This window comes from Mesoplodon bidens (assembly GCF_964165515.1).
Source record: "Mesoplodon bidens genome assembly, chromosome: 5".
Lineage (NCBI taxonomy): Eukaryota > Metazoa > Chordata > Mammalia > Artiodactyla > Ziphiidae > Mesoplodon > Mesoplodon bidens.
In genome coordinates this window covers 59,585,138-59,729,316 of record NC_138161.1, presented here as the reverse complement: position 1 = coordinate 59,729,316, position 144,179 = coordinate 59,585,138, and the positions used below count along the sequence as shown (strand labels likewise).

The 144,179-nt window shown below is 39.4% G+C and overlaps 3 protein-coding genes and 1 long non-coding RNA gene across 7 annotated transcripts; 2 read left to right on the top strand and 2 right to left on the bottom strand.

Moving 5' to 3' along the window:
- Nucleotides 1-25,691: 25,691 nt before the first annotated feature.
- On the bottom strand, nucleotides 25,692-44,397 carry LOC308618274. The gene is made up of 3 exons (XR_014015985.1): nucleotides 44,313-44,397; nucleotides 41,048-41,238; nucleotides 25,692-25,840 (listed from the first exon to the last, which is right to left on the bottom strand). It is a non-coding gene; the product is annotated as an uncharacterized lncRNA (long non-coding RNA).
- Nucleotides 44,398-44,409: 12 nt separating this feature from the next.
- CCDC80 (coiled-coil domain containing 80) lies at nucleotides 44,410-78,605 on the top strand. Its single transcript, XM_081235869.1, has 8 exons — nucleotides 44,410-45,097; nucleotides 45,506-47,403; nucleotides 55,673-55,829; nucleotides 66,415-66,551; nucleotides 68,152-68,300; nucleotides 74,354-74,457; nucleotides 76,925-77,005; nucleotides 78,100-78,605. The coding sequence occupies exons 2-8, from the start codon at nucleotides 45,517-45,519 to the stop codon at nucleotides 78,444-78,446; spliced, it is 2,862 nt and encodes a 953-aa protein (XP_081091995.1). The 5' UTR covers nucleotides 44,410-45,097; nucleotides 45,506-45,516; the 3' UTR covers nucleotides 78,447-78,605.
- An 11,714-nt stretch (nucleotides 78,606-90,319) lies between these two features.
- SLC35A5 (solute carrier family 35 member A5) lies at nucleotides 90,320-110,535 on the bottom strand (the record flags this gene model as incomplete). 4 transcript variants are annotated; one of them, XM_081234514.1, is made up of 7 exons in its annotated part: nucleotides 90,320-91,850; nucleotides 93,155-93,935; nucleotides 100,321-100,388; nucleotides 102,934-103,064; nucleotides 104,446-104,544; nucleotides 109,374-109,522; nucleotides 110,175-110,535. In XM_081234514.1, 6 exons carry the CDS (start codon nucleotides 109,501-109,503, stop codon nucleotides 91,782-91,784), a joined length of 1,278 nt encoding a protein of 425 aa, XP_081090640.1. In that variant the 3' UTR covers nucleotides 90,320-91,781. The 4 variants fall into 4 exon arrangements, with proteins under 4 accessions (XP_081090640.1, XP_081090639.1, XP_081090638.1 ...); XM_081234513.1 differs by having other exon boundaries at nucleotides 102,934-103,067; nucleotides 110,329-110,534; XM_081234512.1 differs by having other exon boundaries at nucleotides 102,934-103,067; nucleotides 110,175-110,533.
- Nucleotides 110,536-110,796: 261 nt separating this feature from the next.
- On the top strand, nucleotides 110,797-139,477 carry ATG3 (autophagy related 3). Its single transcript, XM_081234515.1, has 12 exons — nucleotides 110,797-111,125; nucleotides 113,801-113,842; nucleotides 117,713-117,762; nucleotides 121,453-121,523; nucleotides 122,877-122,984; nucleotides 127,862-127,911; nucleotides 129,953-130,034; nucleotides 133,715-133,749; nucleotides 133,994-134,149; nucleotides 135,148-135,275; nucleotides 137,546-137,614; nucleotides 139,245-139,477. The coding sequence occupies exons 1-12, from the start codon at nucleotides 111,054-111,056 to the stop codon at nucleotides 139,324-139,326; spliced, it is 945 nt and encodes a 314-aa protein (XP_081090641.1). The 5' UTR covers nucleotides 110,797-111,053; the 3' UTR covers nucleotides 139,327-139,477.
- The last annotated feature ends 4,702 nt before the right edge of the window (nucleotides 139,478-144,179 follow it).

Here is a 144,179-nt window from a genome sequence, read left to right as displayed (position 1 = left end):
GACAGCTTCATGGAACATTCCCATCATCCCAGACTCATTCCCGCCCTGCATGTGCTCAACTTTTTCATGGGTCATTGCAAAATGTGGATTACATTTTGGTGTTACCTAATGAGTATATTCACCTAAGGAATATGACATCTACTACTTTATTGCATCAGCTTTTTATTCTGGGAGACCTACATAGGGTGATGAGGTTTGCCATGAAAAAAATGTGTGATAATGGTGTGGTTTTATCTCCAGTACTGTCTAGAATGCTTTGCCAATATCTGCAAGTTTCTCTGAAGACTTTTGTGTGTTTTCTGGGGTCTGTATTCTTCAGGCAGGTTCCACATTGCTCACCTGATCTTCCAAGACCTCCTCTTCTTCCTGGGAACATTTTCCAGCCGTCTCTCCCAGATAGATATGGCCATGTGCTATGTTCTGGCCAACAGAATTTGGGTGAAAGGAATATGACCACTTCCATATTCTCTAAAACCTCTGGAGTGATCCTTTAAGCCAGTGTTCTCAACTGGTGGGTGAATTTGTGTCCCCACTCCACCCCAGGAACTTTGGGTAAATATGGAGACATTTTGGCTGTCACAACTGGACACTGCTACTGGCATCTAATGGGTAGAGGCCAGGGATGCTACTAAGCATCTTACAACGCACAAGATAGCAAACAAAGAATGATCCAGCCCAAAGTATCAATAAAGCTGAGGTTAGGAAGCCCTGCTTTAAGCTCTTACTTTGTCTTCTGCTTAGATACAGAATCCACAACAAGGTTCAGAGAACTTAAAAGTTGGCCAAGCCACCACATAGAAGGAGACTGGGGCTCTGAATCTCTGCACGATGGTCTTCACGAAATATACAGTTGGCCTGTGACTTGGGAAAGGAATAAAGTTTTCATTGTGTTATGTCATTCAGATTAGAGGGTTGTTTGTAAAACCATTTAAAAATCTTTGACTAATATTAACTCAAATCTTGGGCAAATTACTTAATCTCTCCTTGTCTTAATTTCCTCATCTTTTAAATAAAAAAAAATAATAGCACCTACTTCATTGGGCTTTTGTGTGGATTGAATGAGTTTGTATATGAAAACACTTAATTAGTGCCTACCTAATTGATTAACAATTATATCCATAAAAACCTATTTTTTCGGTGACCCATTCCTACAAAGAACTACTCAAAGGTCTGATAATGGCTGTGGTGCTAACCTTCTAAAAGAACTGTTTATGTAATGGGCTCATTCTGCATTTTAACCCAAGTGGGAGACTGAAGATAGAGATTTCTCTAGGTTGTAAGCTTCTCTAGATCGTGATGTCCAATAGAACTTTCTGCAATGATGGCAACGTTCTATGTTCTGTACAGTGTGGTAGGCACAAGCCACATGTAGCTCTTGGACACTTAAAATATGGTTAGTATGACTGAAAAACTAAAATTTTAATTTGACTTGATTATAATTAATTTAAATTTAAATGACCCTTGTGTCACTTGCTACTTTATTGGACAATGCAGCTCTAGAATACAAGTTCCATGAGACCAGGGAATTGTTCTGATTTGTTCATTGTTATATCCTCAGTGCTCAGAAATGTCCTGGGACCTAGTAGCTACTCAATTAATATGTAGAGAATGAAGTTTAGTCCATGGGTAAGATGGTTTTTAGGGGATTCAGGTATCCACACAATGTAATAAAAGCAAAATTCGTACATATATCTGGGATAAACTGGTAAGTTTTTGTCCCCCATGGGACAAAAAAGTGGGTTTCTTCACTGCTGTTTTGGATTCCTAGGGTCTCTCACAGGAGTATCCGTGCAGCTAAATAAAACTATTCACCTTGACTTTACTGCTGCCTCATGTGCAAGCTCTACCTTCCCATGGACCAGTCCTGAGTTAGGTACTGGTCCATGGGAACCAATACTTAAGAATCTAGGACTCTTTTAAATTTTTTCTTTCCCTGGGTAAACACCCTCACTTCAGTACCTAGAATTCAGTACCTAGAATCTAGGACTCTTTTAAATTTTTTCTTTCCCTGGGTAAACACCCCCACCTCCTCTACCCCAGGATTTCCAACATTACCATTGACATTTTAGGTCAGATAATTTTGTGTATTGTAGAAGTATCTCTGGCCTCTACCCACTGGATGCCTGTAGGATGGCCTTCTCCCAGCTGATGACTAAAAGTGTCTCTAGACATCGTCAAATATTGCCTGGGGGGCAAAATTGCTCCCCTGGTTGACAACCACTGCTCTATTCCAAGAGAAGGACCATGGCGTTTAAGAGAGAGAATCCCAAAGAGAAGGCCGGTTGTTCATTTCACCAGGAAACCTTGCTTTGGATGAGCTTGCCAACCAAAATCTTTGAGAGGCTGGTTTTGTTTGAGGTAGTGCTCCCAGGTTATGTAATTTTAGCATAGACATAAATACTCTTTCTAATAGTGATAACAAGAATGGACATTTAGGGGTTGTCAGGAACTGGAAGGAAAGAGAAGGTGTAAGTAATGCTTACTAAAAGAGCTGAAGAAAGAATAGCTACAGAACTAGAAAGCCACAAAACAGAAGCAGAAAAACCACTAACGCAGTAACAAAAAAGCTGAACAATGGGGTGTGAAAAAAAGCCAGGGTCTTTTTCCTCTGCCATCTGTGTTGTTGTCTGTTTTTAATGCCGATGTCATAGTGAGACCTCCATAGGTCAGAGAACTCACACTGAATAAGGAATCAGCACCGAAGAAATCCTTTGAAGCATGTTGAGTTGCTGCTGCCAAAGAGCCAACTGCTTGCCTACTGTGGGCAGGAGCCCACAGAGCCTCAGAGGCATGTGTGTGCAAAGCAAATGCTGACTTTTTGTGGGTTTGAAAGCTTCCAGGAACAAATTCTTTCATCCTTTTGTTCTAGGCCACTTGCCAACAGCAACAAGCAATTTTAGTTCTTAAGAAAAATACACCTATTTCAGGTTGGCCTTTTAATCTTCAACCACGATCTACAGGACTGAAAAACATACTTCCACATGGTACTTCCTCCTCCTCCTCAAAGCTGACGGCTTTGAAACCCAAGGCTAGTAATGTCCCCTTTGATGGAAAATCCCTGGTAAGAAGAGGTCAGTCAGGACAGAGTGCATCAAAAAGGTTGACTAGAGTAAAGGAAATTTTAGACCCAGGACTAACAGGTGATAAGTTAGCCAGCCCCGCACTACCTGTCTACACCTACCTGGGTGCAGACCATTTGTTTTATTTACCTGAAACGCAAACCTAATGTGTTTAATTTGCAATCGGTTTTCACAGAAACAAGGAGAAAACACTCTGGATTTTATCGATGCTCATAATGCAGATTGTACCTTCAAGTCCAAATATGTAAGGAAATAGAACATCCCAGCCATCCCTCTCTGTTCCCATCATATCTGTGAAGGAAGAACTTGGGGGTAGAGGGAGAAGGAAATCGGGAAGATCAGGTAGAAAGCCATAAATTTATAAGTAAGTGTCTTCTTATTGAACACGATCTTTTATATCCTACCTGGGATGAGTCACAAGACAGTTGCTGATAAAACTTGAGAGAAGACTTTACGTTTCAGCTTTGGTGGGTTCAGCTTGCTAGAATTACTGGCATATCAAGTCCTCAGAGAAAGCAGCACACAGAATTCATGTACCCTGGACTTGGCCCTCACCTCAGTCTCAAGCCCATCTTGGTTCCTAGTTGTGACCTTCCCAGACATCTGGCTACACCTGGCTCCTATTTTCCAACTGGGCTCTTGCTTTAAGCATTAGTCTTGACCAGCCCTATTACCACATCCAACCTCACCTATATAATACTCATTCCTCTATCTCTAGAAGTTCTCTTGTGGTGGAAGAGGCAGTGATCAAGTGTAGATGAAGCAGGGAAAAGCTCATAACTTTATCATTCAACAAATATTTATTTTCTACCCTGTGCCAGGAGCTAGGCCTTCAGTGGTTCATGAGGTCATCATCAGCTGAGCTTTAAGACACTTACACTTATTGCACTTGGGTTCCACTTAATACCACACGCAGGTAACATGTACTGAGCCCTCACTCCATGCCAGGCACTGTGCAAAAACCTTCATCTTATGAAATACCCGATGCAGCCATGTAAGGATTAAATTTGCCAGTTGTGGGCTTCCCTGGTGGTGCAGTGGTTGAGAATCTGCCTGCCAATGCAGGGGACACGGGTTCGATCCCTGGTCCGGGAGGATCCCACATGTCGTGGAGCAACTAAACCCATGCGCCACAACTGCTGAGCCTGCACTCTAGAGCCCTCGAGCCACAACTACTGCATGCCTAGAGCCCGTGCTCTGCAACAGGAGAAGCCACTGCAATGAGAAGCTCGCACACCACAACAAAGAGTAACGCCTGCTTGCCGCAACTAGAGAAAGCCCGCTTGCAGCAACGAAGACCCAATGCAACCCAAAATAAATAAATTAATTAATTAAAAAAAAATTGTCAGTTGTATTTTGTAAGTTGAAACTCAAGTAGAGGTTGAGAAACAGCTCATAGAGCCAGTAATGGCTGAAGCCAGGATTTGACCCAAGCTCTAACTCTTGCCCCAGTGCTCTTAATTTCTGTGCTGCGTTCTGCTGGCTTGGAGTCACAGATCTTTGCACATTGCCACACTTAAATGTTTGTAGAATTGGACTGTTTGTTTAGGGAAGTGCTGTAGGGTTAGCCTTGTGAGTGAAGAGAAAGTGGTGACATAGGTGATGAAAATATGATTAATTACACATGGTCTGAAATTCTGCTTTGGGATTTTCTGTGAGAGGTGACTAATTACTCTTTTTTTCAGTTCTCTTTCAAAGAGTGCATGACTCTGGAGTACTGACGAAGGTTCACATTCAGGCCTGAACATCTTAATAAGAAATGGTTTTATCAGTCTTTTCTTCCCCTCTGGAGATAAACAAACATCCTAAGAGAAGGAGATTTTGATGAGTGTTTAGAATGCTTTGAGGGCCAATGAGTCTCCCAGTGCCATTTGAACCCTAGGGCTGGATCTAGGAGTGTTATATGGGTATTTCACTTGAAATCAACTACTGTTGTGGGACTTTACCTTTGGCAAGTTATTTATCTCAGATCATAGCGTGTCCCCTGGCCATTACTCAGCATTTCTGGAAAACTCTCCACCCATCTGAGTTTGCAATAATCTTCTTGTTTGGCTGAATTGCAAGTCAAAACAACATCACCCTCCCTGGTCCAATTTGTTTTTCTTAGCATGGTGGAATCTGTCCCCACCGATTTCACACATGGGATTTGGAGGACTGTGGTTATAGTTTTCCAAGTTATACTAGGGTCTATGATAGGGAATCTGCTTTCTCCCCATGTTGGGAATTCTCTACTGTCAAGGGAAAGCACATCCCAGTAAGGCAAAGATTTGGCAATTGGTTTCAAAGACACAGCCATTTTATTGCTCAGGTCTGCAAAAATAAGCATGGTGTCTTCTGGGACAGTGCCCTTGTAATTCAGCTATTGTTTAAACTCCAAAGCCCTAGGAGTTCTGTTTGGTTTGTGGCTCAGCACCAACACAGTTGCTGTCAATCCCCAGGCAGACACAACTCTGTCTGGTTGGCAGGACAAAGCCCATTTTCAATGGGAAAAAGGATAGTTTCATTGTTTGAGACAGTGAAGCTCCATAAGAGAAAGAAAATGTTAATTTCAGACCTATAAGTTGCTTTCTCTCCTGAGCAGACCCAAGCATAGAAAAGGAGAGGCACCATAGTGAGAGAAACCATTTGTTTTGAGACTGAGAAGCATCTGCTTTTTTCCCATCCATAAAGAAGCAGGTGGCAGAAAGAATCAGATGTGGTCCAGGTGCTAAAAGAATTAAGAATTCTCCAAGGAAATAAATTCTAAGTCTGACAATCTTTCAAATAACCTATTCAAGAAATTTTACACCTTACCAATGAATTTTCTTTTTTGAAGGTTAGCACAACAATGACTGATATTTACATAGTGTTTATTCTGTGCCAGACACTAGTCTAAGTGCTTTTTTTTTTAACATATATTAAGTCCTTAAATTCTCACAGCAGCTCTATAAAGTGGGTGCTATTTTTATTTCCATTTTTAAAATGAGGCAACTAAGACACAGAGAGGATCAGTATCTTGCCCAAGTTTTCACAGTGAGCAAGGGCAGGGTAAGGAGTTAAATTCAAGCAGTCTAGATCCAGAGGCTAAAGATACTCCAAACACTTTTGAAACAGGAGGGAAGGGAGCAGGGCACAACCTCTAAAAGAATGACATAGCCCTTGAGGGTAGACAAACTGGCTAGAACCAACTAGGTCCAAGATGGCAGAGGATTCAACTTCCAGTAAACCTTGAGCCTCATTATACACTTATTGTAATACATTAGCATCTAAATGACACACCCCCCAGCGCCAGGACAGTTCTGATGCCAACCATCAAAGGTCAAAAAGTGGGTGGTGGGGCTTCTCTGGTGGTGCAGCGGTTAAGAATCCACCTGCCAATGCAGGGGATATGGGTTCAAGCCCTGGTTCTGGAAGATCCCACATGCCGTAGAGCAACTAAGCCCGTGAGTCACAACTACTGAGCCCACATGCCACAACTACTGAAACCAGTGCGCCCAGAGCCTGTGCTTCACAACAAAGAGAAGCCACAATGAGAAACCCATGCACTGCAATGAAGAGTAGCCCCCAATGGCTGCAACTAGAGAAAGCCCACGTGCAGCAACGAAGACCCAACGCAACCAAAAATAAATAAATAAAATAAATAAATTTATAAGGAAAAAAAAAGTGGGCTGTGGCCCAGTTCCTGGAAATCTCTACCCCTTCCCCAAAATAGTTGGAATAATCCTCCCACTTGTTAGCCTATGAAATTACCCAGCCCATAAAAACTAACCACCCCATATTTCGGGGCCTCTCACCTTCTGAGATGTCCCACAGTGTCAGTGGAGTGTGTTTCTCCCTTGGCTGCTCTCACTTTCCAAAATGATCTCATGCCCTGGGGCCACTCTTGGGAGGGACCTTTTGGGAGTGACCTAATTCTGTCTATGGAATGTGCATCTCTCTAAATAAATCCACTTCTTACCTATTACTTTGTCTCTCTCTGAATTTTTTCTGCACTGAGACACAAAGAACCTGAGCCTCAGCAAGTCCAGACACCAGGTGAGTGATTCTAATTAAAAGACCATGGGTGCAAGTCCCAATCTGGATTTTGGCTGGGTTCGAGTCCCGGCCCATGGGTTCAAGTCCCAATCTGAGGTGCATGGTTTCAGTTTCACCAGAAAAAAGGGAAAATGTAAAAACAGGTAAAGTAGCATCAGTCATTTCTTTCCATTGATCTAGGTGACCATGCTTTATGAATGACAAGAACTAAGCCACAATGTCCCAACCAGCGCTAATATCTGTGGCTCTGGAATCCAGTTCTCTCTCCCTTTATCCTTACTCCTGCCTCCCTGATCTGGCAGGCTACTTCACGTACCAGCCGGTATCAGTGGGCTGATTATGTCTGAAATGATGATGGGGAATGCGGTATATGTCCATTTGTAAGAAAAGTCATCATAGAGTGGAGCCCTCAGTCGGGGTTTCTGGGTGGGTTGGATCAAGTCACTTTCCCTTCAGATCTGTTACAGCAACCCACACATGGACTCTGGTTAGACAGTATGTCATTTTCCAGAACTCAGCACATGATTGCCAAATTTCTATTCAAAGGTGACATTTTATAAAACACCAGATGTTCTTTGGTGTCTGACTAAAGTTAAGTATAAAAACAGCCATGGATCCATAAAAATAGAACAATAATCTCCCCAGGAAAGTTTTCTGTCTCTGAGATCACTAATAATTAAGTTGCCCAATTCAGGAGGATGATTAGTGTTGCAAAGTGAAGATAATCAGCTGTAATGGAAAGAGATGCTAACTAACTGAGCTCATCCAGGTTAAAAAGTAAATCTTTGTCATTCATTTGTTTTATTTTGTGTTTCAGTATGTGACTCTGTTTTTCCTACTGACTACTTTAATAGTCTCTGTTTTATATTCATTACTTAATATTTTACATCATACGTTCGTGGTGATTGCTTCCAGTTCTAGGATCTCCAAGTCTGAGAGCTTGGACAGATGTTAGGACCACCTGGGCAATCATCTTGTTTTGTGAATGAAAAGGCTGAGACCCAACTAGGTGAAGGGACTTCTTAAGATTGTGTAGTGAGTGAAATGGTAAGAGATGATGTCTCACTGCTCTCGTGATGGCTAGAACTCAGCTTCCTCCAACCACAATTGGTGATGGGGCAGAGACAGGAGGGCAGGAGCTATTTGACACTGGCTTTCTCCCTTCTCCCCTTCTCTCCCGCTGGTAGGTTATCCTGTTACAAACACCAGCAACCATACTGATGACTTTGGAAGTAGAAGGGTGAGACAGGGTGGTGTATGGGTTTACTCATTGTAGAGTGACTGCCTCCAGATGCTGTCTGCCTCCTCGTGGTTTTCAGTCCTTAACTTCAGGGCATTTTTAACCTAATGCTTTTAGCCATTGGGATACCTGCACTATGTCTTCCTCAAGGACAGGAGATAGTTTGGGGGCTTACAATTATAAAGCCTTCACATTCTTGGTCATGGGTAAAATAAGTTTTTATTTTCTTTTCATCATTTTTGTTAAGAACAGCTTCTTTTTACTCAGAAGCAATTAAGGGGTGTAAATGGCATCTAAAATTGCTTACATTCTGTAATGATTTTGTCCTAAGTAGGTTATAGTCACAAGGTGTATGTGTATATTTATTTATTCATATGTATATGTCTGTTTCTGAATCTGGGATATGAGTTTCTGAATCTAGAAAGGAAGTGGGGTGAGTTTTATTTTTATGTCTCAGAGTTTGAACTAGAGTTAGATTGAATTAAATGCTAATTGCAAAGGTTGAATTTAATAATGTACAACAGTCCATATGTCAATGTAGAGATTTGTGTTTCTTTGAAATCCTGTTCTTCTTTAACAACTCTTTCTTATGCATAGCTTGTAACTAGATATTAATTCCCCTAACTTGATATTTAATATGAAGTTAAACTTTTAAAGAAACATTTAATTTATATTCTTGGTTCATTGAGTCAGGGAAATACCATGGGTCAAACATATTCACAACTAAGGCAAACCCCTTGCTTGGTGGCAGCTGCTAAAGGAACACAACAAAAGAAAAATGGCACCTTTTTCTTTATGGCAAATATCACAAGATCCTTACTAGCTGAGTTTAATTTTCTCGGTTCTAAGTGGTGAAAACAAAACCTCTACGGGTTTCTTTGATCTGACCACGATCATGCAACAGAATGCCAAAGAGGAAACTGCAGGCTATTCTAGGTACCAATGTGTTCTATTTACCTAGTTCACTTCCCTTCTACTTGCAGAACTCAATTTGATCTCAACTTTACTGGCTTAGACATTTCCTCAGATAAATAACCCCAAAGTGGACTCTGAATCATATTTGCCTCAAAATATTTGAGTACACTATTCTACGAACTCCTGTATCTAAGGGCTTCGGAGAAGAAGTAAAAAACATTCTGAAACATCCTAATGGGTTGGCAGAGGCCAGGAAAGGCAGCCCTGTTATGAAGAGTAGTTTCACTGAGACTTCTGAAGGAAGGGAATGTTTTATTGTCCTAATTTCAACACAGTCAGTGAGAGGGGTGTCAGCTGGATGCCAGATAAAGAAATTAAACCTGTAATGGAAAAAACGCACCATCAGAAATCCAGCCACATCTATCCTAATGTTCATTTGAATTTTGTAAAACGGCTCTTACAAAGTAACCTGATAAATTTAACATTACATTCATTTCCACCTACTGCACCAGTGTGCTTGGGATTGGAATGCCCTTCAGCTCCACCAACCAGAGAAATAAGGGCATTCCTAACTTTATCCCATTCAAATGATTTGTGATCTGAGCCAGGAAGAAACCCAGATAGGAAAGCCAAGCCCAGCCCTCATTGGCTGCATTCTGCCTGCAGAAGACAACTTAGCTTCTAAAGAAACTCCAAACAGCCAAGAGTAAAACTTGACAAAGGCCAGAGGGTTATCTCAGCAACCTTCACTTAGACCTGACTTGGAGGGTGTACCTAGATCAATATGTTTTAAATGGCTGAAATCATGTGAAATATATTCTCTGACCACAATGGAATAAAATTTGAAATCAATAATAGTAGGAAATTTGGGGAATTCATAAACATGTGGAAATTAAACAACCTATTCCTAAATAACCAATGGGTCAAACACTACTAAAATTAACTCAAGAAGAAACAGAAAATACGAACAGATCTATAACAAGTGATTGAGTTAATAATTTAAAAAACCTCTTAACAAAGAAAAACTCTGGACCAGATGAGTTCACTGGTGAGTTCTCTCAAATGTTAAAAGAAAAATTAAAACCAAACCCTTCTCAAACTCTTCCAAAATAATAGAAGAGGAGGAAATAGTTCTCAACTCATTCTGTGAGACCAGCATTACACTGATACCAAAACCAGACAAAGACTATTACAAGAGAAAACTATAGAACAACATCCCTCATGAACATAGATGCAAAAATTCTAAACAGGGCTTCCCTGGTGGCGCAGTGGTTGAGAGTCCGCCTGCCAATGCAGGGGACACGGGTTCGTGCCCCGGTCCGGGAAAGATCCCACATGCCTCAGAGCAGCTGGGCCCGTGAGCCACGGCCGCTGAGCCTGCGCATCCGGAGCCTGTGCTCCACAACGGGAGAGGCCACAACAGTGAGAGGCCCGCATACCGCAAAAAAAAAAAAAAAAAAAAAAAAATTCTAAACAAAATTTTAGCTATTTTACAAAAATATGTAAAAGGGATAATATAATATGAGGAAGTTATATTTATCCCATGAGTGTGTAGTGCTGGCTTAATATTAAAAAATCAATCAATGTAATTAACCATATTAACAAATTAGAAAATAAAAACAAACTATGCTGTAATAATTGGATACCTTTATGCAAAACAAAGCAAAAGAGGTTTGATCTATCTCACACCATGTGAAAACTTAACTCCAGATGGATCATAGACCTAAATGTAAAATCAAAGCTATAAAACATAGAATAAAATCTTTTGTACTTGGGTTAGGCAAAATTTTCTTCTGTCCAATACCAAAACCACTATCCATAAAAGAAAATAAAAATAAATTGGACTTAATGAAAAATTTTAAATTTCTACTCTTTAAAAAGCACTGTTAAGAGAATGAAAAGTCAAGCCACAGACTGGATGAAATATTTGCAAAGCATATATCTGAAAAAGGACTTGTAGGCAAAACATGTAAATAATTCTCAAAAATCAATAATCTGAAAGCCAACTATCCAGTTTTTAAAAATGGGCAAAGTACTTGAACAGACACTTCCCTTCATCAAATAAGGCAGATGACAAGTAAGTATATGACAAGATACTCAGCACTGTTAGTCATTAGGGAAATGCAAATAAAGTCACAAGGAGCTAACACCACCTATTAGAATGACTAAAATGAAAAAGAGTGACCACTGAGGGGAGTCTGGAGGAGAATGGACACATGTATATGTGTGGCTGAGTCATTTTGTTGTGTGCCTGAAACTATCACAACATTGTTAATTAGCTATACTCCAATATAAAATAAATAGTTAAAAAAAAAAGTAAAAGAGTGACCATATATAGCATTGATGAGGATATGGAGAAACTGCTGGTGGGAATGTAAAAATGACAAAACTTCTTTGGCAAACAGTTTCACAGTTTCTTAAAATGTTAAAAATATATTTACTCTATGATCTAGCCTTTTCTTCTCTTAGGTATTCACATAAGAGAAACAAAAACCATGTCCACACAAAGAGATGTATACACATACTCATAGCAGCTATTTTTGTAGTAGCCCAAGCCTAGAAACAACACAATTATCTATCCACAGGTGAATAGATAAATTATGGTGTATCTATACAACAGAATACCACTTAGCAATAAAAAGGAATGAACTATTGATACATGCAGCAACATGAAAGGATATTAAAATAATCCTTCTGAGTGAAAGAAGACACAAAAAAAGAGCACACATGATTCTATTTATATAAAGTTCTAGAAAATGCATACTAATCTGTGGTGACAGGAAGCAAATCAGTTGTTTTTTGGTAACAGGGAGTAGATGGGAGTGTGGAAGACTGGAAGGAGGGACAACTAAGGACCACAAGGAAGATTTGGGGGTGATGTATATGTCCACTTTCTTGATTTTGATGATGGTTTCATGGGTGTATATAACCTCATATATATAATATGCGTATATATATATATGTACTCAAAATTTATCAAACTGTATACTTTAAATATATGCAGCTTATTGTATGTCAATTATACCTCAAAACCAAAATTTTGTAAATAACAGAGAATTATGACTATAGGTTGAAATTTTTAAAAAATTTAATTCAGTGATCAAAAAAATAAAAGTTGTGGTATTGTGACTAAACTCCCTTATTACTCTCAGCATTAAGTAATAATAAACAGCTTACCATGAAAGAGGCCAAGTTTTAACTACTTTACATGTATCAGCCTTTTTAATACTCAAAACATCCCTGGGAGATCAATAACCCCGTTACAGCATTTTATAGCTGGGGAACCTGAGACCTGGTTAGACTCCACCAAGAACTCACTGCTAAAACTAGCCAAGCCAGGATCTCAGTCCAGACTATCCTGCCCTCCTATGTTCACGCATGACCGCCTCACTGTACTACCTCTCAGAAAAAACTCTCAGATGGTTGGGAACTGAGCTTACTGGCTTGAAATAGAAATATTAGGACTAGGAGAGAGACCTCCAGGGAGCCAGGGAGGAGGGCTGAATGGGGGGCAGAAAGAGTCCAGATCTGGCTGCACACGTGTCCTGCAAGGGCCCACCTGGCTCTGTGCCTGATACATCACCGCCCGTGTCAAATGGCTTAGCCTAGACCTCGACTCTCTCCCTGGGTTGTGCAGGCTGACTGTTTCTGCCCCAGGCCAACCTTGAAGCTCAAGGCCATTTACCAGCTTTCACAAGAAATTCAATCACACTAAAAATAGCCAGAATTTTGTTTTTAGTTTTCACAAAGATCTGGGGGATTCGTGGGAAAGGGGCACACCTCCCAATGCACCGCATTTACTCAATCCCTTCACCTCAGGTAACACGAACTTCTCTAAGGCTCTCTCCCCTTCCCAACGAGTCTCCCATCACGCCTCATGTTTGTCCTGCAAGGCTTGGTCCCTGTCCTTTAAAAATGTTCTTTCTCTACTTAAAACCTAGACCATGGCTTTTAGCCTCGTCGCAAGCCCATCAAAGCCATTTCTGCCTTAGGAAACTCTCAGATCAGCTGCTGAGAAGATAAAGTTGTCAGCATATCCTAGTAGAAGCAGACTTCCTAAGGTGAATCTATGTGTAGCTGTGGGGACCATATCCGTAAGAAAGGCATAGCGAGTGGACAAGGACCTTCATCCCGAACAGAACCTCAGCCCTTGGGTATTGAAGCGAAGGCCAAAGCTCAGTGCATCCCTCAGGAACCCCACGGAGATTTCCTCACACCAGTACTGGATGTCCCCTGGTGGCTAGTGGACTCATCTGCCTCAGTTTGTGTGGTTCTGTTTTGAGGGAGATTAAAAGGCTTGCACACTTCTCTCCCCACAAGCTTTGCACAGCTGCTTCACTTGGGCTTGCAAAACATAGTTATAAATGTGAAGGTAGCATTGGCAGCAGGGAAATTTATACCTCAGGATCTCAGGTCTTCAAGGGTGGAAAAAGCAGAACTGGGATGATCCCAAACACCAGTCTGGATTGTCCCAGCCGCGCCCTCTCTACGATTGCATGTGGGAGGCCAAGGGCTAGAACAGGAGGAAGAGAAACACATGGGGCTTCTCTCCAATCGTTCGTGCAGTGTGAGGTACGGGGGTGAAGTGAAATCCCCCGTGGGACAGTGTTTGCCAAGCCTCTTATTTGTTAGGTCAACCCCTCACTCCAGCGATGACTAATATCCATTTTCAAATGTCAAGAAACAGGTCTTGAGAGAGAAGAAGGAAGGTACAGGCCGCAGTGTCCCCTCCTACAAGAGGAGAGATGTGTGTACAGGGCAGAGGGGTCAGTAGACATGTCATTTGATTAGCAATCACAACATTACAGAAAGGCCTGAATCAGTTGCCATTTCTTTTTTTTTTTTCGATGGATCATTTTACATAAAAAAACAGAGTTCGTGACTATCAGGTGATCTGACAACGTCACCCATATTTACTTTAATAGCTTCTTAGCAGGCATCACTGCTTCAGTCTGTTCTATTTTTTTTAACACCATTTGTTTTATTTGGCAATAGTGACTGCTTAAAAATAAATTTATTTATATTTTATTTATTTTTAGCTGCATTGGGTCTTCGTTGCTGCATGCGGGCTTTCTCCAGTTGCGGAGAGCGGGGGGCTACTTTTCATTGCGGTGTGTGGGCTTCTCATTGCAGTGGCTTATCTTGTCGCGGAGCATGGGCTCCAGGCACGCGGGCTTCAGTAGTTCTGGAGCGCGGGCTCAGTAGTTGTGGCTCGTGTGAACTAGAGCGCAGGCTCCGTAGTTGTGTCACATGGTCTTAGCTGCTCTGTGGCATGTGGGATCCTGCCGGACCAGGAATCGAACCCGTGTCCCCCACATTGGCGGCAGATTCCCAACCACTGCACCACCACGGAAGTCCCTACAGTCTGTTTTAAGCCCAGCAACCAGACAGATCCTTTTACAATGTAAATCAAATCATATCACTCCATTGATTGAAATCTTCCCATGGTGCCCCATCTTGCTCAGAGTAAAAACCAGAGTTCCCGAAGTGCTCTGCAAGTGTCCCTACAATGGTGGGACACCCCCTTACCTTTGACGTCCTCCCCTTCCTCTTCCTCCTCCTTCTTTCCATAGATTATGCAGATTCAAACCCTGGCTCTATTTTCTGTGTGTCTTTGGGTGAATAACTTAACCAATCTGTGTCTCATTTCCTCATCTGTAAAATGAAGCTAATAATCCTATCTTGCTCATAGTGTTGTTATGAGGACAAAACATTTAATATTTTAAAAGCCCATAAAATAGCCTGACATGTAGTAAGGACAATCCTATTACTCCCCTGTTCCAGCCAGGCTGGCTTCAGTGATTTTCCTCAAATAAGCCAGGTTTGTGCCTGCCTGAGTGTCTTTGCAAATATTGCTTTCTCTGCATGGCCCTGGCTTCCATGGATACCAACCAGACTTCCCCTCATCGCCTTCAAGCCTTGCTTACCAGTATTTGGGATGAATCAAAAATTTAAAGATTCAAAGCAAAAGTAGACCAAAAAAAAAAAAAAAAAGAGCCAGTCAGGAAGAAATAAAATGAGTAGTGATCAAATTCAGGAAAGAAATAGAATAAAAAGACAAAATTATCTCACAATGAAGACTCAGTTACGAGGTGGCTAAAGGTGAAGAGATTTTTTTTTTTTTTTGCGGTACGTGGGCCTCTCACTGTTGTGGCCTCTCCCCTTGAGGAGCACAGGCTCCGGATGCGCAGGCTCAGCGGCCATGGCTCATGGGCCCAGCTGCTCCGCGGCATGTGGGATCTTCCCAGACTGGGGCACGAACCCGTGGGAACACTCAACCACTGCGCCACCAGGGAAGCCCCCTAGAGATTTTTAAAAAAATTTAACATGGAGCATTGAAGAAAGACTGGAAAATAATTAAGAGAATTAAACTGTGTGATAACTTTTTTTCCTAGAAAATCATGAGGACACCTAAAGTTATAAACTGGAGATGGATCAACACTGTCTAACTTCGGATTTACCAAATTTACCAAATTATTGTTTTAGATATTTCTGTCTGAGCACCCCAGACCAGCTTGTCACCATCCTTGGCTATCAGAAAACCTTTTGGCCAGTACCTCCATTCTGCTTCTTCCCCTTGTCCAGGCTGAACTGTCTTGTCTGGCCCTGTGGCCAGCCGGGAAACAGAGAGCCCTCACTCTCTGAGGCCAGGCTGAGATGCACCCATCACCAGGCTCCCCAGACTTTCCGAGCAGCCAGTCATGCCACATGCCTGGTTCCCCTACTCCCTGTCCATTCTCCTCCTTCCCCTCCATCTCCAGGGCTCCCTTTGACCCATTGCTTCTCCCAGCAATCACACTGCTTCTAATTCTGTTCAGCATGCTGGTGGTTATTACTTTCATTCTTTCATCAACAAGATTTATTTTAAGCAATAAGCGCCTACTTGTTTTCTTCCCCAGAGAATTCTAAACAACTTTATATATTTTTTCTCATTTCCAGAGAGCTCTAAACAATTATAAATGGAGACTTCCACGTGAGCACTGTTGGGGCCCAGGGCAGGCTGCTCCAAAATATGGCTCAATGGCATATTGATTGTTTTGAATTTTAGTTATTTGAGAAGGAACCAGTGGGGAAAAAGTGATATTTAAAAACCCCATTCTGGCCCCTTTTTCCCTCTGAAAGCAGGAAATAAATCTCCCCTATGAAGGTATCCTCCCCATACCAGGAGGATAGAAAGCATCCTTATCACCAGAGTTAGGGAATTCAAGGCTAAGAAAGCTGTATAAGCAAGCTTTGTTACTTCTCCATTAGTTGGCTACCCCAAGCATAAGCCCATTTTTTTGTTAAATCTTCACCAATAATTGTTTCTTTGTCTAAAAATGGTATATAAACAGCCTGTTTGGTCACTTCGGGGGTTCCATTTCTATGAGACCTCTGTGCACTAATTCAATCAGTTTTTTCTCCTGTTAATCTGTCTTGTGTCAAGTGAATTATTAGGCCAGCCAAAAGGACTCAAAAGGGGTGGGAGGAAATTTCCCCCTCCTCTACAATACAGTGGACTCTTGAACAACACGGGTTTGAACTACTCAGGTCCACTTATATGTGGATTTTTTTCAATAGTAAATACTACAGTCCTCTAAGTTGGTTGAATTCACGGATGTGGAAACACAGATGTGGAACATGGACTGTAAGACTATAAGTTATATGTGAATTCTTGACCATGTGAAGGGTCGGCGCCCCTAATCCCCTCCACTCCCGCCATTGTTCAAGGGTCAACTGTACTTTAAATAAACACCACCTATTCAGAGACAAAGGTCAGGGGAGAACTCTCCATACTCCAGCTTTGCTCCTGTGGGTGGTGGGACTACTGAAAAGGATATCTTCTAGGCAGTTTGGAAGACTGTAACTCCTCAACCATCCTGCCTTTGGCCATGCCTGTACTGCACTCCATGGCTCTGTGGGGCTGTGTAGGGAGGCCCGGTCCAAACTATAAAAGAAAAAGATATTTTCTCTCACTCCTGGCATGAACCCCCTCTACACTCTATCCTGGAGAAGTGAGACTTAAGTCTGGGAAACCCAAACTCGCTAAAGTGGAGTCAGAAATAAATAAGCTGTCAAAGAGATACAAAGAAATGTCACATGACTGAAAAGTTTTCAAAATACTACACATCTCAGAGTGGGGAAGGGGAACAAAAATATAAGAAGAACACAAAATCTCAAAACACATATGAAGATTTTGTTTGATGTCCTTTGAATTAGAGCTGGGAGAAGAGTGAAAAGGATGAAGTTATGGGCATCTCCCCCAGGAGCATCGTCAGCGGAGGGAGGAGGACTTAACAAACCTCAGGTGTTGACCAGTTTGTTTTTCTTTTTTTCTTTTCAGGAAACTTGCGGGCTGGAGTCCTCATCTAACAACTGCTCTCAGCACCTTCAAATGAGATCATTATTTTGCTGACAAGTTTTGGTGTGAAAAAGAGGTCTGTGAATTTGTCCCGGAATAGAAAGTGTCAATTTCACTGAGGTGCACTCTTTGATTGCAGGGTTTTCCTGCAACCTGAAACAAAACCAACTTCCCCATTTTGCCACATCCCTCTTCTCTCTTCTCCTTTAACCAGAAGCACGCTGATGGGACCAGAGTGGAGAGGAAGTGAGCTGGCTCAGTGTTCCCACCCCAAATAGAACCCTACAGAGCATGGAATGACCTGCCCAGGATGGTCATCATCACCGCCCGCTGGCTCTGACCTATGGCAGAAGGAAGAAGGAATGAGAAGCATGGGGAGGGAGAGGGTTAAATTAAGAGACCAAACATAAAGAACATTCATGAATGTTTTTAAAGTTGGAGTTTACATGCACATTGATTCTATAAATACAAATTCTAGAGAAATCCTAAATTTGTTCATTTTCACAGTTTGAAGGCCGTATTGGTTATCATTTTTGTAGTTATGCAATATACCACTTCCCCTAGTTTCCCATTCAACTCCAATACTACTGCAGCCTGAATTTAAGATTTTACTACTTGAGTTTTGACTTTTGACATTAGATGTTTGTAAATATAAAATAAACTGCCTTTGAAAATCTAGAAGTGAATGGCTTTTAGTCTGTCAGCCACACTGAGAATATTAGGGTTTGGGGGCACTTCTGTATACCCACCCCACTCCCTTTAGCTTTTACTCTCTGCCCATGGACATACTTGCCCACCTCTACTCTCAACCTGCTGTGCCTGGATGAAACTTGGCTGCTGTTCACACATTCTATGGGGTGTAGGGGAAGAGTGGTTAAGACCACATTCTGAACACTGACTGACTGAGATCACAACGTGACTTTGGCACCTCTTGGCTGTGTGACTTTGGGCGAGTCACTTAATCTCTCTGTGCTGTATTTGCCTCCTATTTAATATAAGGGATAATTTATATTGGAAGGAATAAAATAAATGTTTGTGTACAAAGTGCTTGGAACAGAGTCTGGCAATGTTGCATGAATGTTAGATACTACTTTCCAATCCTAGAGTTCATATTATTCCTCCATGACCCCCTCCTGAGTTGCTCCTCTCTCTGATAATCTAAAACTTCCCTATTGCTTTTATTTATTTATTTTTCCAAAGAAGTCTTTATTTTGATTATTTAACAAAGTCACAATGAAAGCCAATATTTTAAAGAAATTATACTTTTTAAATAAGGTATATAAAAGATCACTTTTTAGTGTTTATAACCAACTTATATAAATAATAACATAAATCACAAAATATGTACTTCAGAATGTCACATCAGATAGCTAATGGAAAGCAATATACTGATTTAAGCGATAGTATCTAAATTATTTGGGCCTCCTATTGATTTCTTTTCAGAATTTCAAATGTTCCTTACAGCAAAATCAATATGGCACTTTACAAGACAGTTGGCCAAAAGTGAGGCCATTCTCTAGGCAGTACTTTCAGAAACATATCCATCCCATACCAATCTAGTTACCCATATCAATTTGTTAATAGAGATATTAATTTGAAGAGTACAATGGACAACATATATTTGCAACTAAGTACAGGACATTCAGATGTTTTGTACAACTAGTTGACAATGAAAAAAGGGTTCTATATCTGTTTTTCAGACTGAATTCCCAAGATGGTTTAGAGAATTTGAGAGATTAAGAGAGTGAAGACTCTGCTCTCATAAACGAGACCTCAACAGGTGAATTGGGATGGATATAGTTGCACTTGTCCAGTATGATATTTCAATATTGGAATGTTATGGTTTATATCCAAAGAGCCAATTTTGATGAGAAATATGATGGAACACATTGTTGGGTATTGGGTATAGTTTTAATGGTACTATCAGAATTAAAAATTATATTTTATCCTAAATGATAAATTATGAAATATTTTATCCTAAGCATTCATTTTGCATCACCATTGAGATTCTTTCAATTTTATGTTTTCCTCTGTTGGAAATCTCTTAACATTTTTTTTCAAAAGACCAGAAATTAGAAATAATATAATCAAGAGAAAAATGTCTATGAAGTTAAATAATACCAAATAAGAAGATGTAGTTTCAGCAAGAGTAATGAGATAGGACATTCATTGACACCTGCTTTCTCCTGTTAATGAAATTATTTAAAATATTACTATGTACTTCACAAATAATTCAGAGAGATACATTTTGACAAAAAAGATATATATGCTTTTATGTTATGGATTCATAAGTACATTTCTGGTTATTTCTGTTTTTTTCTTAGGATTCTCTAAGACATATATGCTTTACCTAAATATACAATAGCATTGTATTCTATACATAATATAAAGTAATACTTCAGGAAGTTTGCTGTAAAAATAGAGGAAGAAATAATCCTCAAGAAACTTACAATTACATGGGGAAAATAAGAGAAATAACACTGTGGGACCAAATTTGAGAAGTGCCAAACTATGGTCACTGTGTTGGCCTGACTCACTATTGGCTCTGAATCTCTCCAACCCATGCAAATAGAACACATTACTCTCCAACTAAATGTCCTATTTCAGATCTGAGGACCAATTCTGCCTTTAGGCAGATGGATTATAAAGATCTCCATATCTATAGCACATTTTTGGAAATACATTTTTTCTTTCGGCAACTCATTCTGCCAGATGCAGATCCCTAAGAAATACAGCTGGGGACATGACCCAGCCAAATGCATAGTCTTATCTTTGCCCCATCTTATCTTTGTATACGGGCTCCATAGATAGATAGGAACCTAAGCTTTCTTGCTGAAGTCTAGAACCTCAAGCAAGTTTAGAGGAATTATCTCTACCCTGGGACCCTACCAGTCTTTCATTAAAATATGCCTTCTGAAGATTGAATCTCTCACTCTGTGGATCCCCTGAACTTTTATAATCCCCACACTCCTCCTTTGCAAAACCCAGCTGTGGAGTCAAACTATACCTTCTGTGTGAACAATGGCAGGCTGTCTATGTCCTCTCCTCTTGGAAGTAATTTTTTCATTTTAATGTACTAATTACATTCTATTGTTATTATTATTTAGGTGATGAACAATGTCAGTTAAGGAAAAGAAAACCAATAACCAAACATTGTTATTGACTATATGATTGATAATAATATGTTGTAAATATGTGTGCACACAAAAATATGAAAATATCATTGAAAAATAATATCATAAAATGTTTATGTTAGTTTTGAAATTATTTTTTAGTCAAAATATTTACTTTTTTTTTTTAACTGGAATATCTTTCAGGTTTATACCAGAAAGTATAAACCCTTCCTCTCACCCTTATTTAGTATATAGCACTTAATCAAATTTTACAACACAACGTTTTGTTTTTTAAAGTTAATTTTAGCTTATTCAGTTATAATAATATCCACAATATAGATAAGAAAGATAGACTCAAATTTTTACCATTGATCTTCTATTCATGCTAGAAAACATCATAAAGTTCATGGAAATGTCAGTAGTTATTCTCCTTTCAGAAACTTTGGTTACAGTATCAGGAGTTTATTTGCTTTTTTTTATTTTTATTTTTTAGTATATCTTAAAAGATAATAGCTTCTAAAAACAATCTTATTAGTGTAAATTTTTAAATGTAATAATCAATATGTACCATAATGGGTATGTATCTCTCATTTCATATTTTATTTCTCTGTTATCCTTTTTTCCCTATTGTTTTTAATCTCTGATAACTCTCCTCTTTTCTGTGAAACCATTGTCTGGATGATGTACTTAATACATAGCATATTTTACCTTATTGTGTTATTCATTTTTCCTTATATCTGCTTCAGTTAGACTGAAGTCTTCAAGGACAGTGATGCTCTATTATACATGTTTGTATCTCCTGTGCCCTGAACAGTGCTTTGCACACATAGGTCCTCAAGTAATTTGTTGCTGGGACTAGTGAAAGCAGTGACAATGTAGAATTTGGAAAGAAGAGCATGACAGAATAATAGGAAAACTCTACTTTGGGTATGTTGGCTCCTAGTCTAACACTAAAGATTCCAAATAATCTGTGCAAGCAAGAAGCTAGAATTTTCACCTTTTCTGGATTGGAGACCTGGGATGATCACAGATTCCTTTGTGGACACCATGTGGGTTTTATTTGAAATGTCTCTACAAATGACATGGGGATTTTCATTAACCTCAGATTTGTCTGATAAGGTAAAGATGCTGACATGCTTTAGCCAATGCAGTTCTGATTCCAACTTAGCATTTCGCCCACAGTAGTCTGCAGAGCCCTCTGCAGAAAGCTTTGCAGGGCTTTGGCATGTGGGTTGCTCAGCACTTGGTCACCACACATGATTATCTAGAAGGCAGGGACTCTACATGAACCAGTGTGACTGGTGTTCCCACTGTGATTCTGATAATGAAATGGATGCACAAAGGTAAGTGCAGAGGGAGGGTGGAGAGAGAGGTGCATAGAGCTGGCTCTACATTCTCTCCTATTTAGGGGGAAGAGTCTGCCTCTTCTGGCTTAGCTTAAAGGATATGGGTTTGTCCTGGGGTCAAGTTGATGGGAAGAGTTTGCTCTAGCTTTGAGCTCCATTCTTGGAAACTCATGACAAGATAATGTCTGTTGAATGAAGAATTAGTTGGGGGCTTCCCTGGTGGCGCAGTAGTTGAGAGTCTGCCTGCCGATGCAGGGGACAAGGGTTCGTGCCCCGGTCCGGGAAGATCCCACGTGCCGCGGAGCGGCTGGGCCCGTGAGCCATGGCCGCTGAGCCTGCGCATCCGGAGCCTGTGCTCCGCGACGGAAGAGGCCACAACAGTGAGAGGCCCGCGTATCGAAAAAAAAAAAAAAAAAAAAAAAAAAAGAATTAGTTGGTAAGTGTGTGAGTGAGTAACCTTAAGAAACTGAGGTTTCTCAATAAGATGTTTTTAAAAAAGAAAAAAGAAATCCAGGTTTGGTTCTAGGTCATCAGCTCGAAAATGTGAAAAGGACTACGTTGTTTTGTGTGTTTGTCCCATTGGCTCAGGTGTCTCCTGAGTTTTAGGATGAAATGGCATCATGAATTTATACAACCTTTCCAACCAGGGCTCTACACCTTATACAATACTCTGATCCATTTTTAGAGTTATCTAAGAGGCAAATGTTATCATGATACACTCACTCCTTCAATGGCTTTTTGCTGCACTCAGAACAAGTCCAACAACTTTACCGTGGCATGCCAAGGGCTCTCTTCCCTCTGCCTTTTCTTCCCATCTTGTCTCTTATTGCTCCTCCATTCAAAATTCAAAATTCCATTTCTTGTGCTCTGACTATGAAAAGCTGTCTGCTGTCCTCCAGTGTGCCAGATTCTCTCAAGCCCCCTCATACTTGCATAAATGGTTCCTTCACCAGGTATGCCCACTAGTCTTTTTTCCTTGGCCAACATCTACTCTTCCTCCAAGGGTTAGTTCAAGAGTTTCCTCATGGATGAAGCTCCCTCTGATGCCCTTCTAAACAGAGTTAGGTGCTTTCTTTCCTATATTCTCCAGGCAACCTTTGCCAATTTCTATTGTAACAAACTTTCTGCCTCTCCAAACACACTGTGATCTAACTGAGAAAAAATATTCTATCAGTATTACCACCGAGCATAATTCTGGTAGAGAGCTATTGTTGTCCACAAATATAATTATGGAATTTAATATAGTATAATGGTTATTTTCTGGATGTTGAATTTAATCTTGCCTGACTTTGTATCATAGAACCTCCATTTTCTGAACTGTACCAGTTTTGTAACCTCTCTAAGCCTCAATTTCTCTGTCTGTAAAATGGAGTTAATAATCATGACTACCCATTAGTCTGTGTGAGCATTAAATAAAATGTTGACTGTAAATGTCACAGTGCCTTGAGCACAGTGTGCATTCCATATTGTAATGCAGGGACTTCCCTGGTGGTCCAGTGGGTAAGACTCCACACAGGGGCCCCGGGTTTAATCCCTGGTGAGGGAACTAGATCCCGCATGCATACCGCAACTAAAAAAAAGATCCTGCATGCCACAACTAAGACATGGAGCAGACAAAATAAGTAAATAAATAAATATTAAAAAAATATATTGTAAGGCAGGCACAGCTGGGGATAGAATTTGTTTTTGTTCTCTTTGCTTCAACAAGTAAGGAGCTAGAAAAGCACTTGAACTCACTGATGCCAACATTTCTTAGAAAGAGGTTGAGATAGGAAATATTCTCTAGAGTCACTGTAGGTGGCTGCCTTTAGAAGGTGACTGCCTCATTATCTGGGGAGGAAAAGATGGAATAAGACTCTCTGCTTTGACGCCCAGACCCTGGGCTAGAGGGGAGGAGAGGAAGGTGGGTCCCTGCGTTGGCAGACTTGAGCTAAACCTAACTCTGTGCTCTAGGTCTGACTTACGGCTAGAGTGGGCTGTGCCTAAAAAAGAGAGAAGAAGCACTGGTGGAAAGGTGCTGGAATAGAGAACAGGCCTTGCAACCGAGTGATGGCCTCACTTCTCCTTAGTTGTCAGTGCTTCACCACCCAGAGGTAATGCAGCTAAGTGGAAGGGTGCTGGCCTGGAATCGACTTTCCAGCCCAACATACTCTTATACTGGAACAAAATAGGGAGTAGGGAGTCCAAAGTCTCGGGTTGGCTCTCATTACTGGCAGGTAGAAGGATGGACTTGTTCATCAATTCTCTGGGTTGAACTGGGTTGTATTAGTTGCACAAGATACTTTGGAAATGATTAGGGCACCTTCACATTATGGTATTGCCATTAGTGGTTGAATGAATGGATGCTGTAAGGTGGGGTTGATTTCAAGCTCCCCAGTAGCATCCAAAATGGGGTGGATATACCACCGGGGTATGCAAAACTGTCCACTGAAGTGTGGGAAGAAAATATTAGAACTTCTGTTTGTGTGTGTGTGTATATATATATATATATATATATATATATACACACACACACATACATATGAGGGAAGTAGCTCTTTCCTATGATTTAGTGTACCGATTGACATGGGCTTCCCTCACTGAGCATGACAGTTAGATAGATAGTCACATGTCATAGACATACAGAGATATTCCAGGGGAAGAGTAGAATCTCATACCATGGGGGAACTGACAGGCATCTTCACTGATTTGCTTGCTTTCAGAGAATTGTAATGTATTGTAATTTATGTATTCCGGGCTAAGTGTATTTACAGCACATAGTGTTTGGTTTAACCTAGACAAAGCTCACAAAATGGAAAAATGGCTTAAAAAATATTTCTGCCAAAAAACCTCAAAACCAAAAAATAAACATTCTTCATCTTAAAGATAATACTAACAGTACAAGGAAACAGTAAAACGTGTCCAAAATGTTGCTTTTCTTATTTTTACTATAAACTTTCTGTCAACCGTGAAATGATGTAAAAACCATGATGACTTGAGCAGATCTGACAGTATGCTACATTGTAGATTTTTTTTTTTTTTTTTTTTTTGCGGTACGCGGGCCTCTCACTGTCGTGGCCTCTCCTGCTGCGGAGCACAGGCTCTGGAGGCTCAGGCCCAGCGGCCATGGCTCACGGGCCCAGCCGCTCTGTGGCATGTGGGATCTTCCCGGACCGGGACATGAACCCGTGTCCCCTGCGTCAGCAGGTGGACTCTCAACCACTGCGCCACCAGGGAAGCCCTGTAGATATTTTTTGTAAAAGTAAATTCAGTATCTTCTTTCAAGGTAAAATATTTTAACAATGAGTGGGAAAATAATTGTTTTTCAAAGGAAACATTCTGAAAAATGCTTTATGAAAATGCTTTTATTAATAAGTGACTTTTTACTGAAAATGATTAATGTAATCAGGCATTATTCTTTCTCTATATACCTACAAAATCTGAAAATAGAAATTTCTGAACTATTTTCAAAACCTCCCAAAAAGATTCAGTGTAGTTTTGACCCATTTGCTTAAAATATTTACTTGCAAGAATTAAAAACGTCTGCATAGTTTGTGATTTTATATATATATATGTATGTGTGTGTGTGTGTGTGTGTGTGTATATTATTATATATATATATACTCAAACTCTAGCAGCAAGAAAGAGTAAATGGAATTGAAACTGTTTCAATTTCTAGATGAATTGCTTCTTGTCCACCTTTGCTCTGGAGAATTATACCTACAGTTTGCAGCTGCAATGAATGTCAAATCTTCTGTGTCCCATTTACCTCCTACTTTCCTCGACATCCAACACCACATCCAAGCAGAATCCTGGGGAGGAGAGAATAAAATACATCAGTTAGGATTAGGTTTATCTGAGAATAACATGGACCAATTCTTCCCCTCCCCCTGAAACACACACAGAAAAATTATCTTAAAAAAGATAAAAGTGTCATTCTCTCTCAAGTAAAATAATTTCAGATATTAAGCCCAGAATGATGGCAACTTCAAAGTCATCAGAGAACCAGTCTTTCTCCAACCTTTTGCTCCAAGATGCTTAAGGGATGGTCCTTGTTCTTATGTGTCAATATGGCTGCTGGAGCTCCAACCATTACATCAGCAAGATAGAGAAAGGACAGAGAAGGGCTTTTTGATCTTTAAGAACTTCTAAAATGTCACACAATACTTCCATTTATAATATATGGGCCAAAATTAATCACATGGTTAGCTCTAACTGAAAGGGAGATTGAGTATATATATATATATATATATATATATATATATATATATATATATATATTTGCTATATTCCAAGAAAAAATATGGGTTTCTTAACACTAAAGTAGGGAAGAATGAATGTTAAAAGATAGCTAACAGTCTCTGTCATATATCCCATTCCTCCTTTTAATTATTTCTTATTTTATAAAAATAGAAAAGCCTATCTCAATTATGTTAATGGGCTCCTTTTGTACTATGGAATCTAATTCCTTTCGTTCCATTTCCCAAAGAATTTTGAGTTTGGGGTCCAGAAACCAAATTTCAGAAGGCTGTTCTCAATGCAGCTCATATCTTTGCTCCAATCCAAAAGCCAATGATTCTTCCAACCATTTTGTTTATTAATGATTCCACTCCCCCATTTTGCTATTAATAACCATAGAAACTGGTTAATCTCAAATATATTCAGATTCACAACATGTACTCAGATGGCTTAAATTTTAAGCAGTGTTACTCAAAGTGTGAATTATTATTTTTTTAAAGGAATGAAATTCTAGAGCCTATAACCACCAACCATCCAACAGTTCCAAATTTATAGATATTAAGCCATTGTGAGATCCCAGCTACTCGATAATTGACCAAGTATCTCTTTGTATGGATGTTTTGACCTCATTTTTTTAAAAAATGATACTTCATCTGGTCAAGTTCAAAATTTTGGAAAAATCACTTGGTATTTCAGGTTCTTCTGTAATGATTTTTTGAGCTATTTATAATGTCGGCTATCTTTAATTTGACACATATTAAGTCCACTTCTTTATTGTGGTTAATGTCTTAATTTATCCTCTTAGTATTTTTAGCATTATCTTAATATCATGGGCCTTCTTCTCAACAATTCTCAAAACTTCCAGAAGAAATCCTGATAATGGAGACCACATATGTATGAATAAATGTGTATTTCCTGTTTCAATCCCCACAGAAATATCTTTGTGCCAGGAAGAGACAGAGAGAGCATGGAGATTTCTAGGAAATCCCAATCCTAGGCTGTATTCAAGTGTTTCTCTCATCTGTAGTTTGTATACAACATTTTTGATGTGGCCAACTGATCAAAGAAAGTGACAGGGCTCTGTGCATGGTCTTTGCAAGATGCTTCTTAAAACCCACATTTTGATTTTGAAATAGTGGTTAAAATTAATTTACATAAATTAATGTTTGTATAAAATTTGATTATACCTTTCAACTGGTCCTCATGGATTTTCTGGCTTATTCCTCATTAATTGAAGGTATCAGAATTGTTCCCTTGGTATTGGCCTTGTGGTTTTGTTTTATCTCTTCTCTTTCACTTATTCTGATTCATACTCCCATATCAAAAGAAGAGTAAAGCAAAAAAGGGCTGGAGGCGCACAGAGAATAAGAGAGAAAGACAGAGCATATAGACAATATAGGCTGTCTTATGACATTAGTTAGGCAACTATTGCCTTCAAAAATCATTATCTCCATTCATTATAATGTGCACTCACTGGGTATAGCTTGTCAGAATCTGAAGGATGAACGTCTGTGTCAGTCACCTGGGGTTATATCTGCTTTGAGTGGGAAGAGGCATTAAATAGCTATTATGGTGGGAAATTCCAGTGGAAAAAAGGGGACAAGAGAAGTTTACAAAATAGGCAGTAAGGATGAAGTAGGCCAGAGCTCTACAAAGACCAGAACCAGACAACTGAAGAGAAGTGATGTTAAACTTGATGGCCAGGAAATGACAGTTAACATCAAGGTGTACGATAGTTATAAATCCTGAGAGGTCAAGACTAAAGACTATGGTAAGGAAAGAAAATGGTGCTCATCACATGCAGGCAGAGATGGCAGGGGTGATGGACAGAGCTCTAGAGGCATGTGCAAGGACCCCTTCTCTTGCCTTGTGGTTCTTGAAGGATGCTGATCTCTCTGGACCTGGGGACTCTGCAGAACTGACCTAGAGCCCTGGAGTATGTGTGTGGATATAGGGGCCCATCAGAGAAAAGACCACTTCCCTATCTTCAGAAAAGGAACTTCTGTTTCTATTTAAACTGCTGCAATTATTTAGAAAACTCTAATTTAGAAGGTACGTTTTTATTTTTTTACAGTTGGCATTTCCATGTCCCAAACTCCCTTTGCAGATGTTTCTTTCAAGGTTCTCTTGCTATAAAAGGGCAAAAAATTTGAGGTGAGGCCATGAAGACAGTAGTAAGAAGACATGAGATGATATGGTTTCAATAGTCACTTTGAAAAATTTGGGTCCACATAAGTATTTTGCACTGCAAGAATAGCCACAGGAACAGAAATTTCTATAAAAGATTCTCTGTGATGTCAGTTTTGGATGCATTTTGAGAGTAATGGCTCCATCCAGGAATGACTAGATGTTGCTAATCTGCCATATTTTTAAAAGCTTTCTTTCAATCCATATCATAATAAGAAGAACTTGCTGTGGAAACCAAGCAGGCTCAGGGGAATGGTGTTAGAGAATAAAGCTTTGGCCTTAAGGTCTTTTGTTTTGATCAAATACACTTTGTGAAAACTAACTGCTTACCAGTAGTTTAGTAATTGAGGTCTGCACAAAAAAAAGCAGAACACACTGTGACTAAAGACACATTAAATATTAAAGACTTATTAAATATTAAATGTTAAAGATGCAAATTAGATGATGGGTAGTAAATGTAGATTAACATAGATTTGTAAAATATGAATAAACTGAACTTCCTCTTAGAAATCATGTTGAAACCTTTCAAAGCAAGTAGTTTCAGTCTTGACTTCCCAAACATGGGTTGAGAAGGAAAAGCTAAAGATATATGCAGATCTTATGACAAAAAGAAAACAAACACATTAAATCATTGTCATCATCATCTTTAGACATTACTTAATTCCATTTTTGCAGGCTTGTGTTAACCAAACACAAAATTTCGAGCCCAACGACTTAACCAACCACAGTATTAAAACAGATTTTGAAAGAAGATTGAAAAATTACAAATTTAAAGTTTCCCCTTTTGATTTTAGGTATGAAAAATGTTTAATCAGAAGAAAATCTTTGTCCAAATTTCACATAAAGAGAAAGCAGGATATTTGGACAATTGCATGATAAATTCAATTTTTTATTTGAATTTTAATAGATATGAAAATAAACTGTGCTTAGAAATAAAAGCAATACTGTCTTCCCTTGTAAAATAGAGGAGATAATAATACTTACTCATCAGGTATTAACCTAAAGAAAGTCCTGGCATGAGGAGATTGCTCAATATACGTTCATTTCCTCTCTTCAGTGACAGTGATCAAAATGTAACTATGAATATTCCTCTGGCTCACTTAGGACAAAATAAATTGCAAAGGGAATTTAATTATGTTTCATTCTTAGATCAAAAGAAGGAAACTACAGAGGCAGAGAAATCTGTAAAAAATTATTTCCTCCCTTCCAAGTGTGAACTCCCATCTACCCTCAATGATACTGCTGAACTTGGCAATAGTGACTAACATACTATCCAGTATTTTGTAACTGTTTATAATTAACAGAGTTAAATATTTAAGAGTTAAGATAACTCTTGAAATTTCTTTTAAAAAATAGAATTATAAAGCAAATAAGGGTGAAAACAACAACAACAGCAACAAAAGAAAGACAACCAAAGGCACTGATGGGGTGATGATAAACACATAACACCTATAATCATGAGATCTGGGTTTCAATTCTAGTAAGCACTGTGTGCCCTGGAGACCTAATTTCCTTGCCTGTGCGATAGAGATGACACCCGCTGTGAGAGTAAAATCGTTCATATAGAACATTCAGCCCACTGCTTGTCTCATATTATCGACTCATTCATTCATTCAGACGTGTTCAGTGAGTTTTTACACTATGTCTGGCACTGTGCTAGGCACTGGCAATACAACACTGACAAAACAGACACGGCTCTGCTCTCAAGGAGCTTAAAAATGTGGCAGAAGAGGCAGACATTAAGAAAGACACAAATAATAGTTTGATAAATAAGTAAAAGTTAATTCTGACTAAAAATTAATTCCCTTTCCTCTCTCCTCATTTTTAATAAAGGGAACACGTGTGCTTTCTACTTTCACTTATGAGAATTAAGTGAGTTAATGAATTAAGTGAATCCACTCAGGAAACTTCAAAGCTCTCCACAAATGTCTATGGCTATCTTTGTAACAAACATTTATCAACTATGCACTAATTGCAAGGACCTAGGGAAGGCAGAAAGAGTAATGGGATGCAGGTTCTCCCTGCTTCTGCCGGGGGAGGTAGGCAACTGGGCGCTGTGAGCCACAAGTCCAGACATAAAGTATGCGGTGGCCAAAAATTCATTCGGGTTTTTCTGTAACATCTTATGGACAAACTGGAATGAACTTTTTGGCCTTCCCAATACTAAAATGTGCTTTGAGAGAGGGTGGGGAGAGTCATTGGATATCTGGAGGTGGCAGAGGTGGGCTCAGCTGGGAAGACTCTATGCAGCAGGTGCATTTGGACTTGACATTTAGGGGACATCTGGACTTGAGATCAGCCAACAGAATAAGCAAAAAGTACAGAAGGGGGAGATCATCAAGGGGCAACAAAGAAAACATATGTGGTGTATTTTGGCCAGATTGAAGAAGGCACTAATGGCAGTAGTTGGCAACAAGAATTCGGACAAGCAGTTTAAGATCAGATCAGAGAGGACCTTGAACGCCGAGCTAGAGTGTGACCTGTATTGTCGACAGCTGCAAGTCATTAAAGGAGTTTGCGCAAGACAGTAACAAGACTGGAGCTGTGAGTCAGGAAGAGTAATCATCCTACAACAGTGTGTCAAATGGATGGTTATGACTACTGGTATGATTTGGCTCAAGGGTTCGGGGAAAGAGATTTAGGGTCTTATACTTTGGTCCTCTTGAAAGCCAGGGTCCTGAAGCTATCAGAGTTGGAGTGGTCTGTGGAACTTGAAGCATTGGTGTATTTGCTGGTGCTGAGGCATAAAGAAAATAAACTTCCTTTTATGAATAACATGGAACTCATAATGTAGATCCAAAGAGCATATTTCCTTGGTGAAAATAAAGCACTCATTGCAACTACATCTCTCATTTGCCTTAGCACAGGTCACATTATCTATAATGTATATCATAGACATAGGGAAGAGAGACACCAGGAGGTAAAAACAATTGATTTAAGCACTAAGCTGCTATGACCCACCATTCTAAAAGGCACAGACCAGACCCTCTGCCTGCTTCACATACACACAAAGTCCAGTAATGGCTGATCAGAGCAGCTTAATTAAATATCCCCACTCCTGGAACTCCCATGGGCTACATGCACAGAACAAGCTGACCCTGACTCCCTCCCTCCCCACCCTGGAGCCTCTCAGAGCCAAAACAGCTGTGGGAGATGAGCGGTGGACTGTCAGCCAATCAACGAGCAGCTGAAAGATGACAGGCTCCATTTGTGACTCTGCAGAGGTAGTGGAAGAAGCCAAGCTGCCCTGCCCAGCTGGGTTCAGAACCTTTAGACTGAAAGAGAATAACAGATGTTCATTTAAAAAAAACCAACTACAAACCCCAAACATAATTTTATTACACAAATTCATGCCAGTGAATATTTGGAGAATAAGAACATTTTTGCTAGCCCTCACAGGGTGTCTGGAAGACAGACACGAAGAAGGGTCTACATATTTCTAATCTCTATCACATTTCCATGATGAACTCCAGAGAGTATGAGACACTGCCTTGGTATGTCCCACAGAGGAGCTTTCAGGGCTTGCTCTGGGTTTATTTAGAGCCAGGAGGAAACAGGGGACTGGGTTTCCCATTCCCAACGCAAGGAGATCTAATTAAGTAGGAGCAAGATAGGTAGCTGAAGACTTTGTCTTATTACTTCATGTAAAAGTCATCACATTAAAATAAACACATTTGGAATGAATTTACCAACATAGAGGAAAATGACACTAAGCCACCCAGATAAGCTTTTAAAGAATTCAAAGTCCAGGATTTAAAATTCTTTTCATCCAAATAAGCAACCAGCAACTAGGTTGGGCCCTCAGTGATGAATGGATTATGTAATAAAGGAAGGCAGCCAGAGGTTAAACCCTTTCTCCCAGTGATGAGCAAATAAGCAAAAAACTCCCACAGAGAACGCTACCTCAGGGCCCTTCTGCAAAAGCTTCACCTTGCTGCCTTGGCCCAGAAACCAGTGTGTTTATGGCCAACATGTGAGGTCATAAGTTCTGTAAAGGGCAAGAAAGGTGCCTTGAAAGGCTGTTTGGGCTGATCTTTGGGCTCTTGTCTACATTTGAGGCTCTGTCTTTTCTGACTCTTCCTCCAAAGTCTTCCTAGCTCAATTATGGAAGACCTAAATGTCCACGTCAGTACCAGGATTTCCTGACCTCCCAACTCTCTCCTGGGGCGTCACTCTGTAACTAGGGAAGAACCAAATTGGCTTCCGGTCAACTAGAAGTTGTGCCTGTCCAAAGAAGTCTTTCTTGATAATTTACTGTTAAGATGGAGCCTTGGGGTAGAGACAGATTTACTTTAAGAACCCTAGGTAATACCTGTGGAAGAATTTAACCTGAAACTGGAGGATATAAAGGGAATCTCACACACATGCCCTCAGGAAGATAAAACTTATGAACTAAGAGACTAATTTCCTATAAACGCCTGATTTACAGAAAACTGATAGTGTGAGAATTCTCTCAGATGACGGGGGTTGATTAGAGGTTGTCTCACATCAACCGTGAGAAGTTTTGCCAAAGGCACGAACGAGAGATGACCCAGGTCGTGTCAGTCTCACAAAGTGGGCTGGATCAAGCTTTGTTTGTGTGACTAGACTGATTTTGTCTGCTCAGGAAGTTTTCAAGGCTGGTTTTCATTTGTTTTTTATTTTAACTGACTCTAACTGAACTCTCCCCTCTACATCCCCTGCCTACAAATACAACCTGTTACAAACCCTCAACTGACACCTGTAGCTTGCTATAATTTGCTTGTTCCAAATTGCAATTCCTCCGCTATTCCCGAGTAAACCCATTTTTTTGAGTTTGCCTCAGTTTACCTCTTTATTTAGGTCAACATACCTGTGAGGATTGTGGGAGTAGAAATTGACTCTAGTAGGTACTCAGACTGATGTGCTGGACCCTGAAACCCTAGAGGTAGGTCAAGAGGCCAAGGCAGGGTTCATGGAGCAGAGGTCGTAGGCAGAGGGGGGACAGACCTAGTCCAGGAGAAATACCTGACTGTAGGTATGCTGAATCACCTAAAAATATGAGCCATAGTCATTGCATTCAAGGACAGACATCCCAGGGGATGCTTCCTGCCTTGCACGAACTGTTTTTGGTATAATTAATTAGTGGAATTATTTTAGATTTCCAAAAAAGCTTCAGATTAGATTTTTTTTTTTAAACAGGCTTAGATTTTTCCCTTTGAGGTTGACATACATCGGCTATTTCTGGTGTAGATTTGTGTATGGTAGGAAAGTTTAAATAATTTCTTAAAAATTATTAGTACAATGCATCTCACTTTACATGTTTGTTTTCAGATCGTTTGGAGGAGTTCTTTGTGAAATTGCAAGAGGTCCATGTTGCTCAACAAAAATTTAATCCTGAAAAAAGTCCATTAGAATTAATCCATCTCAACAGGTACTAAATGTCATAGCAAATAATTTAAAGTTTGTTTGCAACCTTATCTTGAAATCTGAAAGGAAAATATGAAGTTTATTTCAGATTTAATAAATTGAGTTGTAATTGCAAATGTGCACTAAATTTCTTTTCTTTTTGGCTGCGCTATGCAGCTTGCAGGATCTCAGTTCCCTAACCGGGGTTGGAACCTGGCCATGGCAGTGAAAGCTCAGAATCCTAACCACTAGCCCACAGGGGAACTCTGTGCACTGAATTCTTAGGATGATGAAGGAGTGACTCACCTATTGATTTGGGGGAGAGTAAGATTTTTGCAACAAAACTGCATAACGTGACCTAGTACCCATCACTTCACAGTTGGACTTTTACAGCACGGTCCCCATGAGGATTACATTTTTAAGCTTATTCAATAGCTTTTCAATGGCTTAACTGATATTCTAAAAGACTTATTTTAATCTGTTGATATCCAAATAATTTTCCCTTGAGGTACCATTTTTTTCCCATTCTTGTTGATTTACTCTTCTGCCAGATCTATTTGTTAATATCTCTGCATGTAATTTCAGCAGTTCTTTATCACTTTTTATTAGATAAAGGTGCTAATTGATGGGCAAAGTTGTTATATGGAGAAAAATGTTTTGGAACTAACTTTGTAAGTGAACAGCCCACTAGTAAATATTTCTGTGTTATGATGACACTTGCTTCTCTACCTTATGCCTTTAGAGACAAACTCTGATAACAAACATTTCAAGTAAATTTTTCTCGGAAAAAGCCGGGGAAATTAATCAGTTCATACATAGCAATCATAGTAACCCGACTCCTACAGTCTTTAAGGCTAAACTTTCACCTGAGTTCACCACTCACCTAATGCTTAAATTCTCTGCTAAGGAACCCCTATTTTAACACCTCCAACAGGGAGCTTACTGCTTCTGCATACATCTCTCTTCATCTTTGAACAGCTCTAATATTTATAACATTTTCCTTCTAGCAAGCCGAAATGTTATCTAGTATTTGGGCATATGAAAGTACAGCTATCAGGATGCTGGAAAAACACAGTGGGGAAAGGGAGGAACAAAAAAATCAATTGGGTTATTTTTTCCACTGAGATAAATTGAGTTTGAAAAGTTGGATGAACATTTAACTGGCTCTACTGCAGTTGAAAACACAGGAAAGAAATTGGTTTTTTAAGCACCCGTCAGATTGTCATGCTCTGAATATCTGTGAAACAGATAGTTTCAAATCTCTCACTACTTGTGTCATTTCAATAAACTGGGTGAATATTACTCAGTTACACGTAATAAAATATTTGTTTTTCAAGAAAAACCTCTTAAAAATAACGTCTGGCTTTAAAATATTGTTTGATGCTATATTTCTATTTATAATCACTTACACAGAAATCTTGATAATTTAGACATACTAGCTCACTATGAATACTGTACATATGTCATGTTATAATGTCTATCTATTTTGAGACTTTAAATTAAAAATAAAAGTCAAAAAAATTTTTTAAATAGTCACAATCTTTTAAAAATAACATAAATTATTTTGTTTATAAAAATAAAATTAAAATCACAGTCTTCTGCATGCCTTTTTCCTTTTTCAAAGTTTTAAATATAACTAGGTTAATTTAGGTCTACCGTGGTGAAAATAAATTATTTCCATCTTATTCCAGGTTTACACTCAGGCAAACTTTCTTATAGCCAAGTCGTTAAGACCCATAATTAATGGAATCAGTACTCTTCAATTTCCAAATCATGCAGTTGAGCTGCTCTTTAATTGGAAACAGAGGCTCTGGGGCTCTGCTTTCCCTTCATATATTGTGGTGTTCTCTATTCAATTTACCCTGTGAGATGTGTCTCTAAGGGGTTTCATAGTTCCAGTAAATTCTGTGCCACTCACACTCAAAGTAGCAAGTGGTTTTTCCCTGAAGACCATGGCCTTGAGGCCATGCATTTCTCTTGCTCCTTAAGGCATCTTCTACACCATATTCATCTGTTGGTTAAAGTTCAAAACCTTCTTTGCAGGAGGAAATCTCAGGGTGCCAAGCTCCACTCGGGTATTACATTGCAGGCATAAAGTCTCATTCCTCCTTTCAACTTGATCCAACTTCACACCACCACCAGTTTTCCATCATTACTGCTAGCATCAGTGCCTACTTTCCCATGTCACTTCTAGGCCAGGGGAGCCTTGAGCTTTCTCTCTGAAGTTCTCTGCTCACTGTTGAGGAATTTACAGCAGGAATGAAATGTTGATGTTTGAAGAAAATTATAGTGACAATCATTTGGAGGATGGATTGGAAAGGATGAGTCTGGTGGCCAGAAGACCAGTTGGAAGACTATTACAACCTTAGAAGTGAGAGCCAACAGGAGACACAAAGTGTAAACACTGCTCTGGCTTCCGATTTCATGACAGATTGGCACAAAATACATAATAGGTGAGTCTCCTTCCAATGCTTAGTCATTCCTTTTGTGTTTGATACTTAGCACCTCTGTCTGACCCTTTAGCTCCTTCCCATGTTGTTTCATTTGCCTTTTACCTTAGGCTAGAAGTCTGAATTTATGACTGCTCTTGTGTGGATACCATTTCCCCCACCGTTAAGCTGAGTATTAGGCACGTTTCATATATTAAAAATAGCCATTCTCAGTCATAGAGACAGATTCATAGGGACAGAAAATAGAATAGTGGTTACCTGGGACTGAGGAAAGGGAGGAACAAGCAGTTATTGTTTAATAGGCACAGAATTTCAATTTGGGAAGATGAAAAAGTTATGGAGATGGACAGTGGTGATGGTTGCACAACAGTGTGAGTGTACTTAATGCCACTGAACTCTATACTTAAAAATCATTGAAATGGTAAGAGGTGTGTATATTTTACCACAATAAACAAACAAACAAGACTGAGAACTTTTGAAGCAAATCAACCCAAAAGCTTGCCACACTTCAGGATGTTCTATTTGTGTGAGCTGACAAATTTCCCGTCATTTACAGCAGTTAGCCGCAAATTTGCTGTTATTTGAAACACGAAACACTGTAATAAAACCATCTTTAGAAAAAAAACTGAATCCTATTATTTATGTTAAAAATAACCATTCACATTTTTATAGATGAAGAAACTAAAGTTCAGGGAGGTTGACACTTTGCCCACGTCACACAACTAGTAAACAGTGAAACTGGGATTCCAGTCTAAGGTTTGTTTGGCTGCAAATTTTGTGCTGCTTTCTCAGAGACAAAACAAATCCTATCCAATGAATGAGTGAAATCTCCAAACATGGAAACTGTTCTCTAATCAGGAATTTTTTTTCAATCTAAGCTGTTCCTCTCATTTTGATGCAGTTACTAACATTTATTTGTACTGACTGAATTTTCCCAATAGTTAATGCCAAGGTTTCTGCCAAAATCCACCATCACAAATTATTTGTAAAGGGACCACATGTTTTTATTTCCCATACTTAACTTGTAAATAAAAATATTATTTAAAACTTTGGAATGTTACCTGTTAACATATTCAGAACGAATTAGACTTTGAATTTTTTAACTTGCTTTGAAGACCACATTGTATTTGATCTTCATTCTGGAGTTTTTGCAACAGACTTTGGTTAAAAGCATTTAAGTTAGAACAATATCATTTTTTAACAGAGATTTTTCAGATGTGATTACAAATGAATGTGACTTTAAAAAAAAAAAACAGCAGAGTTCAAATTAATATCATTGACTTCAAAGTAGTCATCTTAGGAGAAAGTAGATAGTGATGTTCCAATTATTCATTCATTGAAACACGTAAGTACTTACTCTGTGGCAGGCACTCAGAGCTTTTTCCTCCAAAACCAATTAATGAGCCATGCAGGAAACTTATTACTTTATAGTCATTTATTATTTTGACCCCAACCAGAATTATACAGTTTGATCATCTACCACATTAAATAGACTTAGCTCCTTCAGACTATGACTAATACTCAACTCCAAAATCAAAGGTTGAAGAATTGACAAAGTTGAAGATATGCCAAAGATTCCTTGACATGCAGCATATAACCACTTTGATGAGGCTAGCCCCGATCATATCTGATCATCCCATCTTAAATGGTACATTTCTTCATTCACTATTACTTTTCCCTTCATTGTTTTTCTTTAGAGTGCTTATCTCTCACTAACAGAATGTGAATTCCATGAAAAGAGCGATTTTTGTCTGTTGCTGTATTCCCAACACTGGAATAATGTCCAACACATAAAAGGTGCTCTATAAATAGTTTTTGAATAAATGAATGAATAAAATGAAGGTTTATATTACTTTACATAAAATGTTTTGCCTCAATGTCACAATTCCATAATTCAATGCAAGTATAAGTTTTAATTTTGATGGTTTATAGTGCTATGTCTTTTGTTTCTACTATTATTATTTAATAAATAGAGATAAAGAGACCCTCTGGTTCATTAAGTATAGTTTTTCTTTTTTTTCCTTCTTTAAAGTGATATGTTGTAGTTGGGTTGTGTTCTGGAGTTTTGCCATTGCTCCTTTTAACTGTAAATTTTTGTGTCTTAACTATATGCAGGGTGCTGTGAAGGATGCAAAATAAATGTAATGCTATTCCATGTTCTCAGAAGCTTAAAGATCTGCTTGGAAGGAAAGAACCCATATATGAAGTATAAAAAGATCAGAAGAGTGATGCTGTACAGATTACCTTCTCAGAAAAAGGAAAGTGATTCATATTGGAGTTTCTGGAAAAACCCCATGGAAGAGATAGTTACAGGGCCTGCGCATTGCAGAATGAACTGAATGTGGACACGTGTAGTAAGGACTTGTGGAGAAAGGGCCAGAGGTAACATATGGTTCAAGTTGTGAGAGAGAATAAACCATCATGAGCTCCTGCCTTTCTCCCACCACGAGCTGCCCCTCCTCCCCGTCCCTTATCACCTTCTCATCTTCTAAATATTGTACGCCAGGCCACAGATCTCTTCATCTCCACCTATACTTGCTCCTTAAGTGATTTCTCCCAGCCTCGTACTTTAAATAACCTTCCAGATGTATAATCCCCGCTCAGTCCTCTTTGAAGTTTAACTCATGTACCAACAGCCTAATCAACCTTTGTACCAGAGTGTTAAATGGGAATTAAAAAAAAAATTGTGATTGTTTCTCTCCCAAACTACCCTTGTTGGCTCTATCTCCAAAACATCTACCAAAGAGGCTGACTTTTCGGCACCTTCACAGCCCCTGGCACCCCAACTCAATCTACCCCCACCTTTCGCTTACGCTAATACAATAGCTTCCTCACTGGTCCTCCTGCTGCCATTCTTGCCCCCATACTCCGTTCTCCACGTAGCACCCATTTCACACCATGTATCAGGTTTTTGGAAACTCTACTCAATATTTTGTAATAACCTATAAGGGAAAAGAATCTGAAAAAGAATTTGAAATGTTGTGCTGCAAACCTGAAACTAACACGACAGTTGTTAATCAATTATACTTCTAATAAATAATAAATAAATAAAATTTTTAAATGAAAGAAAAAAGCCCTCACCATGTATCAGGTTCTGACACATCCTCACCTAACGTCTTTCAACATCACTCCTCTGAGACACATTTGTGACATAGCCCCTGCTTCAATGTCTATGTGCTTACTGTTCCCTCTTACTTAGACTGTTCTTTCCCTCCCCTGATACTTGAGTGACTTGCTCCCCTAGCTTCACTTAGAATCATTATCCTTGACACTTATCTAATACGGCCTCCTTCCTTTCATCACCTTATACTCCCTTCCCTTTTAAAAATCTCTTCCAAGCACATGTCTAGGTCTAGGTCTATTTATTTGTTCATATTCTTTTTTTTTTTTTTTTTTTTGCGGTACCCGGGTCTCTCACTGTTGTGGCCTGTCCCATTGCGGAGCACGGTCTCCAGACGCACAGGCTCAGTGGCCATGGCTCACGGGCCCAGCCGCTCCGCGGCATGTGGGATCTTCCCAGACCGGGGCACGAACCCGTGTCCCCTGCATCGGCAGGCGGACTCTCAACCACTGCGCCACCAGGGAAGCCCCTATTTGTTCATATTCTTATAGTCTGTTTCCTATTACTGGCACAGAAGCTCCATGAGATCAGGGTGTGTTCATTGTTATATCCCTAGTGACTAGAGCAATGCCTGGCATTGAATAAATATTTGTTGAATGAATGAATTACCATCCTTATGGCTAACCCCTCCTCATGTAAATAAGGTGATGTCCTGAGTGATGTGATCAAAACCTGAAGTGCGGAGTCAATACAGAGAAACAAGTGAAAGACAGGGCAATCCTAGCAGGACAAATGCAGGATACAGAGACAAGATGGGAACTGGGAAAATGAGGATGAAAGGCCTGTCAGGCAATGTAGCACATCCTGCCAGGCAGAGTATCTTGGACTCTTGTGGACCCTAGCAGATTTTAGAGCCAATGGAATATACCAAGCAAGTTTTCCAGGTGCCACTCAGGAGCTGCCATGGGAAGCCTCTTTCACGGTAAAGCCTGCTCCAGGAATCAAAGAGGCAAAAATCTCCAAGAGGAGTGGAGCCATAGTCATGCACTGAATTTTTACATGAAGATAAATTTGGCAGTACTGCTGCAGAGAGTATAATTGACTAATATTTGTTTATCTTCTCCAGTGGGCTGTGAGCTTCTGAGGGGAAGACACTGCCTCATTCCCTACCATTCCTGGTATGAAGTCTGCACTCTTGCAAACATTTAGGAGAAAGAAGTTGGACCATTGCTCTCTACTTGGTTATACTTAAGGGCATGGAGAGCAACATATTCAGAATTTTCCCCTTGAAACCTGATTGATGTAAACTTTTGTATGCATTAAATGGCTAATAGCTGACATTGAACTCAGTACAAGTCACCCCTTCCCAATTCACAGCTAACCCTTCAAGCAGCAAATTGAGGGGTTAAAGACTTAAAATTTAAATGTTAAAGATTTTAAATGAGCCGTTAAGTCATTCACATAGTTCCTTAATCTCTGCTATGGCAAAAACCTTCAATTTGCTCTAATTAGGACTTCAACATTTTCTTAATTAAACAACTTTCTATCTGGAAAAAAATGCCTTCAAGGTCCCTCTCACCCAATAAAACCTCTGAAGTAATCAAAACTAAACGAATAAAAAAAGAATATTAAAACTGTTCTTCCCAATAGTTTTGGCCACTATGTATCAGGTAACTTTTATTTTTATTTATTTTTTAAAAAACGTATACACATACCTCAACTTCAGATTAAACCTGCGAGCTTGTTGACATTTCAGAGACAATTTCAGAGTGTTTCTTTTTGGGGATTACCCTTTCTCAGAATTTCTCTGGGCAGCCGCAGCAGCAGCATCCTGAGTTCATGGTCATTGTGGGCTTTCCCCTTGACTTTGCTGTTCATTTCTTCAGTTTGTCCTACACTGTGAATGCTGAGAAAGAGAAGAGTTCATTTTCATTCTGAATGACATAAATGTGGCTGAAGACTGAACATTGATTACAGTCTGCAGATGGAAAGGGAAACCACGTAGCATTATCCCCGATGTGAATACTGTTTGTGTCTCTGCCACAAAGATGTGAAAAAATGGCTCTGCTATTCTTCCTGTTGGGGGTACAGGACACTGAAGAGTTTGCACTTTTTTCCTCTTTAATTTTTTTCTGGTTTCCTCTTAAGCAAATGATTTTTTCGGGCAATAGAACAATGTTTTGAATCAAGTCAGTAAGATCCACCGAGGTTTACTCTGTGTAGGGGACCAGGTATGACAGAACCCATAGTTCTTCTAGGGTGCCTGGGACAGGATATTTTCCTGAGTCTTGGTCTCAGGTCGCTGCAGCCTTAGGTCAGCATCGTTCTGATCAGTTAGCACACCAGCTTCTGAATGTCTCCTTACATTTACTCTCATTTTCATCAAATAATCACCCCCATCCCAGTGTCTCTAAAGCAAATCTGTTCTGCACATTCTTTCCTTTCCTCCCTCCAAATTACTATGTGACCAAAGTCAAGGCAGTGTCTTGTCAGTGAATCCCCGAATTAGCATTTCTAAAATCTAGTTTTGAATTTTATTCTTTTTACCTTTCTCTGACTCAACATCAATCCCCCCCTCTCTAAAATCTCTCTCCTTTCTTTCTCTCTCTTCTCTGCAATTAGCTAATGTTTCTTTCTTAGGTTACAGAAGAAAGGGAAAGATCTAGGTGGGAGACGTTTAAAAACAGGGCTTTTAAATCATGGACTAGAAATTGAGAGTCATTGCAAATCCTACATCATTATGGGCTTTTTCAGAAAGGGGTGCATGCTAACTTGCTTCCTAGGCCCTTATCAGACATGTGCTCCCTGGTCTTCCCTGAGAGGCTTTTCTGAGGTCCCAGGGAAGGCTTTGGGTGTTGAGGTTGAAAAATCCTGAGCAGGCACGAGAAGTCACATGTTGCCAATATGTCTGCGGGGTGTGTGGGAGCTTTGGGGAGACACTGAGGTGGAGGTATTAGGTCCTCTCCCGCGTATGTGTTTAGCACGCCATCTAGTGGCTGAAGCTCACAGAAGGGAAGAAAGCCTAAATACCCCAGAAGACCCAGCTCAGGGTTGGGCAAGCTTCCCCTCTGGGTCAAATCCAGGTCGCTAAAGTGGCTTTATTTCAACTTTACCAGTGCATAGGTGACAAATGTTGTGCACTTCGTTGGGAGGTTGGTGGAAGCCATGGGACAATCAAGAAAAAGGATAAAAGAGTTTAAGGATCTATTAAGAAAGGCAAAAAGTACTGCTAAGCAATTATTCCAGAAAGTAGGACTCTAAAAGTGTAAGTGCTCTGACTGAGAAAAATAAATGAGACTCTTCTATGAATATGGGGAACACAAAAAGAAATTGAAGGAAGAGAAAAAAGAGAGGGCCTGGGAAGAAAGTGAAAGGGAGAGGCAGGATAACATAATGCTTTGTAGACAGTTCTACACCTGGGTTCAAATTTCAGGGCCACCTCTTAGTATTTGCGTGACAGTAGGCAGTTACTTAAATTCACTCAGTCTCAAGCTGTCCATCTGTAAAATGGGGATGATCCCACCTATCTCTTAGGGAGGCTGTAAGGGTTAGATAAAAGAATATATGAAAGTGCCAAGACAAGAGACTCACGTGAAAATGCTCAATGAATAGGAGTTGTTATCAGCAGGGAGAAGACAAAAGGAGGAGAAAAGAAAGAAGCGGGGAGATCTAGTAAGGGATTGGGTGGAACACATTATGGTATGAGAAAGGAAATCACATCTAGGACTGTCCAACTCAGCACAAGGCATTTGATCAACTTAACAGCTGAATCCCATGAAAGGGGAAATCTCTGCCTCCAGGGGACAGACAGACAGTCTCTGCCTGAAGCCCACCTTTGTTCTGGACTCAGAAGTATCTGAGATGGCTCCACAGGAGGGCCTTCCTTCTTGGCACCCCTTGGTCTTCACGCTGTGGAATGAGAGCCTGACACTCAGCCCTCTACAGATCTTCAATTCAGTGCTGAGAGCTTATGTGAAGGAAAAGTCAATGACCAGTTGGAGATGGGGCTGATTAAAGAGAGCAAGCAGGGACCAGGTTTTATTCAGAGAGGGTGGCCATTAACATGGCCTAGCTTTCAAGGGACCTCCTGAAAACCCTGGTTCACCACTGTCCGTAGCAGTTGATGCTGACTGAATGCACTTGGAGAGGCTGGAAGAAATATCTGTATAACCCAAGGCATCTTCCCTCCCCACTAAAAGCTGAATCCTCATGGCAGATCCAGGCGGTGGATGCACAGAGCTGCCTCAGTATCTCCTTTGGAAACCTGATATGGCTATTTCTAAGGATTGCCTAAAGCCCTCTGGACACCTGAAGCCTCCAGAGAGCAAGACATTGCGACACACACAAACACACACACATTCATGCACATACACTCGTGCCCTCTGAAGAAGTTCTTAGCCTACCGTCTCTAGCCAGAGCCCAGAATTGGAGGTCATAATGGCCTTTCCCTGTGTAATGGCTACCCACAATCTCAGGGGAACAGCAGCCATTGCCTGCATTTCTAACCTTTTACCAGCTTCCTTTCATGCCAAGGAGAAACTAGGAACAAGAACACAGTAATATGATCCCCAGTTAGCATAAAATAAAAACAACCCAGCCATGTTTTCCATGGGCTTTTCCAACCTCAAACGAAATGCATGAAGCAGGGAGAAAGAGATAAAAATATACGCATGGAACTATAAATGTACATACTGTCTGTGTATGTACAGCCAATCATCCTGATGCAAATGAGTATCTGTCTCTAGGAAAACCAAGCAGTCAGATGTAGAAATCTGAGAATTTTCGCTTTCCGAAGTGCAGTCTGTGTACAGACGGGAAGGGATAGTGCCCTGATGACTCAGTGGGGAAGGGGTTAAGTCCTCAGCCATCCTGTTCTAAAGTGATTTATGATGATGTGCAGTGTTTCAAAACTCGCCCCCCCTCCCAGCCCGACCCCAAAGAACAGCCCCTCTCTCTCCCCCAGTCCAGGCTCAGGCTCACCATGCTGAAATGGGAAGGAGGCGGTGTTTTGCTGATCTGTTAAATTCTTAGTGAAGTTTCCTTGATTTCCAGTGGCTGCTGTTGTTTGAGTTTGGTTTGGATCAAAACTGAGGTTGTCCTGGCATTGCTGGGACTGAATCCAGGCAAGAGGAAGAAGAACAAGGAGAAGGAAAAGAGAAGAGAAAAAGGTGGGAAGAAATAAAGGGAGGAGAGAAGCGTAAGGAAAAGAAAAAAGTCCTTTTTCAACATCACATTCCTGTGTTTTCCCTCAGCCTGGAAACTATATTAATCCCAGTGCTTTTACGCTCGGAAACAAAGGGACTAAGCCAGACTGTGGGGGAAAGGGTGATAAGAAGGATCCTGGAACTCGAAAAAGAGAAAGAGCAAGATTCAGAAATAGCTGGGGCTCCACTTTAAGGGGCGTCCAGTACTGTCGGCCGGGGGCATTGGCACACACAGACACACAAGCGTGAGCAGAAAGAAGCTGCAGACAAATGGAGATGCAAAGACTTAAAAGGACAGCTCCTTTCTCCTCATTCTACTTGTCAAGAAGGTAAAAAGGCACAGCCAGAAAGAAAAGAAGAAAGCTCAGCCCTCAGGTCCAGACAGGCGGTGGTCTGCGTGTGGCTTTGGGAGCTGGAGCTGCAGTACACCCCTTTGTATCGGACAGCCTCGCAAAGAAGAAAGAGAGTTGGGAGGAAAAGTATTTCATCTAGGAACTGTCCTGGGAGCACACTTCAGATTGCTTTTTAAAGCCTCTGCATTCCATCTCCATGAGCCACCATGTAAGTGTGTAATCCTGCCTGTCTTTGCTGTGTTTGTTTGTTTCTTTGTCGCTTATTTGAAGAAATGAAATGGGAATGTTGTCATAATTCATATGCTCAGTGTGCATTTTTTCTGGAGCATCAGACAGTCAGTTGAAACAGCGCAAGCATGTTGAATGGGTTTCCTGCTTAATATAACTGTCTCTGCTAAGCCCCGACAAATTACAGGGACTTAAATGCAACAGGATCTCATCCGACTTTCCATTCCCTGACCTCCCTCCTTCTTCTCCAGCCCCCTCTTCCCCTCCCCTTGGCCAAGATAGAGAAAGAGATAATGCCCATCTCTGTTTGCAGTTAAATGATTTTCTTTCTTTCTTTTTTTACTCTGCCCTCCCCCTTCTGTCTGTTGACCCTGCTGCCTCCCCAAAGTGGATTGCACGATGACATGGAAAATGGGACCCAGCTTTACTATGCTACTGGCATTGTGGCTGGTGTGCGGATCAGAACCCCACGCGCATGCCATGAATAGAGGGAGCCGCGGAGGGCAGAAAGCGCCTCCGGTTTCCCCCGTCAACAGAAGGCCAGCTCGGTTACTGAGGCACACGGGGAGGTCTCAGGGAATTGAGAGAACCACTCCGGAAGAACCAAACCTCCAGCCTCTCCAAAGAAGGAGGGGCGTACCGGTGTTGAGAGTGGCTCATGCCACGGCACCGTCAGCCTCCCTGGGTATCCACGGGGCCCCAGTGAGAACTGAGCGGAGACCAGCAGCCCGGAGCTCTCCCCGTGAGATGGTCCGAGATGAGGGGTCTTCAGCTCGGGCAAGAATGTTGCGCTTCCCGTCTGGCTCCAGCTCTCCCAACATCCTTGCCAGCTTTGCAGGGAAGAATAGGGTGTGGGTCATCTCGGCCCCCCACGCCTCAGAAGGCTACTACCGGCTCATGATGAGCCTGCTGAAGGACGACGTGTACTGTGAGCTGGCAGAAAGGCACATCCAGCAGATCGTGCTTTTCCACCAGGCAGGCGAGGAAGGAGGCAAGGTGCGGAGGATCACTACTGAGGGCCGGGTCCTGGAGCAGCCCCTGGACCCCAGCCTCATCCCAAAGCTGATGAGCTTCTTGAAGCTGGAGAAGGGCAAGTTTGGCATGGTGCTGTTGAAGAAGACGCTGCAGGTGGAGGAGCGCTACCCTTATCCGGTCAGGCTGGAGGCCATGTATGAGATCATCGACCAGGGCCCCATCCGCAGGATAGAGAAGATCAGGCAGAAGGGTTTTGTGCAAAAATGTAAGGCCTCCGGGGTAGAGGGCCAGGTGGTGGAGGAGGGGAACAATGGCGGAGAGGCAGGAAGGCCAGGCCTGAGCAGCGAGAAGAGGAAAGAGGAGCAGAAGAGAGCACAAGTGCTGCCAACCAGAGAGAGTCGGCTGAAGGCGATGAGGAAAGCGGCCACCGCTGCGGGGGCCCCTCCTCCACCGCCCACAACCCCACGGGCCACCACCCCGCCTCCTGCTGCAGCCACAGCAGTGACTCGGGCCACCTCTCGGCTGGTGACGGTAACTGCAAGACCTACAACCCCCATGGGCTTTCCGACCACCCAGAGGCCCTGGACCCCCCGGGTGCACCCTTCCTCGGAGCCTCACAGGACCTCCGCAACAGCCGAGGTGACCACTGCCAGGGGGCCCGTGGCCTCCAAGAACCTCTACCCTCCACCCAGGAAGGAGCAGCCCAGGGAGAGGCCGCAGACCGCCCGGAGGCCCAGCAAGGCCACCAGCTTCGAGCGCGTCACGGCTGCCCCTCCCACCACCGTCTCGGAGCCCAGCACCAGGGCTGGCGCCGGCCGTCTCCAGGACAACCGCACGGACAGGTGGGAGCACGGCCCCCGGGACCCGAATGTGGGGCCGGGTCCTCACAAGCCCTCGAAGGGGAAACCACCCCAAAAGAAAGCCCGGGACAAAATCCTTAGCAATGAGTACGAGGGTAAGTATGACCTCAGCCGGCCAACCGCCTCTCAGCTGGAGGAGGAGGTGCAGGTGGGGAATGTTGCCCCCAAAAAAGCGAAGGAGTCTAAAAAGCACGACAAGCTTGAGAAACCCGAGAAGGAGAAGAAAAAGAGGGTGAAGAGTGAGAAAGCAGACAAGTTACTCAAGAGTGAAAAGCAAGTGAAGAAGGACAAGGCTGAGAAAAAGAGCAGGCAGGAGAAAGAGAAGAAGAAGAAAAAGGCAGGGAGAACGGAGAAGGACGGGCACCTGAAACCCACAAAACACTTCGCTCAGAGTCCCAGGAAGTCGGTGACCGACCTGCTGGGGCCCTTGGAAGGCAAACGAAGGCTCCTTGTAAGTAATCTTCTCCTTGCCATTGTTTTGTGGGCCGAGGCAGTGTTAGGGCTTGGTGTGTTATTTTTCTAAAATCACATTGTTGGATGGCAGCCTGTGGCTGAACAGGTGCTATGTCAGGAAGATCATGAGGTTTGTCAAGGAAAGCCAGCCAGGCCAGTGGTTCCTTTTGGTTAAGATATTCTATGAACCTCTATCCACACAGACCCACGGCCCTAAGTACAGAATCCATGACCGGGGGATCTTAGCCATGAGCCCAGGGAAGCACCTGTACTCTGGGTTAGCTTCTTCCAAACCCATCAGGCCCATCCCCACTTTACTGCTGTCTTCCACAGGACAGTGGAAAGATACACAGGATACCACTCCCTTTTGCCAAGTGCAGAGAATAAAAGAAGAATAAAAGAACACCTAAAGTGGAATGCACTGGCCGTGGTCACAGTTAAGGAAAAGCGTTTCTCTCTGCGTGAGCTTAAAAACTAGAATCAGGTGTATGGGTAAATGGCAGGTGATCTCCTTTCCCCCCTAATTAGGTATATATCAGCAGTTGGAAGACTCAAAGGGGAAAGTAGGGCAGCCTGGGTGGGGAGTGGGTATGACGGGAGAGGGGAAGGGGTCCTTGCTGGTCTGCCCTCACGAATATACTTTTAAAACCAGCTGGCTAAAATCTTCTCCCCTAAAGGCTGCCTTCCCCACTGCTTTGCCACCATCCAAAGAATGATACCAGAACCTAGTCAGACCCAAGAGGGCTTTGGACAGGAATAAGCACCATCTTAAACGTACAGGCAGTTCTCATCAGTGTAGAGAAAGGCTCCTCTTCTCTCAATGTCTCCTTGCCCCTATTTTAGTGCCCTTCCAAGAAGGGCACTAAAAAGGGGCTAGGAACCCTTTTTTGCCCCTAGCTTCTTAATGCTACATTTTACTCCAGGCTGTCTAGGAGGAAAAGGGCATAATGCAGTTAATTCAGAGAAGAAGATCAGCAAGTGGATGTTGGGTAACCTGAGTCAGGAATAATTCTCTCAGCTAGCTGGGTGGAAGGGAGCTGTCCCATGCCATTGAGGACAGCATCTATCCTGCTGAAGACACAAGGTGACTCCGTGCCCTGCATTCCTGCCACCGAAAGAGATGGCATCTCTTAGAGGGTCTTTTAGTTTTTCCAACTAAATTTGGATTAATGATCTGAGAGCAAAGTGACTCTGGTGTCCATGTATCTTTAGTGGTTTCAAAAAGTTAAATGTGCATTTGAAATGCTATTCAGAGCAGAGTCCCTTGTGATATTTATCATGGGTGGGGCATATCCCCAGATTCTCTGAGCTATTTCATCCATGGTGTGTGTATCTATGTATTAGAACAAAGCCTAAGTTTTGGTTGATTCTACAGGTTCGTGTGTGTGTGTGATGTGTGTGTGCGATGTGTGTGTCTTTTTACATATTTTTTGTATGTTGTTACCTCGTTTTTCACCAGAGCTTTAAAGTAACTATGTAAACTTAGGTTAGCAGAGGATAGGCTCACTGTTAGAGTAGTTTAACAGCTGCTTGGTTATTCCCAGAGTACACAGGTTTCCAGTCAGAACCAGAAGAATCACTGATTTCAGAATAGAATTCTACCTAGTACAGAAACTCCGGGGGCAAAGTGCTCTCTTTGGGGTATGGGAAAGCATTAGTAGTGTGCTCTATTGCTCTCTTCCTGAGTATCTGGGACTTTGTCCAGCCTACTAAAGCATATCACCCAACCCTGGCCATTTGGCCAGCAGGGCAGACATAGTGTTCCTCATGGTCAGGTTTTAACCAGGGGGGAAATAATCATGGGTAAAATGTCAGGATTGTAATTGTGCACCCATCTGGCAAATACTTCCACCGCCCCTAGCTTGTGAGTCAGAAGAAAGGGGTTTTCATACTATATCCCTGATATTAGTCATGCCTTTCATTTCTCTCTCTTTCTCTCCACTCCCTTAGTCAGGGATTTGAAAGCCCAGCTGGGTCTTTTCTGCTTTTAGCAGTATCCCTGATCATAAATTTCTAGCAAATGAAACTCAAACAACAGGTTCTGCTGATGTCATGTGAGGGAAAACAGAAACCAGCTGGGATTGCTCATGGCAGTGTTGCTCTTTGGGGCTGGACAGAGAACTGGGATTGTTATTAGAAAGAAAATACCAACAGGAGGCATTTCAGTCTTGCATTTCAGTCCCATGTGTGCTCAGCTGATGATCATATCAGAACTGTGTTCTCTGAAGAGCTAATGATGTCTAAAATAAGAATGGATTAGAAAAGACATGATAAAAGAAACACAACATAAAGTCAAAAGATGGAGAGAAAAGTGTCTTTTTCACCAGACAGAGAGGAGACCAGTGTCTCTGGGTGAAGGATTTTGCTGGTGCCATTTATCTTTTTTCCATTCATTTTTCCTGTCAAGCATGGCTGATGTTATTCAGGAAGTTTCAGTGATTCAATTAATATTCATTAAGGCTCAGCAGCCTCCAAGCTGTTAAAGTACAGCTGACAACATAGCCCTCCAACTGGCCTCAACCTAACCCAGTGTGCTCAAACTGAAATGAGGTTTGCATTCCAAGAAATTGTGCTGGCCTTTTAGCTCACCTTTCCAGATTTTCAGTAACTTGGTGCCCAACTACATTTAACCTACTGCTTTGCATTTATTTATATCATTCTTTAGATGTGAAAACATCACATAACTGCTGCTTAACTACTTAGAGAAACACTGGCAGAGATGGTATAGGTTACGGTCAGGTGAACAGCATCCTAATGGTCTTCAAAAGGAGCTTCAGGTAGAGCCAGGTGTCCTATTCTTAGGCCAGAGGTCAAGCCTCCAAACCCTCTGCCTCTCAGCCTGTCAACTGAAAGGGGCACATCCTGCAAGGTGCTTTGCTGAGACTGTGGATTAATTTTCACAACAGTCCATGAGGAAGGACTAATCAACTCCATTTACAGAGGAGGCAACAGAAGCTTAGACAAGTTGAGAAGTTTCCCAAGGTGTATAGCTAATACGTGACAAAGCCAGAATTAGAACTGAGGTCTGTTTGATTTTTAAAACTGAGGGTCAAACCACTTCCCCGTTCTGCCTTCCCATGGGTGTGAGCTTATCATGGGCATATGCCATAGACAGAAGGGGAAACTGAGAAATGAACCTGTTCGTTAGTAATACGGATGTTTTAAAATTCATTTTCAACCTTGAATTATTCATATAAAGGGTGAGGTACACCAATCGTCAACATTTTGTGTTGAGCACCAATGTAGAGCTTCTGTCTTTAATACCCAGATAGTTCTTTGCACCTCTACTCACCGGCTTTCCACACAGTCAGTGGAGAACAATAGATTGAATCCCAGTTAACCTAATCCCTCAGACTGGTTGGTGTTGGTTTGGGGATGACAACAGTGAGAATATAGATGAGCCGTTTATCACTAAAACACTGGACTCCGGAGTGTAGCTGAAAAGCCATCATGTTGTGCCCTGAGATCTACCTACTTGTCAATGAGCAAGAGGGCTCATCACGCCAAAGTACATAGATTCAAGTTCAAGTTTAAGCATTCTTTGAAGACTGAATCTCCCATAATTCAAATATGTTAATACTTTTAACCTTACCTCAGAAATTTGGATATTGGGACAACAATCTACTTATTTGGTTTAATCTTAGAAAAGGATATAAAGCTCTGGTTTACTAAGGCAGACTACCAGCTGGGATGCTATTTCTCAGAATCCCGTCCTAGTATTTTGAGCTTAACACAGTATTTGGAATAAGTTGAGACTTAAACTATCTTCCCCCTGACATCTTCACATTCCTGTTTGTGCCCTTTACTTATGCAACCTGGCTTCGTTATACTCTGAGGCTGCTTGTGCCAGCACACCAGTTGGAACAGAAACATGAGAAAGAACAACACAATTCTAAATTCACTTTACATGCCCTGATTTATCACCACCAAACTGGAAAGAGGCCAAGCGCTAGGCAATAATGTTTACTGAGAAGTTCTAGAATGCTCTTTTTAGGAAGCGGGGACTGGATACCATTTTAAACACTGTTTGAAGTAGTGCCACACTAGAAAATGAATGGGATGTAGATGTCAACACACAGGGAAAGAGTCGCTGAAATACGTTTAGATGATCAGCCTCTTTTACTTTCTGTGCTGCAAACTCGAGGAGCAGATTGAACATAAGGGAGAGTGTCTTTACCAACGGTTCAGGGGCTGCATCTAGACTTTCATAACCAGGGAACCACTCCTCTGGCTGGAATGATCTGTGTAGCCTGAGGAACGTGGGCCACAATTGTGCTTCTACTGTCTGCAGGGCAATGGTGGGGCTGGAGCTTCAGTGTCTTGAAGAATGGATCCTCTGGTTGGGGAGATATGACATAAACATAAAACGAAGTGGTAAAAGGAAATACATAAATTTCAGGTGAGCCGTGCAGACAATAAGAACAGTAATTAAAAGGAGAAAGTGAGCATTGTGGGCTAGAAGACACTTTAAGGAGGATGCTGCATTTGAAGAATGACTCAGATTCTGATGAGGTGGAAGGGTGGGGAGGACTTTCTGGGTGAGAAGGGTGACATGGGTGAAGGCAGAGGAAGGAATGTGAGTGAATTATTCAGAGGCAACATACATCTATGATGCTCTGGTGCACACAGCCTGTATATATATTATATATAATATATATACTAATGTATATGCTTGATTCTCACAACTTTATGAGCTCATAGGGAAGTTGTTCCATAGTAAAGATGAGAAAACTAAGGTTCAGAATGTTAAGTGGCCTTGTTGAGGTTACAGAGTAGCCAGGGGTTGAACTAGGACTAAAATGCAGGCCTTCCAATTTTGACTGCAATCACCCTTTCTCTTTGCCACTCTGCACAGATTCCTCTCATTTCACAGTTTAGGCTGGTCTGGCTACAGGGTGACGTAAGGGAGGTCACATAAGGGAGGAATAGGAGGAAAGTTAGCTAGAGAAAGCCTGAGGCCAGGTTGTAGAGGGCTGGAAGCTAGAAAATGAGTCATGCTAAATGAATGTCACCTCAAGGGTGGGTTAAGGCTTCCTTGGGCAAAGGGCCTGAGGTGAAAGTAAACATCAGAGCCCTTTATTTATTTAAGTACAGCTCCCACTGGGTATCAGGGCCTAAGGCTACTGTATTCAGAGATATATGGGAGATGCTGCCAGGCAGGGGAGAATGAGGTTCTATTTGATTACATAGTCTCTGAAATTCTCAATTATGCACAAGGGGGAGAAAAAGACCAAAGGGGGCTTTGAGGACTCTTAAAATCCTGTCATATCATGGTCTGTCCATATACTGTAAGGGTCCATGAATGGAATGGAGCCTATGTATGGATTTGAAGTTACAGAGGCAGGTAATTATCAGTCATCTAGCATATATTCTAAATATGGGCCTATCCTTCATTTAGAACAGGGAGTCCAGACTCATTACCAGTAAATCTTACCTTCGTTTTTTCACTCTTGTGTGTTCTCACTTAAACATTCATTTTATTTATTTTAAAATAGTGTATCTGTGAACAAAAAAAGCCAGAAAGAAATACCTAAAACATACCAACTAAAAACAAAACTCCTGGATATGGGCTACCATGAAAACCTAAAGAATTATTTTCAAATGTCATGTAGCTAATTAAAAAACTAACAAACAGGGCTTCCCTGGTGGCGCAGTGGTTGGGAGTCCGCCTGCCAATGTAGGGGACACGGGTTCGTGCCCCGGTCCGGGAAGGTCCCACGTGCCGCAGAGCGGTTGAGCCCGTGAGCCATGGCCGCTGGGCCTGCGCGTCCGGAGCCTGTGCTCCACAACGGGAGAGGCCACATCAGTGAGAGGCCCGTGTACCGCAAAAAAAAAACAAAAAAAAAAACTAACAAACAAAGCGAAAATACCATCACTATAACTTTTTATAGCCACCTTAAATCTTTTTTAAGACTAAGTATGAGTCAATGAATAAATAAGGGGAAATTTTATTATTTTCCTCTTGGGAAATTATTTTTCTAAAACAAGCATTTCCTACTCACCCTGTCCATCTGAAGACGTATATAAACACAAAATCAAAAATAGATGAAATTGGGGCTTCCCTGGTGGCACAGTGGTTGAGAATCTGCCTGCTAATGCAGGGGACACGGCTTCGAGCCCTGGTCTGAGAAGATCCCACATGCCGCGGAGCAACTAGGCCCGTGAGCCACAACTACTGAGCCTGCTCATCTGGAGCCTGTGCTCCACAGCAAGAGAGGCCGTGATAGTGAGAGGCTCGTGCACCGCGATGAAGAGTGGCCCCCACTTGCCACAACTAGAGAAAGCCCTCACACAGAAACGACGACCCAACACAGCCAAAAAATAAATAAATAAATAAGTAAATTTAAAGTACCTAAAACCATTTACATTCCCACCAGCAGTGTATGAACTTCCAGTTTCTCTACATATTAAAAAAAATAGATGAAATCATGTCTATTTAAGATAAATAACAATCTGAGAAAAACGAAACAAAATAAAACTTCATTCCAGAAAAACTTTGTTAATGTTCCACTCAAAAGCTATTGAACTCATTTTGATTTCCATGAGGGACAGTATCTTCTCAAGCACAGAGAATTCTTAGAAGGGAAAGCCTGCAGGCAGCAATAAACACATCTCTGACAGAGCAAAATAAACAGCAGGATGAGCTGGGACCAGATTTATTACCATTTTGATAAAGTATTCGATAAAGAGGCTAACAACATGGTGACTTCCCCTCTGCAAAATGCCAAGCTAATAGCCACACACTTCAGAAATATTTTATAAGGTTAGATGGGTAAGTAGAAAAGTGGTTGACAAATTTGAATTGGTCAAATGAAAGAAACCGTATAGACGGTGGTCCAGTGGTTAGGACTCCATGCTTTCACTGCCAGTTCAATCCTGGCCTCTGAGCTAATGATGAGCCTGCAAAGGGTGAGTAGACAGTGTTTACTGCAGACATCAGCCTAGTGAGCTAATGGGGTTAGAGAGGTCAACAAAGACCTGGTCATCATCAGCATGAAACTTCACATCCTTCCACTTCCAGGGTGAACAGCACATGCCCAGACACTCATGGATTGTGGTACACAGTTCTGGTTTCTGCTCAGGAAGAACCTGGTAAAATTGGAGAAAGCTCAGGAAAAGGCAGCAAAAATAATCACCAGAGTCAAAAGGCTTTTCTTTCGGGCTCGATTAAAACACTGAGGCATTCTTAGGGAGAGGGTCCAAGAGGAGCCCTAAAAAATAAGAGTATCCTCATTTTATCCGAAATAATGAAATATGTTTTCCCAGATAGCTGGTGACTAAAACATCTCTTTCTATTGCTCTATCTTCTCTTTCCCGAGAAAAAGTCAGAGGTTCAAAGTGAGTTTGAGAGACACAGGGGCTAGGTGAAAAATACCAGTTTTGAATTGGAGAGAAGGCTGAACTGAAAGACCTCGAAACCCATCCTGTTCGAGGACTCCAACATCAGACATCCACCACGAGCTCTATGCAGGCCCAGTGTGACACTGACTATATTCTGTGACAATACTGGGCCAAAAGTCTGTCCTAAAAATTCTCTGCAAGGTTGCCTGATAAAATTCTAAGCCGTCGAATGTTCCATAGTGCCCAAGGCCTGTCTATGAAACTCAACCCCGTGAGACATGAAATAATAGTGGTAACCACTGAATTCATGAATGTCTGAGCAGCCAATTAAGATAATGAAGATCAAAACAGAGGAAGAAATGGGAATTCCTTGGCGGTCCAGTGGTTAGGACTCTGTGCTTGCACTGCAGGGGGCATGGGTTTAATCCCTGGTTGGCGAACTAAGATCCTGCATGCCATGGGTGGTGCAGCAAAAAAAAAAAAAAAAAAAAAAAGAGAGAGAGAGAGAGAGAGAATACAGTCATTAAAATAAATAAATAAATAAAACATAAAACAAGAGAGATAGCATTTATTGAACAATCGTTGCATGCCAAGTATCATGTAATGCTTACATCAGCCTTGCGAAAGAAGCATCCCTGTGCAGAGTTCACAAATGAGAAAACCAAGACACGTGGAGACTGGTAATGAAGGCAGACAATAGTGGAAATGAATAGAAAACTCTAAGCTGTCTGGAGTCATTAAAAAAAGGCCTTTCCAAATGATCTCTTTTGGCCTTAATTATACTATCTATTCAACAAAACAATCTAGTTTCTTCGTTTGGGTGTCAGTCACTACCAACCCTCTATTCCAAATCATCCCTTTGGCTTTTGCCTCTGTGTGAAACTATCACCGTGAGTTACTATTTTCTTGCTTTCACCCTCCTCCAGCTGATCACTGCTCCCAAGGCTGAGAACAATATGTATGTGCAGCAGCGAGATGAGTATCTGGAAAGTTTCTGCAAGATGGCCACCAGGAAAGTCTCCGTGATCACCATCTTTGGTCCTGTCAACAACAGCACCATGAAAATCGACCACTTCCAGCTAGGTTCTCTGAAACACTTTATTATATTATTGCTTTTCTCTCAGCTAAGGTGGGGCACACCTTATGGGAGAGGTCGGTGGGGAATCAAAAGGAAAATTCAGGTTTCAAGAGGGCTCTTTTCTTGTGGTAAGAAAGGTCAGTCCGCCTAACTACTGATATGTAGCCATTCTGAATGGTTCTGGTTTAAGTTTTGGGCACTTTAAAATGAAACATATGCAAGCACTCTATGGTTTGAAAGTAAGTAAGATGGAGGAAAATGGGAGAAGTAATACAATGTGTTGGGGGCAGCCAGAGAGGTGTCCTGACACTTTCTTCTGGATCCTGAGTCTTCTTGCCTGTGAGCAGCACCATCTGATATTCCTGCAGCCTTTGTGCTGCAGGCGACTCCCTCACAGATGGGATTCCTGCAGACCCTTGGGGGCCCTTGACTCTGGCCAGCCTTGGGGGGAATGAGCCAGGGCTGAGAGAAGCTGTGAAGCTAAATGAAAAATCACTGGAAATACAGACTGAATGGCGCCCACGTCCTTTTGGAAAGCAGAGGGATTTGGCTGAGTGTAGAGTTTTCACAATTTTTCATATTAATGATGCGTGTGAGGCGTGCAGCTCAGCGTTGGGCAGCTGAGGTTTAACTCACTGCATTCTCATGGGAACATGGCAAGACTTACTGTGAGTAATTATGCCTCATGGTCAGAAGCCCCACCTCTAACTCACCCAGTTTCTTTTATAACTATTACATCTCCAGAGCTTTATTTTTAAAAAAAAAAACGTTTTTTCTTACATGATTTCTCTACTTTTGTTTATTGTTGTTTCAACTATAATGAAAATCCTTCTTCTTGTACCATTTGTGTATCCTACATATTTTTCATAAAATATATTTCATCTGAAAGCGTATAAAACATACTTTTTCCATTAGTTAACTGTTTTTTTTCTGGCCGCACTGCGGCATGTGGGATCTTAGTTCCCTGACCGGGGATCGAACCCGTGCCCCCTGCAGTGGAAGTGTGGCGTCTTAACCACTGGACCACCAGGGAAGTCCCTCTATTAGTTAACATTTAACTTCATTACATGTAACATGTTACCTCACATATTTTTCTGTCATGTGACCTTGGTATCATTGAACACATGTCAGTCGTAATTATGTCATGATAATGTCAACTTGATTTTAATATAGTCTAGCTTTCTAAATCATATTTTTTATTGTGGTAAAAACACTCAGCATGAGATCTATCCTCCTAACTAATTTTTAAGTGAACAACACAGTATTGTTTAGTATAGGTACAGTGTTGGCCAGCAGGTCTCCCAAATTTATTTGGGTTTGAAGTTTCAGTTATGCATTCTCTATTTTTATTAGCTCACTTTCCCCTGAGACAATTCTAAAGGAAAATAAATAGCATCCTTTCCAATGTCCTCTCATAAATCATTGTGGATCAGTGATTGGTTTGTGGACATTTATCTCTGTGCTGTATGTATGTCTGGGAGGGAGAACAAAAAGAGAGAGAGAGAGAGAGAGAGAGAGATTGTGTCCTTACCAACAATAACAATAATCATACAAACAAAAGACACAAAAGAAGTTCTAGAGTTAAATAAAGAGGTTCAAATCCACGGTCACAATGTATTTGTTGTGTGACTTTGGGCAAGTTACTTCCTAAGTCTCAGCTTAGAACATAGTTATATACATTTCACAGGTGATGGTGAGGATTTAATAAGACATTATATGTAATTACCTGTCACATAATAAGTACTACTATTGTGGTCATCACCACCATTTGATCTGGCAGGCATCTAGAGATCAATGAGCTGTCACAGGGACTAGAGCACGTATAATTGAAAAATACTTGTAACTGCTTTCTGCTAATTACACAGGGTTGACAGGGAACCCTCACAACTGCTTCTCAGGGTCAGGCTGCATTACTACTCTTTGTGACAAAACTGAAGCCCAAGAGGGGCTTCCCTAATGGTCCTGTGGCTAAGACTCCGTGCTCCCACTGCAGGGGGCCTGGGTTCGATCCCTGGTCAGGGAATTAGATCTCGCATGCATGCTGCGACTAATGCTCCCACCTGCCGCAACAAAGATCCCGTGTGCTGCAACTAAGGCCCGGCACAGCCAAAATAAATAAACAAATATTAAAAGAAAAAAATTTTTAAATGGTGTATTAAAAAAAAAAAACTGAAGCCCAAGAGACTAATACTACAAAGCCACATATTCTGTGGTTAACTGGGAGTCAACCACTGGCTTCCTGGATTTTCAAATAGTAGCATGAGCCAGTGAGCTTGGTTATAATCCAGATGTCTAGAGAGGAAGTAGGTAATCAATCCAGTACAGAAACATGCCGGCTGGTGATGAAAACCTTCCTCCACCAGGTGTTCCCAGTGTCAAATATGTTAGGCACCAACTCACACAAAGAATTGTCATTCCTTATTTCAGAGAAGTTTGGAAAAATCATTATATCTTCCACCTCAACCTCTACATGGTCCTAACTGTTACAAGCATTTGGTGCTGCCTTGGCAAAATTTTAACATTAATCCTGCTGTCTTTTAGACATCTGGATTGAATATGAACTGTAGAGGATGGAGATTTTCTTTTCTGCCTGATTGAAAATCAGGTATTGTGATTTGGGTGTTTGCCACTTACTGAATGGCAGCTTGGACATGATTTGGGGGCCTTTTATTTTGTTCCTCATCTAATTCCTGGAAGGCCTTTCTCTCCTTGTGTCATGTCCCAGGTTACCCTTATGGGAAAGGCTGTAGTACTTTCAGCCAAGACTGGGAGTCAGCCATGGGAAAACAGGAGTTGGCACGTGCCATGGTCTCAGTGAACCAACCTCCAGCCTTGACCAATTTTCAGCTGGAAATCTATCAGATGGCCTTACTTTCCTCAAAATAAATCAAGCACTCTCTACTCTTCCAGTCTTTAACTGGTCCTTAAAAGCAGAGGCCCACATCCAACTACAGTGTGGGCTGTACTCATCAGCTGGCCTGTCTTGCTAAATGTATTTGAGTTATAGATGATGGACCTACAAACACCAGGAAACTTATTTTAAGGTTTCAGTCATTATTCATTCTTGAGCAAATTCCAATGCAGAATAAGCCCATCTGGTTTTGCCAGCCCAGAGTATATTATACGTGAGGGTTTAGAATGACCTAACACACACACACACACACACACACACACACACACACACACACACACAAACAAAATAAAACCCCATAACCAAAAGAGGAAAAATAGAATGACCTAACACATAAAGGCATTCTTAATTGTTAGAGATATTTAAAGTATCAATCTAAGATAGAAATATTGGTGTCTATGAATTATAGACAAAGTTTGTCAGGTGGGAAGGAGTTCCTAGCTAAAGGCATTTATTGCAGAATGAAAAGATAAGTGGGAGAAAAGCACAGCAAGCATGTATATATATATATATATATATATATATATATATATATATATATATATATATGCTTAGCAAAATGTAGAGATGAAAAATATTTTGACACTGGTATTGATCACCAAATTTAAAGAGTTAGAACACAGGACATTTTTATGGGCAAAGGCAGGTTTTTGATAGTTTCTTTTTTTTTTTTCGGTACGCGGGCCTCTCACTGCTGTGGCCTCTCCCGTTGCGGAGCACAGGCTCCGGACGCACAGGCTCAGCGGCCATGGCTCACGGGCCTAACCGCTCCGCGGCATGCGGAATCCTCCCGGACCGGGGAACAAACCCGTGTCCCCTGCATCGGCAGGCGGACTCTCAGCCACCGCGCCACCAGGGAAGCCCTGATAGTTTCTTTTGAAAGAAGAAAAAAGGGAGGTGGAAGAGTTGATGGAAGTGTAATGTGGCAACAAGGAGAGACAGTGTTGATTCCTTATTCATGTGAGTAGAGAATTCCTAGGTGAATCTCTAACACAACTTTCCTAAGTGAGACTGATAGAATACATTTCAGCCTAAAATACTCTACCTTCGATCCTGTTGAAGATAATTGTTCTTTATGGACAGCCTCACAACCATCAGGATCCATAACAATGCAGAAATGCTGCTTTCCCACAGGAGCACCTGAAAAATTGACCCTTTGCCCCAATTCCTCCTTTCTTCAGTGGTGACTATGCCCGGCAGCTGCCTTCTCTAGACACTGCCACCCTGTGCCGGGAGTCAAGGCTGGGTGAGTGATCAGATTTCCAGATACTGCCTGTGGTCTCCCTCTCTGTTTATTCAGTCTTTGATTATCAATCACTCCATGCCCTAGAGGCTGGAGAGGCTGCCCCTAACTTGTCCAGTCATCCCATTCAACATCAAGTGTATCAGTGTCAAGATCAACACCTGCAAGCAAGGGGTGAAAAACACCTGATAAGTCAAGTGTATAAAACAAGTGCTTGAAGAATGTGGTGGAGGAATAAGCTCTTGCAATTGCAGTTATCACAGTACTGTATGTATCAGAGAATTTTGAAAAGGGGGTGGATTTAAAGGAGGGGCCTTGAAACTGAGTAGGTTTTTTTGATAGATGATGACTCTATCATAGGTACTTTTTGTTTTTATTCTTTTTTTTTAAACAAATGATACATTTTTTGGATTCCAAAGTCAAAGCTACATAAAAAGGCATACACAGACAAGTCTTACACCCGTTTCTGACCCTTTACCTTATTACTCTCTGCCCCCATAGGAATATTTATGATTCCTTGTTTATCCATTTAATGCTTGTTTGTGCAAACACAAATAAATATAAATACCTATATTCCTCTTCTCTCTTTTTTTTTTTTTTTTTTTTTTAAACAGGAAACTTACTACCTCGGCTAGGAAAGACCTTTTTTTTTTTTTTAATTGAAGTATAGTTGATCTACAAACTTGTGTTAGTTCCAGGTATACAACAAAGTGAATATATATATATATATATACTTTTTTTTTTTCTTTTTTTTGTTACGCGGGCCTCTCACTGTTGTGGCCTCTCCCGTCACGGAGCACAGGCTCCGGATGCACGCGCAGGCCCAGAGGCCATGGCTCACGGGCCCAGCCGCTCTGTGGCATGTGGGATCCTCCCAGACCGGGGCACGAACCCGTGTCTTCTGCATCGGCAGGCGGACTCTCAACCACTGCGCCACCAGGGAAGCCCTATTCTTTTTCACATTCTTTTCCATTATAGGTTATTACAAGATATTGAATATAGTTCCCTGTGCTACAAAGTAGTTTCTTTTTGTTTTCCCCTTCTCTTTTATACAAACTATAGTATACTATATGGACTACTTTGCGTTTTGCTTCTTTCATTTAAATATATTTCCTGGAGATCTTTTCTTATGAGTACATAGAGATCTTCCTCATTCTTTATTAAGCCATTGTGAGATTCTACCACAGTTTCTTTAACCATTCCCCTTGATGGACATTTAGATTGCTTTCAGTATATTGTTTTTATAAACAATTTCAGAATTAACCTGTACACATGTCACTCTATGTATGTGGGTATATCTTTACAATAGATTCTGAGAAGTAAGATTGTTGGGCCAAACAGAAAGTGTATCTAGTTTTGGTAGATATCACCAAATTTATCTCCATACAAGTTGTATCATATTGCAGTCCCACCAGAAATGTGTAAGAACGTCTATCTCCCCAAACCTCTTCAATAGACTGTGTGATCAAACTTGTGAATGTTTTTAGGGAATGCAGTGTGTGAAAAATGGTATCTTAGTGTGATATAGTGTTAGGTTGCATTTCTCTTTTTATGAGTATGACCGAAGATATTTTCATATGTTTCAGGAACATTTATGCTTTGTTTTTAGTGTCCTTTGCTTATTTTTCTATTGTGTTGTTGGTCTTTTTAATCTCAGTTTATAGGCATTCTTTATAAAACAGAAGGAAAATTCAGACTCCTTGGTCCTCTCCCCACTCCAAGATGCTGACCCAGTTTGGGGATGGGGTCCAGAAATCTGTTTTTAAAACGTTGCTCAAAGGATTCTGATTTGCAGCTAAGTTTAATCTAGAGCAGAAGGTTGGGTGTAGGATAGAAGGGAAGAGAGGACTAGAAATATAGATTGGCACCCGATTTTAGAGGATTTCAAATACCAGGACAAATAATTCAAACTTTATTTGGTAAACCATGAGAAGTCACTAAAGATTTCTAAATATATTTTTCAAATAAATTTTAAATAACTTTTAAGGTTTAGTAGTCAGTCTGTAGGACAGAAAAGCACCTGGCAGGACACATTCTTTTTGCTGTTGTTGTTGCGGTACGCGGGCCTCTCAGTGTAGTGGCCTCTTCCGTTGCGGAAAACAGGCTCCGGACGCGCAGGCTCAGCAGCCATGGCTCACGGGCCCAGCCGCTCCGCGGCACGTGGGATCTTCCCAGACCGGGGCACGAACCCGCGTCCCCTGCATCGGCAGGCGGACTCCCAACCACTGCACCACCAAGGGAAGCCCCAGGACACATTCTTCATAAACAAGACAAATTGGCAAATTGGTCTTTCTAAACAATTGAGACAATTGATTAAAGCAGAGGAATAGTGTCACCCGGGGAGCATGAACCAGATAGATCTGGATTCAAGTATTGTAATTTTAACATGCACTCCAGGTTCATGATGAAGGTAGACAGTGACTCATACTTTGAAAAACTGCAAGAGGAAATAGGGAACTTCTGAAGCAATGGGAGAGCTGAAGTGGTCCCAGGACATTGGAGGAATGGCCTGAACTTAGGGATGAGAAGGAGGAAAAGGAGAAACCATGGATGTCACAGAGACGCAGCAGTCACAGAGGGAGGCTTCAGACACAATGCCTGGCACACAGTTGGTGTTTAATAAGTTGTAATTGGAGCTGAATTTTTCTGCAGTGTCATTGCTGTCTATAGTCAGACATGGAAGAACAAATACATGAAGAAACTTACTACTACCTGAAGACCACTGACTTTTGAAGTTGGAGTTCTTAAAGGGTGGGAAACTAGGCAGGTGTTTCTCTTCTAGGGCCAGTCCTCATCAGCACACAGCAGAGTTCATCCTCCCCCCTGTCCCTCCTCAAAAATCTTAGGTCCAGGGGCAGGTTGTGTGGAATGACCAAATCCTACCAAATGGGCTTGGATCTGTGAATCATTTTAGATGGATCAGGACCATATGGACAATTTATAGGATGTGTTCTAAAGAATGTTTGCTTTAAGCCCTGCCACCCTTGAGGAGGACTAGAGATCTTTGGCAGAACTTGGATAAATTTAATAAGAAGCTGCCAAATTTTTGTTGCTTTTCCAGACTGAAGAGAACCTCTTGTTCACCCAGCCCTGATTTAGACAGAATGCAGAGCGTAACAGAGACCTGTGTCAGGAGTAGGCAGCTGGAGACAGGAACTGGCCTCACGCTTACCCTCCTCAGAATTCAGCCAGAGGTAGACTCTGTCTTGCTCTAGAGTTGTCCCCATCCCAGTTGGATCCAGTGTTCGTCAGACCTGTTATTGTTTTTCTTTGGCAGATTCTCTCAGCACAAACATTGCTTTGGGATGTAGATCTTTCTGTAGGCTGGGAGTGCAAAATGTTTTATTTATCATTTTTAGTTTGATCAAATCATTTCAGAAAATATTCTAGTTGGAGGGAGAATCCAGACCATGAAGTTGTTTTTTTTTTTTTTTCCCTCCATATCTTAGTAGAATAAAATTTGGTTTAAATCTTGGTCTTGGGTCATCTCTATCCTTGAGTGTGTTGCATTTTGTGAAAGTAGAGAGAGGACTGGATGGGAGTGAGGTCATGTTACTGAGTCCTAACCTGCAGTCTGTTATTAACTAGCAATGTGAACTTGAGCAGATTGCTCCCTTCATGGTGTCTGTGATAGGTTGGTTCTCTGGGAAACAGACTCTGAGATTTGCATGCAAGAGGTTAATGGGGAGTATTCTCAGGAATAATGCCTATGAGGGGTGAGGGATACAAAGTGACAGAGAGAGAATGTGAATGCAATTGGCCCTTCAGCGTTGTTCACTTTGAGGCAAGGGGGCAGCTGTTATATCTACTCCCTCCTCCCCTGCAGCAACCACTGAGTGTGGGCTGTCTCTTTGTAAGGGTGTGATTTGGGGAAAGGCAGCACTTTTCTAAGGAGAGCAGTTTTCAGAGAGGGATTCAGCTGCTAACATTCACAGCAGCTTTACTCCTGAAGGTAGGATCTGGCCAGCACTGCAGCATGTCCACTGCAGTCCTTGGTTTCATCTTCAGTAATGTGACTGGGTTGGGCCAGATAATGTCTGTAGCAGTTATCTATTGCCACAATAAGGCTATGTAATAAAGACCCACACATCTCAGTGGCATATGACATTAAACATTCATTGAGTCACAAACCTGAAAGGTTCAGCTGATTTAGGCTGGGCTTGGCTAGGGTTGCCCATGTGTTTGCAGTCAGCTGCCTATTGGTGAGGTGGTTCTGCTGATCTTGGCTGGGCTTGCACACATGTTAGGGGTCAACTGGCTGTCAGTTGATCTGGGATAGCCCTGGCTGGGGTGAGACCAGAGTAACTTGGCTTGGCTTATCCTCTACAAGGCTAGTATGGATGTAGTCTCATGGTAATGGCAGAAGTAGCAGGAATCCCAAATGTGCAGGCCCATTTCTAGCCTCCATTTGTGTCACTTATGTGAACACTGGCTAGCCCTGACCGAAGCAAGTTATATAGATGATCTCAGAATCAAGAGGTAGGACAGTTCAACCCATCCACCATAACAGGGAGCTACAGCTACTGGGCAAAGTGTAAGTATAGGGAAGGGTGGAGAATTGGGACCATTTTTGAAATCCACTACAGTTTCTAATTTCCTTTCATCTCAGCCATTCAATGGTTTTTGTGACTTTATCTGTTAGGTAAATGTAAATGTTCTAATTCTGATTCTACTTAGGAACTTGAACTCTGTTCAAGTTACTTATCTCTGAATTCAGCATCCAGCACAGAATCAGCTTAGGACACTGGCAGCAAATATTTTGTTCGATGAACAAAAGCAAAAATGAATGTATGTTATGGATTAAAAATAACAATTCCTAGGTTCAAGATAAAACCTAGTTTGTAAAGTCTTAGAATCAGAACATTAGTTGTTGAGGACATTTACAAATCAGTTTTTTAAAGATTTCCTTCATTATTATTATTGTTGTTGTTGTTATTAATCACAAAGTAAAATATGCTCCTTGTTAAAATTTAAATAATATAGACTTACATGGAGTAAACAGTGAAATTTTCTACCTCACCTCTTCCCACTCCCCAGAGGCAACCATTTTTATCAGCTGTATGTCCTTCTGGACTTTTTCCTATGCATATTCCCATATGGATGTATTATGTTTTCTTTTGCTTTATTTCCTTTTAAGAATAACATCATACTATGCATTTTATTCTGCAAGTTGCTGTTTTTATTCAATGAGCTATACTAAACAAAAACCAACACCATGAACCTAACAATTCTTTTAAATTAATTTATATTTTATTAATGATAGCATTCTCTCCCCTCTCATTATGATCTGCTTGGGAGAATGAAGCTTTTTGTTTATATACTTTCAACTTATATACTTTCAATCCTAATCAAATAAACCAAAGTAATACTTAAATTGTAATTGTCCCCTTTATATCAATAAAAGAATAATAGTCTGGTACTCAGCTGTATAACCTCTGTATCTGCAAAATTGTGTTTTTTTTCTACTGTAGTACTATTCATTGGGTAGCAGTATTGATAATAACTGATAGATTCCCTTCTGTAATCGATCTGTTATCACATATTTGCTAACTTTAACTTTTGCACATTTTTTAAAAATACAGGGGATTATTTGCAGATAAAAATTTTAATAGGGTTGAGGGAAACACTGTGACCTGTATGGGAGAGAAGAAGTAAATAAAGCTGTCCTATCCTTTCCAAAATGCTTTCCAGACATAGTAATTTGCCATGTTCATACTTCCCATTAACCCAGTAGCACCTTTAGGAACCATTCTGAATTATAATAATTTGTTTTCAGGGCTTGTTATTTGAAAAAATACCTAACACTAGAAACTTCCATAAATTCAGTAACATTTTACTTAAAATTGTATTCACTTACAAGATTTATATTATGAATAGCTTGACTTTTTTTGGAGCCATATGACCAGATTTGAACATAGGCTTTTTATTTTTCTCTATTGCAATGACATAGTTCACTGAGTCCCAAAGTGATTCTCTAAGTGGGAGGAACAGGCACTGATTTTAGACTTAAACAAATAACCAAAACTAAAATAAAATTTAAAATGAAATAAAACTTAACCAAAGAATCTGGGTCTGGTTCCCTGGTGTGTTAGGGTGATGACTCATCCCTGGAGTGAGTTGGCAATCTTCTTCCAGGGATGACTCAGCAGCTTCACTCTCATGTTGCTCCTTCTGATTCACTATGACCAGGGTGGGCGGAGATGGCAGTTTGATCATCTTGGAAGAGTGATTTTCAAAATGAGTTTATTCACTTGTTTCTATATTTATTTGTTCACTTTGGAAACGCTTGTTCAAACAAAATGTTAGTCAGATGTGTACAACTAACAAAAACTGTTCTAATTAACTTGGGATGAAGGCTCAGGGCCTCCACCCTTTGGTTTCCCACTGATTTCTGTTTTGTCACATCCATATTTATTCACATTTCATTTGCCTTAAGATAATGAGAAACCTATGCGTGTTGTGGATGATGAGGACTTGGTAGACCAGCATCTTATCAGCGAGCTGAGGAAGGAGTATGGAATGACCTACAATGACTTCTTCATGGTGCTCACCGATGTGGACATGAGAATCAAGGTATGGGTTCCTGTTTTGGATGATGCAGTGACATTCCTTAAGATAGCAACTCAATTTTTTGTCAATAAGTCTATTAGACATATGACTAAGCATAAGTTATTTCATAAATGGGAAAGTTTTGAAATGGTCCAAATAGTTCCCATTGTCCTGTAGAATTTGTGTCTAGAAATGTAGTCTATGGAAAATATTGGATTGGATGACCACCTATGGCCAAGCTACTTGACTCAGACTAAATTCTTCTGTAACATCAAAGTCATACATTCACCAGACAATTGTTGAATAGCTGTGATGTTTATCACCAGCCAGGCCCTGATGATAAAAAGTAAAGAGTATTTAGCTTCTGTTTTCAGAAAACCCAGATTTAACATAGGCCTACTTTGAAAGGGCCTGGAAGTTTACCTCCTGATCCAACATGGGCAAGACAGTAGGGTTTTACACCTACTTTCTTCCTATGATAAGGACAGAGATTCTGAACTCTGAAAAACTGTGCCATGTAGTCATAATAATATTAACAGTAATAACTAACTTTATTGAGTGCTTTCATTATGTCAAGCACTCACCTCAGATGTTTACAATCCTTGTCTCAAACCTCTAAGATAAATAGCAAGTATTATCATTGGTTCACAGAGGACAAATAGAGATCCAGAGTAGTTAAGTAACTTGCCCAAGTTCACCCAGTTAGTGTTGGACTTCATACCCCCGCAGGTTGACTCCAGAGCCCATGCTTACATGAAAATCCTTTTAAAAAAAAGCTGCCTGGGCTATTAGAATAGCTGATTCAACCTGCAGTATTTTTCTGGATCTGGAGAGAGATCCCTTCAATAATTCATTCCACATTTGTGTTGTGCCACCTCTAATGTGAGAGGTTGGACTAGATGATCCCCAAGGTCTCGGCCAGCTTTCACATTCCACGATTTACTAAATTCCCATTGAGGGCACTTATGCTGATCATGCTGATCAGCCAGCCCTCAAATCCACCTCAGGTTGCTGTTCTAAGTCCAGACAGCTTTGATGCAGGAAACTGAATTTCATTATCCCCAAAAAAGTTAGATCCAACTTTTTTTCTGAGAATACATAAGCAGACATGACCTAATTTTAAGTAATGCTCACTCAATAAAATCGTCTCTGGGAATCACAAAGAGTTTGTGTAGATTTCTGATGACCACAGAGCAGGCCTCCTTCTGGTGGAAAATTACCCTTATTGCTCAGGTCAGATACTCTAACATGTTATTCCATTTGTTTTCTTGTGTTTAGTACAGTGTTTCTGACCTTCTCTCCCGTTGTATAGTGAAGAGGAACCAGCTTAGTCCCAGAGGTAGGGAAGTGAGCCTAGAATATGTGTGGTGAGGAAGGCATGGACCCTTCCCAATAAAAAGAGTGAAGTTAAGACCTTCATGGAAGGTAAAGGCTTTTGTTTCGTGGATTCAAAACCTCAAAAAATCAGCAGAGGTACTACTGCAGGAGAGAATTTATAAATCAAAGAGCCCTCCAGGCTCTGATTTCCCTGGAGCCACCCTGAATTCTCTCAAGCTCTCTATCCTCTGGACATAGGGAAGAAACACCTTTATACATTATATACTTTTTATTTTTCCTTCAACAGCAATATTATGAGGTGCCTATAGCAATGAAGTCTGTGTTCGATGTGATTGATACCTTCCAGTCCCGAATCAAAGACATGGAAAAGCAGAAGAAGGAGGGCATTGTTTGCAAGGAAGACAAGAAGCAGTCACTGGAGAACTTCCTATCCAGGTACATCACCTTTGGAGACCCCAAGGAGGCAGACGGGAGAGTGTTCTGAGTGAGCTAATGAAAACCCCAGAGAAACACAGAGCAGACAGGTGTGTGCAGAGTGACCTTCCCTGTAAGACGTCTGTTCTCTTCACAGCACTCTAGCCACCAGGCTTAGTCTTGTCCTTTTGGAAGTTGCTCTGGTTGCAAGGCTGGCTGGAGTCAGCTCCAAGCTTGAGTGTTAATTTGGTGGCTTTGGATAGGTCTTTTCTTTTTTTTTCTGCCTTTTTTTTTTTTTTTTTGGCACAGATACAGAATTCTGAACTTCTGTAAGGCTTAGTTTATTCAGTCAGTCAATTTGGAGGGCTTTGTATACTGTACTTTTATTTTACATATTTATTGGGCCCTTTCTAGTTCCAAACAGGATTTGGAGCACTGCTTGATTTTCTGCTTCCTTCCAACTCTGCAGAGAACAAAAGCTCTACTAAGACCTCAAAAGGAGAAATCCTCTTGACCCAGCTCCCTGATTCCTTGGGGAGTATGGTTTATTGAAAACTATTATAGGGAAACTCTAGTACATACACAAAAAAGAGTGTAAAGAAATCACTCTACTTTTTTTTTTTTTTTTGCGGTACGCGGGCCTCTCACTGTTGTGGCCTCTCCCGTTGTGGAGTGCAGGCTCAGCGGCCATGTCTCACGGGCCCAGCCGCTCCGTGGCATGTGGGATTTTCCCAGACCGGGGCACGAATCCGTGTCCCCTGCATCGGCAGGCGGACTCTCAACCACTGCGCCACCAGGGAAGCCCATCACTCTACTTCTTCCCTTCTCCATCCCTTCCCTCATGTTGGATGAAAATTCTACAAATCCTTGGGACCTTAAGAGGTGCAAGGATGCAGAAATTTCACCTAAGCATCAAGAATTCTGTGATTAGGAAATGGATAATCTGAATTCCTCTAGATTCAGGAAGCTTGGGTCTTTTAAGAGATAACAACATGATGTGTAAAGAGCATAGGACTTGCCATTCATCCAAATTTTCAGTTTACAATTTTCTAGGTATGTTGCCCCTATGCTTCCAATTAACTCTATCTTAAAAATCTCTCACCCATGAGAATAATGACAGCAAGTAGCCCTACTTCCACTCCAGGGTTGCTGTTATCACCTTTTGTGCCAAGCACTTCTTCTTCCCTCCTGAGTTTAATCTTCACAACAATCCCATGATCTAAACACTGTAACTACTGTCTTGCTGCAGACAAGACAACTCAGGCTAATGGAGATTAAATAACTTTCCTCACTGAGCTAGTGTCAGTTCTAGAACTTAGTGGCCCCAGGATAATCTGGTTCCCAAAGTCCACGCTCTTATCTAACACTCGTTTTGAAAATATAATGTGAATTATTTTTAGTGTGAACTCAGAGGCCCAGAGTTTGAAGTGAAGAAAGATACTCCTAAAACCACAGGATTTCAGAGCTGAAAGGAACCCAAGATTCTGCCTTCATCCAAATTTTCAGTACAGTGCAAATACCTGAAGTGGAGATGAAAGGTGCATGCCTCCCTAAGGACATAAGGCTCATTCAGTCTTCAGGCCACTCTCCTGGCTGAGAAAGGGCTCTAGGGCTCTACTGGGCCAATGGCTTCTTGTCCAATCCTGGGGGCTCTGAAATATCAACTTTTAGTTCAAGGTCATCCTTCTAGATGGCAGTGATTTAGAAGATTGAGGATAAGAGCTTGCTGTTGTCCTTGAGGTATTTTCTTCCCCTCCCCTTCCCTTTCCTTCCCTTCTTTTTACTTCTTTTACCTTTCTCTCCTTTTTTAGGCAGAAAAGATTCTTTAGAAGTTTACTTTTGATTTTAACCAATAGTGTTAAATATATCCAATTTATAAATTCAAGACCTTAGTTTTCTCTTAAACTTTTAAGTTAGGCTTTTAAATCTTATCATTTTATTTATAACCTGGCAAATTTTAACTATCACTCTTAAGGGGCTTTGAATAATGTTTAATCTCACTTATGAACTCAGTAATTAAACAATGTCATTATGCCAAACAGCCATTTTACATTTAATATATTTCTTTCAATTCCTTGAAATAAACAAAACTTTCTGAGTACTTAAATGAGCCATAAGTTTAATAAGTTAATCTTGTAAATACAGTGAATCTAAAGTTTTCTCAGATGTTCCAATAACTGTATACGCTTAGTAAGATTTCAACCTAAAACTATACCTCTAAACCAAATACTCAATTACACATTCTAGTTTGGAGTTTCAAGGCTATCATTTTAAGCCAAATTCTCTTAAGTTTCACAAGAACATAAATTATATAAAGAAATTCAGAAATATATATTATTACTACGTTTTTGATTCTTTGCAAACTTCCTCTTCTTAATTCTAAATCTTCTAGGACTGAAGGAGGCATACCCACTGAACCAACCCATTAAACTCACATAGCCTGATCTCTAAAGCAGTAACCATCCAGTTCATTGATATTATTTATAACCAAGGATTTAGGCCAGCCATAAGACCTGCAACTACAGACATTCTGAGGGATTATTTTCACCATTTCCAGGCAGAGGGTCTTTTTATAATCACAGTGTCATGGGTTTCAAAACTTGAAAGGGAAAACTGACATTATCTCACTTTTGTTCACTCACAAAGCTTACAATGCTCATTCAAGTTGATCACTGATTTGAATTTGTATTTTTTTTGATTCTTAAGACATTATACATATTTTGCATCTAAAGTCTTTTGAACTGGATAGGGCCCTACATAATGTAAACGTATTTTCCTTCTAATGTTAGAGGCTTGTGAGCTCTTATATTCACTACTATTTCAGGAACATACATCTTTTATGGATATTCAGAATGGCGTATGATTATAAGTTATATGTCCTATGGCTATCTATGGCCTGTGGTCATGGAATCATCGTGCTGACAATTATCAGTGATCTTAAAAATTAAAGTAGAGAGCTTCCCTGGTGGCGCCGTGGTTGAGAGTCTGCCTGCCGATGCAGGGGACACGGGTTCGTGCCCCAGTCCGGGAAGATCCCACATGCCGCGGAGCGGCTGGGCCCATGAGCCATGGCCGCTAAGCCTGCGCATCCAGAGCCTGTGCTCCGCAACTGGAGAGGCCACAGCAGTGAGAGGCCCGCGTACCGCAAAAAAAAAAAAAAAAAAAAAAAATTAAAGTAGAATAGTGTATTACTTAAAGGCATGAGTAAGACAGCCCTGAAGTTGATTCCTGGTTTCTCCACTTGTTAGCTGTGTGACCTTGGGCTAATTGCTTAATCTCTTTGGGCTTTAGTTTTTTCACTTGCAAAATGGGCATAATAAATTTATCTATTCTTAAGATTGTTGTGAAAGGTAAATTTGATACTAAAGGTAATGAGCTAGAACCTAGCACAAAGCAAGTAATCAATAAATGGTGGTTATTAGTAGTATTAGGGCCATTTATTCAGGTCCTAGTTAGAGAACTTTGTCATCAAAGGAGAGCTAAGAGGAGATTTAATAAACACCTTCAGAACTGAAGCCCAGGCAAAAAGAACTGAAAAAAAAATTTTTTTTCTACCTAACTGTTCTATAAATAAAGGAGTATCCAAATGGAATTTTCCTTCATATTTGCTGAGTTGTTGGTGGGTCTCTACAGCCTGGTTTCAGCTGACCAGATTCTGAAGCCAGTCTAGTTTTTAGTGACACTCATATGGTTCAGGCTATAATTACCTTTCTCTGAGACAGAAGCCCTAAAGAGTGGGCAAATGCACACTAATTTGGAAATGCCAGTTAAAAGAAGCAAACACATGCATACCTTGTAGACTTTCTATTTACTGACAAAGTAAAGTGACGGAAAAACAATTTGTCCAAAATAAGGATCTGGGCCACATTCACATCTCTTGTTACTTCCCACAGAAATTAGTTCCATTAGCATTTGTCCTTCAATGCTGGGAGCTGGGGCCTTGTATCTTAATGTAAAGGTCTGTGGGATAAAGAATCATCACTTAGGAGAAATGACCTTCTCTTGATTGTGTCTGGGACAGGGCGTCTCAGATCCCATCCTTCTCCAGTCTGACAGCATTCAGTGGTGCACACAGGTAAACAAGCCAAAATAGACCTCACCCAAAATAGCTCCCTCCAGGTTACCCTGAAGCTCTGTGTGAGGCCAGGAAGGCTGGCCTGCTTTGGGTGCTGGCTGGGGTGCCGGTGCTGGCCTGGCATGCCTCCTAAGGAAGCAGGGAAGATACAGGAGACCCTTTTTGTGATCCGAGAGCAGTCACTGTTCCGTTTCCCAGGAAACCTCAGACAGTCTCAGACTCTCCTCTCCCCTCCTTTATGCAAATACATTCATCTTCCTATCCTCAGTGGAGATTTTAGTTTTTCTTTCCCTTTGAAGAAAAACAAGCAGAGGAAGCTAATGTAATGTCACAGCAAGCAATTCTTGGCAAGCCTTGCTACAGGCACCCATTCAGAGGTTGTATTTCATCAGACTATCATTTTCTCTCATTCATCCAAACCACTATTCCCCTAAGAGGCCATTTTCTTTGGGACTGAAAACTCTCCTGTTCACTGTGAGGCTTGAAGGGGCACAGGGAGAGAAGCCATGAATAAAATCAACTGGCTTCCGGCTCCATGAGTGCACTGACACCCAGCAGTCACCAGCACTGAGGGCAGAAAGCAAAAAACCCTTCTCCAGTGAAGGTGGAATTTGAGACAAATGCATGCAGTGGCCCCTTGGATGCACACCCTCTCTCCTTCCTATCCTCTTTGGGACCCTCACGCGCCAGCCAAGCATCAGCACCTCTGAGGGGGTAGACTAGGGAAAGCACTGCACCAGGAGTCAGAGAAATCTGTATTTTGGTACCACCTCTTAGATTTACTAGTTAGGCAATTTACCTCACTTCTCTAAGCCTCGTTTTGTTATCTGTAAAATGGGGAAAACAAGTCATGCCCTCACTGAACTCTAGTGAGGATCACATATTGTGTAGGTGAAAGTGAGCTATAAAATGATACACAAACATAAGGATTAAATTGGTTGTTGTATGACATCATGATAGATAATGTCCATGATCTGTTAATGGGGAAATGGACATTATCCATCAGTAGGACAAAGTTCTAAATCAAGAAGCCTGCAGATTAAGGCATGATCTATATCCATGCCATCACATGCATAACTTACATGGGTTTTAGAGTTTAATTCTTATAACACCTCTTTGAGGTGGATGCTCTTTTTGATTCTAGAGCTAAGGAAAAACTATGACTTAGATGAACAGAGTGACATGCTCAAGGAACGCAAAAAGTGGCAGTGACAGAATGTGGACCAAGCTTCCTGGCTGTAAGACAAAAGCTCTTTCCACTGCCCCGCCATGTTGGAGCTGTAAGAGCAGAAACAAGTTTATCATATAATCTAAAATCCTATGGCTCTAGATTTAGCCCCATTCTACTTCATAGGGGTACTCTGTAAGTGGTGGTTCTTACTATGATGATAGGGTACATTTTAGAACTAACATTTGCCCCTGGAAGGGCCACTGGCTATTGAGGAAGGTACATAGGGCTTTGTTTTCCCAGGAACCCTCCTTGACCCTTTAAGACACTTTCCTATTTTCCTTCTTCCTGTCACTGTCATCTACTTAAAATTCAGTTCTTTTTCTCCATACTATTTCCTGTCCATATATTCACTGCTCCCTGCCCCACCCAAAAACCCCAGGGAACTCTACCAGAACCTGAGTTTTCTTCAGTTATTTTCTGATTCCCTTATTTCTGTTGCTACAATTTAACATACAATATCGGCTAGTTTTCATTGTATCTGAGAGCTTTGTCTCTCCCTAAGTGACCTCATCAGGCATGGGGACCAGACTCATGCCTGACACATCACGCAAATGTCACAGTAGGCAGACTGTGAAGTTACAAAAGAAAAAGTGCAAGAAATCTGGTAATACAGTTTAGTATTAGGCTTTGAGGAGCTATGAAATATTTCTAAGGGTAACTTTTTTATTCTGGGCACAGGAAAAAAAATGACAGCCGAAGTTACTCTGCGTTTTCACACTGGCCTCTATTGTTTGAAGCAGCAATTGTGGCCTTCTGCTTCTTTTCCAGGTTCCGATGGAGGAGGCGGTTGCTTGTGATCTCAGCGCCTAATGATGAAGACTGGGCCTATTCACAGCAGCTCTCTGCCCTCAGTGGTCAGGCATGCAATTTTGGTGAGTGGGAAGCCTCACTGACCTGCTTGTCTTAAAGCATCACTGCTTTCCCATACCACTCTCTTCCTGGTCAGTTCTAAAATGGAACATTAGGTCATCCAAATATTCCCCAGTCCAGACTGTAGATTCCTAGACACTTACTCAGTTATACTGAGGATAAAGTTGCCTTCAGACTGGAATCTCAGTCAACTGGGGTCTGTTTTTCCTTTTTCTTTTTTCTCAATATTCTGCCTTCTCAGGTTCTTCATTAAAGTGTTTGAAAATACCTGCTGCTTTACATTAAGTGATCTCTATTATGTTGTCTTCTTGTTTGCTTTTTAAAAACTTGTCTCAAGATCATAAAACTCAGGTATTATCATTTGCTTAGGTAATAATTAGGTACCAACATTGTGTGCTTCTCCATAGATTAAATATCTTTTGTAAAACAGGAATGGCTTTGGGAATTAGTGAATGAATTGAAGCACACTGTACTATATTGCCATTCCCTGAGAAAGGATTTTGATCTATAACTGGGCACCAGGAAGACAGCAAGATCTGTTAAACAGAACCTTATGCTTTAAGACAAGCAGGTCAAAGAGAAATGCAGTTTATTATTACTATTATTATTTGCAGTAAATTGCTCAGTGTTTTGAAAACTAATGTATGCTTTCTTTACCAAACATTATTATCCTAGTGGTCAGAAAGAGCTGGTATCATTTTGAATATGGACATATAGAAAGGAAAGGAAATGCATAATACACAGAACTTATTACTAAGTTCTGTTTTGAACCAAAGAGATAATGGCAATTTCAAAAGTGGAAATCACAACTGAAGTCTCATGTAAGATACACCTCTGCAGAGGAAGAATTTTGAGAGAGTCTTTAGAGGGGGGAAGAGTAGCTAGGGGGCCACAGATTAAAAAATTCATAATTGGAACATAGATGAATCTGTATTATTTTGATACTTCTATTAGGAAGAAGAATCATTTATTAGTTATAAAACTGTGTTTGATTTATAAAAGGTGGTATGGTGGTATAAGTCTTGTAAAACATTACCAGAGCCTGGGCCCTTGCTATGACCCAGTACCTGAACATTATAAATACATTTCAATTTTAAGATGTGAAATAATAACTCAAAAGAAGGCAGAAAATGAGCTCATAACAGTAAAAACAATGAGAAAATTTGTGAATTTTTATTTATACTCCTATTAACAAGGTTAATTCTTTAAGACGTTATATCAATATATGTAAAGATTTGATTGTGCCAGTATTCTTAGGCAAAATTTAAATTATGTATAGCCACCAACAGTGCTGGGTAAGATAGAAGTTTTTAGAGCAGTTAATGACCCTTCACAATAAGAATATAAATAAAATCATGGTTTGCTAATTTTCTAAAAATGTCTTTGCAGCAGCTATTAGGTGATGTTTCATTTTGAATCTCTGCACAGAGCCCAAGTCAAACACTTTTGCAGTAGACAGGAAATATGAACAAGTCATGTTTTTAAAGAATAATTAAATTCACGATCTTCCCTTTTGAAAACATGACTCAACAACATGTAGAATAGAAATGCTTCACTTCTCTGGGAGAAGAGTAAAGGCCACAAAATTTTTTTCTAATAGCATTTTGCTTGGATTTCAGCTCTTCCTTAAAAGAGCCCTCCATGGTGGCTTTCACTTTTCTCCACTGGACTGTCAACACCGTCAACATTCATATTTAGTTCCAAGTTACTACCATGACTAGGCTCGGATTTTGTCTAAAACCACGAAATCTGAATAGGATGAATCTAGAGCCTCCTTGTCCTCCTGTGTTCTTTCTCCTGAATCTTTTCATATGTGCTTCATCTTCAAAAGAATTCCAACAAGCTACTAAGGCATGACCTTCTTTCCTTTCCTGAAACTTTAGCTGAGGCTGGGAAGCAAGCTGTGCCTGCTGTGCTACCCCTTTGAGTCCTCTAAAAAAGTGCTAAGAACCTGCCCTTTAAACTGACAAACTTTTCTTTGAGGAAGCCAGAATGATTTCTTAAACAATCACAACGGCTAGGGTCTGTAGTCTTTTCTTTGAGAGAAAATTAAATTATCCATGCAAGCTGTTATAACTTTAGGCATGACTTTTTTCCAGAACACTAATCAGCTTAGATCATCTTAGATATTTTAAAGTTCTGATGGCTTCATTTTTGTTTTGTCATTTAGTAGAGTGAGAATCACAGTTTAAAAGCAAATTCTTCTATTTCAATCTGCAAAAACAAAACAAAACCAGACCACATCTGACCCTGTTGTTAATCCTACAATCTGCAATTAGTCTTTTTTCAAGATTTTATAAGTGTTTAAATATACTTTTTAATGAAAAAAATTAAAAAAAATGAATTATTTTACCTAATCAGGTTATGTTTTATATTCTTTTTAAACTTAGAGATTTTTAATTCTCAGACATCCAGTCTTTGGAAGTGAATGAAGACTTACAGATTCTACGGCTTTCTTTTTTCTCTTAGGTCTGCGCCACATAACTGTTCTGAAGCTTTTAGGTGTTGGAGAAGAAGTAGGGGGAGTTTTAGAACTGTTCCCGATTAATGGTAAATGTTGTTACTTTAAAGCAGTATAAACTACTGATAAGTTCAGTTAAATTATGTTAATTTATATGTAAGCAGTGGGTGTACCCCTCAGGTGAAGAAAGGTCACAAAAGCCTCCCTCCTCATGTTTGCCCGTGTTTGTGTGTGTGTTGTGTGTGTGTGTGTGTGTGTGTGTACACAGGATGCATGTAGAAGAAGGGGAAAGGGAGCACAAGCCCTAATATTGTGTTTACTAAAAAAATCATAAGTGACAGCAAAAATATCCATTTTCTTAACTGAAATAAGTAATTCTTTTTTGTCTGCATGGGGCTTTATTGGCTTACAAAGCATTTTCATCTATGTTATCTCATTTAATTCTCGAAATAGTTTTATGAGGCACAAAGGTCATATCTCACTGATTCCCTTGCAACAGATGAGGACATATACTAAAAGGCTCAGAGAAGCTGAAAGAAACTGACAGTGACTCAAAGTTTCAGAAAGTAAACCCAGTCCTTCCATCCAAGATCAAGCACTTTACCTGAGATAATGTGTATAAATCCCTGGCACAGTGCTGGACAGAGCAGATACCCAGAAAGTGTCAGTGCCCTTCTCCCTTCCCTTTCTTCTTTTCACTAATGGTAATAGTTTAAATATATTCCCAGCTCTTAGATAATTGGTATTTTTCACCTTTGACAATGAAATAAGAGTTTTGTTATAAAGACAACGGCATCAAAAGTAAAACTGTAACCGCAAAGAAGAAACTAAGCTAATTGTAAGTAAACTTAGAAATATAAATAATAGAATCTTTGTTAGTGACAAATTTTAAAGCAGTTGATCTTGCCAGGATTAAATGAAGGGACTGGTTTTATACTTTGTAACATTCCTATAAGGAGACATTATGTGCCCCAAAGTTTGATACACTAATAATGTTGTAGAACAGCAGGGACATTTCTTTGCTGGTAGAAAAAACAAGCAAACTTTTTAAATTGGATTTTTGAGCTGACGAGAAGAGACTCCTGGGTCCTCTCTCTATTCTCACAGTGGTTTCTTCTCACTTTGATGCTTCCCTGTGTGCTGCCTCTTCAATCTGCTAACAACTTTTCTAATCCTATTCTAGGGAGCTCTGTTGTGGAGCGAGAAGACGTACCAGCCCATTTGGTGAAAGACATACGTAACTATTTTCAAGTGAGCCCAGAGTACTTCTCCATGCTTCTAGTTGGAAAAGATGGAAATGTGAAATCCTGGTATCCTTCCCCAATGTGGTCCATGGTGATTGTGTACGATTTAATTGATTCGATGCAACTCCGGAGACAGGAAATGGCTATTCAGCAGTCACTGGGGATGCGCTGCCCAGAAGATGAGTATGCAGGCTATGGTTACCATAGTTACCATCAAGGATACCAGGATGGTTACCAGGATGACTACCGTCATCATGAGAGTTACCACCATGGATACCCTTACTGAACAGAAATATGTAACCTTAGCCCCAGCCAGTTTCCCCTGCAGCTGTTGAAGCCACATGTGGCCAGCTATGTAAAGGAGAGTTCTTCCACACTGCCTACATTCCCTGCCTTTTTCTTTCAGTGTTCTTCCAAGATTAAACAAATAGCAAACTTTTGCCTACTCATGAGTTGTTACTGAAGCCTTAAATCATAAAGATGTTTAAAAGAATTGTTTGTCTAACTGGAGAGGATCTGGTGCTGAATAATGTTATTGAAAATGGATATTTTCCTTTTCTTAATAAGGTGGACGTGATTGGGAAGACAGTATTCTATAGCGTAAATATTTATACCTCTCTTTTTAGTATTTTTAGTATTAATTGGTAAGTGAAAACCATGATTGTTAAAGAAAGTTAAAGATCACAGCATGGATATTTTCAGATGAACATCTGAGCAGATGGAACAGACAGAGCGGATAGCTTCTTAACCCTTTTTGAAATGTTAGTCTAAAAATGATTAAGACAGCTCTGCTCTATACTGTGAATTTCTTTCCTGAAAGTTTGATACTACAGGAATCCGGTGATATTGGCTACGAAAGCCAGGGCAAGTACCAAACTCAGCTTTGTTATCATAGCCACTTCCTGCCCTGTTTCTGTTAACTTTTAGTGTCTTTTCGGGGAAAAGGAACTTCTAAATCACCACCAGAATCTGGCTCTGCAGCTAGAGGTGCTACTTTCAGAGTTCTATCAGGTACCATGGAATTCCCAGCATGGGAAACCTTGACTCTTCACATTTGACTCCCTAATGGGCCCATTATCATACTGGCACCTTGTAAGATAAAATTACAAAGGAGAGGGCTTCCCTGGTGGCGCAGTGGTTGAGAGTCCGACTGCCGATGCAGGGGACATGGGTTCGTGCCCCGGTCCAGGAAGATCCCACATGCCGCAGAGCGGTTAGGCCCGGGAGCCATGGCCGCTGAGCCTGTGCGTCTGGAGGCTGTGCGTCTGGAGCCTGTGCTCCGCAACGGGAGAGGCCACAACAGTGAGAGGCCCGCATACCGTAAAAAAACCCAAAAAACAAAAAAAACCCAAATTACAAAGGAGATTATTTTTAGGGGTTCTTTTTGTTTTCTAAGGAAAATGTTACTAAATTAACAGTGGATAAAATTGTAACTGGATTGCAGAATATAATCCTTGTCTTTGAAATAGAGCATTTATCTTTTACATATGGCATATAAACTAAATATTCTCCCTTCCTCCCTCCCTCTTTCCCTTCCTTCCTTCTTTCCTACTTTTCTTTTTTTTTTCAGCAAAGACCAAGTAATATTAACTAATATGTATGAGCTTGCCCTAAGGTGATCAGATTCCCCAGCGTTTAGCATCCGGACAGTTCCAGCCTCTATCAGTAATGGGGATGCTTATTTTTTGGTCACTGTTATTAAGAACTAATTCTCCAAATAGTCTTGAAATTGGTTATTAACTCTAGTGAGCCTAGATATTAATAACTGCATTCAAGCCACATGTGAATACTACTAGCATTTAACTTATCTGTGCCTATTTGTACAAGTTTGTCTTTACATCATCTGAACTTTGTTATAATTATAGTAAAAGTGGAATTTGTACCTCAATGAACCTGAGGAATCGCTTGTTTTGTCCCTTATTCTCCATGAAAACCATTCATTCTTACCTGTTTTACAGGTAACTGAGGTCCAGAAAGTACAAGTGACTTCAGAACACAGTTTTATTATTATATAAACTATGCTCCCACCCTACCCCTCTTCCATGGTGGAGAGCTTTCCTCCTCTCTCCTTCTAGAACAGTCTGTACCAGCTGCCTGAAGGGTGAAGGTGCAAGAACCAGGTTGATGTGCATTGCTCTTACATTTTGCCAAGGTGAAGCACAGCTTAAAATTGCCAATAAGAATGGTTTTCTTTATGATTGTTTCTGAAATTACATAGGGACAGTTTCTAAGGGCCCCAAATTGTCTCAATTTCAGGAAATATAACAATGAGGGAGTTTCATCTCCCAAGGAAACTAGGTAGGGATAATAGAACATTTACTTATAGAATAATATGAATAAGGTTCTAGTTCCTACACCCAAAGAAAGACAACACTTTTTCATAACCTGAGATTACTTTTTCAAGAATTCTTCTGGTTTCAGTGACACTGAGATGATCATTAGCAAATGCATTTGAAGACTCCTAATGAGTGGATGCAGAAGGCGTGTATAATCATTTGGGGGACTGTAGTATAAGCCATAGCTCAGCAAAAGGACACATTCAGAGGAAGATGTTTTTGGTAAATGTCCTCAAATTCTGTAATCTGGAAAAATACAGAGTAAATCTCACCAAATGGGAGGATTGGAGAATTAGGTAACCTGAATCTCTGTCTTCCAGGGGTATAGGTCAGGTTGTTTGAAATCTGAGTATTGTTTTTTTCCTATAAAAGTATTTCCTTTCCAAAACAGCAACAACAAAAGGTAAGAAATAAATAAAATATAGTTTCTGAGAAAGTTTATGGTATTTAGAAAGAAAAGCACCCAGTTGATTTAGGAAAATCTGGAAAACTCTGTAAAGGACACAGCCTCACCAAAGTTGCTGGTTGTCATAATTCCCTTCCATGAATTTCCAAGAATTGGTTTCCACTAGAGAAATACCAGGGCTCTAAGGTGAATATTAATTCAGCAGAGATCCTTCTCCTGCCTGCTACAGAGGCTGGTGGCCCAGACACAGCAGAGTCGGTGGAACCCACTGGTCTCATTTTCTGGATTATAGTTAATAACGAAGCTCACACCTTCTCAACTCCTAGAGCCTTGAGGATAAAAATAGCTCAGGACCAGGGTGAATGATGGCCTCAGCTGACCCTGATTGATGATCTCAGTGCTCAGCACTGTAGGGAGATTCCAGAAAAGGAGAAGCCTCTTGAAAAGAACCTCTGTCCAATTCTGTGCCACCATGAATTCCCCTTTACCTGCTGAGGAATCCTTTCTGCTCCATGGTTGCTCAGTACTTGATGGTTTGGTGTGTGTGGACAGAGGGTGTGGTTGGTGAGTACTCTTAACTCCAAGTGAAGCTCAGTTAAAATGCTAACTACTTCTCTTCAGTCCTCTCAGAGTTGGTGCAAAGCCCCTAATGCCAGACTTTCCTCTTCATTTTGTACACGTTATTAGTTATTAAGAACTCAAGAATCAAGGTCGGAGTGGTGCTTCCTGATGGTCTCAACCTGTCGATAGTGATGCTATCAGCCAGGAATGCCCGGGGGCACTCACCTGGGCCTGTATTACAGACATTTCCCCATAGGAACCAATGTTGTGGCTGGACTGGCCTTTGTGGTTCTTATTATGATCGCAAAGTGCACTTCAGCAACAACCATGTTGATGAAAATTTAATCAATAGCAGATCTATGAAAGAAATGGAAATTTTTATTCAAGGCAACCTGAGGATTATAATCTGGGAGACAGTCATTCAGAAAGCTCTGAGGTTTGTTCTACCAATTAGAGGTCAAAGCTCGGTTACATACTTTTTTTTTGAGACAAATGGTTATGCATCATTTGACAGTTTACAGATCAACATGTACAAAATGAGTAGTGGGTCATGGGTCATAGTGGCCCCTTACGAGGTTAAGTAGGAAGGTTATCTCCTAAGGAGGTCTGGTTAGTGCAAATGCATAATACACACTAAAGGGGAGGGAGGAGGCCGAACCAGGCAAAGAAGAATTTTAAGTTTTTCTCATCTTGCCATAAAATATGAATTTTATTTCATCAACCATCAGGAAACTTTGTAAAAAACAAGATTTATGGGCTTCCCTGGTGGCGCAGTGGTTGAGAGTCCGACTGCCGATGCAGGGGACACGGGTTTGTGCCCCGGTCGGGGAAGATCCCACGTGCCGCGGAGCGGCTGGGCCCGTGAGCCATGGCCACTGAGCCTGCGCGTCCGGAGCCTGTGCTCCGCAACGGGAGAGGCCCCAACAGTGAGAGGTCCACGTACTGCAAAAAACAAAACAAAACAAAACCCCCAAAAAACCCCAACCAGATTTATTATTCACAGGTCCTGGAGGATACACACAGCGAGGCTGCAGGTAGAGGGCAGAGACCTGGGGTTCTGCCTGTATTGTGGTTGAGGGTGAGGTGCCTAGGGTTTCACGGGTTTACTTTTTATTGGTGAATTTAAACCTAAGAGTGGGAATTTAGGCACATGAAGGGAAAAGTAGGGTCACTCAAGGGGTCAGTTATGTAGGTCACCCAGGGCTTTCCAATAGGGGAACTTCATGGGGGTTGCTGGATCTTTAGGTAGTTGTGTAGCTGGCAACATGTTTATTCGAGATGGATTCTTTGACATGGATGCCTTAACAATCAAAAGATTAATGTTAAGCCTTTACATTACTCTCAGAAAAGCTAATTGTCAGGCACTTACACAGAAGGTGATGAAGCGCAAAGGGCGAGTTGTAACAGAATTCGATGGGTGTTTTAAAAGGGCCACTGGACTTGGGAAAACTACTGGTCCTTGCCCTGACCTGAGATGAGTCACTTTACCTCTGGGACTCAGCTTCTTACCTCCAAATGAGAGAGTGGGACTAGACATTTAAGTTTCTTCTAACTCTGTGACATTTATGAATCTTTCTTGGTCTTTAGGGAGTAGAATGCTAAGCTCAGAGAAGCTCAGAGATTTCCTATGATCCAATCAATGTTAATTCTCAGAGAACCCAGACTTCATAGTTCAGAAGCCAGTTCCAAATTGTTATGGGAATTGGGAAAGGTATTAAGCAACTTCACTGAATTCTTCCCAACACAGTACTGCTTCTGTGGCTGTGATCTAAAGCGGTCATCACCTCTAACACACAGAAACCCTCATCATCACCTTAACAGCCAGGCTGGAGCTTCCAAGGAATTCAGGCAGGCAAGGACTGTGAGCTTCCTGAACATTTAAGGAGTCCCTTGATGTGGTCCCCAAATTAGGAAATTTGTGTTGCAGCATATGCTTGTGCTTCAACACAAATTTCCTAATTTGGGGACCAAATGCATCACCTGAAGCTTGGAAACTGGGCAGTCCCTGGGCAGACTTCAGAGACCTTAAATATTAGTACTTCCTTCTAGAAAGCAAAAGAATGGTCCTCCACCCTCCACTCCATGGGTTGATACATGTGCCAAGGAGGCTGGGTGAAGGGGTGGGGTGATTTTAAACAGCTAAAACTGACCCTGGGCAACATTTTCTTTGGCTTTCCTCCTCCCCCATAAGCATCCCTTTCCTCTCTCCTGGACCTTTTCTCCTTTCCTTGGCCCCTCTCTCATGAACCATGCTGGCTCACAGATGACTACAACTGATTAGGTGTAACTGACATGCTAAAGGTACCACCCTTTCTAAGGACATCTGCAGCGCAAAAGGAGATCCTTGAAGAAGGGCCATAGGGAACAGCTTGGCAAACCATTTCTGAAAGATTGCTAATCCCTGGAATCAAGCCTCACTTTCCTTCCCAAAAATGTGTGGATTTCACCATCATTCTGTTTGTCTCCTTTAGTCCTCTTTTCTATCTTTGGCTCGCTTCTTTTTGTGAATACTGTTTAGAGAGCCAAATTACAACAGGGTAGGCAGAGGCAGGAATATACCCAAATTTGGCAAGACTTGATCAAGAATGGCTGAAAGCCTTGAGGTGTGAAGAGAACCATCTAGTCATTCCAGGTCTTAATCCAAGATACTCATTTTCAGGTTATGTTCAAGTTATATGAGGATTCCAACATTTATTGTATTTATATTATTTTCTATGTACTTTGCTAGAAACCAGTAATACAAAACTGACATTTTCCAGTACAGATTAGTAGAGAACAGCCATGTACACAGTCAAGTATAAGATAGTATATATAATCAATGATGGGGAGAGAGGTATAAAGAAGGGACCAGGGAGATATAAGTGATGATAGTTCTTCAATCTTTTGGAGACAAGAATTATTACATTGCTCTTTCTGTCGGCCTCGACATGATTTGAGCAAGTACCTGATATGGACTCCACTGTCATCATAGTCAATGGCTTTTGGATACTCACAGTGTAGGCACTTCTTCTCCTGGGAACTTCTTACCTCCCCCAGATTTAAGAAGTTGTCCGGATGTCCATGAAAGGATGGTGGCACTAATATTAATTCATTCATAAACACTACCCCCTCCCTGAAATAAACTAAAATGAACAACAAGCATGAATTTATAGAAGAAAACTTCATCAAGATTGAAACTAGGGAATAGCTTTAATCTCAAAGCATGAACTTTTTGAGTAATGTGTGTCTACTTACTATCCCCAACTTGGGGAAATTGAGCACTAGGAAAGATAAGAAATACACTTGTAGTCTATTGCTCAGGCAAGGATCAGCTGTAGCTGAGAGGCCAAAGTTAAGTGACATGGCTATGCCCTGCCCTTCTTCCCCCCTAACTTCCTAATTGGAGGAAGGAGGTTTGGAGATAAGGGTATATATATGCAGGATGGAGTTGGTTTACAGCTAGATTGGAAAAGCTCTATCTCTGGGGACATGATGAAATCTTTTTCGACTCTTGGCCAAACTAAGGGCAGTAGGATTTATGATGTGCTGTTTGAAGTTTGAAACTACCCCGGGGATCCCCAGGGTTAACTTCTTTAATGATGGTTTCCAACTGGCCTAATAGATTACGTAAACCTGACTGATGAGCTGGCTAGAGAGGCCATGAAAATCCTGGGAAATTCTACTTTGAGCTCTCCCATAGTCAAGGTTCCTCCCACAGATCTTGGTAGTTCCAGCTGGAGACAGTGGAGACAGTGCGGTCTCTGTGTAATAAAGACCCTGGGGAGCTCAGGCTCCGGCTCTCTTGGAACCCCAGTGTCTATACTCTCCTTTTCTCGCGGCACCATGTCCTTCGCCTTAAATAAAAGTCTTACGTGAGTGTCCTCTGTGGAGTCTGGTGAGTCCTTTCAAATATATGAACGTGGAAAATCTTTGCAGCAGGGCAGTGTGTATAAATTTTACATAAAAAACTTACAAAATATGAAATGTTAAAATATTTTATATAATATGTTGAGTGTCTGTAACATATTAAATATAAGAATATATACAAATATTATATAATTATATATAAGTATACAATATAAACATTCTAGTAGCAAATTTCACATTTGTAGAGAAAGTGTGTGCTGCTTTCAAGGCACTTCACTTAGCCTGACTTCTTATCAAAGCAGGGGGCTCAGTCTCAAACAGAGGAACAAACTAAAAGTCAAGTGATACCCTCTCCTCACAACAGGAGACAGTACTAGCCCTATCTCTCTGGAACTGGCACTCAAAGCAGGCATTTCAGCCGAGATAGAGGAAAAGTACACACCCAGAAAGTTCCCTCGTTGCAATTCTCTATGGTCCTGCTTCCCTTCCACCTTTTTAAAACACCTTCTAGCTTTAACACTACTTCAAAGATGCCATTCAGGGTCCAGGTAAAGAGCAATTGGGTAAGGGAGATTTCACCTACACCATTTTGTGGGAAATACTGGGACTGATTAAAATTTTGTTTAAAGATGAGTACACAGAAATCTTAAAGAAAAGATCTATACAGAGGCATCCATGCACCCAGGCTTAGAAATCAGCTCACCTACAAAAATGGGGAAAAAAAAAAATATATATGCATATACACATACACACACACCTAGACATACATACACACATACATACGTACATATGTAATAGAGCAGGGAAACAACCTTTTGGCAACACTAAATGATAAAAAAGGAGATTTCTAAATGGAAAAAAAAGGTGACTTAAGAATTATTTTTCAGACAAGCCATTATTTATATTATATTAAATAGCCATAGAAAGTAATAAAAATGCAAAACCTCTGAACAATAATATGACTCGAACAAACCTGCAGTTAGTAGTTATTAGACACCAAAAAATACTAAAACCTCAGGAAGTGTAGCAGTCGAAAACACTTTCAGAAGAGAAAAATCTATTTTAAGACAGCTCCCAGCTGAGAGATGAACTGGCATTTAAAGTTATGAATAAACAAATTATGTCATGAACGAATAAAGTTTAATTAGCTGTGATAATTGGGATTACAAACTAAAAGGCAGACTATTAATTCTTGAAGGAAAAGGTGCATAATAAAACATTTTAAAAAGAACTTCCAAATTTCATCATATCCATGACAACATCAAATCTAAGAGACGCCACTATTTCATGTCCTGCTAAGAAACACAATTAAACATATTACTTTCTTGTCATTTAGAATTTTCATTTTATACCTCTTTTTAAAGAGCTTTTAAAGACTTTGCATTTAACATGTAGCATTTTCTGATTACATAAAAAGGGAAACTATAAGTTAAATAAATTAAGCTATTTCTAGAATATCTTCACATTTTGAGCCAGAATCTCTTGAATCACTTTTTGACGCAGAGTCGTAGATGTCTGAGGTTTTCCAGGCAGATAGTTCCCTGATGATGATGAAGCATTTTAAGAGAGTTTCTCTGCTGTCTCCAGGGTCTTCTTCCAAGCTATTGACACTTATTCTGTAAAATTTGATGCTGGCATGTTCTTGATATAACCAGGAGGTACCAATGAAAGATTTTCAGACAACAACCAGAACTCTTATCCTCTCCTCAAATGGTCTTTAAGTGGTTTGTTGACTGAAACATCAAGAAGTTGTAAGCACGTGCCAAATGCCTGCATGTGCAAGCAAAGACAATTTCATTACTGCCAGGAGGCAGCAGCTATATTAACATACCATTGCTTAACACACCCCAATTTCAGAGACGGTAATGTGAAAACATATGAGTCCTAGAAGAGATGAAATACAGCGTAGCAGACCTAGATAAAATTCTCAGAGCTTATTAAGAAAAACGAGGAGTTGGGAGGAAATATAATAACCTAAGTTCCTCATCTTTCAATGAAAGGAGTCAATGACCATTTTTGAGGTTGAAACATTTATAAATAAGGTTCTAAGTTTGCTTTTAAAAATGTAGAAGTAACTACTAGCAGTGAAACAGACTAGAAATGAAAGTTGAATAAATCTAAAATATGACAAGAAACTTTCAAACTGGTTCAAAATATCAAACCAACATCAACTTTCTCAAAAAAGCTTTTACACAAAGGATGAGCCAAACTACAATAATAAATTCAATAAAAATATGCAAATAACAGCAGGAAGAGCACAGATCTCATTTTCCAACCAAGTGTATAAAAACTAGAAATTAACAAAAGTATGAATAAAATCCTCAGTGACACTACTCTTGACTCGAAACAGAATTAGAAAAAATAACAATGATAAAAATGCTATACTTTAAAGTCTTTGGGGATTGGCCTGGAGTCTACTTACTCCAAGGAATTTTTCTACTAGTTATAAACATGTTCATTAACAAGCAAGAAAGAAAACAAATATATTTGAAGAAGATAGAAAAAGAACAAAACAAACTTTAGAAAAACAGAACATAATAAATTTTAATAAAGTAAAAATTAGAAAATGCTCATTAACCTATTTTTTAAAAAACCAAGAGACACCATTCATACACAAAATCAAAAATGAGAAAGAAAACAGAACTATAGTAAAAGAGGAAATAAGTAAAAGAATTATGAGCATGATCCACGAATTCCTGTGCAAATAAATTTGAAACTCTGGAAGGTTAGTTTTTTAGTAAAATATTGAATATAAATGATCAAGAGTGAATCAAGAAGAAGAGGAGGAAGAAACAAAGAATGTTGTAGGGAAAAAAGTACTCCTCAAAAAAGTGCCAAGCCTAGGCAATTTTATTTGTGAGTTCTTTCAAAGCTTCAGGGAACACATAAAGCTGACGTTTTTAAAATCTTTCCAGGGCATCGCGGCCAATGGGAGTTGGCAGCTTGACGCACACCACATCCGTATGGGATTGTTAGGGACACGGGTTGATAAATCCCAGCAGGATTAAATGCATTACCAGCATTGTCAGCAGGTTTCAGTTATCTTTCTTGGCAGAGACAGGATGGAGCTTGAAGCAAGTAAAATAGCAAGTGAGGACAGAAGTTCTGCAGATCTGTTAGGGAGTTTATTGTGATTCCATTTGAGCAAAATATCACCTTCTCACTAAATTCCTATTTGAATTGAAAATTTACTGCTTTTATAGCTTTATACTTTAATTGTAAATTTGTTTTGGTTTTCATATAAAAACTATAAGAAGTTTATACTTTATGTTCATATGCATTTAAATTACAGTAAAGTGAAAAAAAGGTCAGCACTGATCTGTGAGAGGTTTTTTTTTCCTTTAAAGGAGGGATATATATTACTCAGTTTTAGAAAGTCTGCTCTCGGCTTTAGAGAAGGAAAACCACTCTCTTTCCTTTGGGTTTGACTTTCTCTGCCCCTTCACCATACTAGAATGGTAAGAGTTTGCAGGAAAAATCAGGACTTGAGTAAAAGGAGAAGTTGCCAAGGAGGACCTGGGCTGTGTCTGGTCAAGGTTGGGCCTGTACAAGAGCAGAAGGTTTCCCTGCAGCCCCACATGGTCTAACCCAGGTCACCAGCAACAGGGCTTCCACATGGGGATTCAGATGCAAAAAGCCTTAGAGTTATAAACAAAGTTAACTCTGCCCTGAGTCTCCTCTGCATATGGACCTTGAAAACCTACGGCGGCAGGACACAGCTGGCCAAGCGTTTGGGATCTGGGTCTAAGCCATCTTTCCCTCTATAACCAACAGCCACATCCTGCTTCCCCTCAGGATTAGGCACATTGCTGGATAGAAGTTTGACCCTAGGACCAGTGACAGAGCTGGAATCAGGTCACTGTAGGCCATACTTGTGGTCCAACCAAAGGCTATTCAGCACATTAGTTGTAGGTCAAAACTGCTCAGAAGAGAATCTAAAAATAGGAAGGGACTTTAGAAATCACTTAGTCCAACTTCTATACCAATGCTGGAATCTCTTCTAAAACATACTGCTGATACAATCTCTCCTTAACACTTCAGTGATTGAGAATTTACTACTATTCTCTACTACTCTTCAGGAAGGTCTTCTCCATTATTGGAAAGTATCATTTGTTAGGAGAGTCTTCCTTATAAGGAAAGAATAACCATCACCCTGTAACTTGTTCTTTAGAACAGGAAAGAAGTCTACTTCTTTTTCCACATGACACTCGTTCTCCCCAGATTACACACTTGATCCAAGAGCACCTAAGATGATAGGATATGGTTTCTAGACCTCTCACCTTCCAGTTACTCTCCTATTAAAACAGTAGCGCCCACAAAATACAGTTGTCCCTTGGTATCTGCGGGGGATTTGTTCCAGGACCCACTGCGGACCAATTCTGAGGTTGCTCACGTCCCAGAGCCGGCCCTCCATATCTGCAGTTACGCATCCGAGGATTCAACCAACTGGTGATTGTATTTATTGAAAAAAATATGCATATAAGTGGACCCGTACAGGTCAAACCTGTGTTGAGGGGTCAACTGTACTCCAGTGCATCCACGTCAGAACTTCACATTTTCGTCCCAGCTCCTTCCCTCTCTCTACTTAATTTGTAAATTAACATGAGTAAACCTTCCTTTGGGCAATAAATCCTTTCCTGAAAAGGAGGGTGAAAAAGCAACTGTAAGTGAGAAAATCAATCTCCATGAATTGGTGGGATCTGCTATTTAATATATCCCGTAGGCAATACCTTCACAAGTAATACTGTTGCAATTTTATGTGTTTCATAAGTATGTTTTGTATGCTATATTTCCTAAAAGGTCTTCCTATAGCTGATTTTCTTTACCTTAAAATGAATTGCCATAATAAAGTAATCTTCCTGTTTCACATTAATTACTCTGATGGAACGCCTATGATAAGGTAAAGTTTTGCTGTTCTCAGAAGTCAAGATCTACTGAAAAAGAGACAGTTTTAAAAGTTCTTTTGAAATTACGTTTTGAAATTAAAAATACTCTGCATTCCACTTCATATAACAACACAAGGTAAGTGTTTAATAGTTATTTTATTTATAAATTTCCACCAACTCTTGCCATTCATATTGCTCTGGATATCACAGATGGATTATGTAATAGTATTATCTTATATATATCTGTATGAAAATTAGGGGAAAGAAGAGATGTACAGACTGCATGAAAATGACAACTTAAAGCTCACATTTACAGTGTAGTGCTCTATAAACACACAGGTCTATTAGCTGAAGCCAACACTTGTCCTATCACCATCCAGCTATATGGCCTTGGGCAAGTCATTTCTGTTTTCTCATTTTTAAATTATCTATCACCTGACTTCTCTACCTCATAGACTCAACTGGATGCATGCAAAAATACCTAAAAAAATACCATGCAGTTTAAGGGTGAAATATGGTTACTATAAAGTGCTTTATTTATTACTGGCCTTCCTCTTTTTAGAGTAATACTATTCACATTTCAGTAAAAGTCATTTGTTTGCCAAGTGACTCTTTTAAAAGAACTCTTCGGCAATAGTCTTACTGACAACCTGGCATGATTCTGAAGCCAGTGTCTCAACCTTTAGGAACAGAGTATGATATAAAGATTTAAAATAGTCATACGTTCTATTTAATAACTAATAAAAGTGGCTTATTAGTTCTCCAAAATAGAATAATCCAATAGTCATGTGGTCAAACTGAGGAGAAAAAACCCACCATGGCTGGTTTAAGTGATGTAAAATACAAGTGATAACGGTGGGGACTGGAAACCAACTTTCACCTAAATGGAAGCTTATTTGTGTAGAAAAACATCAAAAGACAACCACTAAAAATAAGATTTCCTACAAATTCCTAAAAATTAAAATTCTCAGATTTTTGTTGAAAAATTTGCTTCTTTGGCAAAACATTTAGCACAGACTACACTACTCTCAAATCAATGTTGTGGCTGGTTATTAAGGTCCTTCAACCAAATTTTTAGAGTCTCATTGATTTTAATTACAAAATGACTATCTCTTTTAATTACAAAATGACTATCTCCATGGCCTCAGAATTCAAGGGTCAACCGAGGTGATATTTATAATGATAAAAAAGGGAAGACTATGGCATGCAGAGTAGAACTACACAATTCTGAATATCTGGCAAACTGATCTCTATTTGTATATTTATAGGGTACAGCTAACATGATTATTACAAGTTTTCTGGAATGGAGGAACAAGGAAAATAATCTGCAAATATATCTTGACCTACTAAGTACCAGGCCATTAATGCAGTCTCCATACTATTATTCTTATGTCAGTTCCTTAGAACTTTTTAGCCTTTGGGTACTCTAAGCTTTGGTTGGAATTATTTAGGGAGCGGTTAGATATATGCAAAGAGTTTTATGCTTTAGAAATGTTCTTGGTTTATCAAAGTGGAAAGATAAATATCACACATGCTGAAAATGTGAAGATAAGGTTTGTGAGAGCTGCCAACTATTTGGGTACCAGTTAGAAAGTATCTTCATCGGATTCAATATCACTCTTGGGTTTTGTAAGTCTCTCCAGTTCCTCTCCATCCTAAAAGGAAACATGAAATCAGTAATTAATTAGGACAAAATTAGAACTGTTCCATTTTTGATGATTACTAAGGAGAAACCTTACTAACAAATCATGGACTTTATTTAATTAAACTATAATCTTGTTAAATGAAATTAAATAAATAAGTTCTTGGAAAGTTAACCTCAGGCATATAATGAGATAAAAAATTGGAATGCACTTCAGTAACGTTGAATTTCAAAGTTAACAAGAGCAAAGTAAGGAGCGGCCTCTGCTGGTCTTGGAGGGAAATGACTAAAGGCTGCAGAAATAGGTATAAACTAGGCCTTGTTACCTTGTTACCTTGTTACATTGATTTTCTTCTACCTAAAAAAGTAGGGCAAGCAGTGTTATTAGACTGTTGGAAAAGAATACAGGATTTCTAAATCTATATTCTAACTGAGATCAGAGCAGGCTTCTAATTTTTTCATCTTAAGAATCTGTTGTAAATATCAACACTTCAGAGGCATTACTGAGGGAAGCTCTGCCATGAACTCTATCTAATAAGAAATAGGTTAACTTTCCCGAAGAGTAGAATGTTCATTGTGTGAACTATCTCATATTTTGTGTGTTCATGAAAACTGTAAACTTAAACCTAGATAGAGGACTCCATTTCATATTTTATTTAAATATATATCTCCTAACTTGAGCCTCCAAGAGATCACTATGCATTTGCAGCGATCCTTTTGGGAACCTTGGGAACCACCGTCTTAGCGAGATAAACAAGGTTGCCCTTCTGGCACACTCTGGTTTATGAAAAACTACAGGGAAAAGAAAGAAGCCAGGCTTTTGACTTATATTTAACAAGACTTACTAACGTCAAAGATCAACTTTTCTTACGAATGAGGCTTGTTTCCCCAACTACAGTGGAGTAGAAAGAGTAATGAATGGATTAGGAGTCAGACCTCATGGGTTTGGTACCAGTTCTTTCTTTCACTTACTATCTGTAACCCAGTTAGCCTCTCTGAGACTGTTTCTTCACTTGTAAAACTAGGAGACTAGACAAGATAACCTGTGATGCATGTTCTGGTTCTGTGACTGTAATATTCTATGATACAACTAATGCATAAAGTCCTTGAGACTGTGATTTATACTTTTTCTCAACCCCTGACAGCATTATCATGAGCCCTTATATATAAGGAGTCCAACAAATGTTTGTTGAACGATAAGTCACAGAGATCCAATATGCCCTGTGACAAATCAGCACTGATCTATTTCTCTTCTTGCATAACTACACTTTGAATTTGGGAAGAACAGGCAAAAATGCAGCATCCTCACAAACTTACCCCACTGGAGCGCTCCCAAAGACTGCCACTTAGATCTCGGATCCTTTCTTGCCTAGATGTGTATTCCAGACCTTGAGGCTTGCTGGCATTATAAATAAATATGGAGAGAAGAACTGATGGGGCTTCTATGAAAAACTCCAGGGAGGGCCTGAAGTTAAAAACCAAGACAGACACCGCTGTGATGATGACAGTGGTGACCTGGGCCATCAAGACATGGAACATGTTGTCCAGGAACTTCAGAATAAAGGCCACCGAGAGGCCCTGGAATGCAGTTACAAAAATAAGAGCTACTGAAAATGCATTGTGGCCATAAAAAAACCCACAGTTCTTAACCTGATCACGGTTACTGCTCTGAAGGCCCAGGGTCAGCCCATTAAAAAGAATGCCAAAGAAATAGAGTTTGCTGTTCTGTACAAAGATGCTTTCAGTGAGCTGGTTCCCTTCCTTCAGTATCTTTTCATTATAGATATTGGCCATCGAAGAAATAAAACACTGGACTATAATAAGAACATGGCCCAAGCCAAGACGGATATGACTGAAAACCCTGGCCGTGGTGTTCCACTGAGCTTCAGAAAAAGTCCACTCCTTTGTTGTGCAATTGTCTTTTCTGGAGCATTCACTACTGAAAAGAAGACAGGAATTGGATGGGCTGAAGAAGGCATCATGATGAAATCCATGTCCTGCCAGGTTATGCTGTGAGGTCTCAGTCCCAGAAGTGAGGGCCACAATAGACAAAAATAAAATCAGGAGGGAAGCCCACTGTATCCAGTTTAGATGCCTCCTGTTCAAAGATGAAAAAAAGATTTTAATACTAGTCTTTTTTCCTCCTCCTCTATCAACTGTGTCTACTGAAAACTCAATCACTTGAGTACTTGGTTGCATGAACCATACTGTTTTTGCCAGCATTCCCCACAATTCAAGTTCAAAGGAAACCCGTTAGGGTGTGTCTGCTTCTTGAACTTTTTAATTTTTTTGCAGTACGTGGGCCTCTCACTGTTGTGGTTTCTCCCGCTGTGGCCTCTCTCGTTGCGGAGCACAGGCTCCAGACACGCAGGCTCAGCAGCCATGGCTCATGGGCCCAGCCGCTCCGCAGCAGGTGGGATCTTCCCGGACCGGGGCATGAACCCATGTCCCCTGCATCGGCAAGCGGACTCTCAACCACAGCGCCACCAGGGAAGCCCCTTGAACTTATTTTTTATCTGCTTTTATAGTAGCTGTCCCTTAAGGCCATTCAGTCATTTCTCCTCATTTTAAGTTTCCTTTTAACCTATAGGTTTAACTAAGCCTCCTTTCTACCTTGGAAGCTGATCTTAGTTGTTTGGTACGATCACTTTTTAATCTCGTGATAAAGTAAGTTATAGCAGGGATTCTCAATCTAGTTTCCATGAACCAGAAAAAATGTGACGAGCTTCTGATATCTGTGAATTCTTGCAGTGTGTGCCAAATCTTCTACATAGGTGAATTCCTGGTCTTCCCCACCCCCACCCACCAGGTGATCCTTCAAAGATCTGTCAAATTTTCAAAGGTATTCATGACCTAGAAATGATTTAAGGAGGAAGCTAGTTCCCAGATTCATGGCCTGATCATAAAATATTATACAGCAAACTGTTTGATAAGGCAAGGAAAAAAATATTTTTAGTGTCTCAGTTGATGAAGTCCTAACAATGCTTTATTTATTTCCTTATTTTGCCTAACAACACAGTTTTCAGATATGGAGGATGTGATGATGATGATGATGATTATTATTCCATTTTGAAAATTCATTCAGTTCAACAGACATTTAATAAGCAGCAACTATGTGCCAGGCATGCTGGGAAGAGAAAAAAGACTTGGTCTCCATCCTCAAAGAATTTACACTTTAATAGTGAGTGAGCCATGGAACTAAATGATGACAATATAATGTGTGACATATGATACACAGAACAATTGGGGTACACTGAGGAACAACACCTGAGTCTGGAAATAGAGTCAGGTATTGCTTCAAAGAGGAAATGACACTTAGGCTGAAAGATGAAAAATAAATTGAAGTTTCTCATGTGAAAAGGGAGTTGGCAATATACCCAGGAAGAGGCAAGAGTCTATACAAAGGCTACAAGAAGGTACATTTGACTAAGGAAAGAGGGGTATGGGACTCAGGTGGGGGCATCCAGGGAGGCTTCTGGGGGGAACAACACCTTCAAGTTTGAAGATCGATTAGTCAGGTGGAGAAGAGGCACACCAAGAACAGAGAGTAACATGAGCAAAGGCAGACGTGTAAAGCAACAGGTGAGAACTGAAGTTGTAAGAATTTTGGAGCCTTTGTTGAGCGCCTACTATGGGTCAGGCAGTTTCTGTTCTAGGGGAGGAAATGGTTCTCAGAGGTTAACTGACTTCTCTAAGGTCATGTATTTATGAAAGAGCAAGGAAGGAGTCTGAGCCATGGTTTTGTAAGTTCTCCTGGACCAATGCACCTCTTAAGTATAATTCTGAGTTCCCCGGATGCCTGTACAGGAATACGTGTCTGATTTCACCAATGCTTCCATAGAGCTTCATGCTGTGAAACTGCTAACTGCACAGATAGCACACACAGACAGCAGCACACCTGTGCTCCCTATATGTCTTCTCGTGTATACACTTTCATATAACCAGATCTAGCATGCAGTGATGAGACCAACATAGCCTTATAGTCCATGAGGTCAGAAACTGTCAGCTAGTCACATACATTTCTGAAGGTGCAGGTGGTACACATTTAGTAGTAGAAGCAAATGGAACGGAAACCAAAAAGACAGAGATGAAAAATGCGTGCTCAATTTATAAAAATCATTATATAACCAAGTACTGTAGGTCAAGATAAATGAGGCAATGATATACTCTACAGGTCCTTTAGAAGTTTTCAATTCTGACGGCTATAGATCTTCCACTAATATTGACATGGAGAAAAAAGAATCCAAGGAAATAAAGCCTTAAATAAGCTAACCGGTACCTACTGCAAATAATTACTCATTCAAGATAATGTTCTAGGCAGGTAAAAATTATTAAGGATTAGGGTGAAAATAGATTTTCAGCAAAGAAAATAAAACAATAAATCATCCTATAAAGTCAGCTGAGGATCTGCACTCTTATAAATGATGACTGATTAGGCACGAAAGAGTTTGCTCCTTACGGTTTAGGTGATGCAACGGTAGAAACTCACTTAACCGACCTCTCCACTGCCCCAGTAAAACATTCAGATTGACGCGCAGAGCTGAATGCCTCTGGCTGGAAGGCTGCTGAACCTGAAGGCCTCTGCTCCCAAGTGAACTGTTTGCTCACAAAGAGTCTCTGTTCCAAAACGTGTTTTTGCCAGGTGACCTCATTATTGTAATTATATATTTTAATGATTACAGAAATCATAAATTATGAGTGAATGAAAAGGATTGCTGTTTTCATGAAAACTAAGTTGAATGCTTTGGGAGGACTAAAGGCAAATCTCAAGACAAAAAAACTGCCTTTGAATTAGGTACAGGTAAGTTAGTTTAAGCTTAGGGAATGAATAGTAAAAATCCAGAAGAATCTACTTTAAAAATATATTTAAGGCTTGCTCCACTATAATGAAATTGAAACCAGAAACCACAGATGATGTGTAATGAATGTAGGTTCAAGCAAGAAAGAAGCCAAAGAACTCCAATCAGCAAACCCCACACGTATGCAAAGGAAAGGTCTTAGGCTCTTCATCAAAAGAATGATGGGGCTTCCCTGGTGGCGCAGTGGTTAAGAATCCACCTGCTGATGCAGGGGACACGGGTTCGTGCCCCGGTCGGGGAAGATCCCACATGCCGCAGAGCGGCTGAGCCCATGAGCCATGGCCGCTGGGCCTGCGCGTCCGGAGCCTGTGCTCCGCAATGGGAGAGGCCACAACAGTGAGAGGCCTGCGTACTGCAAAAAAAAAAAAAAAAAAAAAGAATGATGAATTGACACTTACATACCTTAAGTTAAATTGTCTAAAGTATATATATATTTTAAATGACATCCCTACTTTGAGTTTTCCTAGTAACTCAACAATTAGGTCCAAATTGTGTCAGATAAGAGCATTTCTACCATATCTGGTGGTAAACCAAGGCAGAGCAAGAAAATATTTAAGTGGAAAGACATAACTTTTTTCAAGAAGCCATGCATCATACCTTTCTAAATAGCACAAAGAGTGACCAGGGGCAGACTTATCATGGGAAATTATAAATATTTATCAAGTGAACGAATGGTTTTGGAGAAATGCTTGTTATTACTGAGTGGCACTTTTATTTTTTCTGCTGGTTCAGAAAGTAAAGTTCACCGTAACTTCTAAGACATCCAACATATGTTTCAAAATGTGTTTTTTAACAATTTTTTCCCTTCCCTTTGAAGAAATCAGAGAAACTTACATACATTCTTTAGGTAAAAATAAGTGCTGGTCTTGGTTTCGCTCTCTAATCTCCCAAATCTCGATGTTGAGGCTGACATTATTATTCCCTGAAGCCTAGCAAACAAGATTATACAACTTTGCCAAGACTTAAGAGCAAACCAATAGGGCCTTGAGGCATGCCTGCCACATTTCCACTTTGAACCAGTAACTATACTTCAAGGAGGAAATCTATGCATTCACATGGGGTTTAGAATAAGACATTTGAATGGTGATACTTTTCACTTTTTCTCACTTTCAAATTCTTACAAGTAAGTTTTACATTAGTCACTGGACTTATTTTTTTCTACCTGTATAGCCTTATATCCTTTACCTGTATGGGAAAGGTATTTGATGGCTCTGCTAGAGTTAAGTATAAGACAAGAGCTTTGATATTCTAAATGAGTTATTTATGGCAAATAAATTAAGAACTTGTGATAGAACTCAAGCTATTCTTAGGTCAAAATTTTATTGCCACGGGCAGAAGACCATCAAATGACTCACAAAGAGTAGATTAAATAGGGAAAAACTAACAAACAACATACACTACCACCAACAAAAAGATCAAAATAGAACAAAGTTGATTTTAAAATATAATAATAGGTAATACTTAAAAGGCATTCCCATAAAAGACATTATTAGATTTATTAACACATTTTAGCTCCACTATTTAGAGTAGCTTCAAGTGCTGATTTGTGAATTAGTCAAACTAAGACCCATTCTGGGAACTAAGCGTTTGTGGAAATAATAAAAATGGAGTGATTTTATTGTTTCTTTAATCTAAAGAACTTCTAAGGATTCAAAACAGAGTGGTATTAACAACAAAGCAAACACATGCCTAAGAATCAATATTACTGCTTTGAATATTAAGAGGTAAAATATGTAAAAAAAGAAAAAAAGTTTGAACTGTAGCTCATAACGTTGTTTGTCCCTCCGCCCCCAGCCTATCCACCTAGACTCCCTCTCTTCTACAGCCAAAGGGAGCTGCCCAAGGGCTGCAAAATGCTTAGTGGCTCCGGGTTCCAGGCACAGACTCAGCCTAACTGCACCTATCTCATGGGGTCATTGTGGGGTTAAGTCGAAATAGGGTAGGAAGGCCCTGAGGAGACCTTAGTGTTTTCTAGTCACTGGTGGAGAGCCTCCCCGGGCAGCTGCCCACATGGCAGTCGGGCCACCCTGGGCAGGGCTTTTCCAAGTGCCCCTCACCTTGGCCCACAGCCCTGCTCATGCTCTGGGGTCATTAAAAAAAACAAACCACCAACTCTTGGCATAGGTAGAGCTACTAGTCAATTTCAAATCAGGAAATACATACCTTTAAACTTCTCTTTGGTAAATTCAGTTATTAATTTAATTTTGACATAATACTTATATATTATATAATAACTTAAGTATAATACCATGTGTACTCATGAACTGTCACTTTACAGGAAAAAAAATTTTTTTACTTGAAGTAAAAAAAAAGCCCCAAACAAAACAAAAAAAATACATGTTTTTGAGACCATCGCTCCCCTATTAATAGTGAGTATTTTATTGTGTGTCAGAGCCAACAATTATTCCTTTATGGAAATGCATCCTTAATTTTATCACAGGAATCAATATAAAAATATTATTGCTTACATATGTTTTCTCAGAAGCCAACTTTTATCCTACAAAGTGACTTTCATGCTGATTTTAAAGACTTTAAAACTTTTTTTGGATTAGCATTCTTTAACTTGCTAGTTGAATTGAATTATTCTCACAATTCATAAATAAAATGAAGAAAGTGATAGCAAAAGCAAATTTCAGTGACTCTAACATTTAAATTGGATGAAATGCTATGTTCATTTTTTCCCCATCTCTTACATCAACTATTAAATTGAATGTTTCCTCAGGGTAAAAGAAAACCTTACAAGAATTTCATATAATTTATGTACTGAATGCATCATGGGATTCAACAAATAATTAGTGCCTATGGACCAAGCCCTTCATCCTTCTGTACACATCAATTATGAAAACACACTATGACATAGCACATTGAGAAACAAAAAGAGAATGTGAATGTAAAATTAAAATAAAAACAATCACAACAAATATAACAAAGAGTTAATTTTATTTTCATCATCATCATCATCATCATCATCATCATTAAATAACAAATTAAACTGGAGTTAAGTACCCAGATCCTGTATCACCTTAGGACTTTCTGGCCTTTGCTTTGCAGCAGAGCCTATCTAAACTAAAAATGTTTATTTTATTCAAACGTTCTCCTGGAGATGAATTAGTGATAGCACTTGGAAAGTTTAATAAGTTAACTCTTATTAATTGTAATTTTAACTAGATTCCTCATGCAAATCCTCTGCCAGTTACAGCTTAAATCACGTAGTCATCTCAAGGAGTTTAATAAGGAATTTGCCACTTTTTATCACCTCCAAACTCCATATAACAAACATATTAATCTTAGAACTTCTTGGTTCCCTATTAGTGTACAGAGAATCTTCAAAAAAAAAAGCTAATGAATTCTTTGTTGAAAATCTGGCGCTAAAAATTAAAATAATTAAAACCCAATCATCCCTTTTCTTTTGAGATGCTAAGAAAATACATTTCAAACATTGAATCGCAGAGGATTTAGACAGGCTAACACTGCAGCTGCTTTCCAGATGGGTTAAACAACTTGCCCAACACACAAAGCAAATTAGGAATAAAATCTCGGCCTTGGGATTCAGAGGGTATATCACCTGAAACAAGGCGGTGCCATTTTAAAGTATGATATATGCTTTCACAACAAGTTACTTACTTCAGCACTATCCTGAATAGAAGAGCTGTTGTTATAATGCTAAAATTTGAGAAGATAACAGCCATGGCCTAGAAAGAAAGAGAAGATAGAGTTACAACCCAAGCAAAGCACTGACCTCAGAAATCTCTCAGCTTGGTGCAAGTTAACCTGACAAAAAAAGCTTTTTGGTCAAAACCCAGAGGGGTTATTAGGGCAGCCACTTCACTAGAGGATTAAATTCTATTTTTATTGCTTGTTAAACTTACATAGATATGATCAACTTATTGTACAGGCTTTGAAAATGTGCTGAAATTCAGCAAGTGCCTGTGTAATAATCTTTATGTGCAGATCTGGAAATACTTATAAACTCTATAGGTTTAGGTCCAGAAATAATGGTTACAATGATTATAAAGCATTCTTTTTCAAGCTCTCAGAGACTTTTAACACTGATTCTGTGGGTAGAGAGAAAGCAAGTACTGTTAGGCCCATTTATACATTAAGAAGATGGAGGTCTAGGTTTTTAAGCGTTTTTAATGCTCTAGGAATTAAATCAATTTACCTGGTTGAACTGTAGTGATTCAGTATCAGTGATTCATTACCAAACTTATATTTGACAGTCCTTTGGAATTATTCACATTGTTCTAAACACTTAGAAAGGTGTTAGCCAGATTTTATTAAGGTTTATTTTTGTGAATTTAGTCAAATTCCACATATGAGAATATTAATCTGAACATATATACATTTTGGCCCAGAAAATATGAAATTTATCACTGCCGCCATAATTGGATCTGACAATATTAATAATTTCTAAAAGCAAATCCTACTGCCTTCCTCCTTGCTGTCACTTTAGATTGACCAACCCTAAAGAGTATCCACAATCTTATACAACCAGCAAACACGACTAATATGCAGCTGAATTAAAGAAATAAGAGTAAAATCCAATAACAACTAGCAAAAATTCCAAGAATACAATATTGCTCTTTTTCTACTGAATTTTTATGGGAACCATTGTTTTAAGGTTTTCTTTGCAGACGAATGTTTGTGAACCCCTGGTTAGAAGACAAGTAAGAGGAGATAAGAAAAGTACATGGCTGGTTAAGAGTGGGGAAGTGGCGGCTCTGATGAATCACAGTTACAGCACTGCAAATGTACCTAACAAAACAGCCTGCTGGCCTGGGGAACTGTGTCCACTCTGTCCAGGCAATAGTATAGAATAAATAAAATATCACAGCTCTTTGCCCCCAAACTTCCATGCATCTCTATTTAATTCTTTCCAACTAGGCTTGGGCATAGCACTACACAGAATATATAAGCCAAGTAATTTATTTTGTAATATCTGTGGCTGTACACAATCAGGAAGGAAGAGCAAAGCAATAAGCTGTAAGAACAGGAAGTTGCACTCCTGCTTTGGTACTAGGGATTTAGCAAAGGGATATAAATTTAGAGCTAGTCTGTTGGATACAAATAAAACACAACAAATATACATTTATTGGAGGTGAATAATTATGTCGTTGGGAGGAATTCTCGGATCTGAAAAACAAAGTGAAAGAATTTAGGAGAGGACACGTTTTAAATGGAATGAACTTTTACTAATAAAATGGATCACAGAGCTGAAAACAACTTCAGGTGATCCCCTGGCCCAGGTCCTTACCTTTGGGCCAGTATGGTAACACTATTCTATTTTACAGAGCAGTTTGCCCTTGCCTGGTTCTAATCTTTTCAATTGTGCAAAAGAATCAAACTCCTGTTTTCTACCTCAGTGCCCTCTTGATCCCTCCTTTTCATCCCACTTTCACACTGATTTGGATATACTTAAGAGGCTTCAAATAGAGGACTAGTGTCAACAGAAATTCTATGTATGATCAAAATGCCTGAACTTGCTCTTTAAAGAAAATTAAAACACATTTTCTTAAATGTGGTAATAGAAACCTTCATTTTATAAAATGAAAATATAGAGGGGAAAATATACATGTGATCCAAACTGAGTAACAGGTAAAAGCAGAAGAGACCAAACTTTAATTCTGATTACTAACAGCTCTCTAAATTGGCATAGGGGATGCCAGGAGAGATGAGAAGTATACCTAGTATTATCAGTTATGGATAGCAGTTAGATTGGGAGGATATAATCTCTACCCTTAAAGAACTTGGTTAAATGACAGGACTAACAGAAAACGAAAATCATACCAAAAGAATATGTATACACCACATTAAAACAAGTGTAAGAAAGAGCGGTACACTGAGTGTATAATTTTCTGAGTTAATCATGGGAGTCTGCTTGGAGGTCCTGGATGTTGAGATTCATATTAGAGGTGGGTAACCACAGGATGGCTCAGAAAACAGGCAGACTGGTTAAGGTTACACAGAGAGAGATGGCTCTAGATTCAGTGGTCAGGAAGCAGCTCCCACAGATCAGTCAGCACAGTTTAATGGTTATCTTTCACAGTGGAAGAGTCTTGCAAGTGGATTGGTAAGTCAGTGCTCAGATGATTCTGCTCAAACCTCAGGAAGGCCAGTGAGGCAATGAGAAACTAACAGTGCCAAGGAAAACCATTAAAAAAAAAAAAGAGAAAGGTTAGTTCCAGGATTCATTTCTCTGTCTTTTCAATGCTGTCTTCTTTGTCATTATTTACTTACAGGCTGAAGATAGGAAAGGACATAGAAGACAATCAAATTATCCAGGAAATAAAGAAAGGCAGGAATGGACCACTTCATGAAATTAGAGAATTTCTTCCAGGAACCACATCTCAAGTTTCTATTTTGATGATCTTCTAAAGAAAGAAATACAGCAATAAATATATGAGCTTGATGAGAATGCACATATTTTTAGAGAAAGTAAGTTGTATTTAATTTCTGATATAATTCTTTAAAAGAGACTTAATGAACGTGCTTTCGTAAGTGACTATTAGCCTTGAGAAATCAAGAACTACACAGGATTCCATTACGGTCTTTCTTCACCCCACCACCGTGCTCATCTCTGACAATAGCAACACTTTAGGAATACTGATTTTCTTAGTTCCTGCTAACTTGAGACAGACATATTACTGAGGAAGGCAACTCAGGACACACTTATGTTTTCTCTTACTACTCTGAGCATAAAGCCAAGAGAGATCAACAAGTTAAAATAAGTGGAACAAAAAATGTAGCGTTCATGCTGGGATTTTGTTTTCCCGGGGCCGGGACAGTGGTGCTGTGGTGGGTGAGGGAATCAGGAAAGGGGGATATTAAGTGAAAGTTTATACATAGGGGAGTAGAGAAAATTAACCTTTGCTCATCCTAGTATGAGTTATTCTCCTATCTCTAGGTTTACAAAAAATTAAGAAGGTACTGTAACGGAGAATGTAAAATAAAATGAAAAGATAGAAAACAATTTAAGTCTAACCCCTGTAAATACTTCATAAATTTCATGAGATTAAGAAATGTATTCCACTAACTATAAACTCTGCAAAGACTGAAACCTCTGAGAATGAAAAGACATCTTCTTGGGCAAGCCCTTTAACGGTGTAAATTCTATGTCTACCTCATGTGGGAAGGTGGATCAAAGTAGAAGAGAGAGCTAAGGTTCCATAACTGGAGAATTAATAGCCACAAAAGGGTACATACTTTTGATCTGAGGAAGGATTAGTACCCTTATTTGATACTATGTGCACCCTTATTTGATACTTATTTGATAGCTGATGAAACTGGAGCTCAGAAAAGTAAAATAATCTGCCCTAGAATACAGTCTCTCTGACTCCAAAGCGCTATGCTGTCCCCCTAAAGGCAATGGGGACTGTTTTGCAGTATGCTACGTATCACGTCAGACAGCAGTGATTTAGATAATCCTGAATTTGAATAAAAACTAACTTGCTGTGTGACCCACCACAGGAACAAGTCAAGAGGCAGCACAGTGGACGGGACGCTAGGACATGTGGGTTGGACTCCAGGCTCTGCCCCCTCCTACCCAGCACCACATTAACACTTACAACTTACGCTCTGAGTCTGTTCCTCACTTGCAAAACATGAGAAATCATATTTCTATTTGTATCTTAGTAGCCTCATATATAAAATTAATGGGCTAGGCTAACTGATATGAAATGTTCCTTTCAGTTCTAAAATTTTTTGATTCTGTGATTTTTAACCAGTATATAGTACCATTTCAAGACTCACCTTTCTTCAGAACCCAGAGTGACACAAGCACACAGAAAACCAGCTTCACCAGTTCTGAGCACACATTCACAGTGGTTGGAAGATAATCATATTTGTTCTCTGAAATGTAACAGAAATGTTTTTTAATTATAAATTGTGCTCTATATAATGCTTACATACAGTAAATAGTTTAGAGCTGTTTCTAAACTTAAAAGTTGGACTTTAAGACTGGTTATATTAAACTTCATCCAGTTGGTTTTGGCTCTTTTGTATTTTTGAATCAATTCACCTAATGTGTTAGCTATCCTTAACCTCATTGAGTGTTTTATTATCCTCGAAATTGAGAGATATGCCTCTCATGTTTTCTTTCAAGTTCCTGAAAAATGTGTTGAGGAGGCTAGGGCTACAGGCGAAGAAAGCTTTGTGGCATTAGAGACAACCTTCTAAGTTGACCATTAACTAACAATCGGGGCCTGACTAATCAAACAGCTATCAATCTAGGTGGCTGAATTATTACCCAGCTCAGGATTCCTCTTGTGTGACTTGTCTGCCTTGCTTAAATCAAGGTACACTCTGTCTGTGATATTCCCTTAACTCAGAGTTTTCCTATCTGTTTCATATCATGGTACACATGGAAAACAATATTTGTTAGGCACTCTGGGACAAACAGTATGTTGTGGTAACAGAAGGAAGCGGCTTGCAGCAAGAGGCAACTGGCCCAGGGCTCTTCGGTGGACAAACACACTGACACATCCAAACCCACTGACCAATCAGGAAGCTATATCCCAATCTACAAGCCAATCTAATTAGGAAATGAGGTTTGGTTAGTATATCTTGACTTAGCTGTTATTTCTCTCCTTTTTCTAAATGCTTACAAACAACTTGCTCTAAGATTTTACCAAGGACAAACATAAATTTTATTAGTTACTATTTTGAGGAATGCATTTTCTCAGAAATATTTGCTTGTTTCCCTTGGTTGGCATATGAAAAACCAAAACTGGCCAAGTACAAAGGAAAAAAGCCAACTCGACATTCTTCCTCCCCAGAACACTCTTTCTTCCTCTTTTCTGTGGTTTTCCCTAACCTTCACAACCTATGCATAATCAATCCTTTACTCATCTCCGATCCTGTAGCACTAGTGTAAACAGATAGGGTAGGGGGTCCCCGGAGAAAGAGAACCAGGCGTGGCTTTCTGGACATAAGAGAAGCCATTTTTGGCCTAAGCCATCTTGTGACTTAAACCTGGCCATAATGCTTGCCCTTGAACAGGTCTCAGTAATTAAGGATCTTAAGGGAACAAAAGAGTGCAGGAACAAACGGTTATCCAGCAAGAGAAGTGACAATAGCAAAGATAATGTATCAGTTGTAAAGACTCCCAGTTCAGTTTCAATGGTAAAGATGAGCCTGCAGTGCTCAACCACCAGATCAACTAGAACTGGATGATGATGTTGACCTTTTCTGACCCTCCTGACTTCAATCAACTAAAGCTGGATTCTGTCAACCACCCAAGCCCCTTCATAAATTGCATGTACCCTTTAGCTTAAAACTTGCCCAATTTTGCTGTTTGGGAAGACACTGCTTTGGGAAAGCTCTCCGGTGTTCTCCTTACTTGCTACAAGTAATAATAAATCCTTCCTTCTCCCGATCTTTGGCTTGGTTGTGTCTTTTGGCTCAACACGTACCAAGAGGTGAACCCAGTTTGTGGCTAACACTACCTATAAACCTCTATAACAGTACTTGTAACATTGTATTATAGTTACTTTTTATGTTGTATGTCTTACCCTTAAAATGTAAGCTTTGGGGCTTCCCTGGTGGTACAGTGGTTAAGAATCCGCCTGCCAATGCAGGGGACACGGGTTCGAGCCCTGGTCCGGGAAGATCCCGCATGCCGCGGAGCAACTAAGCCCGTGCACAACTACTGAGCCCGCGCGCCACAACTACTGAGCCCACGCGCCACAACTACTGAAGCCCGCGCACCTAGAGCCCGTGCTCCACAACAAGAGAATGAGAAACCCGTGCACCACAATGAAGATCAGCCCCCGCTCGCTGCAACTAGAGAAAGCCCGTACGCAGCAACGAAGACCCAACACAGCCAAAAATAAAAACAAACAAATTCGATAAATAAATTTTAAAAAGTAAGCTTCTTACAAGACAGGGATCATGTCTTGTAAGACATCCTAAACCTGGCAGTTAAGTGTTCTGCACTTAGCAGGCACTTAATTGCCTGTCAAACTTTCTCCATTATTCAAAGCTCAGTTAAAAACATCTCTTCCTCCCTTTTCTGAGCTCAAAGCTAAAATGAAATCACACTCCATTATCCTCCAACAATACTTTGCTTTACTTTCTAGCATGATACACATGAGCAAACATGCACACACACAAATGGGGGGGGCTTTATATCACAACTTTCAAACTCTTGTCACTGCTCTTTAACTCATTCTTGCTTTTCATCGTTTTTGTTTTTCTCCTTGCATTTCTCTCATGGTTGACGCCAAATCTTATCACAGCATCATGTGTGACCTCTCTCCACTCTACTGCCCACACTCCAACCTTATCTATGACACATTCATCCTTATTGGTTTCCCTTCACTCCCAGAGAGAGGAGCCATGGCCCCACTATTCACCCATTCTCCCCATTAAAACCTTCCCTTCTCTTCAGGGGTTTTGCTCCAATAATTATTTCCTCGGGCTTCAGTATATCTCCTTTATCTTTCAATTAACTGGCTTCCTCTCCTCTCCTACAAATACGTTCAAAACTCCCAACCGAAAAAAATAAAATATAAGATCCTCCCTCTCCAGCTACCATACCTCCTCCTAATCTCCATAAAAGTGTCAATATTAATTATCTCCACTGTACCCACTTTCCACTCAGATCTTGCCCCCAAGCAGTTTGGACTGCAACTCATCTCTCTAATTCCTTCTTTTTTTTTTTTTTTTTGCGATACGTGGGCCTCTCACTGTTGTGGCCTCTCCCATTGCGGAGCACAGGCTCCGGACGCGCAGGTTCAGCGGCCATGGATGACGGGCCCAGCCGCTCCGCGGCATGTGGGATCTTCCCAAACCGGGGCACGAACCCGTGTCCCCTGCGTCGGCAGGCGGACTCTCAACCACTGTGCCACCAGGGAAGCCCTCTAATTCCTTCTTAATATCCTTCTGAGTGTCAGCACTCCTGTTAAATGCTGGCATTCCTTGGAGTTCTATCCTTGGCTCTTTGTTATTTTCTCATTCTGTGTGGTTACTCTGAATGAGCCCTCCGCTCCTTGGGTTTTAAATGTCAACTTAATATAAATGTTTCCAAATCTGTATTCTGGAACATTTAATGCTCACTAAACATATCCATATGAATAACTATCTCCTATTTATTCACTTAACTGGCATTTCCTTGACATGTGTGAAGTGCTAAACACAGCAGGATACAGCAGTAAACACGGACACAGCTCCTGGCCTCATGGAAGGTACAAGAGCTAAAACTGTTAATTTCTCTGAGCTCTGTCCAACCTGCTCTTCCTTCCTTAGTCTCCATCTCAGGTGAGAACATCATTGATCTACTCAGCATCCAAACCAGAAACCTCTGAACTATCCAATACTTCATCTCCTTTAATCTCCACATTCCACACATTCTCCAGGTCTTGTCTTTTCTATGTTTAGAATATTTCTTGAATCTATCCTCTCTTCTCAATTCCTACTTCAAAAACCTTGGTTAGTTTTCATCATCTGTGGCTTGAATTTGTAATAACCCCCTAACTGGCTACTTCTCTTCCCCTTTAGTCCCTTCTCCATCCAGCTACCATAATAGTCTTTCTCATCTTACCCTGCCGTTTATATTCCTCCAAGTATTCCTTGTCCCCCAGACTCTAGGGCCTAGAGAATAAAGTCCCAGATGCTTAGCATGACATATAAAGTCCTCAGCTCTCTGATCATTACTGCCCTCTCTGGCTAATCACTCCTTCCCACCTCGTCCAAGTCCTTAAAACTTTTTGCTCAGTAATTCTGAACTACACATTCTCACAATCCATCCTGCTTTTTTAATACATCTGTTCATTTTTATAGGCTGTTGCTTCTGTTTTGAATACCTCTGCCCACCTTGTCTTCTTGTGGATCAACTGTCACCTTATCAGGGAAGTGTTCCCTGACTGTGTCACAGTCCACATCATGCTCTCCCAGACAGAATATATCACTTTCTATGTAAAACTACCTCTGTATCTTTGGTATAGAACTGCACTTATTATACTGTATTTTCATGATGCATTTACATGTATTTCTCTTCTAATAAACTGTGAATTCTTGAGAATAAAGTCTATATCTTATGCACTTTGAACCCTTCTAGTAATATCTAGCCCAGCGCCTGGCAGAGAAATGTTAACTGAAAAAGAGACTTATGTACACATCTGACTCCCCAAGCAGACCATTAACGATCATGATGTCATGATTTTACGTGTACTCAATAACTAGTGAGAGGTTCTCAACACAGTTTTGTGGAATTAAACTGTTTAAATACAAATTCTTACATTAAGAATAATAAAAGATTTCCTGAGTGTGTATTTATCAAAGTTAATAACCTGTACTGCTCCATTGATAATGTACTTAAAATAGTACCTCACAAATGCCAACTGACCAAATATATCTCCTATTTCAAAATAAGTTATAATATATATTGCTATAGGCCCAGAAACACCTGTTGATTAAACCAACAGTCAGATGTTATGATCTGTTCTGCAAAGGTTTTGATCCTGTACTTAATTGACCCAAATTTCACTCAGCATCAAAAATTTTTCTTGGTAAGGAATGAAAGTTTAAAGAACCAAATGTAAACATGCTTTATCACTGACATGAAGCAGAATACTTTTAAGGGTATTATCCCCATTTTATATACAAGGGAAACTAAAGACAAGAAAGATAAAGTGTGATTAGATGGCAGTGCTCCATACATATTCCAAATCTTAACTTACCTTCATTGGCTGAATATTTTACAAGTAGGATTCGACTGGAGCTTAAAGCAATGAATATGGCCCCCAGCAGGAATGTATACATTGCTGAAGAGGAGCTTAACACGGGATGACCACAATAATTGCTTTCCATTCCACTGTTTTTTAATTGCCTTAAAGAGAAGAACAAGTTCATGAGCAACCCTGCTGGCAGATTAAGCATAATGCAAATACCATTGATTTGTGAAGAACAGAAAAGGAATTTTTTAGATGTCTGGTTATGCCTATACCCAAAGCAAAAAAGTTGGGGAGTACAAGAGAAACTATGGGGAAAGGAAAGGAAAGAGTCAAAATTTGATAGGAGGGGGAACTCTAGAGATTGAAAGGCCAAGAGCCAGGTTAGAAGTGCTGCCAAAGGTAGGACATTTTAGGACTGCAGGATTCTGCAGGAAAGCAATTCTTTAACTTTCATTCTTATGAGCAACTTTGCTCTAGAAGATAACTTCAGATTTGTATTTTCCTCCTCAGTAGCAGTTTTTCCATAGGAGGAAGAAAAAGAGCTTGATGGGAAAGATTTCGTTACAATAATGACCGAAATAGAAATATCTGAAACACTGTGTTAATTTATACTGAACTACTGTTGGAAGTAGAAGACGAAATCAGTGGCTCTAAGGCCCTCTTTTGATATGTTAAGGCCATTAAACTCCAGGTCGGGTAACTACCCAAAGCAACCCAGAGTAAGGATAGTGCACAGTGCCTGGAGGATTGGTGAGAGATGGGCTGGAAATACCAATGCCCACAGCCCAAGTGGGGGCGTAAACCTACCAAGGCCAAAGAGACACCTCCCCTTCTCGGGAAGAGCAGCTTTCCCTCCACGATCTAGGAACGCCTTCTTGTCACACATGCGCAGGAGGCATCTCGTCTGGGGCGCCCTCCCTCAAACGCACGCGCACTTCCTCGTCCCGGGGGGCGCGGTTACCTCGGTCCCTTGGAAGAGCTTCTAGTGGCAGAGCGTACATCCTAAAGCTGAGACAGTAACTATCTAGGTCCGCAGCAGCAGCAGCAGCAGCGGTAGCTTTTAGGGTCCATACACGGAGAATCTATGGGAGAAGAAAAGGCGAATAAGCCTTTGGACCCGACCCTCCTATTCCGGAACAAAAAGCACAATAACTACCCGACTAGGCAAAAGCGGGCCTGGCACCCATTGGGCAGGCGCGGTCTATGTTACGCTTCCGGAGGGAGGGGAGAAGTGACCCGATCCCGCCCCAGCGCGGCCTTTCTTGCGTCACGTGACCGGAGACTCCTGTGTCACGTGAAGCCCAGGTGGCGGCGGAGCTACGGCGAGAGGGCGAGAGTAAGAAGCGGAAGCCGGAAGGGGCGCGAGTGAAGGCTGGAGGAGAAGACTCCTCCCGAGAGGGCGAGGGGTGCGCGTGCGCCCTCTTCTTCCAGCGCAGCCCCGCCGCCCTCGCTCGCGGCCAGGTGACAGCTGGGCCTGGCCTGCTGCGCGCTGCCTGGGGCGCGAGGAGCGCGCGCCCTGCCCTTGCGCGCCGCGCCGGCCGCCCCTCCCCCTCGTCCCGTCCCTTCCGTCGCGTCCCGTCCCCTCGGGTGCCGCCGGCTGGTGCTGAGACATTTTCTGACTCCCAACCACTGTCCCGGCTCCCCTTTCCTCTCAGACGCGGGGCCGGCCGCTACTCCGGCCCCAGAATGCAGAATGTGATTAACACGGTGAAGGGAAAGGCACTGGAAGTGGCTGAGTACCTGACCCCGGTCCTCAAGGTAAGCCGGGCTTGCCGGGGGCTGTCAGGCTGACGCTTGGCTCTGCAGGGACCGAGGACCGGACGCCGGGGGCGTCACGGTGTTGTCCATTGGGGAGCGGTGTAGGGTGGTACGCGGGAAAAGGTGCAGCCCCCTCCCGCGGTCTTATCTAGCTGTTCTCTAGGGTAAACTTGGAGCGACGCTCTGTGCGTACTTCACCCGCCAGAACTCAGCTCGTCTGGGTACATCGGGTTGGAGCGTAGTCCGCAGCTAAGTGGGTTTTAGAACATTAAATCCTAACATCGGAAGTCTTTTGAACTTTTTAAACAAGGATTTTGCTTATTTTAAAGAAACGAATCAGTGTTTGGTACTAAAATGACATGTTACTTTTTTTCTTTCAAATTTCGTAGTAAGTCTTGTAATTAGGAGTTTGAAATAGTAAGTTGTGAATGAGGTCGCAGCTTATTAGATTTCAGTGGAACAAGGTGAAATTTGCAACATTATTTCTTTCAGTACCGTTGAACCCAGTTTACAGGCAAAACCCCCTTTCCCAAGTTTTAAAATAGCTGAAACTAGTTCCTCTTGGACATCAGTGATAATACGGAGCAGCTTGACTCTTCTAGATAATTTTTTTTTACATTGGCAGTAACAGCATTTTTAAACTAAAAATTGTGACACATTAGCTATTACAGCAGTGACTGACTTCCTTATTTTCAAAGATAAATTTCTAGAATTGCATTCGAGTTTTTCTTTTATAACCCTTTATGGTAAGTTTTTTGTTATTGTATCTTTATTTTTCCTTTCTGAAAAGCGAGCAATGATAGTAAATGAAGAGCGATTTCTTGCTTAAGTGTTTTTTTCTTTAAGCTTTTATTAAAATTTTACAAATCTTAGTGTAGGATGAAATATCCATGGAAATGGTTGTTCCTCTCTATTCAAGAAGTTACTCTGGTGTTCTAAGAAGATTTTACTTTGCTCCCTTTCCATGACAAAGCGAAATATTAGTCCTGCAGTTTTTAAATACTTATTTCTAAGAATGGTTTTAAAATGATATCTTGTTGGGCCAAGTTAAAAAAAAATTTATAAACGAGAACTCCAACACTTGCTACGCTTACATTTGTTTACTGTGAAACCCATCATAATTAAGATTATTCAGTCAACTTTGAAAATAATTTTTTTGACATTTGAATCGAATGATTCTTTTGCATATTATGTCATCTTATCCGAAACGTCTAACTTACTAGGCATACAGCATTTAAATAATACACAATTATTAAAACTTTTTAGTTTCAGGGAGAGAGGAGCAAGAGAAAAAAACCTCCCAAATAAAATATAAAACTGCTATTTTGAACTTATAGGATTATGTACTGAGAAAGCATTCTACTTGTTCACCAAACTGAAAGGATGTGTTAGCTTGTTAGTATGTATTTTTAGTAATAAGGAAAGCAGAATTAATGACCCTCTCCTTGATCTTCCCTGTGCAAACTGTTGGTTTACAGAGTGAATTCTTGTAGTTTCCTACTAGACATGGGAAGGCAAGGAGAAAAAGCTAAATCCCTGGGAAATAGATGATGATTTATCCCAACGAGTAAAAATTAAGAAAAATCATGGTTTGGAAGGCACATGTACAGTAAAAGCCAAAGTCCTTACAATGATCTTCAAGCTTATACTTGTTTGGTAGAGGGTCCTTTCTCACCTACTACTGGCTTTTAAGCAAAAGCCCTTCTTCACTTTTGCTTAAAAGCCATCTGACCTCTATGTTATCCATCAAGCACTCTCTTGCCTTGGGTTTTGCATTTGCTCTTCCCTCTGCCTGAAATGCTCTTCCCCCAGACAGCCTTGTGGCTTGTTCCTTTCCTTAAGGTCTCTACTCTATAGTCACCCATCAGTGCAGTCTTTGTTCTCTTACCATCCTATTTTAAATAATCATCTCTGTCCCTCCACCCCTGACCAGTTTCCTCTCTGCACCATTTTTCTTTTTGATATTGATGACCATTTGGCTTTTCTCCCTGAACTAGAGTTTAAACTTCTTATGAGGACAAGGAGGGGTATGGTCTATTTTATTCACTCTATGTCGCTATTACCTTAAATAGTGCTTGGCATATAGTAGTTATTTGGTATTTTTTGAATCAATAATGTTCATAAATGAATCTTCATTTTTGTAGATTTCTACCACAAAATCTTATGTATAACTTAAACTTAAGAAAAATTTGGTAAGTAACATCCTTGCTTTAGAGGAGAGAATATTGTATAATATCTTGGTGGAGATGAGAATAATGGGAAAGTATTAAATGATTTAGGACTTATAGATTTGGTTTCTAATATTACTCAAATGAGACATTGGCTGAATTGTAATATGTTTAAACATCTTTAAGACATTTTTCTGTTCTGTAAAATAATGATATTTCGTCATTTCACAAAATTATTTTGAGGTTTAATGTTTGTATAAATCTTTGAATGTTTTTCCAAAGAGCTTTGCTCTAATATAGCACTGATCACATTATATTGTGATTATTTTCATGTCAGTTTCCTCTGTTATACTTACATATTCCTTGAGGTCAGGTACCAGTGACAGATTGTTTTTTTTGCACATGCTCCATTACCTAGATGGGTACCAAGCAAATGGTTGCCCACAAACATTTTTCAGTTGAAAGTGAGAGATAGCGTAATACTGTTATTCTTTTTACTTTCTTTAGGAATCAAAGTTTAAGGAAACAGGTGTTATCACCCCAGAAGAGGTGAGTATTGAAGATATCAGTATAAAGCTATTATATTCTACAATTACATAGAACTGGGTGGCTTTTGTGTTTTATAAGAAAACATCTTGAAATTTAATCTTGATTTGAGTAAAATTAGATCCTGTTGACTATATTAGCAATTTTGTAATTGTAATTACAATTTGTAATTGTAATTACAATAATAGCAATTTCTATTTCCCATAAAAGAAAATGTAAGTTCCCTCTCAGTTTGTCATTTCTCATATTTTTGTGTAATTTCTCTTTATTTAGAAATGAGGGTGGGAGAGGAAATGGAAAAGATTCCTATAGTGACTTATCTTTCACTCATATTTGTATTATATTGAGCTGTGCAGTGGACTCTGGCGTTTGTTGTCTTCCTTCTTTCTACCCCAAACATGAGTTTTCATGGCTTTCCATTTGGAAACTTTGTCTCAGTGTTTGGATATTAAGTTTTCTATCAGTATTCAGCTTAAATATTTTATTGCTACATATTTAACATTGATTTTTTTTCCCACCATTCTTTCACTTTTTCTACTAACCAGACAATGATGAATCTGCTTAATGCTGAAAGAAATGGCTCTTTTATAGGCCAGTTGTGTTTTATTGAACTTTTAATATAGAATTATGTTTTGAGGAATCATTTTACTTGTTCACTAAATCTATATAATAAAAGTATTGTCTTTCCTTTAGGTAGTTTATTTTGTTGTCTTTAGAGAAATACATTCTGGTCTAAAAATCCTTTTGGACTCCAGTTTTATGAATAGTTAAGGTTACATCAGACTTATTTTTTAGTCTTAATGAATGGCAAATAATTTATTTAAGCTTCACCTTTAACTCTCATTAAAAGTACCAGTCATTGGCAATGGAACTTAATTGAAATGAGCCATGTTGTATGATCTGTTTGTAAATTCCAAGACCTCAAGCCAGGGAATTAACTGATCTTTTAGTTTTCAATTGTGATGGAATCTCTTCAGTCCCAAATCCTTGTAAGTTCAAAGGATGGTGTGCTTAACTGACAATTTTATCTAAAATTTTATCTGAAAATTGTCTTTATGTTTAGTGAAGACATGGAATAGTATGCATAAAACCTAGAAGACCTGCCTTCTTGACCCATTTCTCTAATTTCTCCTATTCTGACTCAGGCAAATCAATTAATCTATCTAGGCGCAGGCCTCATGTTTCCTCATCTTTAAGATGAGGGATTTTGACTCGACATTCTCTAAAGAGCCCAGTCTGCCTTAGGCATCATGAGTTTAAAACCTTGAATGCCAAATAAAACTAAATTTAGAGCTTAAGGATATCATTAATGTTCTTGAAATTCAGTATCTAAAATAAAGAGCAGAGATGAAAGTGTGCTGTTTTTCTTATACTCTTAGGCTTTATCTCCTCTATGTGAAAATAGCTAATTGGTAAATAGATAGTTGGATTTAGAGATAGAAGTCTGTGGTCATTGAATAGAATTAAGCAAACCATTTTAAAACAGCTACTAATCCTACAGTGAATAACTCTTACACTTAATTGTATCATGAAGTGATTTATAAATTTCCCCATTTTTAAACATATGCAAGGCAAAAACTAGCTCAGCTGGGTACCAACCACATAATGCTGAATTGAGATAGAGTGCAATTATGGGATTTAATTAGATTAGAATGAGTCTAGAGGAAGAAAACCAGAAGACAAAATGCTTTGGATCAGTACTATACTGAGTTGATCTGTTCATTTGTTTTCTCTTACTGTTTCTGGGCTTCTGGCTGTCAGCCTCTATCTTTTTGTTTTCATTGAGAGGTGTGGAAGTATTGTGTTTAAAAATAAGGACAGGCATTATCTAATATGGTACTGTCTGACTAAAAATACTTTAATGTACAACATGTGTATGACTTGAGTAAATAGAGTACTAGTAATAGAGGATAGCTTGAAGAATAAAGTTGCTCATCAGAATGTTAATATTGATTCTACCTTGTTAAAGTTATTCAGTCTTATCCAATATTTAATCACTAAGAGAAAGCTACTGTAAGCAGTACTGAGAATTTAGAAACTTGAATCTTTCATTTGAACATAAGCATGTAATAATAATAATCGCCACTGCTAATGAGAGCAGATATACACATGTACTAAGTATCATTAGTAGCATAGCAATTCTTTGTTCTTTTATATTTTTCCTTCTAGTGTTTTTGTTATTTTTTCAGTGGATGCCACCAGAGGTGCTGGGGAATAAATATTAGAGTCTTGTGATCTCAAGGCAGTATCATTAAAGAATTTTTAAGTTTGTTTTTTGTTTTTTGTTTTTTGTTTTTTTTTTTGCTGTACGCGGGCTTCTCACTGTTGTGGCCTCTCCCGTTGCGGAGCACAGGCTCTGGACGCGCAGGCTCAGCAGCCATGGCTCACGGGCCCAGCCGCTCCGCGGCATGTGGGATCTTCCCGGACCGGGGCACGAACCTGTGTCCCCTGCATCAGCAGACGGACTCTCAACCACTGCGCCACCAGGGAAGCCCCAGAATTTTTAAGTTTTTAATTCTTTGTTTTGCTTGCATTTTGTTAAATTAATACTTTTTTGGTGATGATGAATTGGTTCCCAATAGCCGTAGAATTATGCAGCATCTGGTTGCAAAGACTCCAAATGCTTAAAACCTGGGGGAGAGGGTATTGCTTTCATTTGGGCTTTTCTCTTTACCTAATCCCTTTAAGTAGTAAATAAATTATTTAAATAAAAGAACAGAAACATTTTGTAAAGTTACTGTTGGGAGTATGCTGCTAAATCTTATCTTGTTAATCTATCTTCTTAAAAGAAGTCACTGTCAGAACTCTTATTTTATAGAGTTTTATTCTCTCAAAGTAAAGCAGAATATCATACATAGACATACTTTTCTCAGAAAGACATTAGAAGGTTAAAGATAATATAATTTTTTGCTGTGTAATAAACCCATGAACAATACATGATTTTAAGTTAGAGCTGTTGTGAAATAGTAATTGGGGACGTATGTGTGCATATAGCTTGAGTTGGGACCCTGCAGTTATGTTTAACAGACTTTCATTTTCTGCTCTCAAGAATAAGCAGGATTTCTGTCTTGTGGTAAGATCAGTCCACGCTCATGTATAATGGAAATTCTCAGAAGATTAAACTCTTTATTCCTGAGTCTGTTTTCATTTCTGAAGAAAAACAAAAATTTGTACAATGTTCAGCTTGCGCAGAAGGTCCAAGATGTGTTAGAGGATTCAATTTCTTAATTGTCTTGGTGTTTTCTAATTCAATCCAAAAGCTTCTAACTTTTTCCCCATTGTTTGGCAGTATGTTCCTCACTTTTATTAATGATTCCTTTAATAGTGTGAAAAAGCTTTCAAAATTAGATGTTACTTAAATTTTTTTTAAATGAGGAAGAAAAACTGTGTGCACTGTGATGTAATAAACTATTCTTACATCATAGACCTGTAGTTATTTAGTAATTTTTTCAAAGATCTTCATTGACTTTTCAACCATTAGCAAGAATCGCTCTACATTTTATTCATCCATAAAGTGGTTTTTGGCATTTTAAAATCCTGTTGTGTTACCCTTATTCACTTCATAGTACTGTATGCTTTTAGCATTATCTAAATCCAGTGATTACAATTGAATAAAAAAATTAACAGCACTCAATATTTTTTCTTCCAAAATTAATTTACATTTTCATGGATGTTAAAAATTTTGTAGTTTTAATAAATATTCAAAAATAAATCTTTAGGCTGGTAGAGCAAGTTGGTGCTGTTTGCATTTTAGTTGATTATTTTGAATCAAGGTTACACATGATGATCCCTTTGGTATTTTGCCACCTTACATTCAATGATGTTCAATTTTTCTTTTTTCTTTTTTTCATATTTCTTCTAAATCTTCAATAGTTTGTGGCGGCTGGAGATCACTTAGTCCACCACTGTCCAACATGGCAATGGTAAGTACTCTTGAGTGAGGAATAGAAAGTTTATAAAAGGTGTGACTTCATAATTTTGGCAATTTACAAAATAGATTAGTGCATGAAAATTAGAATGACCTGTTTAACCCTCCTCTAGTAGATTTTTCTATTAAATAGTGCTCCAGTGTTGCTAAAGTAAAATAAATGAAGAAAAACTGAGCATTATGCCTGTTTTGTTTTGCTCTGTTAGCACAAAAGATGGAGATTTTTGAGATAAATGCCTTACTTCCTTTACCAGTATTCCATTTCTTTATAGTGTCTAACTCTGTTCTTTTGGTGGGTCTTTAAAAAATAATTTTCAAAAAGTTTAATAACTTTGATTAGCTTTCTTTTTTCTGTTCATAAGTGTAATATTTAACATCTTTATTAGAGTATAATTGCTTTACAATGTTGTGTTAGTTTGTGCTGTGTAACAGAGTGAATCAGCTGTATGTATACATATATCCCCATATCCCCTCCCTCTTGCATCTCCTTCCCATCCTCCCTATCTCACCCCTCTAGGTGGTCACGAGGCACCGAGCTGATCTCCCTGTGCTACACAGCTGCTTCCCACTAGCTATCTGTTTTACATTTGGTAGTGTATATATGTCCATGCCACTCTCTCACTTCGTCCCAGCTTACCCTTCCCCCTCCCCATTTCCTCAAGTCCATTCTCTACATCTGCATCTTTATTCCTGTCCTGCCCCTAGGTTCATGAGAACCTTTTTTTTTTTAGATTCCATATATATGTGTTAGCATATGGTATTTGTTTTTCTCTTTCTGACTGACTTCACTCTGTATAACAGACTCTAGGTCCATCCACCTCACTACAAATAGCTCGATTTCATTTCTTTTTATGGCTGAGTAATATTCCATTGTATATATGTGCCACATCTTGTTTATCCATTCATCTGTCGATGGACACTTGGGTTGCTTCCATGTCCTGGCTATTGTAAATAGAGCTGCAGTGAACATTGTGGTACGTGACTCTTTTTGAATTATGGTTTTCTCAGGGTATATGTCCAGTAGTGGGATAGCTGTGTCATATGGTAGTTGTATTTTTAGTTTTTTAAGGAACCTAATTAGCTTATTTTCAAATTAAAATGTATTGAATTTTTTTATGACATTAATAAATGCAGAATCTTATGGTTCTTTACCATAAGACCTTCTTTAAGGTTCAAAAGTTTCTCCCCTTTTTAGGAATGAGCTCAAAAGTTGAGAGATTCATGATACCAAATAAGGTCTTAATTGGAAATCTACTTGTAACAGACTTTTCAAATTTTTATTTTCCTCATTAACTTTTCTTTTAATTATAAAGTAATTTAAGCAACTAGCAGTTCTCGTAATGTGTTTTTTAAATATCTGAATAATAACAGAATGTTTTAAAACAAATTCAGTTTCATTACTTTGAGTACTTACGATAAAAGCACCTGGCAGTAGCTGCAAAATTGATCCCAATACTGGCAGCCTATTTTAATTAGGCTAGAATTGTTTGGAATTATCATCTTGTTTGGATATGAGTGGTTCAACTTGTTACATCCTTTTTTTTCCCTCAGTGACACTTTTTCAATTGTAGTGGAAAGGTAGAGTTTTGATTTGGGAGCAGGGGTTCTAGAATTAACAGGATTCTAATTGATAATGTTTTCCTTAATATCTAAAGAGCTTAAATAATTAAACTATTTAAAATCACAGTTAGAATTCTCTTTCATCTGTGGCCTATTCTATTACCCTTAATTTTTTTTTTTTTAACAAGTCCTTGCCCCCCTGTGAGTTTCATGATTCTGTCTGTCCCCTCTTTGGGGACCCTGGGCCTTTTGGGATCTGTAAAATAATAAAGTGGGTTCCTGGACTGTTTTCAGTATTTCAGAAAGTCAAAGAGAAACTGCATTTGTGTCACCGAGCCTTTGGCCAATGCCCAACCTACCCTTAATTTTTATGCTTAACACATATCCAGAATAGTTCTTACTGCTTTTGATCAATTGATCTTTATCTTGTAGAACATTGTTTTTTATGTACCAAGGAAGGCCGAAATGTCAGGTTCATTTATTTTTATGTACTTGTCTTTCCTATGTGTATTTCTGTTCCATATTTTAAATTATGTTCATATCATAGAAGCTCTCTGATTTTGGACTTTTTTCCTCCCTAAACTGTTAAAACTATATTTAGCTATGTTGTGGTCTACAATGTATATGTATATTTCAAGTCATATAGATATATAAAATTTAAGATAGTCATTTTATGGAAAAATAACTAAATAAGGATTTTCTTCAATACACGTGTGATAGATATACATTTTCTTTATTCAGATTTCTTTGTTGAAGCCCTTAGTTGTCTAGTTAGTTTAGTTATATAATCTATAGTATTGTTATAGGGGTTGGTATATATGGACAGGATCTTCTTTTAGCAGGTAGTAGTTTATAGTTCCATTTCATAAATTGTGATGGTTTAAATAATTTTATTGTAACTTAGAACTCAATTATATCACACTCCAACGTCTATACTTCTGGCTAAATTGTTGGGGCCAAAGGAACAATTCATTTTAAATCAGTGCTAGAAACAGACCATTTCTATGCTATACATTCATGTTTACAGGTGCCATCGTGACTGTATTATATCATCTTCCCGCAGAACTTCAGGCATTACCATGATGTTGTTGAATTTGACGCTTGGAAATGGTCTAAAGATACTAGAAGCCTGCCAAATGGTTTTAGGACATTTCCTGGCTTTATCTTATGCTCAAATCTATGGTTTGAAGTTTAGACTGAAGCTTAAGACAGCAGCAGAACTCAAAATTTATGCTCATTTATATTTGTGACAGATACCACATGCCACTCTAGCTCTGACCAATTCCCTTAGGTGACCCACAGAAGAATCTTTGAACAAATTTCTTAGTGAGATATTCCAGAGTAGCCCCCCAAAATCAAATAGCTGGCTCTGACCCACAGAGGGAGCAGTGTTCAAGAGCAGGAGCCCTAGAGTCACTTGGCTCCATCCTGGCTCCTCTACCTTCTGGTTTTGTGACTGTGGGCAACCCGACTTCTTTAAGCTTTTGTTTACTTACTTATAAAATGGGAATATAAATATTACTCACTTTTTAGATATCTGAGGATTATATAAAAATACTGCGTGTTAGAGTTCTAGGCCCTATACTTAATAAGCACTCAATAAAAGGATTTTTTGTTTGTTACAACCATTATTATTCTCAACATTATCATCTTGTGATTCAAAGCATTTTTTATCTCTTAGTTCCAATTTTAATACAGTGGTAGGAATGTGGATCTTGTGAACCACCTACTTTGTTATGTAATGTCATGGAGCTATTTCTCTGCCTCCTCTTGGTCTTCAGATGATCAGTACTTTAAGATTAAAAATCTGAATGAGATTATATTTGGTTAGAGGCAAACACAATAGTTGCATAATATAGTTCTGTATTATTCTACCTTTTTGTCTAATATTTAATCCAAATTCTTTTGGTCTGTCTGCATCTTTTGGTACATTTCACTTACAATAAATATTGCTGTGCTCTTCATTGCCATGACGTATGTCACTTATGGCATCCTTCCCAAACCAATCCTAAAATAATTTTCTCAGGGGTGTGGATTGTGTAGTGTTGAGATTAACATGTGATATCTTCTGTCTTTGTCTTTTAAAATATTTTTTGTATTTTGGTGCTTTTCACTCTTTTTAAAGGGCTACAGGGGAGGAATTGAAAGTGAAGGCTTACCTACCATCAAGCAAACAATTTTTGGTCACCAAAAATGGTAAGAATTATGTTGTATATATTAGTTAATTTTGCTCAAAGAGTTATATTTTTTAAAAAACCTTAGCACTTGCTGATCTTAATTCATGCTTAAAGCGGTACTTGCAGCTTCCCTCAGATAGAAATTTGGAAATTTAATGAAACTCTGGATTTTCTGTGGGTAGAGTATTTTTTCCATACTTGATTTTATCTCCTTCCTTTTTGTTATTCTTTTTGCCAAAAAATTCTAGTTTTAAGATATGAAGGAAAAGAGCTCTAAGCAAAATGGGACTTTTTTCTCATTGAGCTTTTTAAGCAGACTTCATAATCATAATCTTTTTAGCTATTTTAATCATCTTTAAACTTAAATTTTTCATGGAAAGTATAACTGATACTATCTTTGATATCTAAAATCTCAAAGCTAGAGGTTTTATTGTCTGTTGTGTCATTGAAAGATTGCCTATAGGCACAAAAATGTTTCTGGAACAGGTATTTATGAAGTTAATGAAGTTATTTATGAAGCTAATTTGAAAACAACATCAAAAGGTTGTTACAGTCCTTATCTAATCACATAACAATACATTGATTCCTATTCTAATTTGCTCATTATAGGAAAGGGAAAACATGTACAAAACATCGGTTTTTTATTTCCTACAGTATATTTTTTGATAGGATTGGTCATTTATATCTTGCTTGTTTTAAAAAAAAATCAGGAGATTGATAGCATTTTGTTGACCCCATGTCGTAATGTTGTTACCTTATAATTTTTCAATTTTAGGCTTATATGAATTATAATACCTGTTAATCGATGCATTTGCTATATGAAAAACTTGGCACCAATTTGTATAAGAGAGTAAAGTTTAGCAGGTTAGTGAACTTTAAACTGGTTTATCCATTATGAATAGCTGGAGCTTAAATATGAATTATGAAATACATGTTGAAAGTTACTTTAGCATTGCAAACCAGAGGTCACCTCTACCACCTCCGAGTATGACAGGTGGTGCCTCCATGATCTGAGAGTAAAGCTGTTAAAATAGTATATTATTCATTAGCCTGAGGTTGAACAATGTCATCTCTGACTTCAGCTTTGTTGATCTTCACAGACAATCAGGGTAGAGAATATATAGAACACTCCCAGTAGAGCCTTTGTATTTGTCTTCTAACAAAGCTATTTAGGGAAAGATAAGTGTGGTCAAATAATTTTGCGGGTTGAATGTAACTCTTAAATTAAGTACTCCTATTAGAAGTAAAATATGATATTTACCTGATATTTTGGTGGCAGAAATATATTTCATGGCATAAACTTTCTCTTTTTTAAATGGATTTATAGGAAGCAGATTATGTCCTAGTAACTGTTTTTGCCATTTTTTTATAGTGCCATGCTACAAGCGGTGCAAACAGATGGAATATTCAGATGAATTGGAAGCTATCATTGAAGAAGATGATGGTGATGGGGGATGGGTAGATACTTATCATAATACAGGTAAGAGGAGAATAGAATGGCATGTATTTAGTTTAAATTGTTTTAAACTCCTTTACAATCTTTTATAACAGCCTCGATTTTTTAAGAAAGGCTACATAAAGGCATATTATGACTTAGTTTTAATAAAGAAAATATGTTCTGAGTTTAAATCTAGGATACTAAAAACAAGTTTTCTCCCTCTAACTCCTAGAGAATAGGAGGTATATCAAATGTAGTGGTAGAGCAGGGTTTCCCAGTCTTAGTACTATAAACGTTTTGGGCAAGACAGTTCTTTGTCGTAGCATTTTCTCTGCATTGCAGAATGTTCAGCAGTGTCTCTGGGCTCTACCCACTAGATGCCTGTCACATCCTCCCAGTTGTGACAACCAGAAAAGCCTCTAGACATTGCCAGATATTCTGCGAGGGGCAAAATTGCTACTCTCAGTTGATACTCACTGCAGTAGTCAGAGGGATAAATAATCTGCACAGGAAAAAGTACCTCATTAAGTCTGTTTCTCCTCTTCTCTGAGTAAAGGATACTGCCATCATTTCCTTAGGATGATATAGAAACAGATTTAGGAACTGAGCTCCTTGATTTGAAGCTCTTTTGTTCCTTAATGAGTTGAATGTTGTTATGTCAAGGCCTAGAGAAAATAGATTGAACAACTTCTTAAAATAATTTCAAAAATCATCCTCTTTTCTCCACTGAGTCGTGCTGTTGGACTTTTTTGTTTTTTCATTTTTCCCCTGGATCTTTCCAAAATCTTTAGTCTTCACATGACTGGGAGATGTGAGTAGCACATCTGTAGGAAATTGCCTGTTGACTGAATAGAGCCATTGGTTATAGCACTGTATTTCTGATATCAAGTTAGTGAGTTTCTCAAGTTGTCTAGTTGTATTGTATTCCATAACCCCTACCCCAAAATCCAGGTACATATTTACAGAGGCATTCATCACAGAGATAAGCAGGTGCCGGAATGATTGGATTGACAGAAATCTATTACAGAAATTCTACAACTAAAGAAATGTTTGCCATGTTGACAGAAGACAAGTAGCATCATTTTCTTACATAGAAAGCAACATAGTATTATACTTCAGTTAATTTGGTGTACATAAATTCTAAGTAATGTTTATGAGAGATACCCTTAGAATTTTAGGTTTAAACTATATTCTGATTGGCTTAAAGCAGTGCTTCCAGCTGACTCACAAGGCTCGGTGCCTGGTTCTTTATTCACCTCAGTTCCCTTTGCTTCATCACTGCTTTTCTTCTCTCAGGTTTCTTTTATTTCTATTAGCCCTTGTATTAGTCATGGTTCTCCAGAGAAACCATGGATATAGATTCAGACAGGTTTGTTTTGAGGAATTGGCTTACGTGATTGTGGAAGCTAACAATTCTGAAATGTACAGGTCAGGCCGACCAGCAGCCTGAAGACTCAGGGAACAGTTGATTGCTGCAGCTGGAGTCTAAGGGCAGTCTGGGGGCAGAATTAATTATTATTCTTGAGCACTCAGTCTTTTTCTCTTAAGGCCTTCGACTGATTGAGGCTCACCCACATTATGGAGGGTAATCTGCTTTACTCTAAGTATACTGATTTAAATGTTAAGCACATCTAAAAAGTACCTTCACAGCAAGATCTAGACTGCTGTTTGATCAAACTATGGGACACAATAACCTACCCAAGTTGAGTTGACATATGAAATTAACCATCACAGCCTTATAGAGTATTACCTTCATTAGAATCATTTGAGCTTTCTTTTTCTTTGCCAGTATGTCCTACTTTTAGGAGAGTCTGGTTTAATGGGATACTACTACATTATATTTAAACAGATTGAAGAGGTTTATTTTCTTTTGTGTCTATGTAGTAGATTCAGTGAATTGTTTTGTAATAGCAATTTATTATGTTAATATTTGGGCTTTACTGTTATAAAATAAGCATACCTATTATAAAATAATTTCTAGAAAAACTACTGTGAAGTAAAAGTTTTATGCTAGAGCTGTGGATTGTGACATTTTCCATTTGTGAAAATGAGTCATTCTTTGGTTTGGATGTATTGAACAGATATATCAGAGCTTTAGAAGATTAACAAAGGAGCAAAGCATATTTTGTTTTTAGGGTTTTTTTTCTTTAATATTTCCCATCCTTGTTGAACTCTTTAATGGAGAATGCTGATGGGTATTTTGAATTAGAAATATTATTTAACTGACTGACGATGCTGCCATCTGCTTAATGTCACTTTCATTGAGATCAGTAGATTCCAAGGTAGTTGCTTAATGAGGTGCACTGGACAGAGCATTGAACCAAAAAGGTGTGGGTTGAGTCCCAGACTATTCATGGAACTGTCTCTGAGATTCATGCAAATTACTTTCTTTTTCTGGAGACTTCATTTCTTTATAGGGAGAAATCATTACCTTACAGAATAGTATTTGTAAGGATTATATAAGATATAGAAACAGTAAAATAGAAAGTCCCATATAAACCTGATAGAATATTACTACCTCGGAATGTCCTGGATTTCTGAAGCAAATAGCATGTATTTTTTTAATTTTTTAAAATTAATTTATTTTATTTTTGGCTGCGTTGGGTCTTTGTTGCTGCATGTGGGCTTTCTCTAGTTGCGGCAAACAGGGGCTACTCTTTGTTGCAGTGCACGGGCTTCTCATTGCGGTGGCTCCTCTTGTTGCCGAGCAGGGGCTCTAGGCACGTGGGCTTCAATAGTTGTGGTATGTGGGCTCAGTAGTTGTGGCTCACGGGCTTAGTTGCTCTGCGGCATGTGGGATTTTCCCAGACCAGGGCTCGAACCCGTATCCCCTGCATTGGCAGGCAGATTCTTAGCCACTGTGCCACAAGGGAAGCCCGTAAATAGCATATTTAGTATAACCAGTATCTCGTTGAAAAAAATTTCAGTGCAGGTTTAAATGTAAATACTGGGTTGGCCAAAAAGAGCCTTTGGTTTTTAAATAAAAATAAAAGACACATTTTTCATTTTCACCAAGAACTTTACTGAACAATGTATTCACCCTTCTGTTCCACTACCTTCTGCCATTTTTCAGGCAACTTCATAATTCCATCTTCCCAAAACTTTATATCTTTTTGAGCAAAGAACTTTTCCAGGTGCCTTTTACAATCTTCCAGGGAATTGAAATTTTTTCCATTAAGAGAATTTTGTAAAGTCTGAAATCAATGGAAATTCGAAGGTGCAATGTCTGGTGAATATGGCAGATGAATCAGAACCTCCCAGCCAAACTGTAACAGGGTTTGCCTGGCCATCAAAGAAACATGTGGTCTTGTGTTATCCTGATGGAAGATTATGTGTTTTCTGTTGACTAATTCTGGACGCTTTTCACTGAGTGCTGCCTTCAGTTCGTCTAATTGGGAGCATTACTTGTTGGAATTAATCGTTTGGTTTTCCAGAAGGCGCTCATAATAGAGGACTCCCTTCCAATCCCACTATATACACAACATCACCTTCTTTGGATGAAGACCAGCTTTTGGTGTGGTTGGTGGCGGTTCATTTCGCTTGCCCCACAGTCTTTTCCATTCCACGTTATTGTACAGTATCCACTTTTCACTGCCCGTCACAGCTTGTTTTAAAAATGGAACGTTTTCATTATGTTTCAGTACAGAATCGCATGCGGAAATACAGTCAAGAAGGTTTTTTCCAGGGACTTCGCAGTGGTTAAGAATCCGCCTACCATTGCAGGGGACTTGGGTTCGATCCCTGGTCCAGGAAGATCCCACATGACGCGGAGCAACTAAGCCCGTGCGCCGCAACTACGGAGCCTGCGCTCCAGAGCCCACGTGCCACGACTCTGAAACCCGCGTGCTCTAGGGCCCCCGTGCTGCAACTACTGAAGCCCGTGCACCTAGAGCCCATGCTCCACAACAAGAGAAGCCAACACACCGCAAGAAAGAGTAGCCCCTGCTCGCCGCAACTAGAGAAAAAAAAAGCCCGCACACAGCAACAAAGACCCAACGCAGCCAAAAAAAAAAAGGTTTTTTCTGCTTATCTTATGTGGAACCCAAACATCAAAGTGATTAACATAACCAAGCTGGTGCAAATGATTTTCAACGCTTGATTTGGATATTTTGCATATGTCGGCTATCTCCCACGTGGTGTAACATTGATTGTTCTCAGTTAATGTCTCGAATTGATCGGTATCAACCTCGACTGGTCTACCTGACCGTGGAGCATTGTCCAGAGAGAAATCTCCAGCACGAAACTTCACAAACCATTTTTGACATGTTCGATCAGTCACAGCACCTTCTCCATACACTACACAAATCTTTTTTTGCATTTCCGTTATGTTTTTACCTTTCTTGAAATAATAAAGCATAATATGCCGAAAATGTTGCTTTTTTTCTTCCATCCTCAACAGTAAAATGGCTACACAGAAATTCACCAATTTTGATGTTTTTTTTTTAAATGCATGTCGATATGACAGCTGTCACATACAATCTAACAAAATTGTTTGGAATGAAGTTAAAGATAACTAAGTGCTATTAGAGCCATCTTACGGAAAAAAACGAATGAACCTTTTGACCAACCCAGTATGATTCCTGTAATCTCTTAATCTGTTCATTTTCTGAGGATGAATATTTATTTAGATAGACTCACACAAGGAAAGTAAATAAGTGAAGAATAGTGAATGAGGAATGATAGAGTAGAATAATTTATGGTAAAATATTAAATTGGTATTTAAAAATTTTTAATATGAATGGTGCCTTTGGGATTATTTATTCCTATTAGAGTTCATTTGTAAAAGTGCTGCTAACATTGCCTCCTTGTTTCAGAGAATTTTGAGAATTTAGGTAATATTAAGTATTTTTATATTAAATCAGATAAATGGAGGATGTTTACAACTTAATTTTAGTTATATTCTGCTGAATTTTAAACAGGTATTGCAGGAATAACCGAAGCAGTTAAGGAGATTACACTGGAAAGCAAGGTACTGGTTGTTTACTTATGTTTCTAAATTCAGTGACCTAGTTATTTGCATGTATATTTATTTTGAGATTATTCATATCATTTTTATGCAAACTCTAATTATTTATTATCAAGCTCTTTTAAATTCCAGCTATTTTATTCCCTCTCATTTTTCTACATCAACATACCAAAACCCTGCTGTTTCCCAGTGCTTCTCTTTTCTTTAATCTGTCAAATGGTTAAGAAGAACATTTTTTGAGATTGTAACTGGTTAAAATCTACAAATTTTTTTTACTAATTGGGGAGATTTCTAGACCATTTTAAAAGAAACGGCTTTTTTAAGTATAAGTACCAAATGGTCTTCAAGTGGAGGTTTGGAGAGGATTTATTTACTTGCTGATCAGTAGCTGCTGATGGTATCGTGTTTAAATTTGTAGTTTAAACATTAAGTAATTTACTCATTTCTTCTGTAGTTTCTTAATTTACTGCTAATTTGAGGGATTCTTGTTTTTTTGTTTTGAAAATTTAAAGGAAACTTTATGTCATCCAAAATCATGACATTTTGGATGAGTGGAAGCTAAATTGGTTTTACTGTACAGTTTATTTGAAGGAAGGGTAAAAATATATAACTGGGTAGAAAGTTTCTGCTTGTAAGTTTTCAGTTAATTTAGACTATCTGTATTACATTAGCTTTTCCATTTCTAGAGAAAGAATGATTACAGTTTTCTTCATATTTTTGATATAGTTGTTTGAAATAATATAGAAAAATATACGAAATGCCTTCACCCTTATCTTTTCTTAACTATTTTGTTCACAGTCAAATCTCTTAGAGGATAGAATATTCGGACAGAATAATTGTGTTCCTTTTGTCCTTATGAAACATTCAACTACAACAGTTCCTAGTTTAAGATAGTCTTCTTTATGTGTTTTTGTCATTTGGATCTTTGGGGATTTGTTACTGGGGCTTAACAGAAGGTGTTAGAAACCAAAACAATATTTTTTTTCCCTGTGTACCATTTTATGCTTGTTAGGGATTTAAGGTTCAGTTCATTAGCCTGAGAATTCATCCTTTTGAAGTTTTACTTTTTGGAGAATTTGAATGATAAAGGAAAAATTACATAAATGGCTTTGCTGCTTCAGAAGCTCTTGTTTACTCCAGCCATTAGTATGTATGCTTCAGACTTTGGGAATGATAAATGGCAGAGGAGTGTGGAGAGCATTGTTTGATAGGTTTATGGTAATTCTTTTAAGAGTTTTTAATAAACGCAATAATGGTTAATATGGTACTTTGTATCCCACTTAACATTCTTATGTCCTAGTAAAGGTTGAATATTTAGAATAATTTACTAGAATATATCTTCTCTGTCACTTCCTGTTTAATATAGAATTTACATGATTATTTATAATTTAGTGCTTAGAATACTTGCTATCCAGAGTAAAATTATAAATTAGGTGAAACTAAATGTCCAATTTTTTACCTACTACATTGACTTCAGATTTTTAGAATATTAATTTTGTGAAAATGATAATTGTATATTAGGCTTAGCTTTGGTTAGCATTATTTCATTCTAGTGCAAATATAGTTAAGAACTGAAATCTTATGTGTTCTAATCACTGTAATTGCTTAATTCAGTCAGGAATGTTAACAAATTAGAGAATATGGTATTATTTATAATAATAAATTTAACTTATAAATGTATTGTGATTTATAGATATATAGCTTTTTCTCCTTTAAGTGTGCAAGTTAACTTTGAATTAGTTTTCTAATACTAATGAATTGCTTAACTAGAAGTATTGTTTTGTTGGAAGTGCAACTGCCAACTTTTTTAGTTGACTTGGTGCTTCTATGATACTTTTATGTTTTTCAGTCACATCACTTAGCACATCACTCTTAAAGATTGGCTTACAGGTTTGTCATCTGATGGAGGAGTTTCTTGAGCATAAGAAATATCTTATCACTCTTACTTTTACAGTGGTTAGTTAGCACTGTGCTGGCATGTGGGTGCTCAGTATTTGAACTAATGAACATATTTAAGTGACTTTAAATATAATCAATTTCAAAGGACAGTATAAAACTCCAAGATTGCTCAGCATTATGTGAGGAGGAGGAAGAGGAAGATGAAGGAGAAGCTGCAGATATGGAAGGTATTCGTGTTCTGGATTTGCTTTAATCACAATAGAATATTGCTTTTAGAATTTATGTAATTGATGTGAGTTAAGAATTCTACTCCACTGAGTTCTAAATTTAACATTTAACAGCCTAGAGGGGATTTGTTTAGTTTAAATTTAATCAGCACAGAACTTATCTTGGTCTTGGACTCTTCTACTTCACCCAGAGCATAGCCGTGACAGCATTATTTCTGCTGAGATCAGTACTGATCATAAATCTTTAATGCTGGGTACAGCTGTAAGACACAGATTCTTAAGCTAATTCTTAAATTCTTTCAGAACAGAACAAAATTTGTTCTGGCATTTAGTATTTTCTTTTTCCTTTTTGATAACATCTTACTACTAAAACCTTATGATAGTGATTCTTAATGGGGCCTTTTGAACTACATGGAATCCCCCCACTGCTCCCTGAAAATCTGAACTGCCTTCCTAGGATTGCTAGCTGAGACTCAGTGCATTAGTGAATCATTGTTACAAGAGATTGAAACCCACTGTACTAACAGAACACAGTAATACAGGTCTAAAAGTATACGGCTATTCAAAGCTTCCTATTTCATTAGCATGATCATCTTTAATACAGGTGAAACCTCAGATATTTAAAATTAGATGTAGAAATTGCTGTCATCAGGACAACCTCTCTGTTAAATCCAATCTGTCTTTATTATACTTACCTTCTTTGCATTATTTATTTGATCCTGTTAACCATCTCCTCCTCTTATTTTTCCTCCCTTGATTTTTTGACACAGGATTTCCTCCACTTTCCTTGACTGTTTCTTTTAAGTCATCTTGCTGGGCTCTTTTACTTCTGCTTCACTGTTAAATGTTAACTGTTTCATAGGGTTTCACTTTTTTTTTTTTTCTGCTCACTCCCAGGTAGATTTTTAGCTACTCTTATGACTTCTGTAATGGAATACTGTGATCTGGCACAGAGTTGTTTACAACAGGAAAAATGGTGTATAAATTACATTAGATTCTCTATGAGAGTTTAAATATGAATATGTGTATGTATAGGGAGAGGGTTAGTTGGAAAAAGGAAGAGGATATAAAAAAGACAGGGCAGGTATTTTGGAGGCTGTAAGGTGGCTAAATCCCCCCAATACGTAGGATTTAGTGAGAGAGAATGCAAAAGTAGAAGGTAGCGTCAGTAGAGTTGAAGCACCATAAGGGCAAGTGGTGTTCGATGAGGAGGAGGTGACAGCGTAGCCTAATCAGCCAGAGTAGCCTTTACTTAAAAGTCCCTTTTTCAGTTTTGTTTCCTAAATTACTTCTGAGTTTCTGTGAAACCTGGCTGTATATCTGTTCCTGAATTCTAGTAAGAGTCTTGTCCTTATTTCCATTGTGTACTCCTATTCTTTGAGGAAATCCAAATGAGTTACTTGTAACCGAAGTTGCTCACAGCAACCTCCTATACCATTTCTGTGCTCAAGACATCCATGTCTAAACCCCCAACCCAGATCTCCTGAACTTCACATCTACTTGTTTAGTTTCACTTCCACGTGGATGTCTCATAACTGTCAGAACCACCTTCTTACACAAATACTCTTTCTGGGTTCCATTTGTCTCTGAATGGCATACAGTTGTCCCGGTTGGAGTGGGGAGCCTTATGAATATAGCACTGGTTTTAGAGTACAAGCTGTGGGACTGCCTTAAATATCTGGCAGGCTTTTAGTATGTTAGTTACATTTCCCTTGGATAGAGTTGAAGAGACAATTGCTATATATGGAATTTTGCTTAAAAACAGTGCTGTTGGTATCTAATGTAACAGTTAATTTTCATCCATCAGATATTTATCATCATTTCATCATCAAATATTTATCAAGCAATACAGTATCTATGTGTCGGATACTGTATTTGGTGCTGGAGATAAAGCAGTAGACGTGATCTCACGGAGCTAATATTTGGTTTAGGGGACACAGACAAAAAACAGTAGATAAGCGAAACATTGTCTTAGATGGTTATAAGTGTTAGGGAGAAAAAGGCGGGAGGGGATAGGGAGTCTTGTAGTATGATGAGTGTTGTAATTTTTAAATAGGTTAGTCAGGGAAGAACCTCACTGAGGGTATGCCTTTTAAGTAAAGCCTGGCAGGAAGTGAACGGATAAGCTATTTGGATATCTGAGGAAGAGTGCAAAGGCCCTGAAGTGGGAGCATGTGTGGCTTGTATAAAATACTGCAAGGAGGCTCCTATGTCTAGAGAGGAGAGAGGAGAGTAATAAAGCATGGAGTCAGAGAGGTAACCCGGGGACCAGACCGTGTAGGGCCCTGGCTTTAACTCAGAGTGAGACAAGAAGCCATTGGAGGGTTTTTCTAAGTAGAGGAACAACTGAGAATGAGATTTAACATCTCAACAGAATCGCTGTGACTGCAGTGTTGAGAATAGAGTGAAGGGACAGGGACAACAGTTAGGTGGCTATTTTGATAATCTAGGCAAGAAATGACTGTGGCATGGACTCGAGTAGGAATTGGAAGTGATGAGAAACTGCAGATTCTGGACATATTTTGGGGGTAGGGCCGAAAAAGGATTTGTTGCTGGATTGGATGTGACATGAGGGAGAGAGAGTACTCAAGTGTGACTCCAAGGTTTTTGACCCAAACGTCTGGAAAGATGTCATTATTGAGATGGGGAAAACTGTAGGAGTGAATGAATGGCTTTGGAGGGGGAGTCAGGAGCTCAGTTTTTTTTTTTTGTTTTTTTTTTTTTGTTTTTTTTTTTTGGTGATACGCGGGCCTCTCACTGTTGTGGCCTCTCCCGTTGCGGAGCACAGGCTCCAGACGCACAGGCTCAGCGGCCACGGCTCACGGGCCCAGCCGCTCTGTGGCATGTGGGATCCTCCCGGACCTGGGCATGAACCCGTGTCCCCTGCATCGGCAGGCGGACTCTCCACCACTGCGCCACCAGGGAAGCCCAGGAGCTCAGTTTTTGACATGTGATATTTGCTCTGCTCCTTAGTCATTCATTGGAGTCATAAGTAAACAATTAAGTATCCATGTTTGCAGTCAGGGAATAAATTTAAGAGTCATCAGCATTTAAAGCCATTGGGGCTAGATGAAATCATCAAGGGAGTAAGTGTGGTTAAAGAAGAGACAAGGTCCAAAAACTGAGGCCGTAGTTACTGTAGATGATGAAGGGGAACCAGCATAGGAGATAGTGAAGGAGAAGCTAGTGAGGTGGGAGGAAAGCCAGGAAAATGTAGTATCTTAAAGGCTGAGGAAAGAAAACGTTCCAAGGAAGAGGGAATAAATCATGCCAGATGTTCCTGAGAGGTCAATTAAGATGAAAACTAGGAATTTACCACTGGATTCAGCTAAGTGGAAGTCAGTGATGACTTTAATGAGCACGTTTTATGCAATTCTATAAATAGCCTTGTGCACCTTATGGAGTCACCTAGGGCTCTACAGTATTATTGTGCCAGTTGGTATTAGTAATAGACTGTTGTAGCACAGACCAAGCCTTAAGCCTGCAAAGTTTCTCTGGCTTTGTCAGGTAAAGTGTCTGCTGCTTTAGAAGTATAGAATTAGCTTCCTCATGTTTATTCAATATCTTCAGTCAGAACAAAAGCAAAAACCTAGGTTTTGAATGATACGCTGAAGTAATATGTAATTTGGTTTAGGAAATTACTTTGAACTTGATTAGTCTTTTGTTGCTTTTTTAAACAGAATATGAAGAGAGTGGATTGTTGGAAACAGATGAGGTTTGTAAATCAAGTTTTTTCTTTTTTTTAATGAGTAAACTTGGAGATTAGTGTTCTTAATATCTTGATCTATCAAATAAGTTTTTAATATGTGTACATTGCTTACAGTATATAACATTTTAGCTTTAAATTTTGCTATATATGCTGTTGAATAAAAAATATATGAGATGGGAAAAATAGATTTTCTAAAACATGACATTCATAGTGATTTTAATGGTTGTAAATTTTTCTCCACTATTACCAGGCTACTCTAGATACAAGGAAACTAGTAGAAGCTTGTAAAGCTAAAACTGATGCTGGAGGTGAAGATGCTATTTTGCAAACCAGAACTTATGACCTTTACATCACTTATGATAAATATTACCAGACACCACGACTATGGTTGTTCGGTTATGATGAGGTAAAAATAAAGACATTGTAATGTAAATATTTAAAATTTTTGTGTTGAATTCTTTTGTCATTAGGCCCATGGATATATATACTTCTGCCTTTTAAATTTTACAAATCATTTGTTTTATAATTTTGTGATTAATGTTGAGTTTGATTCTTATTTTGAAGAAACTGTGAATTATTCATTGTAACAACACCACTGCTAAGAATTAAACAGAAATAATCTCTTACATTTATTTCTTGGTCCCTGAGCTTATTTATCCCTTCAAAATGTGAGGAAGGGCTTCCCTGGTGGCACAGTGGTTGAGAGTCCACCTGCCGATGCAGGGGACATGGGTTCGTGTCCTCGTCCGGGAAGATCCCACATGCCACGGAGCGGCTGGGCCCGTGAGCCATGGCTGCTGAGCCTGCGCGTCCAGAGCCCGTGCTCCGCAACGGGAGAGGCCACAGCAGTGAGAGGCCTGCGTACCGCAAAAAAAAAAAAAAAAAAAAAAAAAAAATGTGAGGAAAATTGAAGTTGGTTTGTTGTACTAAATTTTGTTTGGGATTATATCTATTGGATATATAGGCATTTGCAGAATGATCATATTGCATGTAGTTTTTTTCCTTAAGAATTTCACTTAATTGAATTAAAGGATAACTGAAATAAAATTAACTTGTTTAACCTGTCATTCCAATGACTATAAATGGGAAACAAGAAAATAAAACAAAATTGGCCTAAAAGATGTTATAAAGTTATAAAATGTTTTGATAGCCATGAACCTGCCTTGTGGGATCTTTTCTGTATTAGATGGTGGCTGATGTCACATAGCCTTGATGGACAGACTCTCTCCTCCCTCCCTCCCTACTTGGTGTAAATAAATCCTTTGCCCCAAATAATCTGGTGATTCTAAATAGTATAGAATTCAGAACTGCAAGTGATGTGGGAGGTGGGGATAAGTATAAACCCTGAAGTTTAGGCCTAAAAGTTTTTAAACGGTAATTTCAAAGTACTTTTTATGGTTTTAGCAACGGCAGCCTTTAACAGTTGAGCACATGTATGAAGACATCAGTCAAGATCATGTGAAGAAAACAGTGACCATTGAAAATCACCCTCATCTTCCACCACCTCCTATGTGTTCAGTTCACCCATGCAGGTGTGTCTGTGTGTGTGTATTTGTGTGCATATGTGTGTGTGTGTGTGTGTATACTTCATGGATTTACTACTTGGGAGTCTGTATAAACATGGTGCCCGAACAGAAAAAATTTACTTAATAAATAAAATTCTCTTTTGTCTTCCTTAGGAATGTTTTTGTGCTTAAATAATATATAAGACAAAGGAAAAAAAAACCTTACCAATTTCCTTTAAGTTTAAATTCATTAGGAATAATTTTTGTCCTTTGTGTGTATTTAGTTATAGTATATATCTTTGTGATTTCACTCCTGTTATTAGCTCCAAGAATACTTTCGAAGATCCTTTTTAGATTAAAAAGTACTAATCATTTAGACACAGTTTGCTCTATTGTGATATATCTTTGTGCGAACGTGCAATGTAAAGTTAACTTTGTGCTTTTTCTAGGTGACCTATTTATCTCTTTTTATTGGTTAGTGAAGGGAGATGTATGTAGAATTTGTATTCCTTTACTTTTCAATTAAGAGGTTTTCAGCCCTACCAAATCAAGTACATTTTATAATTTGGGATTTCTTTGTATTAATGTATTTTCACAGGGCCAAATAAGTGAAACTGAATCTATATATATGATCTGTTTAGAATTTTCCTTAAAAAAAGTTACATGCTAAATTCTTTCAGTTGTTTCTAATGGGTAACTTCTACAAATCATTGAGCAATTTTGGTAACAGAATTTTTCAGATGAAAACTCTGATATTCTATTGACTAATTAGAGGCAACAGTCTTGTTTTAAAAAATCCTTTAATATTTTCTTCTCATTTTTAACAACCTTTTTATTCCAAAAACCTATCCCATAGGAAGTCTAGTTCATTTTTCAAGTTTGTTTATGTTAAGAGTGTTAATAATGCTAACTATGAAAAGTATTTCAAGAGTCATTAGTTTAAAACTAAAACTACCTAAAATTATCTAATCTAGGGCTTCCCTGGTGGCGCAGTGGTTGAGAGTCCGCCTGCCTATGCAGGGGACACGGGTTCGTGCCCCGGTCTGGGAGGATCCCACATGCCGCGGAGCGGCTGGGCCCGTGAGCCATGGCCGCTGAGCCTGCGCGTCCGGAGCCTGTGCTCCACAACGGGAGGGGCCACAACAGTGAGAGGCCCGCGTACCGAAAAAAAAAAAAAAAAAAATCTAATCTAAAAGGTTTTCACTTTTGAGAGTTATTTTTTTGGTTCCTCTTATGGCTTGAGAGTTTAGGACAGAGCTTATCAAACTGAGGCAGGTCTCTTTCTGAAGTATAAACTTTACTCAGTGGGAAAAAGAGATAAGTAATTTAACTAGTGATGTTAAACATTTTAGTAAATGACTGTATTACGGAATATAATGTAAATAAGGCCAAAAAAAGCTGGGGGCCTGTAAAATGAGACAGCAAGGGCATTTTAGGCCTTGCCGTTGGCTGCCTCAGATTATGTCTTCATATTCTCAGTGCCAATACATTTATTCTCATCTTTTAAGTTGACTGCCTCTTTCATGAAGGTTGTACTTATAAAAATCGAAGCGGTGTTATTTAAGCCAAGATATGTGTAAAAGTTCATTTCTTTTGTACAGTGCCCTTTTCTCAATTATATGCTCAGGCAATTACTTTGATGCCACCTTTTTCTATAGCATAGGAGATTCACCAGTTGGCCACAGAAAAATTTGTGGAAAACTTAAGATAAATATCCTTCTTTATATAAAGCCAAAAAGTTTTTTCTAAATAGAATCAGATAATTTTAATCTGAAAAAAAATATATATATATAAACCTCTTAACTTTGACCAGTTGGCTTTTCTTTAACTCAGTTTTGGTTTACTCTCTGTTAAACATTTAAACAGTCAAAATCACAGCCTTATAAATATCTTTGTGTTTTTTTTGACCAGCTGTTACCATGTAGCTTTTTTGAATTTGCCTGTTGAGATTCTTTTTTGTTTCTCAGAGCAGAAAGCCCTTGCTCTGCATTTATGCCCTGGCATGATTTCCCTTTCTCTGATTTTCTGCCCTACCCCCCTTCCACCCCCATTATAGGAAAGCTAACTAGTCCCATTGTGTTCATTTGTGACTACCATGGCTACAATAAAACTGTCTGCGTGACTCAACAATCTGGCTTGTTGGGGAGTAGGGAGGAGAATATTTTACAATAGTACTGTTATATATTAAAATTAATTCACGGACTGTAATAACGTAGGTTTCTTCACAAACAAAAACTTGCTTTTCCTACTTTGATCCAATTGATCTATACTAATAAGATGTGTTCTTTTGCTTTTAGGCATGCTGAGGTGATGAAGAAAATCATTGAGACTGTTGCAGAAGGAGGGGGAGAACTTGGTGTTCATATGTATCCTTACCTGTGTATGCGACTAGAGGCAAATTGCTTCTGGGATTTTTTGTTCCCCCTTTTCGGGAAATTTAGTATAAACTTTAACGCACAGTAGTATAACTTATTTTAGCCCTGCTTATCTGTAAGTCTTAGTGGGAGTCCTTAATTTATTTAGAAAATGTTACATTGTGATAGTTCTGGCCTTGTTCAGTTGATAAGCACATGTCCCTGTGTGCACCAGTTAGCTCTGCCTTGTTACAGAGCTTCAGAGCAATATGTACTTCTAGGTAGCAGCTTGCCAAGTGCTTTTGTTTGTTGAGGCAGTGGCTGAGAGTATGCAGTTCCTCAACTGTGAACTCTTTATGGAAAAGAAACTCAAAGTGCTTAATCTGTTGATGAAAGATGAATAACCTGTGAATTTAGAGGATAACACATGAATATCTTTTCAAGTATATTTCTGATTTAACGTTATCAAAAACGTACTTTTCTATCAGGTAAAAGTAAAGTTGGGTTTTGTCAGTCTGAGGTCTCTGTGAAGCAAAGAAAGAATTCAGATTAAATAAATAGGTTAATTAAAAAGTAAAGCACCTGAAATCTATTTCAGGTCGTCTTCAAATGTAGTATTTTCATTTTTCTCCAGATAAGAGCCCCTCTTTATTTCTCTGGGGTTGACAAGAGGAATTAAGTAAACTACTGGATCCTGAAATACACGTACCCATAGCATGGATTCATCAAAAGCAGTCAAGAATCAATGATTTAAATACCAAAGAGCTTGAATTAGTTTGATGCTAGATTGACATTCGACTTGGTGGTTCCTGCCACTCAGTGTTAGATGTAGACTGAGGGGTCACCACTGTCTTGGAACTACAGATAAACTAAGCATTGCTAATAGAATGTGTGCCTCAGAGAAACACTGGGCTGATTTGATACTGAAACAAACTAAGAACTTTTGGTCCAAACCAGAATTACTCTTAAAATTCTATTATGCATAATTTGAGCATTTATCTCTGTTTTGGAAGCTGTGTAGCAACTTGGAAGACTCTCTATATAATTCAAAATTGTCATCAATTCCCCTGAAAAAAATTAATCTCTTAATGTTTCCAAGTGCAGTGGAACATAGAAAAAAATTCAGAAATTTATTAAAGACATCCCAGTATAGCAGATTTATTAAAGACTATTCCAGTATAGTGTATGGCAAGTACATATACTAACCAAGAATCATTCCTTATGGAGGGTTTTTACTTATTTTTTGTTCTTTTCCTTCAGTATTTTTATATTCTTTACACTGTCTCATTTTCTAACATACTCTAGCAAACTTACAGGCAATAAAAAGACCATCTCCCACTCATTTAAACATGTACAACCTTGTCTTTATATTAAAATATTTGGGCTAATATGAACTTGTACTCATTAAGAAGTCTTACATGCAAATATTAAATGCGGCCGGGTCAGTCATTCTTATAGAGAGCCTCATGCTGAATAGACACCAATTGCATGAACGAATTTTTTTAATATAATATACTTGATTTAAGATTTTGTCTTCTGTATTTTTTCTGAGGAGTTATTACTTAATAAAATGGATATTTACAATGTTAGCTTAAATATAGAACTATTTACCAATCTGTTTTCCTTAGCTAAAGACCTTTAGGTATCTTCTAATTTTCTTGAAATTTGTACAAGCTGTCATTCCAACAATAGAATATGACTACACAAGACACTTCACAATGTAACAAAGAGAGCATAGAATCTATCCTAATTATTGGTTCTGATTTTTAAAGAATTAACCCATAGATGTGACCATTGACCATATTCACCAATATGTACAATTTCTCTAATAAAGAGAATTATATGTTTATGCATTAAATAAAAAAAGTTCCTCTACCAGCCTTATTTGTGTAATAAAAATGAGTGTAAAGAGACCGCTTTTCTTGCTTCTTATCAAAAGATGATAATTCTTTTAAGTGTAGAAGTATCTCATACAGAATGATGAGTATTTTTGGTTCACACTTGTGAGGAAGGTATTTAAATGTGTAATAATGTGAGAGCTGGGGCTAGAAAATACTGCATGCTAGACTCACCTTCCCTTCTTCTTTCTGTTCCTTTTGTTTCCCCTCTCTGACCATCTCCCTAAGTCTCCTATCTGCTAGTAGTTAATATTGATGAAGTACTTACTGTGTGCCAGGAAATGCGTTAAGTGCTGTTACTTATTTTGTTTCTGGATTGTTTTACTAAGTTGGTATCACCAAAGTTATTTTTTTTATTAAGGATTCAGGAATATTTTTCCTGTGGTGATTGCCTGATAGAATATTAGAATTTAAAGGGATCCCTTTGTTGTATCACATCAGTTTACAGATACGGGTCTGGGAGTTCAGAAAGGTTAAGTGTGGTTCTACTCAGGGACACCTGCTGAGAGCCAAAGAGTAGAACCCAGGCCCTTTGGGGACTCCTGTTACATTCTCTTCGTACCCCACATTGCCCCCTCGTCCCCTTTCTTTCCATCTTGCACGTAGTGGGAGTGGCTAACCCTGCCTCTAAGGAACAAAGGTTTCTTGGTTTGTTTCTTGGTTTGTATTCCTCATCATTCAAGAATACTCGCCTTACCTTCAGTGCCCCTTTATTTTTACCACTTTTCCAATTGTAAACCAATTTTTGTGTTTTAAGGAACTCTTCATAATGAAAATCTTGATAGAATTAAGGTGGTGTTTGATATTGCATATTAGAGAGATGTAAACATGGGTGTCATCTTAGAATACACATCAGATATCCTGCTTGCTCATGTAGGCAGCAAGCTACTCTTCTGGCTTTATTTGAATTAATCTTCCAAACTGATTTTACTGAAATATCCTATTTTTGAATACCTGTAATCTAAATGATACGTAGTAATAGATGTTATCACATTGTCAACATTTTTCTCCCAGTTAAGCCTTATTTATAGTACAGATAACCGTCAAATCTTTTTTTTTTTAAAGCCAGCAGTCATATTTATCTCAATCACCACTAGGTGGCATAAATCAGAAGATCTTTTTTTCCAATTGAAATCTTTACGTGGGTGCCTAATGCATAAAACAAAAGTGGATTTTTTTTAACATCTTTATTGGAATATAATTGCTTTACAATGGTGTGTTAGTTTCTGCTGTATAACAAAGTGAATCAGCTGTATGTATACAGACATCCCCATATTCCCAACCTTCCTATCCCACCCCTCTAGGGTGGGACAAAGCACTGAGCTGATCTCCCTGTGCTACACAGCTGCTTCCCACTAGCTATCTGTTTTACATTTGGTAGAGTGTATATGTCAATGCTACTCTCTCACTTCATCCCAACTTCCCCTTCCCCTTCCCCATGTCCTCAAGTCCATTCTCTACATCTGCGTCTTTATTTCTGTCCTGGGTTTGTCAGAACCTTTTTTTTTTTTTTTTTTTTTTTTAGATTCCATATATATGTGTTAGCATACGGTATGTTTTTCTCTTTCTGACTTCACTCTGTATGACAGACTCTGGGTCCATCCACCTCACTACAAATAACTCAATTTCGTTTCTTTTTATGGCTGAGTAATATTCCATTGTATATATGTGCCACATCTTTATCCATTCATCTGTTGATGGACACTTAGGTTGCTTCCATGTCCTGGCTATTGTAAGTAGTGCTGCAGTGAACATTGTGGTACATGACTCTAAAAGTGGATATGTTAATGGTATAGATGTGTTTTTATGAGTTCAGATTTCTAGCACTCATTAAGAAAAATGGGGTTGGCTTGATAAACAATGAAGTTAATGTTTTAATGAACTTAGAATTGGGATTCAGATTACGCACGGAAATCTTACAAGTCTTGGCACCTAGTTTATCTTTTATATTAGCTTTGTGGCATTTTTAAACATTCAATTTGCATAAGTAGTAGCAAATGGTAATAGTTTTTTCTTTTGTTTGTTTTATAACTTTTTATTTTGAAATAATATTAGGTTTACAGAAGAATTGCAAGTCCTATACACCCTTCTTCTGGCTTCCTCTAGTGTTAATATCTTATAACCATGATGCATTTATCAAAACTAAGAGATTAACATTGATACAGTACTACAAAACTACAGATTTTTTTGAGCTGTATGTGCATTTTATTTTTGTTTTTGCCTCTTTTTTTATTGAAGTATAGTTGATTTACAATATTAGTTTCAGGTATACAACAGTGATTCAGTATTTTTATAGGTCATACTCCAATTAAAGTTATTATAATATATTGGCCATATTCCCTGTGCTGTACAGTATATCCTTGTAGCTTATTTATTTCATACATAGTAGTTTGTGCCTCTAAATCGCCTACCCCTGACTTGCCCCTCCTCCCTACCCTCTCCCCACTGGTAGCCACTAGTTGGTTCTCTATATCTGTGAGTCTCTTTCTGTTTTGTTACATTCATTCTTTTTAAAAAATTTTTTAGATTCCACGTATAAGTGATATCATATAGTATTTGTCTTTGGCTGACTTATTTCACTTAGCATAATATCTTCCAGGTCCATCTGTGTTGTTGCAAATGACGAAATTTCATTCTTTTTTATGGCTGAGTAGTATTCCATTGTGTATATATACGACATCTTCTTTATCTGTTCATCTGTTGAGGGACACTTAGGTTGCTTCCATATTTGGCTATTGTAAATAATGCTGCTATGAACATTGGGGTGCATGTATCTTTTTGAGTTATTTTCATTTTCTTTGGGTATATACTCAGGAGTGGAATTGCTGAGTCATATGGTAGCTCTATTTTTAGTTTTTTGGGAAACCTCCATACTGTTTTCCACAGTGACTGCACTAGTTTACATACCAGCCAACAGTGTGAGAGAGTTCCCTTTTCTCCACATCCTTGCCAACATTTGTTGTGTTCTTTTTGATGATAGCCATCCTGACAAGTGTGAGGTGATATCTCATTGTAGTTTTGTTTTACATTTCCCTGATGATTAGTGATATTGAACATCTTTTCATGTGCCTGTTGGCCATCTGCATTTCCTCTTTGGAAAAATGTCTATTCTGTTCTACACATTTTTAAATTGGGTTGTTTGTTTTTTTTTGATATTTAGTTGTATGGGCTATTTGTATATGTTGGATATTAACCCCTTATCAGTCATATCATTTGCAAATATTTTCTCCCATTTAGTAGGTTGTCTTTTCATTTTGTCAATGGTTTCCTTTGTGGTACAGCCATTTTAGAGAGGAATCTGGTAGTACCTGGTCACGTTAAGTATGTCTCCTCAGATTCAATTATCTTGCCGAAGTGGCTAACAGAACTCAGGGAAACACAACATTTATCAGTTATTAAAGGATATGAAGGGTACAGATGAACAGCTAGATGAAGGGTGAGGTCTAGGAAGGTCCTGGGTCCAGAAGCTTCTGTTGCTGTGCAGTGCGGGTGCATCACCCTCTCAGAGTGGATGTGTTCGCCAAACTGAAAGCTCTCCAAACACCGTACTATTGGGATTTTATAGAGGATTCCTCACATAGGCATGGTTATGATTAACTAACTCTGTTTCTAGCCCCTCTTCCCTCTCTGGAGGATGGGGAGGTGGGGCTGAAAATTCTAAGCTTCTGATCATGGCTTTGTCTTCCTGGTTATGAGCCCCGATTAAAGAGTCCACCTAGAATTACCTTGACAGAACAAAAGATGTTCTTTTTTAAAAAAAACTTTATTTTATTTTTTTTAAATATATTTATTTAGTTTTGGCTGCATTGGGTCTTCGTTGCTGTGCGCAGGCTTTCTCTAGTTGTGGCAAGCGGGGGCTACTCTTCGTTGCAGTGCGCAGGCCTCTCATCGCGGTGGCTTCTCTTTGTTGGGGAGCACGGGCTCTAGGCACGCAGGCTTCAGTAGTTGTGACACACGGGCTCAGTAGTTGTGGTTTGTGGGCTCTAGAGCACAGACTCAGTAGTTGTGGCGCACAGGCTTAGTTGCTCCGCGGCATGTGGCATCTTCCCGGACCAGGGCTCGAACCCGTGTCCCCTGCATTGGCAGGAGGTTTCTTAACCACTGCACCACCAGGGAAGTCCAAAGATATTCTTAGTGCTCTTATCACTTAGGAATTTTTAAGGATCTTAGGAGCCCTGTATTAGGAACTGGAGACAGAGACCAACATATATATTTATTATTATATTACAGGGGACCTATAGAATGTTCATTGTTGTTTTGTTTATGGTGACAGGAGTTGGAAGCAATCTGGGGATTAATCATTGGTAGGGATACCAGGTACTGTACAGCAATTAGTTACATAATAGATACACATGAAACAACATGGATAGATCTTAAACATATTGTAAGTTTTAAAAGTCAGTTATTTCCTTTGTAGTTTCCTCTATTTTCCGTTTTTATTTGGTTATCCTCTTTGACATCTCAAACATAACATGTCTAAACCAAAACTCCTGATTTTATATTCACTGCCAAACAGCAACTACCACAACTGAACTGATAACAATAAAAACCCACTCACTTCTTCCAATTTTCCACACTTGACGTCACTATCAACCCCCCCTCCCCCGCCCCGGTTACTGAGCCAAAATTCCTGGAGTCATACTTTCTCTCTGTCCACCCCTCTCCCACTAATACATATC

Coding starts and splice junctions, on each gene's coding strand:
- CCDC80 (XM_081235869.1), top strand. CDS start 45,517: ATGACATGGAAAATGGGACCCAGCTTTACTATGCTACTGGCATTGTGG. Junction 55,830..66,414: donor AATCGACCACTTCCAGCTAG/GTTCTCTGAAAC, acceptor ATTTGCCTTAAG/ATAATGAGAAACCTATGCGT. Junction 68,301..74,353: donor CTGGAGAACTTCCTATCCAG/GTACATCACCTT, acceptor CTTCTTTTCCAG/GTTCCGATGGAGGAGGCGGT.
- ATG3 (XM_081234515.1), top strand. CDS start 111,054: ATGCAGAATGTGATTAACACGGTGAAGGGAAAGGCACTGGAAGTGGCT. Junction 121,524..122,876: donor ATTTTTGGTCACCAAAAATG/GTAAGAATTATG, acceptor ATTTTTTTATAG/TGCCATGCTACAAGCGGTGC. Junction 135,276..137,545: donor TGTTCAGTTCACCCATGCAG/GTGTGTCTGTGT, acceptor TTTTGCTTTTAG/GCATGCTGAGGTGATGAAGA.